Source organism: Cryptomeria japonica, chromosome 5 (assembly GCF_030272615.1).
Source record: "Cryptomeria japonica chromosome 5, Sugi_1.0, whole genome shotgun sequence".
NCBI lineage: Eukaryota > Viridiplantae > Streptophyta > Pinopsida > Cupressales > Cupressaceae > Cryptomeria > Cryptomeria japonica.
The window spans coordinates 229,570,719-229,714,897 of record NC_081409.1 but is presented as its reverse complement, the minus strand read 5'-3'; the positions used below and the strand labels follow the sequence as shown (position 1 = coordinate 229,714,897).

General features: G+C 36.3%; 1 protein-coding gene across 2 annotated transcripts; it reads left to right on the top strand.

Moving 5' to 3' along the window:
• The first annotated feature begins 56,714 nt into the window (after positions 1-56,714).
• LOC131033890 (uncharacterized) lies at positions 56,715-131,087 on the top strand. Of its 2 annotated transcripts, none has more exons than XM_057965198.2 (2): positions 56,715-57,059; positions 130,859-131,087. In XM_057965198.2, exons 1-2 carry the CDS (start codon positions 56,856-56,858, stop codon positions 130,970-130,972), a joined length of 318 nt encoding a protein of 105 aa, XP_057821181.1. In that variant the 5' UTR covers positions 56,715-56,855; the 3' UTR covers positions 130,973-131,087. The 2 variants fall into 2 exon arrangements, with proteins under 2 accessions (XP_057821181.1, XP_057821180.2); XM_057965197.2 differs by lacking the exon at positions 130,859-131,087 and adding an exon at positions 101,365-101,847 and having other exon boundaries at positions 56,729-57,059.
• The last annotated feature ends 13,092 nt before the right edge of the window (positions 131,088-144,179 follow it).

The window sequence follows — 144,179 nt, the reverse complement described above, 5'->3', positions numbered from 1 at the left end:
CAAAAATACCAAAAACATTCAAAACAATTAAAAATCCAAAAACATCGACAAAACCATTGAAAAATCATACAAAAACATGGCAACACCTTGTACATACCCATCCATATAGATACCAAAATAAACATTGACAAACTACTCACACAATGACCACTTACTAATCAACCACACAATCAACATCAATAATCAAACTGTCTTCAACAAGGATGCATCCTTCCTTACCAAAACAAAGACAAGATAACGTTTTCTTTGACAAGAAAATTCTGTTAGGCTATCAAATGCTTGGTTGATTCGTGAGTAATTCATTTGTTTATCTGTATCGGGATCTTTCAGCATTGTTTTGTATCGTTTGCGCATTATTTCCGATGAAGTTCTGGGGCATGTACTAATGGTGTCTATGTGGGAAGTTCACTAGGCTATGTGATCTTATGCCAAATGCAATCATAGATCACTACGGCTTGCTGACTACAGCGTATACCTCGACCATATGAGCATGAACCATTACCAAGGATCCATATTCTTTATTCTTTATGTATATATTGTTTGTTTGCAGGTACAATGCTCTTCCTTTGGTTCTTCCTACCTCATCCAAACTGGATAAAGGTTTTATCTCTTATTACGGTATGCACTTGTCTCAGGATATGATCAGCCTAAGATCAAGGAGGACGATCCAAGTCATGCATGAACGGAGATAATCCTTGTCTGTTCCGCAAGCAATACTCAGGTCAACTTGATCCATTATATCAAGTTGCTTGTATTAACTTGCTATATCAAAATCCATGTAAGAAATACTCTGGTCATCTTGAATCTTTATGTCAAGTTGCTTGTATTTTCTTACAACATTTTAAAGCTCAATGATGAAAAATAAAGCACCATGGATCGTCATTCCATCTCATCTGTATATATTGCATTTCGTTGCATTCCACCCATCCATACATTCATAATAGCTGCATATCATGCATACGTAGTCATAATAATGCATACTCTATTTTACTCATCTTCTTCCATAGGACTCGGTCCTAGTCCTCCATATCTTCTATCTAACATCGAATCCCCCCTCACCCTCCCTATCTTGATCATCAACATCATCCTAATCCCTTCATCACTTCCCATCCTCACTCATCCACAAAATTAAACAAGTTACTCTCTCTGCACAGGTACCTCGACTCACACACACCTAGACTATCAACAGATACTCTGATCAAGTATCTTCGGGTCTCAACAGGTAATCGATTATGGTAATCCTCGACTACATCAGGCATTTATCATAATGACCTAGTCTCAACGGGGCTGCCATGATTCCCCACAACCATCCATCACATGCACACACTATCAATTGATCAACCAATCAAACACAATCCAACAGACAATTACATCAATTGTCTACGTCTCAACGAGTATTTTGCTTCATATACCTTGACTTCATCGGGCAATTACATCAATTGTCTAAGTCACATCAGGTCACTTTGATTCACTTACTCAGACTTTATCATGTCCAAGCGACCAACTGACATCAACTGTCACGCTTTGACTTGACCGGGGCAATTCAACCGATTGCACCAGATTGTCCAACCAATTTTGATCAATTGTATAGCATCAATCAAAACCCCACACTACATCTGCTATGTATCTCTTGCATAACCTCAGGGTACTCGCTGGCTTGTTGTTTCTTCATATTCACTCCATTTTCTCCCATTCTTTCATCATTAGTTCTAATTTCTTCTATTCTACCTCCCCTCCGCTTTTCATTCTTTTTTCGAGAGATCGCCCGATTTTTCAAAAAAATTCGGCCCATCTCTCGAGGGGGCATACCACCCATTAAATTTACATTTTATGGGGCATTTCTTCACACCTATTTTTCTTTCTTTGAAACGATGCGATAAACTGCACCGTCTCAAAGAGGGGCAAATGTAGTCACATAAATCTGTCCACTTAATTAAATGAATACTTAGTATTTATTTGATTATTTAACCATCAATTAATAATTAATTAAATTAATATTTAATTAATTCATCTTAACCCTATTCTCCTATTAATTAAATAAATTATTCAATTTATTTGATTTAATTCACTTAACCAAATTCAGACCATTAATTAAATAAATAAATCATATTTATTTAATTAAATCTTCTCTCACATTTAAATAAATTAATATTTATTTAAAACCCCCAAAATCCCACCTCTCACATTTAAATAAATAAATCATTTATTTAAATCACCTTTATCCTCCACCCACTTGCATTTTCCTACAAATGCAAATTGCACAATTATTTTAAATAAATAATTTATTTAAATCACCTTTATCCTCCACCCACTTGCATTTTCCTACAAATACAAGTTGCACAATTATTTTAAATAAATAATTTATTTAAATCACCTTTATCCTCCACCCACTTGTATTTTCCTACAAAAGCAAGTTGCACAACTATTTTAAATAAATTATTTATTTAAAATCCTATTTATCCTCACCCACTTGAAACCTTTAATGGTTTCCCTTAAAGTATTCAAACTTGATGGCTTTAAAGTCTTCAAACTTGATGGCTTTAAAGTCTTCAAACTTGATGGCTTCCTTCTATAGTCTTCTTAAAGACTTTAATGGTTTTCCTTAAAGTCTTCAAGCCTTTAATGGTTTCCCTCAAAGTCTTCAAGCATTTAAATGCTTTATCTTCTTTTTCTCATTTAAATAAATTAATATTTATTTAAATATTTATCCAAATTCAACTTACACCATTTAATTGAAATAAATGATTTTATTTTAATTGAAAATACCAAAATTTCTCCCACTTGCATTTTCCTACAAAATCCACTTGTATGCCTAAACCCCTTCTAGATTCTTCTAAACCCTTCCTAATTAGCCTAATCCATCCCCTAAATATTGTCACATTCCTAAGCAAATTGGAGTCACTTCTCAAAGACTCCAAAGTCTTTGAAAAACAATTAATGCTTTGTGTGTTCAACAAATTAACCCTCAAAGTCTTTGATAACCATTGAAGGCTTTCAACCTTCAACCACTTAATCCCCAAAGTCTCCAATAACCATTAATGGTTAATTCAACCCTCCCACATGGTTAAAACATTTGTTTTGACTCAACCTCTACCCAACCCAAAGGTCTCATCAGGCCATTAATGCTTTGACCATGATTATCTCTTAAACATTTGCACAAAGGTTTATCCTTGGATTAACTCTTAATCCAGTGGGTAATCTTAATTTAGACTTGACCCTTACCTTCTAGATAACCATGAAGTCTTCTCAGGCCTTTAATGCCTCCAACCTCCTCTCTCAACCCAATCCTATGTTGACACTTGTCACCATTTTATTGGTACCAATTGTGCACATGGATCCCCAACTTTCAAACTTGGCCCTTGATTAAACCATTCAATCTTAACCCTTCATTTCCCCATTTCTTCTATAAATAGAACCCTTCTCCTCAAGCAAAAAAGGAAGCATTTTAGAGTATTGTTGTTATACTGGCATTAGCATAGAGCTTTTTCATAGCATCACTATCTACTCTTGCATAGTATTTGCTTATCATATTCAACCATCTTGAATCTCCATATGGCATCCATGGCTAGTGCTAAAAGCTGAGAGCTACACTCATTTGGGACTTGGAGAGGAGAGGAACAAGGGAGGAGCAACTATGAGCATCTTGATTAGCTATTTCATTCTATGTTTATATGCTTTCTATTTCATGCTTAATATCTCTCTTGATATGCCTGTTTAGGATAATCTTTTGTTGCTAACACTAACGTTTGTTTCTTGTGCTCTTGTGTGTGTTGCCATCAAACAGATTTTCTAATCCTTTTTGCAGAGCATCAGGAGGTATCACTAAGAAAAGTGAAAAAGTGAGAAGCGTGAAGTGTGGAAGTGTGTGATATAGAGAACTCTGAGAGAGTGTTGTTGTGAGTTGTTGCTGGACCAAAGACAAAGAGCAGCAAAGTCTTGTGATCAGAGTGCAGAAAGTAGAGATAGCTAAAAGTAGCAAGGAGTTGAGCAGAGGTAAAGAGAACAACAAAAGGAAAGTAGAGTAGAACAAGGTGTAGAGAGAAGAGAAAGGAAAGACATAAAAGGAAACCAGTAAGATGCTACAAAACTTAATTTTTAGCAAGGTATCTAATTTGTTTTAGAATAATTTTTTTCTTTGTAATCTCTGAGTGGGTGCTTAGAGCAGGGGTTGGTGCTCCTTGAGTTGGTGCTTGGAATATCAGGGGTTGGTGCTCCTTGGATTGGTGCCCTAAAACATATTGTAACATTTTATTAACTGTGAGGCTGGATTGGAGCAGTAGATTCCAACAGCTATTATCACCAAGGTTTTTCCTACATTGGGTTTTCCTCGTATATCTGGTGTTATGTGATGCTTTCTTGTGTGTGTGTGTGTGTATGTTTGCATTACATTTCTAAAATCTGAACACTGAACTTAAAGTTTTAAAATTTCCTGATTCACCCCCTCTCAGTGTCCATTTGTGTCCATTTGTGTTCAACACTCTTCTCCACTGGTTGACTTGGTTTTTGGCTTGGGTGGAGGAACAAACTTCTGAGCATCAGAGGTAGGTTTTGACTTGGTTTTCCTTGGCTTGGTTTTCTTGGGAGGAGTGGAGACCGGTTTTGTCTTCTTAGACTTTACCATGTCCTCCTTCTTAAGAATTTTATGTTCCCTAGCCCTTTGAATGACTTCCTTTGTTATTCCCATTTGCTCTGCAATCTCTTCAACTTCTTTTGTGGCCTTCCTCTTCCTTTTGGGCTTAGTGAATTTCTTATGCTGGTCTCGATTTTTCTCTTTATAAGTGCCAAACCTTTCTTCTTTCTCATCAACTGGCTTACTTAGAAGATGTTGAGAATATGCATCAAGAGTGTTTCCATCCACTTCATACCCCATGGGCATGATCCAAAGTGTTCTTGGTTCTACTGCCTCCATATGGCATTGATCTTTGTCTACCATAAAGCAGATGGTATCCTCATACTTTTTCACAATGTCCTTTGGAATCCTTTATTTGCTTTGCATCATAGCCTTAAATGATTTGGAATAACCCCACAAAGAATAATTATGTACTACTCCATCACCCAATCCTTACAAACCTTCTTTAATTTGAACTGCCACTGGTTTATCACAAGCCCACTATACCTTTCCTACACTAGGAATCTCATTCAAGAAGTAAAGTGCCAAACAGATAATCAAATAACCGAACTTGAAAACATGTTTCTTATCTTTCTTAATCTTATTTATGTTGCTCATCAATTCACTAAGAAGCACTCCACACAAATCATCTCTTTTCCTCGAGTATCTGATAGGCTGCATATATTATAATACTGGATATTGAATTTTGTCTGCTAGAATGGTACACCTTATATCCTATCATTGTTGAAGAAAATCTCACATCATGTTCAACTATATCACTTATTTTCATCGACTGGTTATCATGTTGGGATATGATTACCTCTGTTATTGTTGTGTTCTTGACATGTCTTAGACCGAGGATCTCACCGGTTGCATTTAAATAGATTACCGCTTGAATGGCTTACTTTGTGATCTTATGAGGTCTATCTAGCCATATAAACTCATCATGGATTCGGCTCAAGATAAACCTAACCCATTTGGGTTCATCAAAAACCAGAAAATGAACAAACTTGATAAAACCCTCATCTTGCAATAATTTGAATTCGGGCTTCAAGTTCCCCATCTCATCCATCGTATGCTTGGTGTATAATGATAGCATTTTTAAATTCCCAAGCTCTTCAATATTACAGTGAATATATGCCCTAATATCCTCATTATGCAACACCCCATATGACACAGAGGAAAATGCTCCAATTGGATCATCTTCGACCAATTTGAACATATGTCTCTTGAATATTGCCCTTGCCCTTATACCAATCACTTCCTTAGGCTCTTTCGTATTCCAATGTATGAATGAAAGTGGGATTAGGCCCTAATCTACCCAATTCCATTTTCATCCAACACATTTTGGTGAACCTGACCTTCTTACAATTGCATTTTTTGATTAGATCTTGTTATTGTATGTTAAAACATAAAAATCTCAAAAATATTGCTATATGCATTGTGTGTTTTTTAAGTTCTATATGTAATTTTCATTTCAATCATGTTTGATCTTTATTTGCAAGATTTTCATTCATATGATGATGCATTTTCTTATGATGATGATACATTTAGTAAGGAAGAACTTGATGAGGCTCTTGATGAGTTTCTTTATCTGAAACCTTCTAAACCAATATTTTGCCAAAGACTAATCAAAATAGTTACTATGACATTTCATAGTGATGATGAAGATAAGTTGGATGATTCTTCTCATGAAGTCATTCCTATAAAATCATCTTCCAATTCTAGTAACATGGCGATTTATGACAATCCTCTTTATGGTGATTTATCTCCTTTTGAATCCAACCATAAACCATTTAGTAGGACTCATGACTATGCTATGTTAGATGATGATCTTGATGATTTCATGTCTACTAAAAATTATTTAAACAATTTTCAAACATCTAAGAGATTGATTAATGTGATAAATATTAATGAATATAATTTTAAAACACATCCTATTAAACCCCTCTTCGTGGTTCAAGGTGCTAGTCCTTCTTCAAATTATCAACCTCTTAACAAGCCTCTCTTTATGGTTCAAGGTGGTTATACTATTGATGCCTTTTGCACTCCTAGCAAACCAGTTATTATTGCCCAAGGAGGATATCCCACCATGATTCCTTATGGATATGCTAAACAAATCACCTAAGAGAGTTATAATTTGGTTGCTCACACATATAATACTAGAAACAATAAGCAACCTAATCCCCCTCTGGTTATCCCTTCTTCACTTCCAACTTCCCAACCTGTTCTTCCACCAATACCTCTTATATCACAACATCTTAGTAAAAAGTCTAATCTTTTTGAACAACTTAAATCTACTCTTGCCAAGATATCTCTTTGGGATTTAATTCAAACTTCATCCATGCACCATGGAATGTTACAAGATTCTTTAAATACTTTAGATGTCCCACCTACAATGACACCTAAAAATGTGGCTTCTTTGATTGACTCCATGACAACACCTAAAGCTCAAATTGTGTACACACAAGAAGAGTTTCCCTCTAAAGAGACTCAACATCAATATGATTCTCTTAATATTGTTGTGCTTATTAATGGTAATGCTATAAGACAAACCCTTGTTGAAAATGGCTCTAGCCTTAATGTCTGTAGCATTGACCTATTGCGTAAGAAAAATTTGGATACTTCTACTAAACTAGATTCTCTTTCTATTTGTGGCTATGATAATGTTGCTAGAACTTCTTTAGATACTATAACCTTGCCTATTAATGTAGAACTTGTTATTTTGCCGACACCTATTCATGCCATGCCTAATACTCTTACCTACAATTTTTTGTTAGGACAACCTTGGATTCATTGTATGCAAGTTGTTCCTTCTACTTTGCATAAACAAGTTAAATTCATTTAGAACAATAAGATGCATACTTTTCATTCCGATACCAACTTACAAGCTTGTTTGTAAACCTCATCTTTCAAATCTTCTTCAACTACTTCTAATTCTTCTCCAAGTACTCCTAATTCTTTGATTACTCTCGATTCTTCTTCCATACAAACTGGATCACCATCTTCTCCTAAAGATACTTCTTCACCCGAGGAAGTACTCTTAGGTGATGATTGGGGGTCTTTAGAATTTACACCTTTTATAGGAGAGTGTAAAGTCTCCCCAGGATCACCTAAGACTAAAAAGGAGGATGATATGGTTGTATCTAATAGGCAACCCACTTTGTCTAAACAACCCAGTAACAACTTTGTGGTTGCTTCAAGATCTAAAAGTTCTTCTACTTCAACTGATTATGACATTTAGACATATAATGCCCCACCATCCCTTATGGAAATGGTTTCTCTTTATGGTCCTAGTTTTCACATCTTGGATAAGAGTGGGTATAATGGCAATGGTTGTGGTCCACATAAACAAGGGAAAAATGTTCCTCTAGATAATCATGCTCATGAATCATCTTTTGGACTTCGATACAATCCCTTTAATCTCACCAAATCCTCTAAGAGACCATCCCTTAATGTGAATGTCACTTTCTCTTCTAATCCACTTTCATTAATACACCCTAAATACATTGATTCTGACTCTCATCCACCTTCTTTGGATATCTTTTCTACTGATGATTCCTTGGCTGAGTTTTTAGGAGCCTATGACAGTCTTCCTCAATATCATCATAATCATGGATTTCCTTATTGTATAAATGTTGAAGCATAATTTGGGAAAGACACTGAATTAGGCAATGATAATGATGCGATGATACATGAATTTACTCAACCAATGGATGTTCCCCAACAAAGTAATCTTCTTGTGAGTGATACCATTGATGTTAAAATGGATCCTTATAATGAAGAGAAAATCATAAAGATCGGGAAGTGCTTAAGCGATGAGGAACAAAACGAATATTTTGTTTTATTACATGAATTCCTAGAAATATTTTCTTGGATTTATTTCGGTATGTCTAGCATTGATCCTAAAATTGTAACTCATAACATTGTGTTAATTCCTGATACTAACCCATGAAGCAGAAGATTAGGAAAATGAATCCCAAAATAACTTTTCTTGTTAAAGTTGAAATTGAAAAAATTCTAGAAGCTGACTTTATTCACTATATTGATTATTTCCCTTGGATTTTGAATATTGTTGTTGTTGCTAAATTTGATAATAAGATTAGAATGTGCTCTAATTTTCGAGATCTCAATAAGGCTTCTTTGAAGGATGTCTTTCCACTTTCGAACATTGATATGATAGTAGATTCTACTACTGGTCATGCTTTGTTATCCTTTATGGGTGGTTTCTTTGGATACAAACAAATATTTATTAATTCTCAAAGTTCAATTCAGAATTGCTTTCACCACTCCTTGGGGTACGTTTTGTTGGGTTATGATGCCTTTTGGGTTGAAAAATGCTAGTGCTACCTATCAACGTGCTATGACTCTCATCTTTCATGATTGCATACATAAAATCTTAGAACATTACATTGATGATATCTTAGCTAAGTCTATTTCTCATCAAGACCATGTTAGGATCCTTCATCAAATATTTGAAATAATTCACAAATACAACATGCACTTGAACCCTCGAAAATGTGTTTTTGGTGTGGATAGTGGAAAAGTATTAGGATTTATAGTATTGCATCATGTTATTGAGGTGGATACAAAGAAAATAGATGTCATAATTAGCATGCCATCTCCTCAAAATATCTCTCAACCGCAAAGTTTACAAGGAAATATTCAAGCTATTCATAGGTTTGTTTCACAACTTGTGGATCAAACTTTCCCTTTCACTCAAGTGCTTAAGAAAGATACCGCCTTTCAATTGTTAACAAGCTTTTGAGGATCTAAAACATTTGTTAGCTAATCCTCCTATCTTCCAACTTGCTATTCCTACCCAACCCTTCCTTCTTTGTACTATTGATTCTTCTCATTCTCTTGCATCTTTATTAGTATAGCATAATAGTGATGGTAAAGAATATCTGATTTATTATATAACCCGCACTTTTCTTGATTATGAGGTCAAATATACTGCAATAGAAAGGCAATGTCTTGCTCTTATTTTTGTCACTTAGAAGTTGAAACGTTATCTTTTGAATGTTGAGACTCACGTTATCATCAAATTTGATCCTTTAAAACATCTCTTTTCTAAAACTGACCTTTCAGGTTGCTTATAAAAATGGGTTATGATGTTAACTGAATTTGACCTCAAATTTGTTTCTCAAAAAGCAATTAAAGGACAAGATTTAACTAACCATTTGGCTGATGCTCCTTCTCCTCTTACCTTACCTAATAAGGAGTCCTTTCCTAATGATTTCGTCCTTCCTATGGATATTGATAGGACTTGGGAATTGTACTTTGATGGGTCTAAATGTTAAACTAGTTCAAGAGCCAGTGTCATTTTAACACCACCTTCCAGAAAACCAATCCCTTTATCCTATCATCTCAATTTCCTTTGTACTAAAAATATCACTAAGTATGGAACCCTTGTCATTTGTCTAAAAGTGGCTTTATCTCTTGATGTTCAACACTTGTTTATTTTCGGTGACTCTCAGTTGATTATAAGACAAGTTACAGGAACTTATCAAGCTAAATAAGACAAATGATCACAATATTGTGACTTGGCCTTATCATTGTTAGAGAAGTTTAATTCTTACTCCATAAAAATTATCCCTCGAAAGGACAATCAACATGTGAATGCGATGGCAAGTGCAACTTCCCTTGTATCCCTTGAAGATCCTACATTGAATTGTCATTTCATTATTCACAATATTTCTTCCCCTACTATTTTTGATATTTTTGGTGACTTGGCTTGTTTTTACGCTTTAGATTTTGATGAATGGTACTCTCATATCTTGCAATATTTGACCTATGGTACGTTTCTAGATTCTATGAGTAAAAATGCTAGAGCTATAATTCATAAGCTCACTACATGATACATTATCCTTTCTAATGTCCTTTATAGAAAAGGTTATAAGGGCCTTCTTCTTCATTGTCTCAACAAAACCGAGCTCCATATTTCTCTTGAGGAGGCACATTCAGGTGCTTGCAGGGGGCATTTCGGTGGTAAATATTTGGTTCAAAGGTTTCTTTGAATGGGATACTATTGATAAACTATAGAAAAAGGTTCCTTTGTCTTTGTCAAAAAGTGTCATCAATGTTAGCAACATAACAATTTGTTTCATGCTCCTGCACACGAACTTAGGTCGCAAGTGGCCCCTTGACCCTTCTCCTTGTGGGGTTTGGATCTCATTGTTAAAATTTTCTCTCCTTCATCCCAAGGACATAATTTCATTCTTACTACCACAGATTATTTTACGAAGTGGGTATAAGTTGTTCCTCTTCAATCTACTACCACTGATGTAGTATGTTAGTTTCTTCTAGATAACATTATTTCTCGATTCGATATACCTTCCACTTTGATTTATAATAATGGTACCTCATTTAATGAAAAATATGTGAACAAGTTCTTGAGAAATATCACATTCAGCATTGCTTTTCTACACCATACTATCCTCAATCAAATGGTCAAGTTGAAGCTTCTAATAGTATCATTGAACAATTTTTTTGTAAGACTGTAAATAAAAATGGTAAGGTTGATTGGCACACTCAGTTGATCTATTATCTTTGGGCCTATAAGGCAAGTGTTAGCATAGCTACTACTAATACCCCTTACAATCTTGTTTTTGGTTTTGATGCAATCATGCCTTTGGAGTTAGAGATTCCTTCACTAAGAATCTCTCTTAAGGGGACAATTGATGATGATTCCTATCGAGAAACTCTTTAGCAAATTGAAATCCTTGATGAACAACACATACACATTCTTGAGCATATTCAAGCCTATCATAAGACTTTATAATGAAGCTATAATGAAAAGGTTATTCAACGTTCCTTCTCTGTGGATGATTTGGTACTTTATGAGAATCAGCACAATGTGAATACTTTGTCAGAAGAAAAAGGAAAGTTTAGCCCAAATGTGATTGGACCATACGTTATCATTCAAGTCTATGGATCAAGTGCTTATAAAACAGAAGATATGGAAGGTATGCCTCTTAAGGAACCCATGAATTCTATGCATCTTCATAGATATTATGCTTAGAAATTTCCTCTTTTTTCTTTCTTTACTTTTCATCTCAATTGTGTGATATGTTAGCATGTCTTCATTAAAGAATATGGTATTAGATAATCATTTTATAATATGTATTGCTTAGTTTCTTAGGAATTTACATTTTGTTATGCCAACTTATCACACAATTTTCTTTATGTATTGTGTTAGGTTACATCATGTTGTATTTAAATAAGACTTTAATTAGATTACATTAGTCATGTACTTTGACATTATACATTACATCATCATCTTTAGCATTTAATTAAGCACTTAGTTGTTTAGTTAAATCAAACTTGTATCAATTTAATCATGAAAGTATTGCGAAATCAATCACATGAATATTAAATTAGACATACATGTAAAATTTCCAACTTTTGTTACTTTTAATCAAAGCAATATAACACATTTTTTTTGCAATTAAAGGAACACATTTGAGAATATATATGTATATAGATATATACATACACATATATACATATATATACATATACACACACACACGCATATATATATGTGTGTGTACACACACACACACACACATATATACATATACATATATGTGTGTGTATGTATATATATTATATATATAATATATGTATGTGTATATGTATATGTATATGTATATGTATATGTATATGTATATGTATGTATGCATATATGTGTGTGTATATGTGTGTGTATATATATATTGTAGTGTCGTAAATTGTACACCCTTGCTAGGGTGGTATAATTTCACACTTAGGTTAGCACCCGCCTTAATGTGTCTTGCATCTTGCATTTCTAATTTCCCTTTAAGCATTTAATTAATAAATTTAATTAAATCTAAAGTCATATTTCATCACTCCATACATTATAAAATTGGGCCCTTTACTCCAAGTGTGCCCCTTTTTATTTTATTCCTCCAATAAATCATTTAATCATAAACCCTAATTATGTCTTATTTCGACCTTTAAGGCCCGATTTCGCATATCAAAACACCTTGAAATAAGTTGTAACTTTGGGATTTTCTCTAATATCGTCATATCTAACGGCCCTGAAAATTTGGTGAAAAGTTGGTCAGACCGTGGCGGGAGTGCACATGGTCCTCGACTTTTTTCCCAAAATTTCGGGAGCACAATTCTATGAAATTATAATGCTTAACCCCAAAATATTGGCGGTAAATTCAATTCCTAGGTCAGCCTAAAGGTGGAATTAAATCGAAAATAAGATCTAGGGTTTCATACATAAGAGCTCTCTTTCTTCATTTCAAGGGGATGAAGATCTATCTAATCTAAGGGAGTTTTTAGCAAAGCAAGCATAAGGAGCCTTCTGTGTAGTGAAGAGAAGCCTATGTGGAGTCTTCAACAATATTCAACAACATTCAAAAAAAATTCATCAAGAATTCATCATCAATTGGGAGCCTTGAAGACATTGAAGAATAATAGGAGATCTAGTGGCGATATCTCTCCCTTGGGGATTGGTATGATTTCATGTTATTTTCATGTCTTTGTATGAGCTTCTTTACATTACCTTGCATATTTACATTCATGCTTTAGATCACTTTGCATCATTGATTTAGAGCATTTACTTTGTCAATTACAAGCATTTAGGGTTTACTCTTTAGGGTTGCTCTAGATTGTTTGCATTCACTTTAGGATCTTGCATACACACAAGGTACTAGCACACACATTTTCACTACATTATCGACTATTTGTGGAGGTGGAAATCACCAACATAGGGGTTTTACTAAGGCAAAACCCTATATAGCCACCCAAACCTTCCCTTTTTAGTTGCAGGTGCAAGAGCAAGTACACAATTTTGGACCAAGAAAAGACATAACACCACCCAGAAGTCTCAAAAGTGCAGAAAACTGTCAAGGACATGGGCGTGGTGCCCTAGTCCTACCCAAGATAGGGGAATGGTGCCTTGGTCCCTCCACTTTGTAGTGAAACTTGACAGGTTGTAGCTCCAGAATCTCAGATCTGCAGTTTCTTAGTTACAACTCTCTGTTAGTCCATCAGGGATAGTGGCATGGCACCCTAGTCCTAGTCAGTTTTGTTCAATTTGCAGCATCAGGTACACATCTAGAATCTTCCCCCTTTCATTCTTTTAGTATCTCAGTTTCAAATCTGCAAGTTTGTTCAATTTCGAGTTCATTTGTGCTTCATTCTTTATCTCCTAGTCTAGTTGATCATTCAAACCCTAGTTTTTCTCATCATTTGCAACAAGAGGAATAGAAACCCTAAGAGGCAATATTTGGCTCTTTGTTTCTCACAAGAAGTAGCCAAATTGATCTATCTCCCTAGGCTCTTTTGTATTCCCAATGTCTTGGCAAAAGTGGGATTAGGTCCTAGTCACATGGTCTCACTTTTCCCACCTCCACATATATGTGTGTGTGTATGAGTTTTAGATGCAACAAACCATCCACTAGGTACAAAATGTGGCCCTTATCGTGGTTGTTTGAGCCTTTTGGCCCCTATCGTGGTGTTCCCATGGGTGAATGGCGATAGCTGGAAGTGGATCGTGAGTGACTCCTTGATGAGCTCCTTCGATCTCGATCCATCACTATACCCCTATACGCGGTTGAATCTATAAGGGCCTCTATAAGCTCACACTATTGTCACTCCCTCAACTCTTGACCAAGCTCTAGCTATATCCTCATTGCATCAAACACATCCTCATGTTGCCTTGCACTATGTTGTGGTCTACATGTGATTTGCAAAGACTGTGAAACACACCTTGTAGTGATGATATTCCCAAGCACATGATGGATAAAATCACGCCATCCTTGCATGTTGAGTGTAGAGAGAGAATATTATACATATATCATCATATAATAAACTTTAAACCTAATTTAGAGATCGCCCTCTTGCCAAGTAGGGTCGGCTACGATAGGAGCTTGTGATATGATAGTTTGTGGTACTTCCCTACTACTCTCACCATGCTCATACCTACTTTGTATCTTAGGATGTGGCTCTAATGAAGATGACCTACATAACCTCGAGCTTGGCCTTTGTAAGGCTACCTCCTCATCTCTCACTGCATCCTCTCCTCTATCCTCTCGTGTCAAAGGATCCATGGCTCTAGTCTCATCTCTAGGATGATCGGGCATATCATCCTCCTCTTGATCATCCTCTTGATCCTGCCCATCCTCACCACTTAGCCCATCCAAAACCTCATGTTCTTTTTCCTCACTATGTGAATCACCCGATCTCGTCCACGAATCAAGATTCCCTCTTAGGTAGTCGAAAGGAAATATGTCTCCAGTGAAGTTCCTCTCACACCATGTAACATAGCTCCACTGAACACCAATGTCATCTCAAAGTGGGGGTGCATATCTATCTCCAACATCGTCATCATCATCTGTAAGAGTTATCTCATTCAGTGTAGGTCTAGGCACTTCTCCTGGTCTCACTTCACAATGAGAGTGTTGTATGTAGATCAATACTGCTATAGGCACACCCTATTCTACACCAAACTCTTTCATCACCCTATCATAGTAGAATGGCATGACAATATAGTTGTGGAAAACCTCTAGGAGATGGTCTCATTGCATGTGTTGAAGTTGTCTCTCCTAACCTGGCTAGGTGGCCATCTACCTGTATAGTCTCCATACAATATCATACAATCTCAATCGATCAATCACAACTCTTGAATACAGTAAGTCGCCCCTCTGCCAAGATCTTGTGCATGGATATACATATGCTCAGGGCTCATCAACATCCACATCAACTGGAAACCCTACTGGCCTCGTACATGTAATATGCTTGAACATCTAAATCTATAGAAGAGTGCATTTCATCAAACTCTTCCCCTCCCCATATGCATAGTCTCCGAAGTCATGGTAGATATGCACTAACGTATTGTGTCCCCATGCAAAAACAATACGACGCTCCTCCATCTCATGAATGGGCATATGTCAAGCCTCTGTGCATATGATTACCTCTCCCATTAGGGAATAGGGTTAGCACTATTGTGGAAATCATCAGTCTCCTCAATAATGGAGTTGTGTTAGATGGATGAAGTAGTCATCGGATGAGAATTCAACCTTTTGTCTCTGAATGGGTAGGTCTAGCTATGCAGTACATCTAATCACTCCTCATATCTGCTCATGAGCAATTTGATTGATATCTTGTTGTCTTCCATCTCACTGGTAATCTCAAGATGCGGTATACATCCTCTAATGTCACTATCATCTCTCTCACTGGCAGGAAGAATGTATAGGTATCTGGATCCCATATCTCCACCAAGGCCATGAGCATAGGCCCATGAAACTTGATGACATGCATGCAACATATGTACCACAAGCCCACTGTGTGGAGAACCTATCAATCCTTTAATGATAGGTGAGAAATATGACTCTATAGATGATGTCATGTGAGTCTAGTGGTATGTTCCCATATGGACAACAACTCCTACAAAATTAAGAATCATGTATTAGTAATATTTCAAAATCAAAGAGATCAAACTCATCATCAAACTATCTTAAACCCATGTGTGCTACCTTGGTACTCCTTTTTTGGGACCATGGTGTCCTAAGGGGACCATGGTGCCCTAGAGGGACCAGGATGCCTAGATGGGACCATGACACCCTAAGGGGACCATGGTGCCCAAACTAGGTAGCCCTTCATAATTTAGGGTTTTGAGTAGTAAATCAGCCAAATAGACCGCAACAAAGAACTGAGGTATAGTTTGGGTAGGCCTACCTCATCCGATGGGACATCTTCAATCACAGACTGCCTCAGGATCTCCATTCGGGTGGAAACTTCAGGTCTTTGGCGTGGAAACTTGTGCTATGTGGGATCCTCCTTTGCAATATGAGACAAAAAGTGAATAACACAAATGAATAGTGCCACTTTCACTATTTAGGGTAATCTCTCTCCTAAAACCTTAAGTTTGCATTTTCATGCTTAATCTTTCACATATTGTGCTAGAGAACTCAAAAATTTGTACCATTGGTTGCATTGGAATCGTGTTTCAGTTCTATTTCTTACCAAATATCCCTCAACTTATTTTGGTATTGTATCAAGCCTCGTTGTGAATAGTTTTCATCAATTTTCTTCACAATTCAATGTGGTAAACATGATACCTTGTTTCAACTCACTAGTTATCAAGACGAAATAGTGGGGAATATAGCTACCCTTGAATTTCATCACTCTTAGTAAGAATTTTAGGTGATTTTGTGATTTTAACTAGCAATGTGATGTTGTAGGATGTAGTTCCTAACCTTTTACTGCAGATACTTTTGGGGGCTTCATTCAACATCTTATGGATATATCCTTTTTCCCATGAATGTTTACTTTTCTGTACTTTATCTTGCATATGCACGTAGTGTCATATGATCGCTAATGTGGGGGCTAAATGTAGCATTGTGAATTTTACACCTCTAATTAGGGTTGTCCAATTCCATGCGTAGGTTAGCACATGCCTTAATGTTAGACACAATGCACCACTGAGAGGGGGAGGGGGTGAATCAGTGGTTCTCAAAACTTTTCCCTTCAGCTCTCCTTTGTGAGCAAACACCGGTTTGTGAATCAAACCTAATGTAGAATTACCAGTTAGTGATGAGACTAACTCAAATACACACACACACACAAGGAGACACCACATAACACCAACATATACGAGGAAAACCCAAGATGGGAAAAACCTCGGTGAGCAATGTTGTTGGAGTCTACTACTCCAATTCAACCTCATAGTAAAACATAGTTAAAAAGTTTAGGGAACCAACCCAAGGAGCACCAACCCCTACCTAATTTATGGGCTACAACCCAAAGGAGCCCCAACCCCTGACTTTAAGGCACCAACCCAAGGAGCTACAACCCCTGCACTGAGCTACAACTCAGTGTTCACAAAGTAAATATCAAATACATAAGTGATTATCTTGTCACAAGTGAATCTTGCAACCATTACATATATCTCGTTCTATCGGTGAGATACCTTCTTTGCTTCACCGACTCACTTCTCTACTGCTCTTCACCTGCTGCTTCTCTGCTGATAAGCACTATCAGTTTACCTCTCTTCAGCCTCCTTCACTTCTGCTCTATTAGTATGAACACTATCGGTTCTTTCCTTCAACTAGTTGAAAGCTTCAACCCGGTTCTCTCTCACTTCCACTCTTCTCACAGATGCTCGTTGAGAACTTGGTTGATTTGTTCTTGCTTGCAGAAGTCTTCAACCTCACAATCACACAATATTCCTCTATACAGCAGCACCATTCTTCCTCTTCTGTCGTATACTTATAGACTGGTTTTCCCTCCAAAAACCAATTCAAAAACTAGGCGGTTAGGGTTTCCTCACCATCCTCAAGGCAAATCAAATCCAATTAGACCTTGCACGATCTAATCTTTCTGACATCTGAACGCACAACTCCGCCATAGTCGCATCTCTTGGATCACGCCTTCCATCTCTGGCAACTTGCTTTTTACCCTCATAGCTAATCCCTCGGTCAATCACGAAAGATTTATCGTGTTGTTTCCTTCATCACCTCGATCTTCTCAATTTCTCTTAGTTGTCTCATAGTTGTCCTCTAGACCTCGAGCCTCAAACCCCTGCAATAGCTCTGCAACATGTCCCGTGATTTGGGTGACTTTTCATTAAAGCTAACCAACCCAGCAACAACCCTGTCGATGTATAGTCTATCTTTATCCAAACATAGGTTTTCCATGTTGACTCCATGTGGCATCCATATCGACTATCTTCCATCTTGGCACTTCAAGTTAGTCCAAGTAGGATCATCGACCAACCACCGTACTGGTTCCTTACTTCTGCTGATTTACTAACCCTTCCGATCTCAACCATTTTACCAGTTACCTTGTCATATCTTCTCTCATCTTGAGTTGTCGATGGGACTCTCAAATTGATCTCCAGACTGATAAATCCAAAATATGCTCATTCCCACAAATGGGAAATCTTTTGCAACTGCACCTTGCTTATGTAACCAGTGGACTCATATACCGGTTATCACTCTTGATGACATCATGTCATCAATCTTCACAAGACTCCTATCTTATTTTAGTGAGGTTAGATTCCTATGTTTACATCTACCCAGCCTTTCTTCCTGATTGATGTTGTTTCTTCCTCTACTGGTTTTTCAAGATGACAAACACTTCATTTGAACTGACATCTTAATCATGCCTTCTCTTTTCAATCTAGTGCATAACCCTGATCTTAAGCACTTAGAGCATTCCTTCAATTTATCGGTAGATCCAGTGTGATCCTACAGGTGCTTGCCTTTACCTCTTCACTCTTATCTCTCCAAACTGTAATGCACTCAATGCATATAGGAGATAAGCCCTAGTTACTTGGTGGAGTAACACCCTGTCCTCTTCTCATGTGAGTTCCCTATTTGTGCAGCATATTTTCAAAGTAGGCACATGAGAACCGGTGTGAGTACACACACTGTCAGTCATTGCTTCTCATGATGATTGCAACTTCATCCGGTGGGAGTCCTATTGTTCTGCAACCTCACAACATATCGGTTCATTCTTCTCTTACAGTGTTGATGTGATTCAGATAACATTCTGCCTCTTCATCACAAACAACTGCTCAAAACACCTCTCTATGTCATCACACAAGTCAGGCACTAACTTGTGTACTGGTCACTTTTGAGGTCATCTTCCTTACCATTACCGGTGTTTTGCAACACAAGGTGATATGCAAGACTTCTTCATAGCAGTGTTGCACATACATCTCTACTACCGGTGTTCATCCCATACCGGTTGACATCAATGACAACACAATGCCAACACTTAGTGTGCCCCATTACATTTTGCATTTACAAGGTTCCTTTAGACATCTAATTATTAATTTAATTAATCTAAAGTCCTCTCTCATCAATTTACATATCATAAATTAGACTCTTAACCCTAAGCACACCCCTTTTTATTTTATTTTAAATTAATCTTAATAAAGTCCTAATTCCCATCTTCAAGGCACATTTTCGCATATCTAAACACCTTGGATTGACCCATCATGTCGGATTTGACTTTATAATCATGATATCTTGCATCCATAGAAAATAAAAAAATGTCGATCAGTCTAGAATGCTACCTTTCTGGTCCTGATATTTTCTCTCCAAATTTTGGGAGCTTAATTTGGCGGTATTATAATGTTCGAATCCATCTTTATTTCGGTTTTTTGAATTCTAAGTCAGTCTATTATTAAAATTAAAGTTAGGGTTTCATATATATAGCCTTGTCTTTCCCTCATTTGAGGATCTAAATCTAGCAATTGAAGGAGATCCTTGTGAAGTGAAAGTGCAAGTTCATCATTCATCAATTCTACAATCAATGAGTTCATCATTCATCAATTCTTCATCAGCCTTTTCATCTTAATGGAAGCTTTAGGAGATACTGAAGAATAATAAGGAGATCATTGACTATTGATTGACTTGTACCTTTCCTTAGGGTTTGGTATGGTTTCATATTATTTTCATATCTCTATGCGAGGTTCAGATCTACACATCATTGATTTTCAACTTTATCTCATTGCTTTAGATCTACATTGCATTTGTGGTTTGAAGAATTTACATTACATTCATTTTAGAGTTTTTACTCAAAACATAGGGTAGAACTCTAGTTTGCATTTTAGCTCATAAGAATCTTACAAACACATGGTATTCTAGGGAGCACACATTTTTCAATAGAATATTGGCTATTTGTGGAGGTGGAAATCACCAAAACAAGGGATTTGACTAAGGAAAAACCCTATAAAGCCGCAAACACACCATTTCCCAACTTGCAGGTGCAGTTCCATTTTTTCGTCAGAGTGGGCAATTTTCATAAGATCTCAGCCAACTATCACAATCCCATTTGCAAAATCAGGACCTAGATCTTAGGGACCAAGGTGTCCATGCCCTAGTCCTCCCCCAATCAACTTTAGATTTGACATACAAAACCTAGGCAATCTTAGTTTATTTTAGCTCATAAGAAATTTGACATACAAAACCAAGGTGCCCACGCCCTAGTCCTCCCCCAATCAACTTTAGATTTGACTAAAACTGATTGTCAAATTTCCAGTTTGCAAATTAGTTCAGCTACTAAGACCAGAGTGCCCAACACTCTGTTCTTATTAGATCAGGCTCAATTTTCTTATCAAGCGCACATTAGATTCCCACTTCTAGGTCTATACCTTTTGTTTTAGTTTTGCTTTTATATCAGACTATTAGTGTTGTTTTAGTTGTTTTCATTCATCCTACTAGCTTAGTTTGGCATTCTCTTACATTTGGCACATTCCCTTTCACATCAGCAAAGCAATAGAAACCTTAAAAGTATTTCTTGACTCTCTTTCACAAGAGTTAGTAAAAGCGAATCACTTCCTTAGGCTCTTTCATATTCCAATGTATGAATGAAAGTGGGTTTAATGGCTAATCTACCTGATTCCATTTTCATCCATCACAATCATAATAAAATAATGCCCGTCCACCCATTCATAATAAACCTACCATGGATTTATTACTAATTAATTAATGACACATTTCATTTCATCTACCATAAGCCACACTTAATCCCCTGCTAAAAATGAAAGTTGTACCTAAATTGTTAAGGATAAAGCCTTGTAAATACTTAGTATCCAGCACATTGGTCTTCAAACCTAAAAAAGTCTCATGCATTTACTTGCTTCACACTTAATAAATACCATAACAAAACATCTTCAGCTTATAATAAAAAATGCGTAAAAACACTACATCATTCCACCCCATCCCATCTCATCCCAAATACCATCCATAATAAATTTTGGACCCCTCATACTTAAACTTGAATAAAAACAAACCCTGCATACAAACATCACACTATATAATGAACTCATACTTGAGACCAACTAAAGAACATTAAATGAACATAAAATCCCTTTGCCCATCCTCTTTATCTATCCAATCTTCCATACCTAAAGGATGCATCCTTCCCATATTTGACATAATATTTATCATCATAGATTTGTTAGGTCCCAAAGATAACTGAGAGTGGGGGGGGGGGGGGGAGGGGGGGTGAATCAGTTGTCCAATAAATTCAATCAAAATTAATTTATCCAAAACTTAATGCTTAATGCCGATAAACCAAACTTTATGTTGGTAGACAGTTTTATCAGTTAATTGCAGTATCGGTAAAGATTAATGCATGAAACAGAAAGACAATAACATCCACAACACATAACACAAATATTTGTACGTGGAAACCCTGTAAGGGGAAAAAACACAATGGAAAGTCTTACCCACAATCAAATGATACTACTGCAGATAGTATGTGTGTACAATATGGATTTTGCACATGCAGAAAGGCCAACTGCCTAGAGCTCACTGCTCAACCACAAAAAGAGAGTCACACTGACTACAATTGGATGGTTAAATCCAATGATAATGTACTACATAAAATAACATCTTCATATGCTGGATTCAGTACCAGTTTAGTTCTGATTGCCTTTATAAAAACCTTCCTTCAACCTTCAAATGATGTATGTGTGTATATCTCTGCTTATTTTCGCATATACCTTATTACAATTCTTTTCCAATCACATATCAATCTCACAAATGAGATCTTACATTTATACCCTAACCTAAGACCAATTGAATAGGTCAGCCCACTAAAAGATATTACAATAAAATCAATTACAAATAAATCATTATGCGATGCATGATGTCGGCTCAATGAAATTACAATAATAATAAATCATCTCCATAACGTGCCATGCTAATCTGAAATAGATATGATTGTTGGTGTATATCCTGGACCTATTTATCGGTAACAACAAATGTGCAAATCCTAATAAACCAATAACCAGATTGCCAAAACCAAGTGATCAAATAATGTCTTTGACATAACCAAGTAGTCTCCAAGTCATTCCAAGTGCCGATGAACAATATAGTATGTCAGTGAACCAAATACCGGTGACTGTGCATAAGTCTCTGACTTGTCGGTGAACATAATCAAAGATCTCCAAGTGCTGATAAGTGTTGACAAGTGATGACAAGTGTTGACATCAATGACAAAACCATATCAACATATCCAAAATACCAACAATCTCCCCCTTTGGCATTGATGGCAACACAAGATGGAAAAACCATCAAAGTATTAAAACAGAAATGCCAAAAGCCAAAAGCCAACAATCTCCTAAAGAGATCATTAACCAGAAATCAAAATATATAATTTCTCCAAAAGGTATCTCTCCCCAAAATGTTTTTCAAATATTTTTCCATAATATCTCTCCCCCTTTGACATCAAATGCCAAAGCATTACAAAAACTAGTTTCAAATACAAAATACCAACTTATTATACCAACTACTCCCCCTGAGAAGTAGCTCTCCTCATCAAAGCCGAAAAAATATTTCTTTGTTCATTATGTCAGTTGATGACAAACATCAACTATCTAAGTTTCTATCGGTGGGGGTAGGACTCCAAGTTTGTCTTTGATATATTCAAAAGTTTCCTTAGGCAAAGGCTTTGTAAAAATATCTGCAATCTGCTCTTTAGTATTCTCATTAACCAATTTCACTTATTTTGCTTCAACATTCTCTTTTAGAAAATTGAATTTGATAAAAACATGTTTAGTCTTAGAGTGAAATACCGGGTTCTTTGATATATCAATTGTTGTCATATTATCACAGTAAATAGTTATAGGTTCCTTGCATTTTACCTTTATGTCCTTCAACGTTTGTTTGATCCATAATACCTTTGTACAGTTGGTTGTTGCTGCAACATATTTTGATTTTGTTGTTGACAGACTTGTACAACTCTGTTTCTTGCTCAACCATGAAATTAGTCTTGTACCAAGAAAAAATGCTCTGTTGGTGGTTCTTTTTCCGTCATCCACATCTCCTACCCAATTAGCATCTATGTATGCACATAAGTCAAAATTTTCATCTCTAGGATACCATAAACCAAGATTTGTAGTGCCTTGTAGGTACTGGAAAATCCTTTTCACTGCTAATTCATGATTTTCTTTAGGATTACTCTGAAATCTTGAAACAATACATACTACATTCATAATATTAGGTCTTGTTTGTGTCAAATATAGTAAACCTCCTATCATAAAATTGTATCTAGTCGGATTAACAGGTGTTGATTCATCCTTCAAAGATAATTTATCAGTTGTAGTCATAGGTGTGCTTATCGGTTTACAATTTTCCATGCCAAATTTCTTTAGTAATTCCTTCAAGTACTTAGATTGACATAGGAATATACCTTTATTAGTCTATGAAATCTGCAATCCTAAAAAGAATTTTATCTCTCCAATCATAGACATTTCAAATTCTTGCTGCATTTTGTTAGAAAAGTCTTTACACAATCCATCTTCTCCTCCAAAGATTATATCATCAACAAAAATTTCAATAACCAAGATGTCATCATTAGTCACTTTGTAGTATAGATTGTTGTCAGCATTACCTTTAGTGTATCCAAGCTTTATAAGATATTTGTCCAATCTAGCATACCAAGCTCTAGGAGCTTGTTTTAGACCATATAAAGCTTTCCTTAACCCGCAAACTATGTCTTTGTTATCTGTCAAATAAAATCCATCAAGTTGTTCAATATAAACTTCTTCTTCAAGATCTTCATTCAGTAATGCACATTTAACATCCATTTGATATACTTTGTAGTTCTTGTGTACTGCAAAAGCCAATAAAAGTTTGACTGCCTCAATTCTAGCTACCGGTGCAAAGGTTTCATTGTAATCAATTCCTTCTTTCTGTGAATATCCCTTACACACTAATCTTGCTTTGTTTTTTATTACCTTACCATCTTCATTAAGTTTATTTCTGAAAAACCATTTAGTTCCAATTACATTTTTGTCTTTAGGCCGAGGAACTAATGACCAAGTGTTATTCCTTTCAATTTGTTCCAATTCATCTTCCATAGCTTTAATCCAATATTTATCTTCACATGCCTCATTAATTGATGTAAGTTCAATTTGAGAGGTAAGACATACCTCTTCATTTGCCAATCTTCCTCTAGTCATAACTCTTTGAAATTTGTCTCCAATTATCTAATCTTCAGAATGATTTAGTCTTACATAATAGGGTGTTTTTACTTGTTGTTGTTCTTCAGTGACTGTTGAATCCTCAGATGATGCCGGTGTAACTTTATCACCATTTTGTACTGATGTATTCACAGTAGGTTCATTTGTGATTATCTCTATTGCCCGTTCAGAGTTTGTGTACCTTGAATTTTCTCTAAACTATTAATCAATCTTCACATTTGGACTCTCAACAATTTTCTGTAATCTCTTGTTAAAACATCTATATGCTTTGCTCTTAGATGAATAACCAATAAATATTCCTTCATCACTTCTAGGATCAAATTTTCCAATATACTCGTATCTTCTAATATAGCATTTACTTCCAAATATTCTGAAATATTTAAGAGTAGGAGTATTACCAAACCATAGTTCATGAGGGGTCTTACCGATTTCACCTCTGATGTGAACTCTATTGAATGTATAAACTGATGTATTGACCACTTCTCTCCAGTATATATGAGGTAGATTTTCTTCTAATATCATACTTCTGGCTGCATCCAAGATAGTTTTATTTTTCCTTTTCACAACTCCATTCTCCTGGGGTGTCTGGGGTGCTGATAACTGTCTTCTAATCTCATTCACTTCACATAATGTATTAAATTCCTCAGATGTGAATTCACCTCCTTGATCTAATCTCAAACATTTGATTTTCTTGTCGGTTTCATTTTCTACCATCACCTTGAATAATTTGAATTTCCCAAATGCTTCAGATTTTTCCCTGAGAAAAGTAACCCAACACATTCTAGAATAGTCATCAATGATTAGTGATGCTCTGCAAAAAGGATTAGAAAATCTATTTGATGGCAACACACACAAGAGCAAAAAAAACAAACGTTAGTGTTAGCAACAAAAGATTATCCTAAACAGGCATATCAAGAGAGATATTAAGCATGAAATAGAAAGCATATAAACATAGAATAAAATAGCTAATCAAGATGCTCATAGTTGCTCCTCCCTTGTTCCTCTCCTCTCCAAGTTCCACATGAGTGTAGCTCTCAGCTTTTAGCACTAGCCATGGATGCCATATGGAGATTCAAGATGGTTGAATATGATAAACAAATGTTATGCAAGTGTAGATAGTGATGCTATGAAAAAACTCTATGCTAATACCAGTATAACAACAATACTCTAATGCTTCCTCTTTGCTTGAGGAGAAGGGTTCTATTTATAGAAGAAATGGGGAAATGAAGGGTTAAGATTGAGTAATCTTAACAAGGGTTAGGATTGAAAGATATTCAATCCATGTGAGACTTTCAACCCAATCCCATGTTGACAAGTGTCACCATGAGGAGGCTTGAGAGGAGAGATAAGGAGCATTAAATGCTTGAGGGGACATGATGGTTACCCTAGTCAAAGAAATAAATGCTTTGAAGAGATGCATGGGTTACATGAGGGTTAAGTTAGGGGTCAAAGTCCTTAACCATGGATGCAAGTGGAATTAACCATTAATGGTCATGTAAGAGCCATAAGTGGTTTGGAAGACTTTAGAGGTTAATTTGTTGAACACACAAAGCATTAATTGATTTTCAAAGACTTTGGAGTCTTTGAGAAGTGACTTCAATTTGCTTAGGAATGTGACAATATTTAGGGGATGGATTAGGTTAATTAGGAAAGGTTTAGAAGAATCTAGAAGGGGTTTAGGCATGCAAGTGGATTTTGTAGGAAAATGCAAGTGGGAGGAATTTTGGTATTTTCAATTAAAATAAAATCATTTATTTCAATTAAATGGTGTAATTTGCATTTGGATAAATATTCAAATAAATATTAATTTATTTAAATGAGAAAAAGGAAGATAAAGCATTAAAATGCTTGAAGACTTTGAAGGAAACCATTAAAGGCTTGAAAACTTTAAGGGAAGCAATTAAAGTCTTAAGAAGACTTTAAGGGAAACCATTAAAGGCTTAAGAAGACTATAGAAGGAAGCCATCAAGTTTGAAGACTTTAAAGCCATTAAGTTTGAAGGCTTTAAGGGAAACCATTAAAGGTTTCAAGTGGGTGAGGATAAATAGGATTTTAAATAATTTATTTAAAATAGTTGTGCAACTTGCATTTGTAGGAAAATGCAAGTGGGTGGAGGATAAAGGTGATTTAAATAAATGATTTATTTAAAATAGTTGTGCAACTTGCATTTGTAGGAAAATACAAGTGGGTGGAGGATAAAGGTGATTTAAATAAATGTTAATTTATTTAAATGTGAGAGGTGGGATTTTGGGGGAATTTAAATAAATATTAATTTATTTAAATGTGAGAGAAGATTTAATTAAATAAATATGATTTATGTATTTAATTAATGGTCTGAATTTGGTTAAGTGAATTAAATCAAATAAACTGAATAATTTATTTAATTAATAGGAGAAGAGGGTTAAGATGAATTAATTAAATATTAATTTAATAATTATTAATTGATGGTTAAATAATCAAATAAATATTAAATATTCATTTAATTAAGTGGACAGATTTATGTGATTACATTTGCCCCTCTTTGAGACGGTGTGGTTTATCGCATCGTTTCAAAGAAAGAAAGATAGGTATGAGAAATATGCCCCAGAAATGTTAATTTAGTGGGTGGTATGCCCCCTCGAGAGATGGGCCGAATTTTTTTGAAAAATCGGGCGATCTCTCGAAAAAGAACGAGAAGTGGAGGGGAGGTAGAATAGAAGAAATTAGCAACAACAATGAAAGAATGGAAGAAAAATAGAGTGAATACGGAGAAACAACAAGCCAACGAGTACCCTGAGGTCATGCAAGAGATACATAGCAGATGTAGTGTGGGGTTTGGATTGATGTTATACAATTGATCAAAATTGGTTGGACAATCTGGTGCAATCGATTTAATTGCCCCGGTCAAGTCAAAGCATGACAGTTGATGTCGGTTGGTCGCTTGGACATGATAAAGTCTGAGTAAGTGAATCAAAGTGACCTGATATGACTTAGACAATTGATGTAATTGCCTGATGAAGTCAAGGTATATGAAGCAAAATACTCGTTGAGACGTAGACAATTGATGTAATTGTCTGTTGGATTGTGTTTGATTGGTTGATCAATTGATAGTATGTGCGTGTGATGGATGGTTGTGGTGAATCATAGCAGCCCCGTTGAGACTAGGTCATTATGATAAATGCCTATTGTAGTCTAGGTTTGCCATAATCGATTACCTGTTGAGACCCGAAGATACTTGATTAGAGTATCTGTTGATAGTCTAGATGTGTGTGAGTCGAGGTACCTGTGCAGAGAGAGTAACTTTCTTGGCTTATTGGATGACTTAGCATAGGAAACACAATCCCTCCTATTTAGAGATGGATGGTGATGAACGTGGCTTGATTGGGTTGACTGAGAAACAATGTAGGGTATGTGATGCTGATTATCGAGATGGGGAGGGTGAGGGGGTGGTTCGATGTTAGATAGAAGAAATGGAGAACCTATGACTCATTCCTATGGAAGAAGAGGAAAATAGAGTATGCATTATTATGACTATGTATGCATGATATGCAGCTATTATGAATGTATGGATGGGTGGAATGCAACAAAATGCAATATATACAGATGAGATGAGATGACGATCCATAGTGCTCTATTTTCATCATTGAGCTTTTAAAATGTTTTAAGAAAATACAAGCAACTTGACATAAAGATTCAAGATGACTAGAGTATTTCTTACATGGATTTGATATAGCAAGTTAATACAAGCAACTTGATATAATGGATCAAGTTGACCTGAGTATTGCTTGCGGAACAGACAAGGATTATCTCCTTTCATGCATGACTTGGATCATCCTCCTTGATCTTAGGCTGATCATATCCTGAGACAAGTGCATACCGTAATAAGAGATAAAACCTTTATCCAGTTTGGATGAGGTAGGAGGAACCAAAGAAAGAGCATTGTACCTGCAAACAAACAATATATACATAAAGAATAAAGAATAAAGAATATGGATCCTTGGTAATGGTTCATGCTCATATGGTCGAGGTATACGCTGTAGTCAGCAAGCCGTAGTGATCTATGACTGTATTTTTGCCTATGATCACATAGCTTAGTGAACTTCCCACGTAGACACCATTAGTACATGCCCCAGAACTTCATCGGAATAATGCACTGAAGATACACAAACAATGTTGTAGGAACCTGATATATAAACGAATGAATTACTTCACAAATCAACCAAGTATTTGATAGCTTAACACAATTTTCTTGTCAAAGAAAATGTCATTTTGTCTTTGTTTTGGTAAGGAAGGATGCATCCTTGTTGAAGACAGTTTGATTGTTGATGTTATTTGTTTTGGTCAATTTGAGAAGTGATCATTGTGCGAGGATTTTTTTCAATGCTTGTTTGGTATCTGCGCGGACGAGTATGTACAATGTGTTGCCATGTTTTTGTGTGATTTTCGATGTTTTTTTGATGTTTTTGGATTTTGAATTGTTTTGAATGTTTGTGGATTTTGTGAGATAGTTTTAAATGAAGAACTTTAATGAATCACAAGACAATGTAGAATCCACTTCCATCAATAGTTTAAGGGAATTGCCCCCAGTTTAGACATGACTATAAAAAAGCGGGATGCAGGATGCATGTAGTACTTTCTTGGATTTGTAGATTTATAACAAGCCATGGTTGATGCATGGATGGATGTATGTATGAAGTAGATGTGATCGCAACAAGTTTGAAAGACAATGGAGCCATAGCCTTTTACGAGTGGTGTCTGTTTGCCAAGTTTTCACCATCGCACTTACCCAAGGTGCCACTAGAGTTTTTGTTCACCGTTCGGATGCATGATTTTATTTTATTTTACTCTTTTGATGTTTTTGTATTTCTTTAGGATATTTTTCTGAATGTTTTTGGTATTTTCTGGTATGCAGGGGAGCCTGATGCTCTGTAAAGCTTAGGTATAAAACCATTTTAGGTGCATGTTGTTGATTGGATCTGCGAGCAGTTCTCCTTCTGATGTAGCCAATTGATATGCCCCGGACCCGAACACAGCAATGACAACATATGGGCCTAGCCAATTTGATTCAAATTTGCCCTGATGTTCTCTATTTAGTTTATTACGAGGATTCTCTCGTAGAACAAGATCACCTACCTCAAATGTACGAGGTCTAACTCGGTGATTGTAGCTTCTGCTCATGCGCTACTGATAGGTTTTGAGGTGATTGTATGCAGCTTGTCGCTTCTCATCGAGTAACTCTAAGTCCTGAAGACGAGATACTCTATATGCTTCATCATCGATGAGATTGTGCAAGGAAACCCATAATGATGGTATCTCGACCTCAATAGGCAAGATAGCTTCTGCACCATAGACCAATGAATAAGGAGTTGCACCTGTAGGGGTTCGAATGCTAGTTTGATATGCCCATAGCACTGGATTTAGTTGAACATGCCAATCACGGCCGACATCATTGACTGTCTTCTTGAGGATTCTTAATATGTTTTTATTGGATGCTTCGGCCTGACCATTGCCTTGTGGGTAATAGGGGGTGGAAAAGCGATGTTGGATGTGAAATTTCTCACAAAGTTCACGGACATCCTAATTTTTGAAAGGAAGACCGTTATCTGTGATGATGGACATGGGCACACCATACCGACAGATGATGTAGTTGAGGATGAATGAGGCGATCTACTTGCCGGTGACTTGGGTAAGTGGAACAGCTTTGATCCACTTTGTGAAATATTCGGTGGCGGTAATAATGAATTTATGGCCATTAGATGAAGATGGATGAATCTTACCCACAAGGTCAAGACCCCATTGACAAAAAGGCCATGGTGTTGTGATTGGTTGCAATTCCTGTGCTGGTGCATGTATCAGGTCGCCATGAACTTGGCATTTCTTGCACTTACTGACAAAGTAGTAGGAGTCTTTTTCCATAGATGGCCAATAGTATCCATTGTGTAGGAGTTTCTTGGCTAATGATGGACCACTTGCATGGGTTCCACAAATTCCTTCATGTAACTCTTCCAAGGCCTTTGTTATCTCACCTTGTTCTAGACATTGAAGGAGAGTACCATCAAGACCGCGTTGGTATAGGGTTTCGGCAATAATGGTATATCGAGCAGTTTGGCGAATGAAGGTTTTACATTGGTTATTCGATTGGTTGGGAGGAAGGGTTTGATCACGGAGATAGGTGTAGAATTCAACGTACCATGGGGATTCAGAACCGATAAGGTGACATATCATCTCGGATTCGGGGATATCATAAGCGGGGATCCAAAGTTGTTCTACCAAGAACTCATAGCATGTTGAATTCTGTGGAAGATCTAGGAGAGATGCGATGGTAGCCATAGCGTCAGCAGCTCGATTATGATCTCTTGGTATCTGCTCAAAAGTGATAGTAGTAAATGATGTCTTTAGAGTGTCCACCATTTTCTTATATGGCATGAGTTTATCATCCTTGGTCTGATATTCATTAGTTGCTTGTCGAATGACCAGTTGTGAGTCGCCATATACTTGCAGTTCTTGTAATTTCCATTGTACGGCTAGCCTGAGTCCTGTGATCAAGGCCTCATACTCTGCTATGTTGTTAGTGCATGGAAATGTGAGCCTGTAAGACTTCGGGATGCTATCACCTTGAGGTGTGATAAATAGGATGCCTGCCCCCGAGCCATGTCTAGTGTATGAACCATCAAAGTATAATTTCCATGGTTGTGTTGTTGTGATCATGAATATCTCTTCATCTGGAAAATTGGAAATGAGAGGATGATCACCTATGAGAGGTGCATCGGCCAACTGATCTGCAATAACTTGACCTTTGATAGCTTTATGGTCCACATACTCAATGTCAAATTCACTTAGAATCATTACCCATTTGGCCAAGCGACCTGTCAATGTTGCTTTGCTGAGTAAATACTTGAGTGGATCAATCTTTACAATGAGTTGTACTTTGTGTGTTAACAGATAGTGCCTCAGTTTAGTGGCTGCTAAGATTACTGCTAGGCAAACTCGCTCAATAGGTGTATAATTGAGTTCATAGCCCACCAGTGTGCGAGAGATGTAGTAAACAACACACTCTTTTCCTTCTACATTATGTTGTTCCAGTAGTACACCCAATGCTGTACTTGTTGCTGATATATAGAGTAACAACGGTCTACTTGGATCTGGTGGCATCAACAATGGTGGATTCATGAGATAGTCTTTAAGCGTCTGAAATGCTTGCTGGCATCTGGCATCCCACTGAAAGCGGATGTTTTTGTGTAGCAGGTGTGTGAATGGGTGACATTTATCTACCAACTGTGCAATGAATCTTCGGATGGATTGAAGCCGCCCTTGTAATGTCCTTAGCTGACTGATATTCTTTGGTGGTGGCATGTCCATGCTTGCTTTTACCTTTGCTGGGTCTACCTCAATGCCTTTGCTTGAGACAATGTATCCTAGAAGTTTCCTGGAGGTTACTCCAAAGACACATTTCTTTGGGTTGAGTCGAACATGATATTGTTCCAATCTATCAAAGATTCTCTCTAATATGTCCAAATGACCTTCTCTAGTGAGTGATTTTGCTAATAAGTCATCAACATAATCTTCCATTATGGTATGCATCATATCATGAAAGATAGTAGTCATTGCTCGTTGATAGGTCGCTCCTGCATTCTTTAGACCAAAAGGCATTACATTCCAGCAGTATGTGCCCCATGGACATGTGAAGGTTGTCTTATGTTGATCTTCTGGTGCGATCTTTATCTGATTGTATCCTGAAAAGCCATCCATGAGTGAAAGCATGGCATGTCCTACTGTCAGGTCTACTATGATGTCGATATTTGGTAGGGGAAGTCATCCTTAGGACATGCCTTATTCAGATCTCTGAAGTCGGTACAAATGCAGATGCCCCCTTTTGGTTTGCCGACAGGCACAATGTTGGAGATCCAATCTGCATAATCAATTGGTCTAATGAAACCAACATCTAGGAGTTTCTTGAGTTCTGTTTTGACTAGTACTGCAATTTGAGGATGCATCTTACAAAGCTTCTGCTTGACAGGTTTGACTCCTTTTTCTACGGTGAGGTGATGCATGACTAAATCAGGATCAAGCCCAGGCATGTCTGCATATGACCATGCAAAGTTGATCTGACACTGTTGAAAGAACTCTATAAATTTAGGTTGTTCCTCTGGAGTGAGAAGAGATGTCAGATGTATGAGGTGAGGATTTTCAGGAGTCCCCACATTGTATTCTTTGGTTTCCTCGATGAGAAATTTTGATCATTCCTGTTGTGCATTAGCAGGGAGAATGTCAAACCCTTCATCCTCAGGTGCCTCAGAGAGGTTTTCACCATTGGATACGCTCTTTCTTGTTACTTTTGTTGGATCAAACAGTGCCACTGTGTGGTTTTCACTGGAAGATCCATGTTTTATTGTTATATTTTTGCAGCTGAAAGGTTTGGCATCTGCCCCGAAGTATGTTGCGCTATTAAGTTCTATGGCGAATCCAGCTTTGTGATCCCCGCTTGGTAGGTTATCCCTTAATTCCAAAAAGTCAATAATGGCCTCATCGTTTTGGAAGAAGTCAAGACATGGGGGATTTGGTTGGTTCCATTCGATGAGTTCAGGGTGGATAATGGGCATTACTTCATCGATTACGTTAAGTGCGTTAGATGTATCAGTGAGGGTTAAGACGTTATGGTGAAGGTCGTTAATGGTACTCTCCCTGTCAGAATCAGGCGTAGGATGAGACGTAGGGTCTGTGGAAGATGTTTCCAGTTTAGGAACCCAAGTGGTCTTTATCTGTGCTTCTCCATAAACAAGGATGTCTTTGCGTGGTGGAGTTAGTGATGCATCTTCCTCATCTGAAGTGTTAAGCTGTACAGAATCAAATTCCCACTCATGTGAGTCGGTCTCTGAGTCACTTTCCAGCATCTGATTACTATACCATACTGGGATGTCTTTTGAGTTAAATACTGCAGGTGTGATTGGTTGATGTACCTTTGTAGTGATTGGTGCTGCAGGAAGGTCGAAGGGGATAAAAGAATATGGTACAGGGAGTATCGGTAGTGTTGACTCAGTGGCTTCTGCTGGAACTGCTAGTGCCATAGATGCTGCTGCGAGTTCTGATACAGTTGCTGCTGCTAATGGTGTTGCTGATGGGATTACTGGTTCGATTGGTGGGATGATTGGCATTGGTGATAGTTGTGTTGGGGTTTTGAGCCGCGATGGGGTAGTTGGGATGGTGCTTGAGGCTGTTTTGATAATGAAATGTGTCCTTTTTTCAGTAGGCTGACATAATGGTTTGCTGGGTTTTCCTTTGAATTTGAGCTTAGGAAATATCTCCTTTTCAAAGCCTAGGCCTATATTATCTTTGGGCTTTAATTCTAGTAGCAGAGGTTCATGTCGTCCTTGTTTGCAATATCCTAAAGCACTCTAACCATCATACCCCATTCTTCGCATAATGAGGAGGCCTTTGCCATACTGCTCTATAGGAAGTTTAACTTTCGGTATATTAGTGGTGATGGGATCTTTATAGATCCATTCTGCTAAGTCCTCATCTTGGGTTTCTTCTTCTTGACTCTTTCCACGGATGAAAGGTGTCAAAGCACATGTTGGCATGATCAATGGTTGTTGGAGTAACTGTTGTGGTTTACCATGTGTTCTAGGAGAAGTGGGCATTTGTCCCACACAAAAGAGTTGACTCAAGTTGTATTCCCCAGGACCTTCCTCTGCTATCTTCATCTTAAGCTTTTCTTGCTTGGGTATAGTGGTGTTTGAACTGGCAAGAGAGGCGGGACTTATATATGATGTGGAGGAAATGGCTTCTCTATTATTAGGAATAGTAATCTCTGGTTGATGGTTGATATTATGACAGTATGCAAAGGGATTTGCATCGCCCAGGATTGTGATCTCTACACCGTTATGTGGGAACTTGATACATTGATGGTAGGTAGATGGAACGGCTTGCATGGCATGTATCCAAGGTCTTCCTAACAATAGATTATATGGCAGAGGAAGGTCCAGAACCTGACAGATGATGTGCTTTACCACGGGGCCCACTCGGATTGGTAGTACCACGGCTCCTTTGGATGAACGCTCTGCATCATCATAGGCTTTGATTGTGATCTTCTTGCTGGGATCCACTGATTCTATGGCATATCCCAATGTTGTGACCAATTGTAGTGTACAAATATTCAGGTCTGCTCCATTATCGATCAAGACTTGCTTGATCCTATGCTAGTTGATAAAGCCTTCAATGTGTAGCGAAGCGTTATGAGGTTGCTGGAAGGAAGAGTTGTCACTTTCGGAAAAAGTGAGACAAGGTGATGACTTTAGACTTCCAACCATGGCTTGAAATTGGTCGGTATTCAGGTTTGCAGGGATTGACGCCTCTTGGAGTGCTTGATCCAAGATAGTTTTATGAGATGGCGATAGGCGCAAAAGCTCTAAAATGGATATAAGCGCAGGTGTTTTTTCTAATTGTTCCACAAGATTGTACTGCTTTGGGATGGAGGTGGTGCCTTGTGGAGCTGCCGTTATGGTAACCTTGCCATGACGTGTAACAACATTGCAATTTGAGTTGGGATTTTTGAAGGTTATAGTTGCAACTTGTTCACTGGCATCATACAAGTGATTTACAGTATAATTATACACAGCCTGTGTATAATCAGTGGTATCAGTGCCTCTCCTGGAAGTGGAAGGACCCCTTTGATCTTGTGATGGAAGTAGATTTTTGAACATCAGATGATCATTATTTGTTGTTTTTGGGTCATGTCCTTCTATTTCAATTTCTCCTCGGTCAATAAGATCCTGAATAAGATCTTTCAATCGATGACAATTACTTGTCTTGTGTCCTCTCCCTTGGTGGAAATCCCAGTGTTCAGTATCTCGCCACCATGCAGGTTTGACCTGAGGTTCATAGTTTGATGTTTTAGGGAGAGTGACCAAATTTTGAGAAATGAGTTGTCGAAATACTGTTCAATGGGTTCCCCTGAGGGAGTGTATGTGCATTTCTGTTTTTGCTGACGAGGTCTTGGTTCATCGTGAGATGTGATGCGACTTTGATTTGAAGGAACATTTGTGTTATTCTGAGGTGGAGGATTCTGTCCTGCAAATGGAACCACAGGTTGTGCATTTTGGATAGTCCGGGCATCCACAACCCCATCATTGACGATATTCTTGTTTTTGTTCCAGAAGCTTAGTTTATCACTATTGAAGCGTGGGCGAGGACCATCCTTTGGTTCATTATAGATTTTGATGAGTCCTTTCTTGATGAGGGTCCGCTCACATTTCAAACCCTTGGTGATCATATCATTAAAAGAGTCTGTGTCTTTGACATCTAGGTGAAATTCCATTTCTTTGTTTAAGTTGGAAATGAATATTTCCACTAGTTCTCATTCAGGTAACTGAAGAGAACGTCTGCTAGACATTTGATGCCATCGTTGCAGGAATACTGAGAATAGTTCACCTGGTTTTTGTTTAGTGTTGCACAGATCAGCCATGGTGATGTCGCGTTCAATGTTATGAGAGTAATGAGCTAGGAACTTTTGGATGAGTTCCTCAAATGTTCTAATGCCACCTGGTAGTCGGGAAAACCATGATGTGGTTGTTCCTCCCAAGCTTTGGGGAAAAAGGCGCATTAGGTATGTGTCTTCATATGCCACTTCGAGACAAGCGGAATGAAATTCTCTGACATGATCACGAGGATCTCCCTTTCCTCTATATTTTTCAAATTTGGGTGTTTCGAATCCTCGTGGAAAGGGTGGCATATAAAGATTCCTATCAAAAGGATAGGGACATATGTCATTGAGTGAGAATTGGTTAGTTTTGACACCACTATGAAGTTGTTGGGCGAGATTCTCGACTTGTTGCCGCAACATCTCCATTTCAGTTGGAGGAGGAGGTGGTGGGTTACCTCGAGGAATGTTATATCTGATGGGATCTCTAACTCTTTCCTCTTCATGGCGACTTTGTCTTTCTGATGCCTGTCTTAATTGGGCAAGATCAAAGTCAGAGGGGAGTTTTGCTCCTTCTTGAGCAAGCTTTAAGAAGTGAGCATCTGCATTGCTCCTGAGTATTTCGTCAAAAAGTCTGTTAAAGAGAGGGTTATGCTGGGCCCTTTCTATTGTTGCAGGAGTAGGAGTACTTGGGTTTTCGTCATTTGCATTTCCTCCAAGTGCTTCTTGAAATTCATTGAGATTTTCCTCTTCTTCTTCTTCCATTTCTATTTCTCGTTGCCTTGACTGTGATCGGGTTTGGGCCATTTTGCTTGCAAGCTTTTGTTGAAGTTGTGTGAAAATGATGATGAGTTTTTGATGAAATGAGAGATTGATGGTTGGTGAATGGTGTTGTATGTAGATCTCTAGCACTTTTAAGGTAGATGTAACCGAAATTCCTTCTTTGAATTTGCTTGCTTGTTTGATAAGGTTGGATGTGATAAGGTGTAGAGAAATCTGAGATGTGTTACAGATTTAACTACCTAGTAATGAGAGGATTCACTCATGAACTAGTTTTAACATGCGTAGATGTGTCTCTTAGGATGAGCTTATCCTAGATGTAGAAACAATCTAAAAAGTGATGTGATGTGTTTGATTTCAAGCAATATCTAAAAGAGAACTTGGGACAAGAACCTCTTAATGTTTTGAGAGTTGGAACGAATTGATGATGAAGTGATGATGTATGAGTAAGATAATGGATGAAAATGTTTTTAACTTCAATAAAAGCTTTGTGTCACAAATAGGACAAACTCTACCTCTTCCCTTTCGGGTGTTGGTGGTATTTCTCGAGCTATGTTGTATGTGATACAGACGTTTGGGAAAAAGTTGGGATTAATCTTACCTCCTTGGTTTTTGTGATAACTCAGAGCTCTATATTGCATAAAAGCTCTGCGGTTCAATGTCTCTGAATCAAATTCGTTTGTTTTGCCTTGAAGGTAGAGACGCATGTGACACAGAAAAATTCTATGTGAGACAAAGATTTGTCTATATATATAGAAGAATTTCCTCCTTTTGATCAAAGCCTTTGAGCTTAATGGTCTTCTTTTCAAGTTGATATTTTGATGACGCTTCTTCTTTCGCAAGATGTGAAGAATGGTCATAAATTTTTGATACTTTTGTTGTTTGCACTTTGTTTTTGATGTGTTTGGTTGTTTTGAGAAATGTTTGGTTGGATGAATACTTTGTTTTTGGAAGTGATCTTCTTTTGATGTTTCTTTGACAAGAAAACAAAGCAAGCACACAAACACAAGAATGTAGCCTCAAAGACACAAATGAGTATGGGTCTAGATCAACCCAATCCTTGGACTTGTATATGACCCTTCCTTTAGATATATTGTAAGGTGTATTTCCAAAGCCTGAAGTCGGCTCAATTTGCACTTGGTCTTGACTAAAACGAACACACTTCAAACACTTTTTATCCCTAAGGTCAAATGGCCAGTTGTGATAAATTTAGCTCACATCTTGATATTTCTTCGACTTTGGTACTACATACGTTATGAATCCCGCCTTGGCAGGTAAGGATGTGATATACTAAGTCTTGCACGAGCATAACAAATAGATGATCCCTATGATGGGGGAGTCACCACTTTTATCAAGCCACAAGTGACTTTTCAAAAAGCTATGTTTCTACTCAAGGGAATATGTATGGTGAGTATCTTGGGAGAAAAACCATCTATGCTCTTGCACTAAATTATATCGCAAATATCTTCAATCAATAGAACGGGTGGGCTACTACTTAAAGGTGTTTAGTCATGTTCGATGTTTTTGGACATAAGTTCATTCTGCAGTGACTCACTTAAGAGCCTTGTAACTAGTGGTGGGGCCCATTTGTCCTTTCGGCCAGTTACACTGTAGGAACAACTATACCCAAGGCTACAGCTTTCGTTCTCACCTGATTTCTATAGTAGCTCGAAGGATTTACCGCGCGAGGTCGTTCCCAAGAGTGATGTGTCTCTTGGCAGGCCTCTCTTAAAAAGATAAAAATTTTGAGTGTTACTAACACTTTTCTCTTGCACCTAGGACCACGAGAGCCAAGAGAGAGGATAGTGTGTGTTAGAAGTAAGACCACTCGACCAACTCTTTTGCACAAGTGTGCCAAACAAAAAATTCACTTGTTCCTTTTAACTTGTCATCGCAATGATTTTCTATCTATTTGGAGATGTTGCTCCAACAATCATGGTGTTCTTTTTAATTTTCAAAGGCAATTGTTTGAGTAAACTAGAATTTGAAAATCTTGGTCAACTTAATGAAAAACACGTTTGCATGAAGTAAAATTTCTTTAAAAATGAGACAAGTTGATTGTGAATTTTATTTGCACAAAAAATGGAAGTGTGGATTGTGAGTTTTATCTTGATGCAAGAAATAAAATTTGTCTTGACCAAAAAAATTTGTTCCTAACTTTGCAAAAAAAAAAAATTTGCGTGTTTGTTTTTGTGATTCTTTTTAACTTTGAACAAGTGTGATTCTTTTTAGAGCTCTAAATGAAAGATGTGGTTCTTTTTAAAACTCCAAATGAAAGTGTAGTTGATTTTAACCCAAAAGGAAAATGAATTTATTTTATCCTAACTTGAAAGACAAAGTTAGCAATATGAACAAATTTATTTCCTAAGCTAAAATTGCTAAAAATAATCCTATTGTAGGGGCTAGTTAAAACCTGCACAAAAGATAATTAGTTAGAAAAATCCACATGTTTTGGTGGGCTTCTACAAGCCTAAAATTTTTGGTTTTCGGTTACAAGGAATTTTCTTACAACTCTCTGTTACAATAGCTCTACTCTATGTGAAAACAGAAGTGCTATTTAACACGAAAGAGCAACAATATAGACAATAGTGCTAAAGTATCAATTTGCGAAGGTGCTAAATTGAGAACAAAAATGCAAGAGAATAACCTGTGTGCCAATTAAAACATTCAAAAGTTAGTAGTCTTCAAAATGATTGCTCTTCGATTCACGTCGGGTTCACCAAATGATGCTTTGCAAAAAGGATTAGAAAATCTGTTTGATGGCAACACACACAAGAGCACAAAAAACAAACGTTAGTGTTAGCAACAAAAGATTATCCTAAACAGGCATATCAAGAGAGATATTAAGCATGAAATAGAAAGCATATAAACATAAAATAAAATAGCTAATCAAGATGCTCATAGTTGCTCCTCCCTTGTTCCTCTCCTCTCCAAGTTCCACATGAGTGTAGCTCTCAGCTTTTAGCACTAGCCATGGATGCCATATGGAGATTCAAGATGGTTGAATATGATAAACAAATATTATGCAAGTGTAGATAGTGATGCTATGAAAAAGCTCTATGCTAATACCAGTATAACAACAATACTCTAATGCTTCCTCTTTGCTTGAGGAGAAGGGTTCTATTTATAGAAGAAATGGGGAAATGAAGGGTTAAGATTGAGTAATCTTAACAAGGGTTAGGATTGAAAGATATTCAATCCATGTGAGACTTTCAACCCAATCCCATGTTGACAAGTGTCACCATGAGGAGGCTTGAGAGGAGAGATAAGGAGCATTAAATGCTTGAGGGGAAATGATGGTTACCCTAGTCAAAGAAATAAATGCTTTGAAGAGACACATGGGTTACATGAGGGTTAAGTTAGGGGTCAAAGTCCTTAACCATGGGTGCAAGTGGAATTAACCATTAATGGTCATGTAAGAGCCATAAGTGGTTTGGAAGACTTTAGAGGTTAATTTGTTGAACACACAAAGCATTAATTGATTTTCAAAGACTTTGGAGTCTTTGAGAAGTGACTTCAATTTGCTTAGGAATGTGACAATATTTAGGGATGGATTAGGTTAATTAGGAAAGGTTTAGAAGAATCTAGAAGGGGTTTAGGCATGCAAGTGGATTTTGTAGGAAAATGCAAGTGGGAGGAATTTTGGTATTTTCAATTAAAATAAAATCATTTATTTCAATTAAATGGTGTAATTTGCATTTGGATAAATATTCAAATAAATATTAATTTATTTAAATGAGAAAAAGGAAGATAAAGCATTAAAATGCTTGAAGACTTTGAGGGAAACCATTAAAGGCTTGAAGACTTTAAGGGAAGCAATTAAAGTCTTAAGAAGACTTTAAGGGAAGCCATTAAGTTTGAAGACTTTAAGGGAAACCATTAAAGGCTTAAGAAGACTATAGAAGGAAGCCATCAAGTTTGAAGACTTTAAAGCCATTAAGTTTGAAGGCTTTAAGGGAAACCATTAAAGGTTTCAAGTGGGTGAGGATAAATAGGATTTTAAATAATTTATTTAAAATAGTTGTGCAACTTGCATTTGTAGGAAAATGCAAGTGGGTGGAGGATAAAGGTGATTTAAATAAATGATTTATTTAAAATAGTTGTGCAACTTGCATTTGTAGGAAAATACAAGTGGGTGGAGGATAAAGGTGATTTAAATAAATGTTAATTTATTTAAATGTGAGAGGTGGGATTTTGGGGGAATTTAAATAAATATTAATTTATTTAAATGTGAGAGAATATTTAATTAAATAAATATGATTTATGTATTTAATTAATTGTATGAATTTGGTTAAGTGAATTAAATCAAATAAATTGAATAATTTATTTAATTAATAGGAGAAGAGGGTTAAGATGAATTAATTAAATATTAATTTAATTAATTATTAATTGATGGTTAAATAATCAAATAAATATTAAATATTCATTTAATTAAGTGGACAGATTTATGTGATTACAATTAGCATAAAATACCTATCTCCTTGTATACTTCTAGTTCTTGTTGGACCACATAAATCATTATGAATTAAATCAAGAACATTGTTAGACTTCTCTGGAATACTCTTGAAAGTTGCTCTAACTTTCTTTCCAAATTGACATTCCTTACATACTGGATTGTGAGGTTTAACAATCTTAGGTAAATCTCTTACTGCCTTAGTTGTACTGATTTTCACAATGCAATCAAAATTTACATGAAATAGTCTCTTATGCCATAACCAACTTTCATCAATATGTGCAATCAAACATGCTTTCTCATTTTTGTTCAAATGAAAGATATTACCTCTAGTATGATTATCGGTGACAATTTCCAAACCAGTTCTATTTAAGATTTTGCATTTACCATTCTTTGTAACATCCCATATGTCCTTTCCATTGCAATTCAAGACATTGGATCTCCTCAAATTGTTAAACTTCTGCAAAAAGAGGACTAGGCTCTGATACCAATTGTTAGGTCTCAGAGACAACTGAGAGGGGGGGGGGGGCGGTGAGGGGGTGGGGTGAATCAGTTGTCCAATAAATTCAACCAAAATTAACTTATCCAAAACTTAATGCTTAATGTCATAAACCAAACTTTATGCCGGTAGACAGTTTTATCAGTTAATTGTAGTACTGGTAAAGATTAATGCATGAAACAGAAAGACAATAACATCCACAACACATAACACAAATATTTGTACATGGAAACTCTGTAAGGGGAAAAAACATGGTGGGAAGCCTTACCCACAATCAAATGATACTACTACAGATAGTATGTGTGTACAATATGGATTCTGGCCATGCAGAAAGGCCAGTTGCCTAGAGCTCACTGCTCAATCAGAAAAAGAGAGTCACGTTGACTACAATTGGATGGTTAAATCCATGATAGTGTACTGCATACAATAGCATCTTCATATGCTAGATTCAGTACCGGTTTAGTTCTGATTGCCTTTATAAAAACCTTCCTTCAACCTGCAAATGATGTCTGCGTGTATAGCTCTGCTTATTTTCGCATAGACCTTGTTACAATTCTTTTGCAATCACACATCAATCTCACAAATGAGATCTTACATTTATACCCTAACCTAAGACCAATTGAATAGGTTGGCCCACTAAAATATATTACAATAAAATCAATTACAAATAAATCATTATGCAATGCATGATGTCGGCTCAATGCATTTACAATAATAATAAATCATCTCCATAACGTGTCGTGCTGATTTGAAATAGATATGTCTGCCAGTGTATATCCTGGACCTATTTTCCGCTAATAGAAAATGTGCAAACCCGAATATACCAATAACCAGATCGCCAAAACCAAGTGATCAAATAATGTCTTCGACGTAACCAAGTAGTCTCCAAGTCATTCCAAGTGCCGGTGAACAATATAGTCTGTCGGTGAACCAAATACCGGTGACTGTGCTTAAGTCTCTGACTTGCCGGTGAACATAATCAAAGATCTCCAAGTGCTGATAAGTGTTGACAAGTGATGACAGGTGTTGACATCAATGACAAAACCATATCAACATATCCAAAATACCAACAAGATTATCCTATTTTTGGAAAAATATATGTTGGCTACATGACATGTTTATAAATGAATATTTTTTATTTAATTATCTTTTGACCGATAACTACACCTACTTAATTCCACCTAGATCTTTCTATATATTTGTGTATTTTAATAGAATTGTAGTGGGGCATCATCTTTAGCTTGTATCTCATCTTTGTGGTTATCATTTACATGAACCATCAAGGTTACAATTCAACTTGGATATACTTGATATACCTTAAATTTGAGAGTCAAGTCCACACAAAAGGTTACCTTACCACCTTGGTCCGTCATACTTTGGTGCATAATTTCCTTTGCTATATCAAAATTTAGGACTTCGTCCACATGCTAGCATAACGAATCCCCCATTTCACATGTCACCCTCTATCCCATTCATCTCCCATTTGATCTCCTTCTATCCTTGTTACCCAACTTTCCCTTCCATTTTGAGAGCACAATCATGTTCTCTTAACTTGTTTGTTCTCGAGGGGCATACTTAACTCTCATCCTTCTAGTTACTAGGGCGTCATGTCACCCTCATCCCTTCCTACCTGCTATGTTTTATTCATATTTGATATAATGTTACTTCTCTTAGTAACAACACCATATCAAAGGGGGAAAATATAGACACTTAATTCTATCGGTATTGGACCACACTTGACTCTAACCTTTTCTAGCTATTAATTAAATAAATATTTATTATGTATTTAATTAATTTATCCTCTCACATCACCATTATCCAATAATTAATCGAATAATTTTATTATTATTTAATTAGTGAATAGAGTCACATGACTAACTAAGACCTTGTTCAAATTTATTGAACCTAGACACTTCCCAAAAGTCAAACTAACTTTTAAACTCATCAATTCATTCTATGCACATCTCTAAACCCCATACCTTCACATAGTGATTTTTCCTAATCAAATCCTAAACCTAACCGTTATCGCTCATGTGAAACTTGTCACATGACCCATAGTTGATCCTAACCCTAATCCTCATTTAATCCTAGCCATCCATCATTAATCTATCCTATCCCTTGATTCTCCTCTTGGGAATTTCATAAATAGAGGCCTTCAATCTTTATTTTAGGAATAAAGTCTTATACTAGTGAGTCTATGCTACTATTTTGCTATCATAATATCCTTTCCATAGCAAGGTTATGTTTGTTTTTATATAGAACAATCCACATTTTATCATAACCTAGTACATATCAAATAGAGATAGGGTGCACTCTATTTCAGCTCCATCAAGGAGAATGGAGATTATTTGAGTTGTGCATTTGGTATTTCTTTTCATTATATTATATTATTGTGCTTTGATCATTTTTCTTCTCATCACTAATTCAATACCCATTTCTTATCATTCAAATAACTATCCTTTAGTACAAGGATACAATTTTTTATTTATAAAACTCGAGCTTCTCTTTAGGATTGAGCAATCAATAGAAAAATACACTAAAGTTTGTGACTCGAAGGTATTTATTACTCTAGGATCGACTAATGTGGAGAAACCTTGATAATTTATGACCCTTAAATATTTAGATTAGGAGTAGCACATAAAAGTCATTAAGGATGTTTTGGGGGGGATTCCATGTTAAGGACTACTGCTTATAATATAATGAGAGTATAATATTGATTGCCTATATTGTTCAAGGATGTAGACCATTTTTCTAAATGATGTGACACTTGCTAAAGGTTTTTATGCAAGATGAAGTTTGTAGGAGGACTTCCTTTTATACCCATTTCAATTGAGGCTCCATTTCAAGAATGGGGTATTGATTTTTATTAAGGAGATTGTTGAAATTCCAACTACAAATATATATAGATTTTGGTAGCTATTGACTACTTCACCAAATGGGTGGATGCGATCACCATTAGAAATGCTACATCCAAGATTCTGATTGGTTTCTTCTTGAATAATGTCATGACAAGGTTAAATATTCCCATATATATATATATATATATATATATATATATATATATATATATATATATATATATATATATATATATATGGGTAATTATAACACATTCATATCCTTTTCACACACAAGGCAATAGCCAAGTTGAATATAGAAATAAGTTTATCATTACTTTCATTAACACTAGATTAAAAAGATGGGTTGATAAGTTAAAATTAGTTGTTTCGACATACAAGATAACTTATAAAAAGTCTATTGATAGGATCCCCTTCAAATATGTCTATGAAACTAAGGTCATGATGCCATCCAGTCTGGAATTTCTAGTATATATACTGCTAAAACAAATTGAAGGAGAGGATAATGATGCCATCTCCTAAATAAGTTCATGAAGTGATCAAATTAGAAGAATGAAGAAGGGCTACCAAAGAAATAAACTTATTGTGATAATAAAATATATAATACTTATTTTGATAAGACGGATATCCAGAGAAATTTTTAGGTTTGGGACATTGTCCTCATGTGGAATTTCAGGTTCTAAGATAAAGGAAAATGTGGAAAATTTGAAGCCTTATGGGTTGGGACCTATCAAATTGTATGAATGAGTGTGGCCAAGGTAATTTCATGGTCAACATTTCTGTTGGGAAATGGTGTTGTACACCTTGCATAATAATGGTTTATTATTGCATTATTTTATTATTGTGTGAGGTGGACAAAGAATTAAATTGTAATATCATTGTTGCACCTAGGAGCACCTAGATGGACGTGCAACATGTAGAGATCATTTTGGATATTCTTGTAACCACTTGATGAGTTGTATTGACACATTGGTATTGTTATTTTATATTGGGGAATGTAATTGTGATAAAGTACCCAATATTAAATGTGGGTCATGGGTAGTTAAGGAAAACATTAAAAGGTTGGTAAGGAAAATATTATTTTATTGTCACATGGTTTTGGGCACATGGTTTTGATGTAATACCACTTAGTGGTTTTGTGGTTGCTTGTTTCTATAAAAGCACCACAAGGGTAGTTGTTTGGATATGAAGCCAGGTTAGCATTTGTGAAGAGGGAAGCATGGCATGGGATGTGTGGATTCATGCTTGATCACATGGAGTGCTTGGTTATGGCTGGGTTTTGAAGGCTTTCCATAGTTGTATTGTAATGGACGCATTGCTGATAATACATGGTGGATGATGCTTTTGGAGGCTGGGTTTTTCCCTCATGAGGGTTTTCCCAGGGTATATCTTGTGTCACATTTTGTGAGTATGTTGTCTATTCTTTGCATGTGGATCTTATGTGTTGATTTGGTTAAAATCTGAATTTGGGTTATGTGGAAATTGTCATAAAGTTGGCTGCGAATTTCCTTTCAAGTGGTATCAGAGCTATATGGTTTTAATGGTGTTTATAACCCTATGAGGAATCCATGAATGCATGAAGGAATGGAAAGACAAGACAAGATGTATGATTTTGCAGGTTGTTATTGCAGATCTATGTTGTTTGGATTTGCTGTTGTGATGGGTTGTTTGCAGATTTAGGGTTGGAAGATTTTTGGTCAATCCAGGGCATCATTGAAAAATGCTTCGAATGAGGGTTTTGGGGGTGAGATTTCATAGAAGACCCCGTGGCACAAAATGGACCTCATGGATGGATTCAGGTTGGCTGAGAGACGAATTTTGATATATAATTCGCCCTATTTTGGTGAAGTTGGCCCAGGTTCGAAATTTTTTTAGACGATACGGCCGTACGGCCGTACCGCCTGCATATTCCATCGAAATATTATTTTCCTGCAAAATATTGTTTTTTCGAATTGCTTTTTTGAAAAATTAAAAATTAAAAATCAAAAAACGGAAAAAGCGATTTGAAGTTTGAAAAAGGAAAAAAAAAAAATGTTTTTTAAAGTGGTGGGGGGTCCGCAGACTCCCCCTCCCACTGTCTGCCGCACTGGCAGTGGTACCAGTGACGGTACCACTGTCGGTACCGCTGTCGGTGCCGGCAGTGGTACCGGCCACTGTACCCACTGCCGTGGCAGTGGTGGGGGCCCCGCAAGGGGTAACCCTCGTGGGATTTAAACCCACGTTAAACTTTTTAAAATTTTAAAACTTTTCAACAAACAATTTTTAAATTCCGCCAAATGTTTTTATTTTCGGGTTTTTGTTAAGTTTAAAACTTTGGAAATATATTTGCCATGTAATTTTTTCTATATGCCATGTAATTATTTAATATGCCATGTATTTTTCGAAGAGGGTCTAGGCCAAGGGCCGACCTGGGGAGAGAAATTTTTAATGGATTTTTGGCATATTGGGAAGAAATTGTAAAAAATTATTTTTATGGCATATTGTTGAAACTTTTGGAGTCCAGACTTGCTTGTATAGCTGAATTGGCTATTTTTCTTCAACTGAGCATAACTTGGGCATATGATGTCAGTTTTTGGACTTCTTACAGTCATTGGAAAGGTGGTTGAATGAACTTCATGTTTTTATCATTAGTTTTTCCAGATTTTGCTGTTTGGACAGTGAAATGTCAGCTGGAAGTGACAGGTACCTTTATGGCTTTGAGAGGTCATAACTTGAGCATACGGAGTCATATTTTGGACTTCGAATAGTCGATGGAAAGCTCTTGGAGAGCACTACAGTTTGACTCAGGTTTGAGGCAGTTTTGGAATGATTTATATGCTGATATTTTGACTTGAGTTGATTATGGGTTCTTTTGACTATGGTGACATGATGAGTTTATGACATGCTACATAATGGAGATTTGGATTTGATGTCATTGTATACTCGATGTTGTATCTTGATTACTCTTGTGGTGACATGGATATCGATTTTGGTTTGAGTATGTATGTTGCATTGATTGGTCTACAAGTTGTGCAGTTTTGTGAGTTGTCTTTACTTACAGGATTTCACCTATGACTTGGATGTGGGTTGTCTATGCCCATAGATCCTTCATTGTTTATGCATATTCAGATTTGGTGGCTTGTTTTAGTCATTGGTTTGTTGATTTGTTATCATGTTGAGGAGGAGAGATGTTGTTACCAGGTACAGTCATGATGGGGGACCTACATGGTTGACTATGTGATGCTGACAGGTTGGACACATTGAGAGTTAGATGCTTGTTTTCATGGAGATGATCATGATGCCATGGTTGTTCCTTGTGTTTAGGGACATTGGCATGACATGGTTGAATTTGCAGGTGCTTTAATTGATGATCTTTTGATTTGGATTCCTGATTGATATGGCAGTTTATCTTCTTGTTTGAGGATCATGGATTGTTTGGCTTTTAGGGAGCTCATTATGTGCACTTTGAGTTCTTTAATTGTTAGTTGTTCTTGGTTGATTCTCATGGTTAGAGGATGGTTTAATCATATTGTCATGGATAGCTTGATTACACTTTTAGTGGGAGCTTTTGACAGTGGTGATGTGGCGGTGTAGGATTTGATCCTGATTGTTTGTTGGTGGTTTTGTATCTTCTTTAGATGGAGTTCATGGTTTACTTAATGTTATTGACTTTTCAGTTGTATGTGTGTAGACCTGGATGATCTTCATTTAGGAGATGGTTATCACGATGCTTTGGAGAGCTTGATACCACAGTTTAGTGGGAGCTTGTGGCAGTGATGTGTATTCACCATTGGATGGTGGATGATCTTCTTAGTGTGCAGATGTTTGGAAGATGCCTTAGATCCTGTTGCTGCAGAAGGGTCTTTCACATTTGCTGGTTCACTAGTAGGAGATGGTGATCTTCATGACATTTGAGGATGTTTGCATCTTGAGGGCTCAAGGAGTCCTTGGTTGAGATGTGGTTTTATGCTTTCATTTGACATGTTGTCCTTTTCTTGATTGGATGGTTGATATTATGTCATGGTGCATTCTTGATTCTAGATTAGAGTTTTTTGGCATGATATGGTTATTTTTATATGTTCATATGGAGCATGTTATCTCTTTGGTTGAGATGGATTAGATCATGTTGTCATGTTATGTTCCTGATTCTGCGGTTGGAGCTTTGACATTGATCTTGATAGTTCTCTTTGTATTGGGTACATGATCATTTGCTTGATTACTTCATGGTAACGCTATGTTGCATTTGGAGTTTGGCATGGATTGATTGGATATAGGTACTCATGGATACTTGGAGGATGTTGGTGATGCTAGTAGTCTTTTGTGATTAGAGACATATGTTGGAATGGTTTATGGTTTCAGCAGGAAGTCCAAGGAGCATTCACCTGGTTTATGGACTTGAGAGGAGAGTGTTCTTAGTATGAGTCATGATGACTTAGTGAGCATTCTCATTCCCCACTCTTGGTCTACTTGGCAATTTTCTACTTGAGAGGTATTGCCCATTGTTCCTGTCAGGTACATTATGTTTATGCTATCTTTCATAGATATGGATCTTGAGCTATGGATTAATGGTTAGTTTTGGAGGATTCATTTGAGAGGTGTATGGCATTGGTTATCTCCTTGTACATTTGAGTTTTTATTATGATGGTGGCAGTCATTGATATTAGTTTGGAGATGGTTTATTGGGCATATTCCTATGGTTTGGGAATAGATATTTAGTATGATCTTCTTGGTTATGGGAGGCTTACATCCATGTTGTTTACATGATATATATGTTTGTTTGATCCAAGGGATTGAATGGTGTTTTGGGTGTTGTTATGCTTCTCATTTGGGGTTCTATGGAGGAGATCATACTTGACTTATTTAGAGGTGTTTGTAGAAGGACATACTACAGAATTTGGTTTGCAGTATTTCTCTCTTTGTTTCGATTATCTTCCTGGATGTTTGTATTCACATTACATTGGTTGGAGGTTGTTTGGAGCTATGTGCTTATTAGTCTTTGTATTTATGATATGTCATGTGGGAGATGACATGGTGGTTCCTTTATCTCTTTCTTTTGTTGGTGTGGAGAACATGGGAGAATGTTGGAGACATGGTGTGAGAGTGGTACTTGCAGTTTTGATGTTCATATGATGTGGATGTTCTTGATACTACATGGTTACACTTCTATGATGTGTTTTTAGTGGATTCATTTCTGATATTGACATTAACTATGCAGTGGGAGTTCTTTGGTGTACATACGTGGCAGGTATTGCACTTGGGATTTGTGGTTGCATGTTACAGGTTGCATATGTTGATGAAATGTTATTCACTTGATTGTATGCCTAGGAGGCATGTATAGTTGATGTGTTAGCACTTGATATGGGTGTTGTTTCAGCTATGTAAAAGAGCTACTCTTGCATTGGATACCTTTGGATTAGTGTTTGTGTTCAGATATCAGTTGGTGCAGGACTTATCATTTGTTGCGACAGGTTGTGTGGTTTTCTCTTTGGATGGCCTCTTTATGTCCAGTGGCAGTGGCATGATGGAGGGTGGGAGCATTCATGTATGAGATGGTGGTCACTTTGTTCTTGTTGCAGGTATCTTGGTTGAGCACATGGAGCACTTGGATTCCATGATGGTATATGTGCGTGGAGAGATCAATCTCTTGTTCATGTGGCAGATTACTTCTTGGCCCTTATGCAATGTATACAACAAGTGGGAGAATGTTGGGAAATGGTGTTGTACACCTTGCATAATAATGGTTTATTATTGCATTATTTTATTATTGTGTGAGGTGGACAAAGAATTAAATTGTAATATCATTGTTGCACCTAGGAGCACCTAGATGGACGTGCAACATGTAGAGATCATTTTGGATATTCTTGTAACCACTTGATGAGTTGTATTGACACATTGGTATTGTTATTTTATATTGGGGAATGTAATTGTGATAAAGTACCCAATATTAAATGTGGGTCATGGGTAGTTAAGGAAAACATTAAAAGGTTGGTAAGGAAAATATTATTTTATTGTCACATGGTTTTGGGCACATGGTTTTGATGTAATACCACTTAGTGGTTTTGTGGTTGCTTGTTTCTATAAAAGCACCACAAGGGTAGTTGTTTGGATATGAAGCCAGGTTAGCATTTGTGAAGAGGGAAGCATGGCATGGGATGTGTGGATTCATGCTTGATCACATGGAGTGCTTGGTTATGGCTGGGTTTTGAAGGCTTTCCATAGTTGTATTGTAATGGACGCATTGCTGATAATACATGGTGGATGATGCTTTTGGAGGCTGGGTTTTTCCCTCATGAGGGTTTTCCCAGGGTATATCTTGTGTCACATTTTGTGAGTATGTTGTCTATTCTTTGCATGTGGATCTTATGTGTTGATTTGGTTAAAATCTGAATTTGGGTTATGTGGAAATTGTCATAAAGTTGGCTGCGAATTTCCTTTCAATTTCAAGTAATATTTATCTTGATGATGAGGCTATCTTTGAGCCTATGGAAATAGTTATCTTTATTTTCCTTTTTTGTTCTTGTCTTGTTTAATTATCTTTTAATGTTATATTTTCCTTCCCCTTTGGGTCCACATTCAAGAGATAGTTATATCCTCAATGTGCCTCCACAAGACACACATCTCCAATAAGATACAATGTTGGCACCCCAATAAAATTTGTCCAAGTTTTACCTAAGTCTAGTTCCCTTTGTTATCCGACCTTACCTTCCTTTCTCATCTTGCCTTGTCTAGCCCATTATTCATAATAAATTTAAGACTTTCAAATGGTCTCTCTTGGTCAAAATCACCTAAGTGTTGTTCTTCTCCATTCCTCAAGTTGTTGCCATGTGTTAGTAGTTGAAAAATCTAATAAAATCCTAAGTTTGGGATTTTTTGGTCATTTCCCACTACTTTCACTATGTCGTGGACTTTAGGTGTGGAACCAAATATTTCTTGCTTAACTAAATATCTAGATCTAGTGTCTTATTTCACATAAAAAATTCACATGGTCTTTCAAGGCACTCTTTCCTTCATTTCCTTACGCTTCTCCATTATGTGAGACTTTTATGTGGATCCAAAATTTTCTCCAATATCTAGTCCCCCCCTCTAGTTTCACATCATCTCTTTGCAATCTTCCAGTCCTCCTTTTGTAAACTTTTAAGGTTTAAAGAGACATTCTTTATCTCCTTTTCTCATTTTGACCTCTATTCCTTCCCCATACACAACTCTTATATATCCTTAAGCTTTGATTCTCTTCATTGTTATGAAACTTTAAAGTAGATCCAAATGTTTATCTTGAAAGTTTTTCCAACAACTTCTACCTACCTTCATTGCAAATTTCCCTTGAACATTCAAGATTATTGAATTCATTATAAATAGTTTTCTCTCCCATCTACTTCCACACTATTTTCACACAAGCATTTCCTTGCATTTTTTCACTAATTCTTCCAACATAAAAGTCAACCCAACTTTTAAAATCCCCCCCCATCCATTCCTCATAGTCATTTTAGACTCAAAATAACACATCTTCTATTTTCACATTCGATTTCACCCCTAATACTTACATCCCTTGTTCATGTCCTTTACTCCCTTGAACCTTCTAGAAGCACCATTAGTAGCCAAATTTGACCTTTCAACTACTTAGTTGGGTTTTCCACTCGAAGAGCATTTCTAAACCTCAAGGAAATGAATTCACATGTAATTTTAGTAATAGATGATGAGGGAAGCCATTTCACTATTAACGACATAGGTGATTTAAGTTGTTGAAGATATCAATATCACATGTTGATTTTTTTTAAATGTATTTAACAAGATTTTTCTCACAATGCACTCAAAGGCAGTCATATCCACTTCCATGTTGAGATCTTGCAAGTCAATTGAAAGGAATAATATCTTCTTGCTTGATTAAGGATGCCAATAATGACCCAGGAAGGATGAGATTCAACAAAATATGACCTTCACATGTTTCCCATTAGAAGGCCATATGGTGGTGATGTCAAAAGGATATAGGTAATCTCTAAGGTTGTAGGTGGTTATGGATATTCTCCTGGAAAGTTTTTTGAATGTGTCAAACAATAAATGTTCATTAATTTTTATTATGAAAAGGATGAACGAATAGGTTTTAGAGGAAAAAAAAGAATAAGAGAGCTTCTAGGCTATTAGAATTTGTCTCCACAAAAGGGCAAATATATTTTTGTATTGTAATGATTTGGGATCGTCCCAAATGTGTAATGATATATTAATTTTCAAAGAATGAATCAAATACACATATTCAAAATTATTTAAATGTCTCTATGTCTATTGCATACATTTATGAAGGACTCGTTATTATTCTAAGTCACATCAAATGATTTAAGTGTTAGATTTAATTTTGGATGGCTATAAAATATGTGTATAAATTTTGCAAGGTATCTTTTGATATAAATACAAAAATGTATGGTTTTATCCATGGATAACTAAGTTAGATTCTTGTAATATCCTACAATTTTATTTATCTATTTATATGTATGTGTAGAGCCTAGCTTATGTATGCAACTAAAAAAGATAGTCTTCATTAATAACTTGATTAAGGTATTGCAAAGGATATTTTAGTTATTTCATCTTTCATGTATGAAACATTTATATTCTATTTTATCAATTAGATATAGGAACCAACCTGCTATGTGTTTGACCTCCCATCACATCAATGCATAAAAAACAATAACTTTTAAACTCAAATTCATATTATGTTAAATTAGTTTCACTCGCTATCATGTATAGATGTGCAAAAGAAATTTGGGGGTTATCTTAACCACATCCTGGACTCTTCACATGGTAGTTCATTTTCTTAATAAAGGTGTAGAGCCTTGCATTGTCAATCTAGATTATAGATACATAGTGATAGATAAATATGGGTATATTATATGTTGGGTATAGTTTCTAAATGTACATCTCATATAGTTATATATAATTTGACACCTTAAGGAATCCCCCTTGCCTAATAAAACTTGAATTCAAAGGTCTTGCCCACCTTAGTACATTGGCCCATAATTGCCTTGCCTAAATATAAGTATGAAGTCTTCTATCTTGAGTTTGACACCCTTGATGTTTAAAAAAATCTCCCCTTATTTTGGCACATATAACTTTGAGCTCTAACACTCCCTTGAATAGATCCATAATATATAAGGAAATTTAGAAGAGGGGGTCTAGGAATCAATTCAATCCTATGTTGCACTGGATGTAGTATGTAGGAAGATCTTTGTGTTTTTTCAAAAATACCCTTGTACCACTCCAATACCTTATTAGCTTGTTGCTATTGATTTTTGTGCAACCTTTCATGCTAATAGTGTGTGGTTGCTCTTATATTTAGGTGTTTGAAGGTAGATCCCAAGAAGCATGCACTTCATGTGAGATGATCTTATGACATTAATTAGTACATATTGTCTACTTTGGTTTGATACACAATATCCATTACATACACATGTTCTCCCAAGTAGCATGGTAGAGAGTTATATCAATGTGATGTCACAAGTTATTATGAATTGCATACTTGGAAGAAAATTGACATTTGACTTGGATATATCTACTTTGTTGTGACAATCCTAGAGAGTATGGTCTTAGGCATTATTTAATGGAAAGACCCAATCACTTGAATGCATCATGTATGGTGATGTTCTTTTAATTGTCATTATCTACAATTACATGAACTTGTTGTTTGTTGAGCCAATATTTCATATGAAATAGACACTCATGTTCCTTTGAAGTGTTAATTAGCATGACGTTCATGCTAATTATTTGTATCTTTTGATTGGTATCCTTAGGTTGCATAGGATTTGGGGTGGCTTGCACAATGAGAGATTGTTGCACACAACATACAACATCACCATGAGAATTCGTATGATGGTGATGAAACCATTTATCACCTTGCTTCTTTCCCTTATCCATGTTATCATGGTTATGTTGTGTCTTTGGAGTTCTATTCAAATGACTTGGAGCTATGTTGTTGCTTCTAGGTAGGGGATTTTTTATTTTGTCTAGAGGGCTTATAAATGGTTCTCGTGTGGGCTCATTTTTGTGTGAAGAAAACTTTTTCTTGAATTTTTCTTTAGTTTTGATCTTGGATGCCTTGAATAATGCTTGACCTTAATTTATAAAATTAGAAACTCCATATTTGTGTAGATATACGGTAATAACCCACTTATATACTTGAGTACCTTGTGTTGTTGGAGAGTGTCTTTATGTAGTTCACTAGAGTTGTCATGAAATTTATTGATCCAGTCGCCAACTAAGTGCTCCTCATGTTGATGCGACTATTGAAATTTCATATGCTCATCTTGACAATATTGCTTGTGCAAAGCTAATAAAGGAGTCCCATGTCCAAATTGGATTACAAACCCTTTCTTGTTGCACATTAAGCATATGCCACAAGTGGGACACTATAGTGAACATTTTCAAGGCCGCAAAATAATTTTTCTTTATATATGAAGTAATCGACATAGAAATATGCTTCCAATTGTTGCAACAAATTGTCCAAAACTATGGGGTCAATTTTGCCTTTAAACATTAGAATGTCTAAGTTGACTTAAACTTTGCAAGGATCTTGGAGTTACATGTGAATATATCATTTGGTGTGGTATGACATCAATCTAAGTTGACACATGAGCTTGTTATTGTTGATCATTTTTTGGATAATTGAAGACACTGCAAATGCTTTCTTTGAATTTACCATTTTGCTCTCGTTGTCACACTTGTTAGTAACTAAGAGGATGAATTGAGTGGACAACCTTCCTTTTGTTGTTGTGAGCATATTTGTATTATCATTCAAGAAATATTTCTTTGATATAAATAATCTAGATCCTAGAAAGAACATATCTTAAGAAAGACACATTTACAAATTATGTGAAGGAAAACAAGAGGTCAATAAACCAACACACAATTGAGATAAATGCAAGCACAATACTTTAGCACAGGTGTAAGTTGCTTCTATTCACAATTAGAAATGAATAAGATACAAATGGATGCTACAAAGGTTGTGGGTACAAATGAAGATTCAGTTCATATTAGTCTAGCTTGCTTATAACTAAACAATATTCACCACCATTCTTAATGATAAGGATCACATGCCTAAATATAACACATTAAACATTTATAAAACAAGAAGTTGTTGCAAGCGCTCATTTAGAACCATTATCCTTCCAATTGCTTGTCAATTGAGATTCATGACAAATTGCATTCTATTTTATAGTCAAGGTCATCCACGTTTACAAATTTGTTGAGATCACTAGGTATATATGGGAAGCTATGCAAAGTCAATGTGTGGTGGCACACGATAAATAATGTGTCGAGTAACATGTAATGGCATATGATGATAGTAAGTGTTGCATGCAAGATACCCATGTTGTTGAGGAGAATATATAAGCATTTGTTGTAAAGGGGCACATAATATTCCTAAAGGTTTGCACAATTGGACCTGGATTTGACATAAACATGGTCTCGTTAGGGGAAATTATTCCTTCAAGATAAACATTAGATTTGTGAAATTATGTGCTAACAAGGATGTATAAACAATTAATATACGACAAAAATGTGGAAATGCGTTAATAAGATTAAATAAAGTTGATTGTGCAGAAATACAAGCAAATGATGATGAAGCTAATAGAAAAAGATATCAAGTTGTGAACCAAACTTAACACAATAGTGTGTGGAAATACATGCAAATGAGGATGAAGCTAATAGAAAAAGATATCAAGTTGTGAATCAAATTTAACACAATAGTGTGTGGAAATACATGCAAATGAGGATGAAGCTAATAAAAAAAGATATCAAAGTCTAAACCAATCTTAACACAATAGTATGTGGAAATACATGTAAATGAGGATGACATTGATAGAAAAAGATATCAATTCGTGAACCAAACTTAACACACTAGTATATAGAAATACATGCAAATAAGGATGGATCTAATGAAAAAAAGATATCAAGCTATGAACCAAACTTTACACAATACATACAAACGAAGATGAAACTAATAAAAAAATATCAAATTATGAACCAAACCTAATACGATTGTATGTAAAAAAATATACAAACTAAGATGAAGCTAACGAAAATAAGATACCAAGTTGTAAACTGAACTTAAAACAATAATATATCACTCATTCATAGATAATTATATCAAGACATTCCATAAAAGATGAACCCATAACCAAATAAAACTGGCATCACCACTACAAATTTATCTACAGCAATATTTTTCTGTTTTTTGCGTTTATCTAAGTTCGTTGAAGAGCAAAACCATAAGCTATCCTACTTATACTCTATAGAAATCTGTCCACTTATAAGCATGGCTTCAATTTTGGTCCAGGCTATCCCACAAATTACCTGTTGCTCTTGTGGGAGTAGCGGATCGTCTTTTTCATCAATTGGGCCGAGGCAGTCGAATAAACTATTTACGCTGTCATTAAGAAGAGGCTTGCAGAGACAAAGAAAGCGCTTTTTCAATCATCCAGAAGCTGGAAATGGCAACGGAAACAATTTTATTTCGCCTGTGAGTCACTTCATTACAATTTAAAATTTTTGGACTATACCCGTCTTGCTTTAGAACCTATAACTTCATAATCCATACCCAATAACCTCTATACGCACGCACTTCATTTGAATATATAAAAAAGATCAATAAGGGGACAACATTGTGCATTCAAATCATGAAGATGCTAAACTCTATCAGCATCACACTGATACATCCCATCAATCCGACTGAGTTTGTTAGCTCTAAAAGAGAAAATAATTATTTCTAAACAACAGCCCTTTCTGAAATACACATCGAGAACCAAAGATTAAAATGATATCTTGATTATTCTGCTTTTATACAGGACTCCGAAAAACTTGTAGTACAATGTGACTTAATTGTGTTTTAGCATTCTGACCTGGAACTATTTTTTCATTCTAATTTTCCACTGAATTCCTCGTTGGATTATCTGTATGCTAGCTGATGTATGACTAAGGGACATGCTTTAGCATAAATATAAGGCTGTATTGGATTCTGATTGTGGATGACAATTATCACTTAGACTTGGAGTGTTTGAGTAACTTAGTCAATTCAACCAGTTAGCTCTTTGTCGATTAGGCCAGCTGCCGTTGTTTGATATTTCATATCTATCTGGGATTGAATAGATATTGAATCTTCAACATATGGAGTTCCAAATGAACTTTGGCATTGCAATGATTGCTTCTGGGTTACCACTATACCTATTTAAATTTTGTGTCAAGGTTATGCTTCAAATGAGAGGGTCTTTAGATTTGATAGAATCTTAGTATAATGTCTATAATTTTGTTTTTCATGCTAAGTTCCTATTTGTACGATGAATATTTTTGTAAATTTCAGCACAAACCTTTAATTTAATGAATGGTGTCTTGCTGATTATACTTTCCATTAAGGGCAAGTCCCCATGCAGCTGCTTAGCTTCTTTTGGCTAGCAGCAGCTGCTCAACTTTTTGAGGAGAAATTTGTGGAGCAGGTGGCCCCATGGATAGTAAAATGGTTGCTTATTTTTATTCAATCCTCTTGAATCATTTTGTAAATGAAATTACTAGTAATATTTGTTGGAAATAAAATTTGTAGGCAAGATTTCATTTTATCCTTTTCTCCTAATTACAATTTTACATGGGAACACTCCAGCTGCTTAAATTTAAGCAGAGAATGTTCATAAGCAGCCGCATGGGGACATTGGGTAAGAGAAGAGATAAAAAGACGCAAAATTGTTGTAAAGGACACCATAAACATAGTTAAACAGTTCCGAATTGAATCCTCTCAAATTGGGATTCCTTTCAATATGACTGATAGGGTTTCTTCCTTAGCCATCCTTAAGTGTTTAGCTACTGGATAATATACAGTTCCGAATTGCTCACTGCAAGTCTATTGGTGGTTGCCTGTTGGGAACTGTGGTAACTGGAAGTTACCTCGAGGATGTAAGTTATTTGGCAAGGATACTTGTACATTTGGTCATGAGTTCCAAACACAACATGTACAAAGTTCCCTGGTTTCGACTAGGAGGTTTCATATATCAAGTAGGCGTGCTGGCTAGGTTGGGATCTATAAAGTTTACCATTACCTTGACCTATATTTACTTGTGTAGATGCAACAAAGGAGAAGTTACGATTCATCATGATTCCCAAGTTCCTACCATTTCCTATTACCTGTCTCAGGTTAGGATTTTGCAAGTAACATGCATGCATTTAGGCTCTTTCTGGACTGATTTTTAATTTTGCGCTGGTGAGGTTTAGGCATCAAACATAACACTTGCTTATTAAGATACCCTAGTTCAAAGCTCAGATACAAAATTCTCTAGCAGGGGTATGTGCCAGCAGCTAGATACCAGGCCGGCCTTGATGGGCCAAAAATTGTACCTAATAACAGGAGGAATCACTACCTCGTATTTTCAGGTGGCTTCATCCTATCTAATTGGGTATCTATTGGAATCTATTTTGTTACCAAAAATAGTGTGGTCTAGTAGCATTTGCTAGATTTATTTTCTATAAATTGCCCTTGAACCTTTTTTTGTAAGTAGATAATATTCAGAGTACGTATTGAAGAAATGAGATTCAGTATGTATGGAATTCCTCAAGGAAGTTGCAAGTGTTATCAAAGAGATACTTGGTGCATATATTTGCAAAGATGTGCTTTCAACAACGTGAAGGCAACAAAATGCCTTTGAGTGGTGATGTGTAACCCTGAGAAAAGCTTATTGCTGAATAGATGCCATTGATCCAGGTTACAACTGATGTGGCAAACAAAGTTTTTGGCACATTGAGATTAAATTTTAGATTCAAGAAGTCAACATTATTGAGATTTAATATATAATAATGTACTCATTTGATGTGATTAACTGTAACCAAGATTACATAGAGAAAATCCATGAATAGTTTGTTTTATTAGCGTACCACTTCATTCAACATACATATATATTGTAGAGAGAGGGAGATAAGAAAGGAACTCAAGGTACATGGAGAGCATATCTACAGTGGGTGTAATAATTTGTCTTCTAGGAATGCTCACAACTGGTGATTGAGAAGCCCAAGAAATCAGAATCATAGTAGTGTAAATTATGTGTGAACATCCTTCTTGAATCTGGATTCCAAGGGTAGAAAGAACAACTTATTATGATTAAGATGGTGTCATCTGCAATAGAAATTAAAGTACACAGCTATATTCAAATGAAGGATAACATTAACAAATTAGCAACATTCATATTCTTTCACAAATATGGATGACCACTCAAGCACATGGTGTAACCTTCACTAACCATCATCATGCTATATTTCTAATGATTACTACCTTACCTTAGCGATATTTTAAATGTCAAATCAAGCATCATATGAGAGGCACTTCAAACAAATGTAACACTCTTTCTTATCAAATACTGCATATATCAGAATAGGCACATGACCCCATTAAGTAAGCGTGAGGGGTCTGTGAGAAAGAAATGATTGAAAACATAACAATATGAGAGTGAAGAAATGTTTCAGGAAGACAAACAATCTCTTCCCTAGGACATTAGATCCTTCAATATAGCTTTACATATATCAGCTCCAAAAGCTCATTTAACTCTCCTCAGCGGATATGTAAAGCCACTGCAATCTCATGTCCTTCCATATAAAGGTTTACTTTGGTGTCACAACATCAACTTCAACTATCCAAAAAGTTTAGTCTGGAATTGGCACAAAATAACCAAGACCTGGTCTAGATGATTGTGAATTTGTATCTGTTGGTTTGATACTACATCAAACACTTTTTCCAAGATCCAATGCTTGTTTTCAATTTATCATCTTCCTCAGCGCTTCATTTCAAGACATATCACCTGAATTTCAACTATAACTGTGATCTGAGTAATCATAGCATGGGCAATTATCAGATGAAGAGATATCTGAGAAATCTGCTAAATTCTTATGGGTAATTGCTGCTTTGGGCAGTAGTATCTTAATAGTTTGATCTTGAATCACTTCTTGTATGTGCTTGCCTGTAAACAGCTGTCTTGAGCAGAGTTACAGGACTCGCAGAGTCTGGCCCAGACTCGCCAGACTCGGCGAGTCCCAAGGCGAGTCACCTCTGTCAAGGCCAGAGGACCTTGGACTTGGACTTGGCCGAGTCTGGTTGGGTCTGCGCAGACTCGCGAGTCTATTAGACTCGGCAGACTCGCCAAGTCCTAAGCCCCGGACTCTGCCACCCAACAAGTAAAAAAAAGGCAAAACAATTAAAAAGTCAGTGTAGTCTCCATTAGAGACAAATTTCAAGGACGTGAGGAGTGATCAAGCCAACGCAAACCTTGGACTTTGATTGATATTCTACAAATATTATTTTCTGAGCATTAGATATCAGCCAATAGAAAAAATAACTCCCGACGCCTTTATAAAATAATAAAAGTCGTTTGAGCTTTCAGGGGCGCTGCCCCTCAACCCTGCCCTGTACCACGATAGGGAGTGCGCAAGGGGCACTGCCCCTGGACCCCGTCTTGGGGGCGCTGCCCCCAAACCCCCGTTGAATAATTTGGGGGGAAATTGCGCTGATAAAAGTGGGGAAAATTTAACCTTCGAGTCTGATTAAGCTCCATATAACAACATTGATCAATATTTATATCAAACTCAAATTTATGAAATTCTCTATTAAAGTTATTTCTACAAATATGTTATGTAATAGTTGTTCATTTATTATGATTTAGTTGCTATTTAGTGTGCAAATATCTTTGTTTAGTTCAATAAGATTGAATGCAATATGTTGGAAGACGCAACTGATAAGGTGCACCATGTTGTAATACTTTGAGTTCTTATAAAATGTCAAGCTGGTTACAAACCAAGTTTGCTCTGCAAATATTATTTTTTGAGCATTAGACATTTTGCAAATGTTGGTTATAATTGTTTGGAATATATTACAAGGACTTGGGGTGAAATCAGTAAGGGTATCTCACAGTGGTATCAGAGATTTGACCCTACCAGCCCGTTGGGTTAAGAGTTGCAGTTGTCAGACAAAGATGAAGTCCAATCAGAATCATATTGAGGAATTCAATACAGAGTTTATAAAGTATTTGCAGGTGTTCCACAAATATTGGGAAGATTTTATGAATTAGATTCATCAATTTTCACAGTCCATGTTGTTGATTTGCATTTATACTTATGTGATCAATGTAAACTTGTGTATGTGCTTATATTTGATGAGATTATTGTGTCTTTAGTGTTTATTTATTAAAGGATGCATGAAACATGTTTTAAATCCACAAAAAAAATTTAATTTCTTAGGTTTTTCAATTTTCCGAGTTTGGGCGCTGAGTCTGAGTTTGAGTCAAAAATCAGTTTGCCGAGTCCGAGTCTTGTAACTATGGTCTTGAGTGCTTGGAAAAAATTTTTCTTCTGATTTTTCAATTCTTCTACTACAGACTCGTAGCTAGTTCATCTTCGTTCACATAATGAAAAGATTTTTGTGACGCGTTAATAAATTTTGTGAACTTCTAGAGTTTCTTATTGATATCAAAGGGCCAAAAACTATGTTGCCAGTTCTGCTTCAGGTTTGGAGGATTGCCAATTTTTTTACCTGTATTTGATGCGGCTGGGCCCAGCTGTACAATAATAAAAAATATATAAAAATAACCATAATCTGCTCAAAATGAACAAAACTGAATACAATATTGAGAACACAGCTGATAATTAATACTACAATGTCATTTTTACAATCATAGAGGTTAAGATAAATCAAAATGTTTTATATTATAGTAGCGTCACTTGGAATTGGGATTGACTTAGCAAACTAGAAGTATAAACAGAACTCAATTACTTGGGATTTAAATGGAAAAAAAAAGGAAAAAAATGCTGCTTTTCCATTGGGTGCAACCCAAACCATTTTTATTTTTTTGCTTTTTAAAACCATAACAGCTGAGGCAAGAAATGCTGGTGTTTTCCATGTTGCAAAATAAGGTAGGGTTGAAGGATGGCCCTTGCCACCAAGCACAAATTAAGGCCTTTGAGGCCATAAGGACCTTCGTGGCACATTCCATTTTTCATAATTTTATCCCTTTTAATCAAGCTCCAAGTTCTTCAAGAAATGCCCTTTTGGGATGGGTTTGATTTTGTTTTTAAAGTTTTTTGTCTTTTTTCAAAAAGTTGGTTTTAGTTTTTATATTCTTGTTTTTCACCTGAGTTCTCCCCAAGTTTGCCTAGGGAGTGGCTTGAGCCTTTCCATTTGGCATGGGTGCATGTTAGGCATACTCAAACTAAAGGGTTAGACTTGGGGTGGGACCTTGTTGAGATTGAGATCAAAACTCTGTTCGGACTGGTCTAGGCACATGAGGGGTTCTTGGTGGCCAAAAGTAAAATTTTTGAAGTTGTACTTGATATTCTTGACAACAAACTTATTTGACCAAACTTATATCTTTTTGGCTTAGTAATTTGATACATGGATGAAAAATTCACACTCAAAGTAAGTCATGATAGACATTGTTAATTACTCTATCATCAATGTTTGCTTTGCCAACACTAAGAATAGGAATGAAAGTATTGTTGGCAACAAATATTTAATAATCAAGAATGATGAGCAAGAAAACAAATTTTGAATAAGGGACTTGTGGGAAATCCTAGGAAGTTTTCATGGGGAGGACGAAGTAGAAGATGCAAATGGCAATGAGCAAGAAGATAATGAGAATGAGTGGAGCTGCAATTGGTTCGAGGAAGATGAACCGTGCTGGATGTCTAGTTGGAAGCCTGCCAATTTGCTAGTGCATGGAAGGCTTATCTTCCCTCTTGTAACGTTGAGCTTGGTGATCCATCAAGGCTTATTGTGATGTTGGTTATAGAGGCTCATGTTTCCATTGTCTTGGGGAGGGGTTTACACAATGGATTTCTCCTTTGCCCTATTCCTAAGTGTGTGATGAATTGCTCCATTTTGGCTTTTGTTTAGGGTCTCCCCAATGCATCAGTCCTAGAGTTCTCAATGAGGTCCTACTTGTGTTCTGCAGATGCCATTGTGGTCAATATGGATGATTATAGTAGGCCACGACCAGATGAGTGGCAAACCATTAAGGGTGGGATGCCCTTGAAGCGGTTTGTTGCCAGGATTTGTTAGGAGGATTTCTCGAAGTTTGTGGTGCTTTCTCAATGTGGGAATAATCTAAAGGGGGTGGATTTGAATGATGGGTTCCCCTTGGCACCTCCTATTCTTGATGGTGTTATACATTCTTTTCTTGATGCGCCTTTGCCTACCCATTCCATTTCTTTGGACCTAGTGGGGTTTGGTATGGGTATTGTGATATGTCCTTGATGCTTTTGTTGATAAGTTTCCCTCCAAGTTTGAGAACACTCATATTGGAAAGTTCTCTAGGGTTAGACCAAATATTGATGTCTTCAGGTGTTGGGCTAAGAGAAAATGGTGCCTGCATGGCCAGATTGTTATCTTTGCTTTGTGGAAGGGATTTTTTTCAATCTCCTTTCCTAATGAAAAAGATTGTGTGGGATCCTCTCTTGTAGGCCTTGGTTTCTTGGAAAACTTGGCTTTTTCCTCAAAAATAGCATCTAGGTTTGACTCAAAGAAGGAATACTTAAAGGTGGTCTTGGTTTGGGTTAGGTTACTATTGTGTTGTAAACTGTACTTCTTAATTGTGAGCTTAATTTCTCACACTTCTTAGCACTTGCTTAAGTTTCCACTTCCCTAGGCATTTTTAGAACCATTTCTAGCCTTGAGTTTAACCCCTAACTCAAGAAGATGGGCCCTATCCTATTTTAAAATCCAAAAATTGTATTTCGCATTAAACTGTCATCAAATTCAAAATTTAGGTTCAGATCCAATATCAGGGCCCTAATATCTCGCATCCCTTTTCAAGAGCCTATTTTGGTGGGACCATGCTGATTTGCACACTGGTCTGACAAAATCTCCCAAAATTTTGGGTATTTCATGTGTTCATCTTAACATTTCAGAATCTGGTCACAATTTTTGAATATGACCATTTTATGTCGGCTTTCTATCAACATTAATCTTTAACTCATATATAAGCAAGTAGCTTTCCTCATTTAGAATAACAATCTTGATGATAAGGAAGTTTTGCCAATTTTGAGTCTACAGGTTTGCAAATATGAGGAATAATCAACAACATCAAATCTTCATTCAAGTCTTCATCAATTATCATTCATCATAATTGAAGCTTCAAGGAATATTGGAGGATGATAGGGAATCACTAATTGATGATTGGCTTGCACCTCCCCTTAAGGGTTTGGTATGGTTTCATGTCATTCTTGCATTTCTAAGTTTTATCTTTAGATCTGATATCTATCCTTCATCCATGTTCATTATGTGATTCATGTATTCTTGAGTTGATAAATACATCACCTTTGATTGTCTCATATAGGGTTCACTCTAATACACTTGAGTAGGGCTCTTATTTATGTTAATACACTTATTTGCTCCCCACAATCTTAGACACACTTAAGGTCACACAATTTTATCTCAAATCCAACTTGGCTATCCATGGAGGTGGAAACACCAAAACAGGAGTTTGACTAAGGCAAGCCCTTATATAGCCACAACACCATTTTTCTCCTCTTTTGTGCATTTGCAAGTTTAGATACAGGTTCAAGATCTAGTTTATAGGGACTAGAGAATTGAGCAGTCTGAGACAAAGATTACTAGAGAAAAATCAAGAGAAAATGCTTGGACTAGGGTGCCTAGCACCGTAGTCATGTTAGTTTGACTTGAAAGTTGGAGGAACAATAGTTTGGATGCTTCTAAGACCAGATTTGAGCACTTTCTAGAAGTTGGACACGTGTTGGACTATGGCACTTAGCACATTTGTTGGATAGTTCTGAGTTCTGTTTGTTGTCACAAGTGCACCTCTGTATCCCAGTTTCATTTTTGTACTTGTATGTAGCTTTTTGTTTGTATATTGGTCCGTTTTACCAGTTGTATGATCATTTATGTATGCTTTAGGACCTAATTAGCTCACATCTAAGTCAATCGATCAATCAATCTTTCACACAACAAAGGAATAGAGCCTAGGTTTGCTTGACTCTCTTTGATTAAGAGTTAGTCAAGCATAATACCTTTGTAGCTCGTATTCCAATGTTTTATGGAAGAGGGTTTGGTTCTAGTTCACTTACTAGCTAGATTTGTCCAACTCTCTTCCATATTAAATAGTTAACTAGGTTGCTATTAGAATTTTGGGAGGAGGTTATGGAGGGCATAGCTAACTTGTTTGGGCAGTTTATTTCTCTAGATTCTATGATCAAGTCTAAGACGAGCTTGGGTATTTGCTACATTTTGTGTTAGTGTAGATGTTGATAGGGTGCTTCCTTTTTGATCATTCTATCTTCTAAGATTGGTGTGTAGATTCAACAAATTGCTTTCAAAGATTCTTTGATGATGTGCAATAAATGCCACATAGTGGGACATTTTGTGGCTAGATGCATGGTTATTTAAAGGAACCAATATGTTGGTGAATGGTTGGTGCTTTCACACAATCTTTTATGGAGGTGCTTTTGGCTCCTAGAGGTGAAGAGGTTGACCCTTCTTCAGCTAAGAAACCTTCTAAAGATTTGGTCTCAATTGATGTGGGCTTGAATGGTGATTCCCAAGACCTTGGTCTTGAGCCTTGGATGGCTCCCTTTACATTGTCTTTAATGAAAAATGATGATGAATATAGGGGAGGTGCATTAATAGCACCTTGCTTCTGATTCTAGTCTAGCTTCAAGAAATGGGAGTATAGCCAAGAAGAAATTATACATTTGCAAGTTGGTGGACAAGGCTAGTGTTAGGATTCAAAGCTCCCTCATGGACTTTGGCTTTAAGCCACACCTTGAGCTGGTTGATATTTGTCTCTTCTTTGGGTTTAGTCCTTGATTTAATGTTTTTCTCTCGTTCTTGTGGTCGTTGCTAGTTTGATGTTGGATTATTGCCTAACTGTTGTTTGTTCCTTTCTGTGATGTGGCTTTTGTTGGTTCAAAGTGTTTGTTTTTATGGTTGTAATAGGTTTGGGGCCCTTCCAAAAAATTTATAATCATTTACTTTTCTAGAGACTCAAACATACTTATAATCCGTGGCCACCAACATCACCCACTCATGTACAAAAGATTGAGCATTTAAGTATTGCCATGTTATAGAGAAAGGATTATCTAGATCTTTGGAAAAGTGCATGTGCTTCATTGGTCCTTCAAGTTTCTTCGATCTTTCTTTGATATCATCCATCTGCTTGAGGCATATTCTATCACTATATGTTGATTTCCTTATATCATGCTTGGATTCATCATGCCTTTCTTCTTTCTTATCAAACTTCTCTGTCCTTTAAATCTTTTCTTATTCTTCCCTTTGATGAAGAAAGCTTGTTCTTTGAGTCCTAATTTCTTGTTTGAATCAACTCACATTGCTCGTTGATGAGAGTAGAGCATAATTCATTGAAGTTCATATTTTGTTATTTATTTGTGGGGATATGAGCTTTCGAGGTGAGAAAGGTAGAACAAAGATGTCATATGGAGCTCTGGTGTTTGATAATATAGTCTAAAGATCAATTGCAATCTCTAGTAATATTTTCCACATTCCATCATATGAGCTTGAATATATTTGACCTTAGTCAAATAGTCTTCTATTATGCCAAAGCCTTATGTAATTTTTAGTGATACTTTATTATTTTGGGGTAGAGTTACAAAAGTAAATGAAAATAGATTTTTGGGAGGGAAAAAATGAATATTTTTATTTTAATTTCCTTAGGAGTCTATCAAAGGGGAGTGTGAGATTTATTTTAATTTCCTTAGGAGTCTATCAAAAGGGGGTGAGGGCTCATTTGCCTCTTTTCACCTTTTTATCTAAAAACTCGTCATTTTCAAAATAGAGCCTTTGTTATTTTCTTTGCCCTAGCACAAAAACCCTATTGGCAAGTGGAGTTGAGGACAAAAACCCTCTATTCCAAAGGAGTAATTCCATTCAGGGATTACATTGAGCTTATATTGCATTGTGCTTTTAGATTTCAGTTGGTGTGAATACTTCAATTTGTTTGTGGTGTGGAATATTCAAAAAATACAAAATATAATTTGTGTGTTTCCAATTCAGATTATTATACGAATAATTGATTTTTATTTATATTTTTTAAGTTCTCTACAGTAATTCATGCCGTTGCTATAGTGTGTCGCATCGCTGCTTCAGTGTTGTACCATGCTACAATATGACTGATCGGACCTATAGGCAATCACTAATTATTAGAATTCTGCTGAATCTAGAGTTTGTTTATTATTTGATATTTCCAATCCTTGACTGGTCAGACAAGTTGGTATTGACGGTATAACATTTCTACTTTTTTGTTGCCTAATCCCTGCTGTTGTAGTTGATGATATTTATGATTGGAAGGAGTTTGCTGCTAATATATTCTGAGATTCATCTTATAAAAATCAAGTCTTGCATGAATACTTAATTGTAAATATTAAATGGTTTACCACTAGTAGTAATGAAATCATTGTAATTATCTGGATGGTATTTCACTAGATTCATTTTATTTCATGCACTTGCGTTGTAATAACATCATATGGCCTTCCCACCAAGAGTTGCATTTTATTATCCACCAATTTGGCATCTATCTCACTTGTTATCCCCTAATTCGGAATTGATTGGATTTGTAGTTTGTAATTAGCCAGTTTGGTTTTGAACATTTGCATGCTATTTGCCAATTTGGTGTTGATTGTAATTGGACAGCTTGCCACTAGTGAGTTTGAAATTAATTGCTCATGTCTACACCCCATTTTTTGTATGCTCTCACCTTGTCCATATTGGGATCTTGGTGATCAGAAAGAACTTAGGTTTGTGTTGATTTTAATTTCTTTTTGGTGAAATCTGGATAACATTTCTGTTAGGGACATCATGCAACCCCAATTTTTTCTTTGTAGATGACCTTAGAGATGTTGATGGAGAGGCCATGGAGGACCTCTCTACATGCATTGAGAGGATGTTGCCTAAGGTTGAGTTCAGGGACATGATATCGAAGAGTTGTAGAAATATAAGTATGTTGAGGGGATACTCTTCTCTTTGTCACAAACTATTTGAGGGAGAACCACTTGAGCACATGATAACAAAAATCCCAGTCTTCACTACAGTTCACTCTAAATTTTTTATGTTTGCAATTCTTGCTTACAAACTTGTGAATTTCTTCTTTGCAGTTGCTTGGTAGGAAAATTGGAGCCAAAAGACCCCAAATCTTTAAAAGCTAGCCCTTTGAAATTGTCCCAACCTTTTAGTGCTTTTGGATGTGAGGACAATTGGACATTATTTGATACCATTCACACAAAGAAACACAATGGATTGACACAAAAGCACTTCAATGACCTTGTTTTCGTGAGAACAATGGATTGACACAAAGGCACTTCACAAAAGGGTAGATGATTCATATAGTCATGAAGCAATTGACTTGGATGACATTGATTCATATAACAACTAGTTTGCCCAAGATGAAGACCCCATGTGATGTAGTCAAGGATGTGGAGTCAAATGAATAGCATCCTTCACCTTGAAGCGCCACCAAATGAACCTAAGATGTAAGCAAATTTAACATGATATGAAATGAACATGAAGTCAAGTTTCAAATCTCATATGTTCTATGAACCACATACACATGGTATTTCAATGAAACAAAACAACATAGGAACAAAGGTACTGCTGATTTTATTCTTTAATTACATGAGCAAGATTATATAGATATGGAGGAATTTTGGTGGTGTTTCCCCTTACAAAAGCCACTGTTCAACCTACAAGAGCTATCACAAATTTATCATTTTTAGCGATTTAATTTGTCTCTTGCAAGACAAAGCAAAATAGAATAGTGTGTACAAAAGAACCATTCTTTGAATTATGAGGGGAAGCTCTTTGAGATCTAATTGAACCTTAAAGTAACTCTAGACCAAAACTACGAAGAGAATTTGCATGTATGCACACTATACAGGATTCCATTGAGAGGATTTGCATGAATGGAATGACTAATGACCTGTGTTTTTGCCCTAGATACATGTGCTAGATTGTTAATAGTCAAGCCTTGTAGGAAAATTAACTATATAAGCACAAATAAAAATAACTTTCTATTGGCAAAAAAACGAGATTGGCAATCTATTGCAAACAAGATTTTAAAGAGATAATAGATTGTACAAATAAACAACACAAGATTCCAAAAAATAAATTGCTAAGCCATATACAATAAAGCTTGACAAAGTTATTTAATTTCAATCTAACCAAAGAAATTAATAACACAGGTAAAATAGCTGAACAATAGCTTTTGCAACATAGGCTTTAGCATCACCATCAACTATCATTCATAAAGAATAACTTGTGCCCATGTGAATCTTTGTGTTGTTTGTACATTTTGCATTGTTTCTTCGCTACTTCTCAAGATTAATTAGAGCTCATTGATCATGGTGGAACCTTATGAAAATATTGTGATGAATTCCCTGGTTCATACTTTTTGTGGTTTGCTGATTGTAAGCCATAGTGAAAGTTAGCCTGAACTTTATTATTGCTAAGTTCGATTATGAATGTTTCATTTGGATTGTACCAGCATTGGGTATTTGAGTGATGTATTAACAATATGAAAATCTTCCATTTCCTTAGAAGATTGCATTAAGTTTGTGTAGTTGTTGTCATCATAGCGAAGCAAACTTTGATTTGAGGGAATTTGTCTATCTAAGTATCATCCATTGTCATCATTGTTCTTAGGATTAGAATAGATTTCTTAACCCTTCTCCTTTTGCCTTTTATTTTACAAAGTTAAGTTAGAGTCTATGTTCCTGCAGAGTTCTGTTGTGACTTAATCACACATCACCCCATCCTAGATAGGGACTTGTTGACGTGTTTTTTATGACTATGTCGAACACAGAATAAAGTTGCCTAACGGTCACTTCACTCTCTCTTGATCAAAGTGCGATTGCATGCTAAGATTGCAAGAAGTTCAAACAATCGACTCCAAGGTTCTTTTATGCTACAGACGTGACTCAGTTGGCTGATGTGATTGTTGGTAATCCAAGGGGCCTTACGTTTGCATCGTTCTTACACTTCTTTGCTGTGGCTGTAACTCCATCATCGGATATGGCAATTCTGCGATGCTGCTGCTTCGAACGGACTAAAATGAACTGAAAGTAAAAGGGAAAGAGTTTAGAAGGATCTAAATCTACTCTTAAGGGCAACGATATCCATGTATAGTGCTTTGGTGGACAAATTCCAAATAAACCAAGCTCTGCTTCGCCAAGATCAACTACAACTCCACAAGGACCGGTGCAATCTTTTGGGGATGCTAGAGGATTTTCAAATCAAGAAAGTACATTTGAATACCCAAAAACGACACAATCCAAACGACCATCTACAATCGAACTTAGCACAAATTTAGGGGTTTTAGGCTAACTTTACACTGCAACTTATAATCAGCAAGATGCAAAAAGTATGAACCATGGAAATTCATCAAACACCATTACATTCTCCATTGAAATCAAAGCACTATACTACTACTACTCTAAGTGAGGAAGGTGAAACAATGCAAGCTTTGAAAAAATAATTTAAGTGGACACCATCAGAGAACAATGTTTCACTGTTATTATCTCAAAACTTATCGCAACAATTTCATACAAGGCTCCCTCCTTTACAAATGAGGGGGGTCACCCCTTTATATAGGCTTCAAGCCCTGGCTACATGCAAAACCCTAATTAGGGTTTTCCCTAAAGTTTCTCCACTCAAGATGCAACAAGGTGGGAATCTCCAATTAATAACCCATCATGCCCATATATAATTAATTCCATCCCATTGCAATTAATTACATTCCAGAAGTACACACTATGCAATGAATGTACCCTCATGCAAAAATCGCCCGTGATGTTATAAATGCACCATCATCTTCTGAATGTGACGACTGCATCCAGAAGGAATATGTCATAATGCCATAAATGTGATGACTGAATGAGATGCTTCATTAATCAACGTCCGTTGACTCGGCTGTCACTTGGCGAGAAAACCTTGGAGAGAGAATACTTCAAGAGAGAAGAATTTGATCCATGAAGAATTTTTCTTGAAGTTTCTCGAACTCTCCTTGCTCTGGAGGAGATTTTCAACAATTCTCCACCATCTCCTATTTTTTAGTAATTTCCACAATTTTAGGGTTTTGGTCTAGGAGAGAGAATTCTCTCACGTATCCATATCTTCAAAAATTTCTAAATTTGGAGGTCATTTGAGCCCTGAAAATGGATTTTTCAAATTTTCCCTTGGGGGGAAATTTCTTGTTTAGTTCATCCCTGATTCCTTCCTTGCCTTAGAAATTTTATCTTCAATTCATCCTTGGGTGTGATTTCTTGTTGTGGAGGAATTCTCCTTTGGAAAGGAATTCCTTACCCTTTCCTGGAATTCTGTCCTAAAGGAAGGAATTTCCGACACAGCCAATTTTTTCACTTTCTTGGAATTTCTTCTTCTTGGGCGCAATTTTGACTTGGTGGAGGATTCAGTGAATTTTGTGAATCCTCCATGCCTCCTTGGTTTTGGCGCCTGTCCTTTATCTTGGGCAGATTTTCACCCCTGTGGAGGATTCATGAAATTTTTTCATTTATCCTTGCCTCCTCCATTCTGGCGCCCAATCACTTCCTGGGGCAGAATTTTCACTATGTGAAGGATTCATGGAATTTTTTCATTTATCCTTGCCTCCTCCATTTTGGCGCCCAATCACTTCCTGGGGTGGAATTCTTCATGCATGGAGGATTTTGATGCTTTTCACAAGTTCCAGGCTCTTCATCAGGATATATATATGAAATATAACATTTAAGTATACGTGGTATACTTTAAGTTATATTTCATATATATTATCAGGATGTTTGAGAGTGGTTTCAGGTCCATAGGAATCATAATGCAAATTCTGGATTTTGGAAGATCTTTAAAGTTTTCAGACTTAGTCAAATTTCAGGCCATTTTCGTATTAGGAGGACATTGGTGGATTGATGTGAATGTCTGGACTTGGATGATTTTGCATGCTTTCCTCTTCTGGAATAGGAGTTCCAAACTTAACCATTTTTTGATCCAACTTGTCTGCCTTCTGACTCTTCCGGATTAAGAAATGGTCTTTAGGAACATTTAGTCTTCAAAGATATTCAGCTTTCAGTGTTTTCCTATGAAGATCCTGCCAAAAATAGATTTTCCCAAATAGTAAGTGTTTCAAAATGTCAAGGTTTGGGCAAAATAGGTCAGAAAAGCACTTACTAAAAATAGTAAGTTTGATTTTTGGCAAAATTAGACCAATCCAGGACTTAGTAAAATCCCTAAAAATAGGAACTTTCTAAAAATAGAAAGTTGCTCTGTTTTGGCTCAAATTTTACTGGGAGGTTCCTTGAAGGGTCCTAATTCTAGTTGTATGTTCAATTTTTCAAAACTCTAACAGAAACCCTTAAAATCTAGGACCAAAGGTAGAAACCCTAAAATTGACAAAACGAGCCCTATACTTCACCAAACTCGCTCAAACGAAAAGCAGATTTAATCACTATGACCCCCAAACACTTGCAAAGTGGAGAAATTGACGAGACTGCTGCGAAAAGACCCCAAAAACAAAGCCAAAAGACCGGAAGGGCCTAAAAAGTAGGGGTCTCCATTTGTAATGGGGCGATGTGTGAAAACATCACAACATGACCCCCCTAAATTGTAGGCCCTTTCGGTCTTTTGGCTTTGTTTTTTGGGTCTTTTGCAGCAATCTCGCCAGTCTCTCCGCTTTGCAGGTGTTCGAGGGTCATTTAGATTTAGTGTACTTTTCGTTTGAGTGAGTTTGGTGAAGTCTAGGGCCTATTTTGTCTTTTTTTAGGGTTTCTGCCTTTCGTCCTAGATTTTAGGTGTTTCTATTAGGGTTTTGAAGAAACTAAACATACGACTGGAATCGAGACCCTTCAAGGAACCTCCTAGTAAAATTTGAGCCAAAACGGAGCAACTTTCTATTTTTTGGAAAGTTCCTATTTTTTAGGGATTTTATTGAGTCCCAGAATGTCGTCATTTTGCCAAAAATCAAACTTACTATTTTTAGTGTCTATTTATAGTAAGTCATTCCTGTCTCCTGTCTATGGATCTAACGTTGACACTTTAAAAGGTTTCTATTTTTGGAAAGTTTGTTCTGATAGGACCATTCGAGCAAGGTGGCAAAGATCAGGCATTTGCAACGACTTCTAATTCCGGAAAGTCAGAAAGCAGACAGAGAGAGCCAGAAAATGGTTGGGTGCAGGAAGCCCATTCTTGAAATAGAAAGCTCGGGAAATTTGTCTCAAGTCTGGAAAGTCACCCCAAATTCTTATATGGTGGCTTGGTCCAGGAGAAGCTCAAGATCCATCCAAGTCCGAAAGAAGCACGAAATGGTGGATTCCTTGCCTTCAGTAAATTTCCGCCCTCCTAAGCTGGGCGCCAAAATGGAGGTCTCATGGAGGATTCACAATTAAATGGAATTCCTCCTCCACAGTAAACTTTCGCCCAAATCCTAAGTTGGGCGCCAAAATGGAGGTCTCATGGAGGATTCACAATTCAAGGGAATTCCTTCTCCACAGTAAAATTCTGCCCAAATCCTAAGCTGGGCACCAAAATGGAGGTCTCATGGAGGATTCACAATTCAATGGAATTCCTCCTCCACAATAAAATTCTGCCCAAATCTTAAGATGGGCGCCAAAATGGAGGTCTCATGGAGGATTCTCAATTCAATGGAATTCCTCCTCCACAGTAAAATTCCGCCCAAATCCTATGCTGGGCACCAAAATGGAGGTCTCATGGAGGATTCACAATTTGATAAAATTCCACCTACAGTGCAAAATAGCACCTTAGACTAATGGAAAGCGCCAAATTGAGGGATGCTTGAGGCATGGAAAATGATCAAATTCCAAGGCATGGTGAATTCCATACTTAAGCTTGAAGATTGAAAATTTGTCTAAGGCATGAAAGTCAAAGGGTCAAGGAGAAATCAAAAGTAAAAATCTCATCGGGCAAATTTTTGAGTTTTCAATTTTTAGACATTGAATCTTATCAAAATGTGGAAAATTTTATAGATTCGGAATCGTGGTGAATTTCTCTATCAAATGAACCTGGCTCCTAAATTTTAGGGGGATCCCTAAAAAATAGGGGATGTTGAAAAGGGCGTGAAAATTCCTTCAGAAGCAGAAGGCAACAAGTTAGAATGAAATCAAGCAAATCTTAAAAAATCCTTCAATTTCCCTCCCAAAATTTGAAAGAGTGGAAGTTAATGAGTTGGCGAAGAGAATCTTCCAAGTATGACGCATGGCTTAGTGCATTTAATGATAACTTCGAACTCATTCACAAGGGAAGTTTCTTTTGCATGGTGCAATGATTCGGAAAGTATGACGCATCATAAATTCAATTGCTAATTTGATGCCTCCTAACTTAGCAGGATGATTTGGAGGTTTCTATATAAGCATGGAGAGGCATTTCATTTCTCACGTGCAGGATTCAGGAAAGAAGAATTGGAGAAGTGAAGGGTGGTCGTACTTAGTCTTTGTTTTCATCATTTCCAAGGTGCTTTTCAGGATGGCAGAATCAAGCAAGGCAGCTACCCTCTCCAGGCAGGCATTGATCAAGGCAGAGATGAAAGGTTTCCTTCCTCATTCCCGGATGAATTCCAGATGGGAAGAAATCAGCGATACAAATTTGGGCACATTCAATCTAGCTGCATTCAAGATCAGAATGCTCGGGACAGCAGGGCATAGTCCATCACCAACAGCTGTCAAAATTGTCAAGAGCGGGATTGTTGCGGCAGCTGGTTTTCCTCTTGCTTTTCAGTGTCCAGACTTGATCCTGGAGTGTGCAGAACATTATAATTTGGAGCGGAAGACAATTTCAACGTCAGATGGCAAGTTGCTGGCAACATTGACTCCAGAGTCAATTGGTGAGGCTTTCGGAATTCTTTCGCACTATTCCATGACATACAGGACCAACAGCGTGTTGTGACCTTTTCACACATTGCCCCATTGCTAACGAGAACCCCATCTTTTCCGGCTTTCTGCGTTGTTAGGTTAGGGTTTTGGGTGCTTAGTGGGCAATTTTGTGTTTCCCGTGCTCGAGTCTCGGAGTTTTGATCATGCCTAGTGTCGTTTAGGGTTTTTGAGGTTATAGGATCAAGTTGCAAACGTTGATATTTTAATGATCCTAAATTTTGTCTAAGTGTTGACCTTTCAAGCGTTAACGTGTTTTTAAACACACGCATTAGTGATTTTAAAGTGCCAAGGTATTCCCAAACCTTTTGGAGTTGTTTTCTCACTCCTAAGGTATTATTTAAATTGATTTCGCACTTTATCCCGATAATTTCCTAGCGTTTCGCTCTTTTTTTTGGAAAATTTGCCTCAGTCCAGTCTAATTTTGAAGTTTCTAAGTGATTTTGAGTGGTTAAAATGTCAAATTCCTAAGGGAAATCCATATTCCAAGGGTTAGAAGGTCAAATTCCATGCTAGAGGTACTTTTCCCCTCATATTCCAGACTACCCACCCTTTTCCCCCACTAAAAATCCACACTACACATGGGTTTCCCCTGAAATCCATACTAGCTATGATTTTCCACCATTGTTTATCCATGTCTGGGTCGATTTTCCCCTGGAAGTGCTAAAATTTGGCTAAGTGTCAGGACTTTTCTAGACTGCCATCAATTTTCCACCAAGAGTGGACTGAAGTACGGAGTATAGTGCGGACAACGTTGAGGATGATTCCATGCCTGGGTCGATTTTCCACCAGGATGTTTTGTGACAAGTTAATGCGGATTTTTGTGCAGACTCTCGGTCCATACCCAAGTCAATTTTCCACTGAGAGCATTTTGATGAGTTTTGAGTCCGGATTTTCATCCAGACTGAGGTCGATTTTCCACCAGGGAGTGTTTTTGCGAATGAAGTGAATTTGGAGTGTGGATTCCTTGTCCAGACTGCCATCGATTTTCCCCTGGAGTGTTTTATGTGCATTTTGATGAAATTTTTTATGGAATTTTGTCCATGCTAAGGTTGATTTTCCCTTGTGGGGATTATTTTGACATTTTAAATGATTTTTAAAGGGATTTTTTAATCCCAACTTATATCAATTTTCCCCTGGAGGCTCAATTTTGACTTAAAATCAAAATATTTAATAAGTGAGCCCCATTTTAATTGTTTTTAAATGATGATTAATGATTATTTAAATTTTTAAAAACAAAATTAAATAACTTGCAATAAGCATTTAATGTTTTTACCCTTCTAGAAGCAAGTTGGTTTTTACCAAACAAGTATATAGGCAAGTGTTTTATCCCACATTGCTTGTGTGGTGAAAGTGAGGCAAAAGCAAGTATAAGAGAGGAGTCTCCAGCAATATTTTATTATTAAATCTACCAGGTGTCTCCATGAAAGGCGATTTTTCTCTCTTATTGGCGAATTTTGGCAAAGTGCTGAAGTGAAGTGTTGGATTGAGGATTTCTTTCCTCCTCCATTTTTTCCAACTTGGCTATCCATCTCATTGCTGCCATTGAAGACCATTTCCAGATTTTCGATTTTTTCAAGTTAAGCGATTTTTCCAAGTTTGGCGATTTTTGGTGGAGATGGCGATTTTTGGTGTTTGGTGACTTTCGCAATTTTCTCCTCCATTGCTGCTTGCTGTTCCAGACCTCCATTGTTGCAGATTTGAGCTACATTGAAGACATTTTTCAGAATTTTCAAGATGGCGCCATAGCTGGAAATTTCGATTTTATTTTGGCAAGTGTTTTGTGCCATTGTTTGGAGTGATTTCCTTCACACTTGGTGGCTGCCATCATTCCCAGCTTGCTGATATGTTGCATATCTGAGTATGTCCTCCATTATTGCGGTTTGTTTGACCTTCATAGCTGGCTGGAAAATCAATTTTTAGACTTATACTTTGTTCCCAGCTATTTTGTGCCTTCAGCGATTTTATCCAAGGAGTTGATTGGAAACATTTTCAGTCAATTTTCAGAGTTATCTTCCATTGTTGCAGACCTGAAACTCCATTGTAGGGGTGCTGTCCTCAGAAAACAAATTTTTCCAGCCACCTACCTACCTTGCAATTTCACTTAGGGCTGGTAAGTCTGAAAACTACATTTCCAGATTTGTCTTCAGACTAAGTTTTCATTTCCAACCCTATATTTATGCTCAAATTTTCTTGTGTTTGCCTTGGAAAGATAATTCTCATCAAATTTATGCATATCTAGATGATTACAACATGTTTTAAAAGTCTGATTTTCAAGTTGTCTTCAGATTTGTGACCTCCATTGTTGATTGTGGAAGGTGTCCTCAGACATACCTTGTGTGAAAACACAACCTTTCACACCTTTCCTTAGTCACCGTTGATGCAGTATACTCCTTTGCATTTCAGTTTGCATATTTTCTAAGCATAAGGAGGTATTAATGAATTTTATAGAGGGTTTCCATGCCCTAACGTTGTCACATTTTGAATCTAATTCTTAAAATCTACCAAGAGTGTGGACTATTTTCCTGACTTTATGCTCTAATTAGCTAAAATCTTTAGAAAGTCAGGAATTTTATCAAGAACATTATTTATTTTCTTAAGTCTAACTTCAAGCTTCGTACAGGTATGATGTCGAAGTCCGGATTTAAGGAAAGGAAAGAACTACTGAAGATGTTGGAGACTGGATTCTATCCAGAGCTCAAGATTTCATCCAGATGGAAGGAGGTCACAGATACAAAGATGTATTTCCTAGACTTGGACCAGATGCGACAACGGATGTTCGGAGTCGGAAATCAGGTTCCTTCCCCAGCATATGCGAACATTATGAAGAGTGGTATTTTTCATGCTGCTGGATTTCCACAATCCATAAAGTGCAGTGAGCTTATCCTGGAGTGTGCACGGTGTTATGATCTGCTCACGCGAATGATCAAGACTCCTAAGGGCGTTGTCATTGCCTACCTTGTTGAGGATGTTATTGCTGAGGTGTTCGGAATTCCACGCGGAACAAACATGAAGGATGTGACCAAGGATGAATATACAGAAAGATACACGAAGAAGATGGGTATATGCTAGAATATGATAAACAAGGAGTGGATGATTGAGCCTAGGTCTCATCATTCCAAGGCTCCCAAGACACTCATGTGCATAGACTTCAAAGAAGAGTATAGCGACTTAATATTCCTACTCAACAGAGTGATGGGGATGCCGTAGGGAGCAATATTCGATGGATGGATGTTCTATTTCATCCAGGATTGTCTTAGAGGAACATTGGTAAATTGGTCTAAGATTACAAGTGACAATTTGGACTTTCAGCTGAGGAATGTAGAGCGGTCCAAGTCATTCGCCATGACTTCTTACCTGATATACCTGCTTGCACAATTCGTTTCATACAGAGGATTGATATGCAAAGGTGAAGTCGGGAATGGGCAAGGATAATTCACGAGTCATGAATGCTACCCCCAGCTGAGCATGTACAAAATTGATGACTATAAGATAGTGAATGATGCATTCACTATGTACATCACACAGATGCTGCAAGGCGGAATCCACAGAAGATTGCCCAAGGAGGCAACAGAGTTAATAGAAAAATATGGATCGGGGTATATTCAATTTCCCACTTTCACGTACCTTAGGATTCATGGGTTTCAATCTGAACCCTACAGACTTCCTAGGTATCCAACCGATAGAATGATCTTGTTGGAAGTGGTGAGACAACTTCTAGAGTTTGATGTCATTCAAAGAGAGAAGCATAGGACATGCATGACATTCCCTATTTTTGTTGGGAAGACATCAGAGGTTTGTCAGTCTGCCATAGCCGCTAGCACTGCGAGTGAGGAGCTTGCATTCTATCGATTTGCTACATATAAGAAAAGAGAAAGATTTGATCCAGACAAGAAAGTTGGAAGGATCAGAGGAGAGAAGTTCATTCACAAAGTTGACGTAGAAGATTATTGGGCCAACCTGATGGACGAGCAAGCAGTGAAAAGAAGAATGTGGTCCAGAATGTCAGTGGATTTCATGAGGAAGTGTGGACTTTTCCTCATTCCTGATCAAGTGTTAGATAACAGAGATCATACGCATCCACAATATGAGAGTGAAATGAAGAAGGCAATCTTGTTGCCTAATTGGTCAGAGTCAGAAGAGATTGACTTGAATGTATTGATGAGAGAGGTCTTGAGTTTCTCTCGTGCATGGGTAGATATACAGATGAATAAGTTAGTTGATATGGGTGTTCCCTTCACTTATGAAAGGACGAAACCGGAAGAGTCTACTTTCGAGGATGATCAGAGGACTATTAGTGATGTCAGGATTCATGCAGACGAAGAGAGTCAAGCTCCCAAGAGAAGGAAGAACACGCCAGGAGAAGTCAAGGCCAGAGGGAAGAAGATTGAGGAGGCGAAGAAGAAACAGAAGACTATCATTCCTCCACCTATCATTCCTTCACCACCTCTCACTGTCTCATCAATCGAAGTGATTGAAGTAACAGAACAGAACAAGGAGACCCAACAGTGTTCCAACACAATGATACTACCAGGGAATACTCAGGAGTTACATGCCACAGCGACATCTGCACCTCCAAATGAGAAGGATGATTAGCCGGGATCCCCAACTGTCCTTTTGGAAGTTAGTTTGGGAAATGAGATATACGATTTGACCAAGAATAATCCTGATGATGATGATGATGTTATCTCGGCTTTGAGAGGACTTGATCGAGAAATGTGTCTCGATGATGGTATGGAGATGGCCGCTATTCCTGAATGGCTGATGAGAAGTATGAAGAAAAGTAAGAAAATGATAGAGGTACAACCTATTGATGACATCGATGTCTACCTAGCTAGGAGTGCTAAGGAGAAAGAACCCAAGAGAGCGGAGATTTTGTCGCACATAGCTAGAGATGAGACAGGAATGCGGATTGCGTAGATTGTTGTTCCTATTGCAGGCGTGACAGTGGACATTGCTACTCCTATGGATTTTCAGATCACCTCAATTGCCCTTGGTCTTACATCCAGAAAGCAAGAATTTCAGGAGGTTGGTGAAAACCTCAAGGCAATTGATGCAAGGTTAGACAGAGAGATTGCGGAGAAAGAAAGGTACAGAGAAGAGAATATCAGACTTAGAGAGTATATTGCAGGGATAAGGCGTGAAAATCCCACCCTTATTTCCCCTATTGCAGTTGACCATGGAACACATTCACACTATGAGGCAGTGAGAGATACACTGTCGGAGGTGGAAAAGTGGATTGAGAATACAAGAAAGCAGGCAGATGATTTCCTTACTCAGTTTGTCCATGCATATGATAGGACAACAGAGCTCGCATTTAGAATCCAGTATTTGGAGGGAGTTTGGGAAGAATTCCGGCCTATTCAAGAGAAGACTATTCCATGCCTCCAGGCTTTGAAGAAGATTCCTAATTCCACCTTGGTCAACGAGAACATTGTGCACAGTGGAGACAAATACGATTTCCATGGCTGGTATTGTTCATTGGCCGTGAAGAAATCAACTTATGAGAACGCCCAATCGAGTTGTATGGAGATGGAGGGATTGATTCAGGACATTCAGATGAAGATCCTTGCCTCGATTGAGGAATTGTTGGGTGTTGATGTTAGTGATGCTAGTGGTTTACACTTAACTGAATTAAGAGACAAGATGAAATTTATGTATTTTTGCCAGTTGGACTCTTTGAAGAAGAGTTAGATAGACGACTTGGTCTCTTTGTTGATTCATGTTCATAGTTCGCAGAAGCTCATGCCAGAATGGGAGAACACTTTGGATGCTTGCTCGGATTCACTAGACGTGATTGATTTACAACAGGATATCTTGCGTAGCATTTCCATGGAGGAGTTAGATTCAGTATTGGCTAGATTCTTGGATTATGCTAGGAGAGAGAGAGATGCAGGGAAGAATCTTCTAGAAGATTCTCTATTTGATGACTAGGTATCTTTTCATTGGGCCATATGTAGGTGGCACCATTTTTTATGTAAACCCTAATTAGGGCAATTCTAGGGTTTTGTTGGCATGATCTCGGTCGTTGATCTTGGATCAAATTTGGCCATCCATTTTGTAAGAGACTCTATATATGCCTCCTTGTCTCTCATTTGTAAGAGAGTTTTTGTAGAATTGTTGGTATATGCTGCAGCTATTTGAATCATAATCATTGTTCAATTGTTGGTGATTTTGCTCTTCAAGTGTTGTCTTTGCATTCATGGTTCTCAATTCCTCCAAGTTAGATTAGAATTTATTTTCATGTATGTTAGATTGAGTGAAAGACTTGTTGAATATATTTGTGTGGAATCCTTAATCCATACCACTAGCCTCTTGCCGTTGGTAAGTGCGCCATGTGTGGTCAACTGGAAATTTGAGTAAGCTTAACTTCAACTATTACGTGTCCCTTGACAAGCATCAACTTAGATGGTGTCAACGTTTGATGGTGATAGCCTAAAAGTCTGTAAGTATACCTTAGACGATTGCACTAAGCTTGTGTCAATACCTGTTTGTGAGACCTTGCCTAGTTTGATTCCACTAGATCCATTCATCATTTCCTACATTCCTAGGCTTAGAATAGATTTCCTGAACCTTATTCCTTTTGCCCATTTTTTAGTAAGTAAAATCCAGAGCCATATTGATAAATCCTAATTTGTTAGCACACCTACTCTGCATCTTCATGATAATCCAAACATTTGCGTAAGTCCCCAAGTGAACACAACAATTCACATCGACCATTGAGTTACCCACTCGTCAAGACCTGACATGTAGAAACCTTGGAATCATTTTAGTTGAGCTCATTCTTAGCATCTGTGGTGATTTTGTTCAAGAGAGGGTAAATTATCTTTGTAATTTATTCTGTAATGTTATGTGCCTAAAACACACATCAACACAGCGAAGCTAAGGCAGTATATGAAACAAGTCCTGCCAGATGTGCTGATTTGATTAATAAACAATGGTTGCTGAAGCCCAGGATGCATGCCTCCAAAATGCCAAAGACTCTCACTATCTTTGAGTTCAAGCAGGAGTATGTGGACCTGATAAAGATGTTGAGTAGAGTAATGGGGTGTTCACATTCTGTGAACTTTGAAACCTGGATGTTCTTCTACATAGGTGAGATCATGAATGCAAATGGGCTAGTTGACTGGGCCAGATTGATTAGTCATTACTTACATGAACAACTAAAAAACTTAAAAGAAAAAAGGTCCCAGTCCTTCTTCATGAGCTCCTACCTAATCTATATGCTTGCGCGAAGGGGAGGATTTGATGGTTTGCCAGCAAGTGGAATCATGGGTTGCGGACCAGCACAACTGAAAGTACATGAGTGTTATCCCTAGCTGCATCTTCACAATGTTAGTTCTTACAGGTTGGCAAATGACACCTTCACTATGTACTTGACACGGCTTATGCAGAAGAAGTTGCACGTAAGGGTGTCGCCGCAAGCAAGTGCCCTAGTCCAGAAGTATGGAGCTACATTCTTGCAACTTCCTAGATTCACCTACATCAGGATGCAAGGATTCTCATTCCAGTCATACAAGTTGCCAAGATATCCATCAGACAAGCTCATATTGCTGGAGCTCATGAGACAGTTAATAGCCTATGATCAATTATAGAAGAAGAAGAAGAAGCAATCAATTGAATTCTCAGTTGTCCTAGGTGACTTCATGGAAATATGCCCAGGCTTGGAGGCCACTGAGAGTGCAGCGGGGGAATTGGCATTCTATCGCCTACCATTTTATACATCCAGGGCCCAGTATGATCCTTACCGCCAAATCAGGAAGGTTGTTGGCATCAAATTCATACACAAGTTTCACTTTGAAGATTATTGGGCAAGTGCCAAGGATGACCTTGAGGTCCGGAAGAAAATGCATTCTAGATTGCCCCTTGACACCATCAGGTTAAGTGAAATTTATCAAGTGCCGGATCAGGGGAAGGAGGATTCAAATTTGGTGCAACCTGAATTTGAAAAATTATATGATCAGCCCATTCAGTTGCCAGATTGGTCAGAGCCCGAAATTGATGATTTGAATGACTTGGCTAGACCAGTGCTGAAATTCACTAGGCACTGGATTGATCGGCAGATAAGGAAGTTGTTGATGATGCGGAAGTTATTAGGGCAATGGTACCAAATTCCAGGGAATGGATAGAAGATGTTTACACTAAAGCGGGAAAATTCATCGAGGACCTTGCTCAACTTCATTCAAAGTTCGTGGCCCTCCTGAGCAGATTGGAGACAACGGAAGGATTGTGGGAGGATGTGCACATATACCAGGACTTAACCATTCCGCGACTCAGGGCTCAAACAAAGATTCAGAGGCAAATTTTGATTGATGGGAAAGTAATTCAGGAGAATGAAGCTAATGACTTTCCCCGATGGTTCTATGTCGTTTGCTCAGGAAAGAACACCTTCGATAAGTTCAGTGTAGAATCCTTAACTTTGAAAGATTCCATCAGAGGGGTGCAGGAGGAAATCATTAGTGCAATTGAGACATTGTTCGTAAGAAAACTCAATGATGGTGGAATAACAGTGAACTCCCTGAAATCTCATTTGCACGAGTTCTTCTTCGTAGGTTCATTCCCTAAGGAACATTTTACAAATGTTTCTTCATTTTCTAGTATAATGAAAAAGACACAGGAAATCATGATGGAGTGGGAAAGCTTCTTTTCCAAGAGCGAGGAAGAAATTGCCTTGATGGAATTTGACATTGAAAATGTGCCAAGTGTCTCCATCGGAGAGCTGGAAGCGGTCGTCAACAAATTCATTGCATACGCCATAAATGAACGGGATAATTGTCGTCCATTCTTGGACGAGAATCTTTTAGTTGAATAGTGGTGGCGTATTTACTGTTGGGGATATTTTGACTAAGTGGTGGTCCGATCAATGCATGTTGCCGTCGCATGAGGAATCTTCTTGCATGAAACCGCCTTATTTATGATTCTATGTCAGATTCTCCGTGCATGTCGTTGTCGCATGAAGAATGATGGGCATTTATTCCTTGCATGGAGATGTTTATTATATTTTGGGCATGATCGGTATAGTGGGGTGCATTTAATGCACTAGTGGGCACTATTATAGGCTCGTGGAATAATTGTATATGGGTTTTATGGGGTATTTATTGCTGATTCCCACCTTGTGAGTGGAGAATCTTCTAGGGTGAAACCTTAATTAGGGTTTGCATGGCCTAAGGCCTATATAAAGGGGTGACCCCCCTCATTTTTAAGGGGGAGAGATTATTATCTGAGATTGTTGCATCAGGATTGTTGAAGTAGCCAACTTAATACATTGTTCAATTTTGATGGTGTATTCTTGTTTTATTTTAGCAATCTGCATGGTCTTGCTCTCTTCAGTTAGACTAGATTTGCTTACATGCTATTAGGAGAACCGGATTTGATAGGAGTACTTGTTGCAGAATCCGAGCTCATACTTTTGGTGTGTAGCTGATTGTTGTATACCGTGCAAAGTTAGCCTGAGCCTTTTGTTATGTGTGTAGGCTTAACTTCGATCATTAGTGAAGATTGTTCGATCCGATGGTCCATATTGGTGATCTGAAAAACCTCTACACACCCTTTGAAGATTGCACCGCCTTCGCGTAGTTGTGCTCTACTGGCGAAGCGAAGCGTGGTTTGATTTTGCATGAGTGATCTCGTCTCCTATTCTTAGGATTAGATTAGTTTTAGCATAGTTCTCTCTACCCTACTCTCATTTACTTTCTGCATAATTCGAAAATCAAGAAATCTAAAACTAGGGCTTTCATTGCAAATCATCCATATAGACTTGAGCTTGCATGAGTTTATCATCTTCTTCAATTGAACACACGTAAGGCCCCTTGGGTTAACAGCAAACGCATCAAACAACTGAGTCACGTCCATGCACTGGAGGAACCTTGGAATTAGTCGTTTGAACTTTTGTGCAATCTTAGCATACGAACTAATCTTGATCAAGAGAGGGTAAGGTGACCGTTGGTAACTTTATTCTGTGTTCGACGCTGTCAAAAAAACATGTCAACAATTTTAAGCAAAATGTAAGTTCCCCTTGTGATTCCTACAAGATCACATCAATTTCACCGAGTCTATCCATAGCATCTAAGTCATGTTGCATGAGTGATCTCGTCTCCTATTCGTAGGATTAGATTAGCTTTAGCATAGTTCTCTCTACCCTACTCTCATTTACTTTCTGCATAATTTGAAAATCAAGAAATCTAAAACTAGGGCTTTCATTGCAAATCATCCATATAGAAATCCTTGAGCTTGCATGAGTTTATCATCTTCTTCAATTGAACACACGTAAGGCCCCTTGGGTTAACAGAAAACCCATCAAACAACTGAGTCACGTCCACGCACTGGAGGAACCTTGGAATTAGTTGTTTGAACTTTCGTGCAATCTTAGCATACAGACTAATCTTGATCAAGAGAGGGTAAGGTGACCGTTGGTAACTTTATTCTGTGTTCGACGCTGTCAAAAAAAACACGTCAACAAGTTCAAGCAAAATGGAAGTTCCCCTTGTGATTCCGACAAGATCACATCAATTTCACTGAGTCTATCCACAACATCTAAGTCACGTAGTTCCCATTGTAAACCTTGGAGTTTTCTCACTTGATCATATTATTTAGCATGTGAGGTTTCTTTGTTCAAGAGAGGATAGAATACCTTGGTATTTTATTTTGTGTTGGAGGTGCATAAAAAATACATCAATAGTTAGATGCATGCCTTTGTTATGTCTGTCACTTAATATTTAGCAAGGCACACATTTCAATTGTCTTCATCATTTAACTTATCACATGTACTATAAACATCCGCTATTGGGAGAAACACTTGGTGTCCAATTCATTTCCTCTTGTCACTTAGCACTGGCTGAACTTTCTCAGGTGTGCGATTAATCTTCTTTCATCATTTCAGAGTTCATAGACACTTCTATTAATTAGTTGTACTTGAAAGTTTAAAACATTGTCTATGAACACTTTTGATTCCTTTTTGTCACTTGAAACTTTCTATCCTCCTCCCAGGTGTGTGATGCAGAGCCCCAAGGAACAAAGACTTCTCACACAAACTCAATCTACTAGACCTTGAACTAAGGTCTCAACATTCACATGGATTCTTGGACAATTCTAACAGCAACATGGAAGGACTCCTTTACACTCCCCTTTGCTCAATGGGACCCCACTATATCCATGGACAAATCATGGAGATGCAACTTCTCACATCAAGTCTATTCTTGACACCAACTCTCCTATAGCCACCTATGGCTAACTTGGATTACAACACATCCACCATTGCAGAGCAAGTATGGACCCTATAGAACCTCTTGTCCAACCCTAGGGACATTGATTATAACCAAGACAACACCCTTTTGTTTGTACAAGTGCAATCAAGGTGACTACCCTCTACAAGATGCCTACTCCTAGTAGCCTTGTTTTGAACTCTTAAGGCAGAACTCGGAAATCCTCCTAGTGATACCACATACTCTTGACACTTTTGATGCCTCCATTGATGACACAAAACTCTTCCAAAACTTAGAACCCAACTCTTGCATTAACTGGGTCAAATGTTGCTGCTACAAGACACCAATCGGTGAGAAAGGTCTGCACACATCTCAAAACACCAAATCCACAGCCATATAGGGTCCAACACACTTAGTTTTACCCCTGCACAATTTTTAGCAGTCAAAACAGGCTTATCACATGAGGATGCCTAGCCTAGGGCTTGATCCCAAACTCCACTAGTTCAACGGCCCACTTAGAAACTTTGAAAATCCTAAAATACATTGTCTCCCCTACCATTCCTCAGTTTTTGAGCCAATTTGGCTAGAGGAATGAGGGGTTAAGAGTACATTTCCTTAGAAACCCTGGTTTTGGAGGGTTTTCAGACCACCTATCACCAAAATGCAGATATCTTGCTTGTTATTCAGTCTTTTTCTGCCAAATCAAAACCAAAAGAACATCAATTCAAAGGTCTATTCAGCTCAATGATTTAGCTTGCACATGGAGTTCGTACAATGACCGTACAAGACACTGTTATAGCAAATTTATGGAAATTTCTGAGTGTTTATAGAAATCTGATCACCATCTTACATCCAAACTTCATCATCATCATTCTTCTCAACCTCCAAGGCTTTAAACAAGGTTTCTCCAACCTCCTCAACCGACTCCAACTGAAATTTGAATTAGGTAGCCGTTGGAGGTAGATTAGTTACAAATTGACAACAAAAGTTGTCATCAAATTTGACAACTTTGCACAAACTTCACAATCTATGACTTTTGCCTATGTAACCTATTAGGACACATCATAAACCTGACAAATAGGACACATAGAAGCCAAAATACATTGCTTGCCTCATTTAGGCATGTTGGATGTCATTTGGCCATGGTTGACCAAATGGGTCCTAGGAAGCTCACAACTACAAAATGGCATCAAAGCCTTACATGGCTAAATGAATGGTCTTGAAAGACCTTATTACAACTCAAAAACATTCAAGGAACCTATAAACACTTCTAAGAGCCTTCATTGCTCAAGTGGTCTTCAAAATCTACAAGGTGCTCCTGCACTAGTGTGCCTCCTTGATTTTCTTGTCACTTAACTGACTGACAAGACTCTCTAAGTGTGCATTTCTGTTGTGCTTGTCACTAAATGTTTTAACTATTTTTTTGGGCACATATTTTCTAGCTGTGCGTGTCACTCCAAGAACTGTCAAGTGCTTAATCAAATTAGGTGTCTGCTGTTGGATGCATATTAACACCCATGAAGTGCAACTTTTCTGCTCTAGGATGTTGATAGCAGACAAATGAAGAAAGAATACCTAAGTTGCATCCATATAAATATATGAAAATTCTCTATTCTAAGACAGGTTGGCCTTCATTGGTTTTTAGCAATTAACCTTCTTTGAGGTCAACCAAGATGAACCTCAAAGTTAATCATGAAATGGCAACCATGTTCCAATTTGCAACAAATCTGACTATCCAATATGAAGAAACACAAGAAAATGATCTGAAAAAGGTGAGTTTCCTAGAAATGTAACATCCCCCACAATTACACCTAGCAAGCAAGGTTAGCACACATCCAAACCAAAAGTTAACACAAAATATGTTTTGGTGATGTTAATTGCTCTAACTCTGATGTTCCTGTGTCACTATGACCACAAAAGATGTGATTGCTGATTTTGAGGAGCAAGCTGAGGAGGAAACTGAAGTAGGAAGCATTGATTTGGAAGACAACATGGCTGATGATAATGTTAAGCCTGATGGGGGAGTCATTACCTTCTAGATTAAGGAGTAGGGTCATTGACATCCATCAATTGGATGTATATGGGAAGAGAAAATTATTAATTATTGAACTTCATTAAACTGTAATTTTGATGATGATTTTCAATCATGACATTCATATCATACTTTCTACAGACTCATTTCATATGTTTTGTAAACATATTTTGCATGAATATATGTATTTCTAAGGTATTTAAGCATTCTTTTAATTTGCCAAGTTGCCAATTCTGAGTCAACATTGGGTCCACTGAATTTTGCTGAGTTGCGAGTTTTCAAATTATGATCTATGCCCCTATATAGAGGCTCTTCACAAGCTTTCCAATGCTTAAAACATTTCAAAGATAGACTCTATCAAAAGAAGTTATGACCTTTAAAATACTTTCTTTCAAATCTGTAACTCTGTAATGTCCCCATTTTGAAATATAATTTAATAATAAATAATAATAATAAAATAAAAATACAAAAGAATAAAAATAAAAATTAAATTGAAGTATTAAAAAAATATAGTTCAAATTTGATTGAAGTTAATGAATGGTCAAAAAGATATAAATGAAAAGTTGTGATTCCCCCAAATATGAGGTATAAAAGGAGAAGAGAACTCATTTGAAGGGTGGATAATTTGGGGAATCAGAAGTGCAGATCTGATTGTGAAAGGTTGTGTCCCTTTCAAAGGGCAGAAATAATGAAGAGTTGCACTCTTTCAAAGGGTGCTAATGGTGAAAGGGTGTGTCTCTTGCCAAAGGGCATACATGATGAAGAGGCGTGACCTCTCCTTCACATTGAGAGATATAAAGGAAAGGAATCAAAAGCATCTAGTGGGATCACCATGGATCAGATCAGATCAGAACTGTTATTAAGTTACAAGCAATAACATCCTTGTTCTTGGTGGTATGCATGGGGATGTGCTTAATATATTAAGCCTGATAATGTTCTTATGCAGAATTTAATAGCAATATTAATATAGACTGCAATATGTATGACAGTCATACTTGATTTCATATACATTCATTATACATTAGAAGTTAGTGTATTCATAGCCCAATTACCTAATCTTTCCTATTGCCCCACATGGAGGATTGGATGTGGAATTGTTAGGTGATGCAGAGCATCATGAAAAACCAACCAAGAACCCCGAATGAACATGGAGTTCCAATCTCAACACAACATCTTCACTTGTATTAGAGACATAATCTGATCATAATAATCATTCTACAGTCCAAAACAATATTAATATCAACCAACCAATCCAATATCAAATCCATCATATCATTTTATAACCCTTTAAACATTAATCAAGACCAAAACAATGCATTATGCTGTCCCAGTTAATGACAACCTGATATACCCATACTCAGTTATTAATAACTTTTGAACCCGAGAACATTTTGACGATTGCTTCGATGAAGCTGTAGAAAACTAGGTTTCTAAAACCATATCAAAAATTGAGAACGATCCAACGGTTCATTTGAAAGTTATTCCCTCTGCACTGAGACCTTTTTGACTGTTACAGAAAAAACAAAAAATGTGCATACCCAGTTCGCCCAGGGCATCAAATATCTCATGAAATACTTAACCAATAACATTGAAACTGAATTCATTTGAAAGATAGTTCAAACCTCTATCAAACACCAAAGTTACAACAATTTCCAATGGTGAAATCAAAAGATTTTAGTGAAACTCTCCTCAAACTCCAATTTGGAGGGTTTTTTGATAGTTTTCACTAAAACCTTCATAACTTTCACAAATCTCCATAAAAATGACTCAAACCAAAATAAAATGAAAGGCTATTAACATATCTTTCCAATGAATCCACTTATAGGTCTTAACTCTTCCATATGCATTTGTACAAAACGCTGCAACATGACTGTTCTCAGGAAACCTGAAAGTTGCAAACAACCACTTTCACCAAAACGTGCATATCTTCTTCATTTCTTTATGAAATTGACCCAAACAAAAAGCATGAGAAAGAGGATTCACCCTTCTATCTAACCATTTCTATATTACAGAGTTTCCAAGCCGTACATGACTGTACAAGGCCTGGAAATAGATATTTAACACAAGAAACTTAACAAAATGCAAGATTCAAACACATCCAAATGTTCCAAAACTTTCTCCTCTTTCTCTATTCTTCCCATAATGATTTGGTTCGACCAATACAACATATTTATAGACTCTTTGGTAGTTATAAACCCTCCAACTACCTTTATGACCCTTCATCTTCCCTTTTACAACTTTATGTGCAATTTTTGCAAATGTTGCACTTTTGCAATTTTCTTGCAACTTTGACACTTTTTCCTAATGACTCTCCAAATTGTTAAAACCCCCTAAACATGTCCAAATAATCTATTTAATACCTTTTACATACTTGATAGCCTTCTCATGGCCTTTTATACAATTTTGACCATCTTGACCTATAAGGGCCTATATGGACAACTACGACATAATCAGGACTTGCTTACATTTTTAGGCTTCCAAGCCTTACAAATCATTCCAAATGGGTTCAAATACATTATAAATGACCTTCAAATATCAATTATATTTCAAATGATGACTTTGACCATATATTTGCCTTACACCATGGGTGCTCCTGCACCATTAGGGAAAGGCGGTATTAATACCTCACAAGGTAGATAAGACCTGCGGTGGAATGGACATGTGCTACATCATACAGAGGCAATGGATAAGGCCTGTGGTGGAATGGGCATGTGCTACATCATTCAAAGGAAATGGATAAGGCCTGTGGTGGAATGTGCATGTGTTACATCATACAAAGGCACTACTTGTGGAGGGTGAAATTTTGGCACCCTAACAAAGATACTTCCCTATCTCCACTAAGATTGATCGTTAGGATTGATTAGGGATTAGACTGGCTATGTTGATTATCCCTTGTATGATGTATGCTAATTGTTCGCGAGAGCTAACAAATGCATAATAAAATATAATAAGTATGATGAGACGTGTTTAACTATTGGAAAATAGCTATATCCTAATAGGGGACATTACAAACTCCTAGAATCAAGGTGGAATAAACCCAATCTTCAATTACTTACAAACTGTGAAGAGTTAGGACCTGAATTTGGAATAAAACCCTCCTTAAGACCCTACCTACAGCTGGCTGGAACATACATGGAAGTTTTCCCTCAAATGTTCGATTTTAAAATTTTCTTCCAATATTGAAGAAAAGACCATGTTGTTAGGCTTTTAACCATTGAGCTATTATAGTAGGCTAGAAAAGATACTAATATCCTCAGATGATCTACTTAACTCTAACCAATATTATTGAGAGAAGATTCTTAGCCACATCACTCCATTAGCACTCCATAGCATTCAATGAGTGAGCATTCACAATTACATGCGATAGAACAAATAGAGAGAGACAGGATATGGATGGTAAATGATGTGCCAGTTATCATTTTAGTACTGACATCTTGAATGATGGATGAGACACAATTCCCATTTACTAATACAAAATGAATGTCTTACCTTTTGTTGATTTTATCTCAAGCCGACCATCCCCTTATTTACATAAGGTGAACCGGGTTTAACATATGGCACCATAAGGTAGGACAAATATATGATGGAACCTAGGCTACATCAAGGGTGTATGTAAGGTAGGTTCAATAGGAGCTTGGCAAAGAGGGATTAAACTTGAATGCCAACAAAAAGAAGCTATAATGTCTCAAAATGTGGCCTTTTGGAGTAATATTGTGAAAAAGTATTGTTGATAGTTGGAAGAGGAACAAAAGTTATGCAAACAATATATACATTTATGCACTTAAATCACAGATTGCGATATTATGTGCGTGTTAGTGAACAGATTTTGTCTTTCTTTTGATTGAATTGATTTGAAGCTCTGTTACCCTCTTTGAAAGAAAAAAGTTCAACTAAACAGTTGGGTAAGTGTGGCATACATCACTTTCCTCTGAATTTTTTATAGGTACAACTCCCTCCATTAGTTATTCAGGGAATAATCTAATTAAATAAATTGGTACGTTTTTAACCCAAAAGTATGTAAGGCTGCCTACTTCATTCTTAGATGAGAGGCAAATAATTTACAAACATTTCAGAAAAACTATTCTTCAAGACGCTTCACCATGAAAATCAGAGGTAATCGAAACAAAGTTCAATAACACCGATTCAGCACTTCATAAAAACAAGCAAGAGAAATAAAGTCTCTTTTCAAATATATATCCTTTTAAAATCACATAGAAAGGAGCTCCAGATTAATGACAACATCTACCATCAGAAAGGTAATCACAGTCATTTGATTTAGATTAATATTTGCAAAGAAATACTACTCCACGGATTCAAAACTCAAAGATTTTCCTCCTCAAAACGCATATGATTTTTATATATGTATTCCATGTAACAAAGACATAACAATACACGTATAAGTTCTTTCCAATTTCAGATTTTGAAAAACTGATCACTTCCTTCAAATACCAAACAAAACTTCTAAAAATCTAAGTATATCCTTCTAACCCTATTCTATCCCCATAATCTAATTTATAGTAGTTTTTAAAGAACAGAGGAGGTCTCCCTCAAAACCCGACCTCCTCTGAAACAGTTATAAAAACCAACAGAGTATTTAAGGGACAGATGTCCTAAAGTCATTGCCAGATTATGAAAAGCATATGAAATAAAAACAAAGCATTATCATCATGCTATGCCTCTTCTCCATCATCATCCTCTCCAATTTTCTGGGCATCGTGGGTGGTTGCAAGCTCCTGAATTATAGACTGACTCGGATTTTTCATGGCATTGATCTTTGCTTTTGCGACTTCCTTGTCCCACCTGTGCTTCACCATTTTCTCGGCATGCTTAGGTAACTGATCGTTACCGATAAATGTCATGGATTCAATTCGGGCGACTTGTGTTATATCTTCGGGAGTAAAATTGCCTTTGGCCTTAACTTTCTCCATGTGTAGCCTAAATGCCTTTACTGCGTCCTGTGTGTTCAGCCCACAAAGTCCCAGATGCCAATCATGGTCTGGGTTAACCACTTTGTTATCATTGACCAAGCTACACTAAAGTTCCTGAAGCTCGTAAACAGAGGCCCTGACATCAGAAATCACAGACTTGAATGTGATTACCTGCCATGCTATAGTTTTCTTCAATACGAAGAGCTGGCACTCATCAGCTACCAATTTAATTGAATTTTCGGCTAAAAACTTTGTGGCTCCATATTCTTCTATCTTGGTGAGCATGGGTAATACATTCTCCCATTTATGCTCTTCTTTTTCCCATGGCACAATCTGATTCTGAATTTCCGCAGTGAGGTTTTGCATTTCATCACATAGCTTCCTGGAGTTTGTAATATATATTTCGCCATCTCTAATCACTCCTTCAATCCATTTCTCTACGGCCCCTGCGATGCTCTTGGCTCGCTGAACTTGATTCATCAGTTTTTGGTTCTCTAGTGAAGTAGGGTCAAAGCTCTCTGAAGCATGTGATATGGGAAGTGCTCCAAAATAGCCTCTGCTATCAATGAATTGAGCTAGAATCTTGATATGCTGTTTCGGTTCTCTTTTCTCTTGGCCATCTTTTTCTGACCTGGTGAGCATCTTCTTAGCTGACACTTGGAAGAGGTGATTATCAGAGTCCCTGCTCATGTTCCCGAGATCCACTTTGGTAACCTTAAAATCCTTAGCATTCATTTCCTTATTCTCATCTTTGGGCTTATAGGAAGCAATTTCAGCAACCCACCTCTCGGTCTTTTCATCAGCATCCAATTTGGCAGTTGTTTTGAACTTCTTCTGTTTGGGCCCCTTCTCTATGTATTTAACCACCATGTCTTGAATCGGGATGGACATTGGGATGAAGCTCCGTTTCTTGCTCACCGAGGTAGTTAACCATTTGGGAGTTGTACTTGAACTAGCTGTTCCTCCGGTTGCTTTAGGTGGGGGTGTCATGGCTACAGTGATTGCATGAGAATCCATAGTGTTGATAATGTCACTGTCAAGGTCCTCGACTTCAAAAATCTGAGTATCGAGGATCTTGTCTTTTACCTCTGTGTCTTTGACCTAGTCCATTTTCCTCTGTGCAACACTTCGTGACCTTGTATTTCGAGGGGCATGAAAGTTCAAAGCAGGATTAGGCTCGTGCTTGGTGTGAGATGACTTCTTATTTTTACCTGCATGAACAGGCATAGAAGTGGGGTTAGAAAAACGTTTTGGGGAACATAGAGAAATCACATTATCTCTTGCAGGATCAATCTTGATGCCTAATTTCATTGCTCTTTTCTTATTAACCCAGTCTGCGGTTCTTTCCAAGACTCTCTTTGTTCGAAGCTGTATATCATCCTCTTCTTCCACATCCCAATTAATGCAGGACGTTTCAGGTTCAGCTTGGTCTAGATATCCAGGTTCAAAAAGCTCCAGATAATCCTCTTCAAGCCCACTTATATCAAGTTTCACCTGCAATGAAACTACCTGTTCCAGAACTATTCTCATATTTGCTTTTTTGAACACTTCAAGTTCATCACTGCAATCTTCCCAAAAGTCCTCCAAGTGTGGGATTGGAAGGTGTGGCATCAAACCAAGACTCCGTGAGAAACCTTTATTATCAAAGCCCTTCCTTTTATGATACAGTGGAAAATTGAAATTCTTCAAGTCAGCTCCTATGCTCAATGCATCTGACATTGAACTACAAGATAAAATACCCAATTGAACAGGAAAATTATCCTCCCATTTATCTCTGGCTTGAGCTTTCTTAATTACGGTAGACAATTGCCTACAGATCTCAGCAAGGACAAAACAATCAGAACAAAAGCGAGGAAGTTTGAAAGGCTCTTCCTCAAAACCACCTACCCTTATGTAACAGAAACAAGGAAATTGAACAAAGAAACTACCATATTTTTTCACTAATGCATGGGCATCTTCAGATATCCTTTTAGATTTCATGTTCTTTAACTCATAACACAAGTCTCCCAGGAAAGCATTATGTACTCTCCTAAAATCTTGCAATGCATTATCTTTTTGCAACATGGGGTAATAGTCATACACAAAAACATCTCCTTCAACAAGTTGCCTAGGTATGCCCATTATTTCTTTAACACATTCCAGGCAATATATCAAATACGAGGACATAAAGAAATTTTGCTTAAACTTCTTCGCCATGCTCAGCTGTTCCCTCATGGAGTCAGCAATAAGCTATGCCCAGTCAAGGTACTGCTTTCCTTCCAACACTAGTTGCACATAATAGTAAATCCAGTCGTCAAAGCTGTAAGCCTCCGCTGAACCTCCAACTCGGTGTAACAATAACATAACATCATGGATGTGGGGAAGCATATGATTTTTGTTGGGATATTTAGGTAACCTGGAGCCACCCCTTTGAGGAACCTTCAACCAATACTTCGCTATATTGTTTCGATGTCCAGTTTTATCTGTGTTGAACTCAGTGACTGATTGGGCGGGAGAAAAATTTGAGAACTTATAATCAGGCAATTTGAAAACAAAAGAAATGACTTCCTTGTTTATCGCGAGGAGGGTTTCACCATTATCTCTCTGGATAGTTTCAGAAATAGGATCATACCTCGTGATGCACTCCCTAACTAATTCTGGGCAAGGGATAGCAGGAGGAAAGGCTGCTGCCTCTACAAGGCCACTACTTAGAATTTCTAAACCAAAAGAACCGTCAATCCCTTTAAAAACCCTTTCCTTCAAGGCCTCTAAATTCTCTCTTTTCAGGTCTATATCACTGACAATTGGTTCTGTGCAAGCAAGACTGAAAATATTTCCGAAAAGGTGCAGAGTGGACTTCATAATTCATGAATAACAACCCTTATCTCTCCCAACAAATTTTATTATGAGAGAGAAAAACAGCTAAAAATCACTGGAGAAGATAGGAATCAAAACTCACCTTCACAGTTGAAACCAATCGAATGATTACCAGCAGACAAACCTTCTATCAAACACTCCGCAGCAAAGAAGAACAAGTTTCAAAAATGAATCACTTCATACCTTATAGCATTAGAGCAAATGAAGTGATAAAACTCATTTAGTGCATTAATTTCGGCCGTCAACTCAAATGTGCCGAGCATGGGATTTGACATCACGCGTGTGTATTGAATGCATGGCGGCGTTTTTGGGGTAACCGCCAATTCCCAAAAATGATTACTTGCCTTCAAAAATCGGCCAGTTGACGTCATCCGAGATATGGTTCAATCTTCATCATACTTAACAATAAATGCACCATCATGTCATATAGTCCATGGGACCCACCTAATCTGGACATGCATGAACAATTTGAATTGACTTCATGAGGGTTCAGGTAGTTCAAAGCATACACTGTGCCAAGGAAAATTTACTTTGAAAAGATTAACTTTGGTTAACTGCCGCTGGCCTTTTGAACTTTATTGTACATGTTGAACACCATTGAACTGTTTGAACTAGGTTCAAACGGTTCACGATCTGGAGAACGAGGATATGAAACATAATCCGCAACCGTGAAATAGAACTACTGCAAAATGCTTGAGTGAACATTAGTCTGAAAACATTTTAGACACAACTTAGAACCCGCGGAACCTAAATGAACATTATGAACTTTCAAAATGGTTCAAGGAGTTCATGAGGTTCGAACAGACCATTAAAACTTGGCGCTACGGATTAAGAGACGATTTACAAGCGGATTAAGGATTGAACCAAGGAATTTTCAACAAGATAAAGACTCAAATAAAATTTTGTAGGGTGACTTACTCTTGTTATGAGGGACGAATGACAAGATAACAGTGGGTAATGGAAAGTGTCAATGTTCGCAAACCTGCAAGAGTAAAGATTTTTGCCAGGTCAAGCTTTGCAGCATTTTGGCAGCACGGTAAGTCAGGATGGCTGTAAACATGATGAGCCTCGATATATTTAAATTCTAGATTTCATTATTGTAATTGCGGCAGTAATGAGAAGAAGAATCATATGTTTATGGTGTTGTAATTAGATCAATAACAGTCACAAGGAAATAATTAGATATATTCATTGTATTAGTAACACTTTCACGAGAATTGTCAGTGAAATTATTACAGATAGTTCCCTTCTCGATGCTGTCACTCAATGGAAAATAAAGTGATCTGCAAAGCATCTTTAAAATTTAAGAGAAGACACGCATCCATAGAATAGGGAGATTGATGATCACCGATTAAGATCCCTAGAGGGCACTCCTTGATGTTCTTTGCAGTTGAAGTTCAATGATCTGGAACTCCTGCCAACTCAATTCTCCAACATTCCTTGTAAAGAAACAAAGGTAGCTTAATGTTGCCCAATCATAGGACTTTGGTTCAATATTGTCCAGTAACAGGGCTAGGCTCGATAATAGGGCTTTTAGAAGGAATTTCTAGGGAAGTATAGTGTAGCTGCCATTTCTGAAAGATTGTTTTATGTCAGCAGCTTGCCCCAGTCAGCATTGCAAATAAATTAAAGCTCAAAATATTGCATTTTCATTTATATTTTTTGATTAAAATTTAAAATGTTGATGTCATATCTAATCAAACTGATTTCATGGATAATGTTGTAAATAGGTGAAGATGATGTCATAATAATGAGTGCCAGGTCATAGGGCTTTCTTAGGTGTTCAGTTATCTAATTTAATGACTCATCTAGCACTCACTTGTAGAATTACCCTTGAAAATGCAGCTGATTGCTTCAAAGCACATGCCTTTTCCAGGTTGCAGTAGTAGTACCAAAAAATAAACCCTTGGCTGCTTTCGTTATAACTGAGCTGTGCTAAGAATATAGGTAGTTATGGTTCTCCATATGTTTGCTAGGAACATGAAAATTTGAATAAAATTTTCAGAGAAAAAAGGAAGTGATATGTATTCAGGACTGACAAGGGCATTGGATGAAAGATACCAATCTTTTGTTATTCTCTAAATTGTAAACCTGGAAGGTTCTATAACCACTTTGAGGACTTTCTAATAAGAAAGAATAAAAGATATTGTAGGTAGTCAGACAGTATAAGTGCGATTAACACAACTTAGATACCATCTTCATAAAATTTAAAATTACCAATAAAAAAACCGAAAAATAATAGGAGAAGATGGTCCCACCTTTAAGTGAAGTCAAGGGGAATTGGGATGCAACCACAACACAAAAATAAAAAAAGAAAATTTTAAGTTGCAGCATATATTCTAAGCCTTGATCTCATTCTACGAATTAAATAGCTCTGTGCAGGGTGGTGTTCTCTTATTATCGATCCCACAGCATGCAGGTGGCAAACCCTAAATTGAGGACTGGATAACTTGAGAGAAAAGAGTTCTAGATTGACTAGAATTGTATAAAAATTTAGATTCCACCATCTTCTTTGCAAAGGAAACAATGATCAATTTATGTTGATAAGGAATTGCAATGTATAAGAGCGATATCTAGTTTTCTATAGAATAATTGGATGATGAACAAGTACCTAGTTTAGATAGCTAGCAACAAACAATGCTCATCACGATGATTTGACTATGACTGGTATTAAATATATAATAGACAAACAACTTTAAACTCAATGGTTCAAGTGATGACTGTTATCCCATATATAATTGATGGATGGATGGCTTGACCATAAGAGAGCACTTTATTGGTAGGTCTAGGAGCTTGATCGACATGCTATCTCTCACAACTCTCCTGATAAAGAAGGGAAGAGGAAGAGCAGTAAATTGAAGATAGAGTCCTCCTCTCCCATTGAAAGGTTTGACGAATGGGAGATAACACTGGTTGGTAAGCCAGGAAGGGAGAGGCCTCCCCCTGTGATATTGCATATAGGAACACCTTTCCCACCAAAGAATGGGAGAGGAGCCACTCTATCTGGTCTGAAGCTGCTGGCCACTTCTTTAACCATCAATTCTTTGGAGTAATTAACTTGCTGGAACTAGTTGTGATGGAAAAATGGATAACACCCCTTGCCCTACATATGAATGCTTTGCAGGGGAAAGAGAGCTGGATTTAACATCAGGGAAATTCATTGACCTTCTTTTACAGGTTATCTCAGAAGAGACTGAACTTCATTCTGTTGAGTGGCAACATTGGACTTCCATTCACTCTTTTGGTTGATCTAAAAGAAACATGAAAGTTTGTTAAACCTTGAAAGCAATTTCAGTCAAAAGTCCAATAAAACCACATTTCTGTAGCCTTAAATCTGGAGAGAGAAACCATGAAGAACAGTCCTGGTACAATCTTACAAATCTATTATTAGTCCAATCTATATTGAGCTAAGGAGGGTAGCTTGGATGGTTTTGAATCTTTGATAAAATAATGGAGCTTGTTATAAATGGTAGAAGTCGAGTGAGCTGAGCATGCAATATAATTTAAATGCTAGTGCTGCTGCAGTGGACAGAACTTCTGGTTCTGGTACTTATCAGGTCGGTCACAGATTATAGGATGTACGACTGCATAATGTACAGAGTGGTCTTGATTAGTAGGATGAGAGAAAGGACTAATGAGTTTTAATCCTAAACATTGATGTTTACTTTGAAGCTTTTCAAATGTCCTATTTGGGAATTTTGACATATTGTTGGCTTATGTATGCTTGTTGGCTCCTAATATCTAGGTTTTATATGAATCATTTTATTGTTTGAGTCTCATCTCTTCATCTTTGCAGTTCTGTTTATTTGTATTTCAATTTTCAATTAATTAGATTCTCATTTCAATGAACTTCCGTATTTGTGGCATTTCTCTATTTATATTTTTGAAAACTCTACAAAGTTGCCAAATTATCACTTTTAAATCTGGGGGTCCTGCCCCATCCCTATCCAAAATGCACTTGCACCAAGCTTCTAATAGTATTGGATTTTACTACTATTATATGGTATGATACGGGGATCATCTCTACCTGCATATTCTCTTTCTAATATTACCGCATTTTTATGAAGGCATTGGTGAATTATTTCTCAAGTCTGGCCAGTATATAATTAAAAGCTTTATGTATCTTGTCAAAATCTAAAAATTACTATCAAGTAACAGGAAACTATTAGAAAATCTCTGGGACTATCATAAATATATAGAAAGCAAGCCTGTAACTGAGGAGATTCGAGTTTTAAAATAAAAAATCATATCTCAAATGCATTATAACAAAAGAATATAAGGATGTACCTTGCTTAGCATTCATTTTTAATCGAAAGCATGATCTTTATAAATAGATATAATATTTTATTTAACAAGACGCAAGGTTTTCTCAAAACTCTAGTTACCTTCTTTGTGCAATCATTTTAAACTCTAATTATGGCACTATCCTTTTACCAAATGAGTTGTATCCATAGCATGAAATATACTGATATGGAATATTGAGGTGGCATGTCATCGACCTATTTAACATAGAAATGTTAGCACAAACAATTTTGTCTGCCTCATTCAATCTGTGGCCGTTCTTCAAGATTGCTAATAGATAAGTAATTAGATGTTCATTGGAAATTAGATCTTGTCTGAAGTTTCAGACACAAAGAAAAGCTTCAATTTCAACAGATCATAGTATTGACAAAGAATGTCTTATTTTTACTTGCTGACAACATTTTATTACTACTTTGCAAATTTTAGCACACCAGGAAATACAGTTGTTGTTTTTCATCAATGCTGGTGGTATGAGACATAAGAGATTGATTACTCATTTTGACATTTGTCATCTTGCTATTAGGTCTCTTTCTTTCCTCAGTGAACATTATTTGCAATTATTATTGCTGATTATCCATTTTTTGTAATATGTTTCAGGAGGATGTATCATATCTTTGGAAACTAACATTAGGATGTATCACTGGTGCCATTGTCATCAAGTATGGCAGCATCTTACTTCCAGACATTACAAGGCCAAACATTATCCAAGCTCTTTTTATGATTGGAATACCTGTATCAGCAAGCATCTTGTTGTTACTAGTGGCAAGTAGTATGGAGAGACAATAATAATATATTTAGTCTCTAATTACACATTCTTATCAAAAAAAACTTTCAACCTCAGAAGCTAAGTTGGCTTGGGATTTCTTGGTTGATTTACGCTCTTATGAGTTGAAACTTAAGGTTGACTGGTCATAAATTTTGGTACTGCATTGATGCAATACATAGACTAGCAAAAAGTTCACTATGCATACCTGTTGATTTTTCAGTTTAAAAACCTTAGTGCTAAGGGCTTATACATGCCAGTGCAACTGTGTAAAATTTTGAAGACAGAGGACTTGCACCACTGGTTCACAACTGTTTTTGTGCATATTACATTGTCAAATTGGGCCATTTATGCTACACTCCTACTTATTCTAAAGTCTATAGACATTAATCACTATTCATCTATTTTAAACTTGTGCAATATCTCAACTTGATTATTGGCAAAGCTTACTTTAAGCAACATATCAACTTGATCGTTGGAAATTCTTCATTTATGTGATATCTCAACTTGATCACTGGCAATGCTTCTGTCATGCTGTCAATTTTCAATTGCCATCTTCTCTCAAAATTTCATTTGCACTCTGTTCTCTTTAGCCTTGTAACAGATAAAGTGGTATTCAACTCTTATTGCCTTCCCACTTGTGGTGGCAGCCTACCGATCAACCAGGTGTGTTGTCTTATGTTAGAGCAAATTTCAAACTCTGCAGGGTGGGTAGTCATTTGCAAGCAATGCATGACCTAAGCTTTTGAATAAATGGTTTGACTTTGTCATGACTTGGTGTGCAACAACATATTTTTATCTTTTGCAATTGAAACATAAGCGAAATGTTGGTTCATGAAATAACACATTTGCAACATGAAGCAATATCTAGATGTTCATACAGTGTCATCATCCCACGATTGCATGTTGTGACATATTCTACTTTACAATTGATAGAGAAACACTTTGTTGGCCTATGAAATCACACCCAATTTAACATAAAACATTATCTAGATTGTATTCTACACTCGTCAATGACAACTGCCCAATTTTAATCAGAATACCCAATAAGTTGCCCTGCATCTTCTGAACTTTTACAGCATGTGATTACACAGGCACTCATTTATAGAAAATAGCTAAATATTTCAAAATTACATGAAAATTGATTTAGCCCTCACAATGTGCATGAATTTTACTGTGTACAACATTGCATAAACCAGATTAACAACCATATTCTGACAAGAAAACGTCTGTTTGAAGTTACACTAAATTTTTCAAACAGGTCTACACGATTACATTCCACATTTGTGAAGACCAGTTTCAATGTCTTTCTTGATTGTTGAAATATTTTGTCCTCCATTCCTTATCCTTAATATTTGCATTCCCATTCACTAGTGTATCTAATCATAATTGATCATAGAGATGCACGTGTTGAAAGTTTAAAGATGTACATGTTTAATTGTTGCTACCTAGGACCTAAACGCTAACATATTTAGATTAATCTCTAAGCTAGAGGTTACATTGAAGTTGGAGGTTTTGTATAAGCTATATGAACTAACGAGTATGGGGCAAATGAGGCACACCAATTGTGCACAAGAACACATAGACCTTTACAAGGACACGAGAAATCTTACTAATAGGGTTTAATAGTAATGGACATAGATTAAGGGTATGAATATGCTATTGAATCTCTTTAAACTCTCTGATATAATGGAGAATATTTTGAGGGAATTCTTAGCAACCATTATGTGGATAACTTGGATTCTTTATGCATGCACTTGTAATTAATGGATGATGTCTTATGTGACAATTGACCTCCTCATTTGTTGTCCCGAACTTGGATCTGCCTAAAGTACTGTGTCAGGGTGGGTGGAGATGTGTTCCCATGCTTTAGCTCCTCAAGGGCTTGCTCCACAGTGTTGGTTACTATTAACACTATCAACCCTATGTGTTTTAAATAACATTATCAATCACATGATTCCCTTTCCCTCATGTTTCATGGTGTGAAATTAATTGTTACCCTAAATAGGTTCGTTCTCCTTCATGTTTGAGCAATGACCAACACGGTATCATAAAACCTTTATGGCTCCTTTAGCTTTTGTGTTTAATCACAACCTCAATCTCCTAGCCAATGTCCCAAACGACAATTAGCTACAAGACCTTGATAAATCCCTAGAGCATGCCCAGTCCAAGGTTGTGGTGCTTGGTTTTGACCAACCTTGTTAATTAGTTGGCCCATATTGCCAACATGTTGGCACTAATCATCCAACCATTCCTTTCTCTTAGTTCAAGTTTGCACAGGGAAACCTCTTAGAGACCATGGTTATCTAGATAGTTGTTAACTATTTTCCTAAACCCTCCTTGTAACTATTGTTCGTTTCTTTATAGAGATCACATAATTTAAAGGGAGCTCATGCATAATCATAACCTACCTTTGTATCCATTACTATCATGTGGTAGTATGCAAGCCTGAACCATGTAGCTTGCATAGTGTGGACTTGCCCTACTTGTGTGGCTTATGATTAGCAGCCTAAGTCATGGAATACCCTTTTTTGTTGTGGGTCATGCAATGACCATTGCTAGAATCAAGGTGAGCTAGTGTTGAGATCACCAGTTAATAAATGAAAGATGATGTAAGCCCCATAGAGGAGCACAACAGCACAACAGTGGTAAAGGTGATATTTGTGTAGAGAGACCCACATGAGCTCATTTATAGTATGATGTGAGCTGATCACTAGAGAAGGTCATGCATCAAAGAGTAAGTTGTTGGAAATATTGTAGTTGTCATTGATGTCAAGAAAGAATATCATTAATATCAAAAGAGTATGGGAGATTGTTGGAAATTTGTCATTGAAGTCAAAGATATATGGGCAAGATTGTTATCATTGATATGAAAGGAAGACTTTTGTGCTGACAAATTTGTTGATTGAAGACAAGGAAGAATAAGAGTTTGATTTAATTTATTAAATAGCTGAACTCCATCTGCTTATGGCAGTGCTCGATTTAAAAGTTAGAAATTCCAATAGAATATTAATTAAAGGGGCCAACCCCTTAAGGAAGTGCCATTTCCCATGGATGGCCAAACTCACTTTAAATTAATATTTATCAAAGATGGCCGATCACGCTTTGTTGTCTAGTCAAAAGGTATTCATACTTAAAGGAGTTATATGCCCAAGCTATACAATATACACATGCAGCGATTATTATTTATGCAAAAAGCAGCAATTATAAGAAGACAAAAAGGCAGTCTAGATAGCGCTCCAATATTGAAGAGATGCCTATATAAATATGGACATATCCCTTGGGGAAGAGTAACTACTGTGAAATGACATGTCTTTTTATGAAATTGCCTCCTCTCAAGTTGATACAAAAGGAAGTTTGTGAGTGTGGGAAAGAAAAGCAATATCATTTAGCAGACTTGAAGCGGCAGGATTTGAAGAAGACATTAGTGTGGAAATATTTTATCATTTGTAAGCAGATTTTAAGGATATAGAACCATGTAACAATGAAGCAAATATGAGTAAATTAGGTTGAGGAAGAGTATAACAGTAGGACAAGGAGCATATTTGTCAAGGGGTGTATATGCAAATTGGAGAAGAAAAGTATATGAAAATAATTGCATCAAATTTATGAAGAAAACACAATGTAACATTATTCAGATTGAGAGCAGAGCAGGCTCATTACAACAGATATATGAATATATTATGAGCAGATTTGAAAGGAAGAATATGCAGATTCAAAGGAGAAGAACATGCATATTTTAAGGGGAGTGTATGTGGATAATGAAGAATCATTTATAAGGCAGATTTGATGAAGAAGATATAAGTGTGAGAGATATATGAACAAAAGATCGAATCACCCAACAATGAAGTTTGCTTATACTTGTGATTTGTGAAGGTATTATATGGTTCTCAGTCATAGAGCATGCTAGAACTTGAGCCACACCTTACGTTTTCCTAACAATAGAGCATACTTATAAGAATATGCCTCTTTTTATCTCTCTCTCTTCTAGTGTGTTCTTATATCATTTATATTTTATACATTTCTAGTGTATATTAGATTACTCTATTTGTTAACATTCTTATTTTGTGGAGTATATCGGTCTAATCATTCTCACTTGTATAATTTATATATTATTTCAACATTGCTTTTTGTGCAAGTTTTTGTTGCTTAACATATTTGTTTTATAGGTTCTCTTCCTAGGGGTGTGATTTCTTTTCTTAAATATTTTTTATATCCTTTCTAGTATCCTTTTATGATGTTATTTTGTTTATATATACTTTAGTATTGCATATTACGTAGCATCATGAACTCACTAAATTGGGGGTAAGATGTAACATAGAAAATTGTATATCCTTAAAATTGCATTTATGCTTTTAACCTTCTTTTGCGTCCTTATTTTTTGTTGGGAAATAAAGTGTTGCACACCTTGCATAATAATGTTATAATTGTAATATTTTATTTATTATGTGATGTTGCACAAGGACATGTAACATGTAGAGATTCCTTTGAAATATTCTTGGGGCCATTGTGATATTGTGTTGTAATATTATATTGTAATTATTTAATATTGGGGAAATAGATTTAAAAAAGAGAACACTAAGTACCCAATATTAAATGTGGGGTCAAGGCGTTAGTTAGCACATGGTTTTACTTTACCCCTAGTTGTATTTTTGTGAGCTTTTGTCTATTAAAGCAAACACATGTTTAGTGGTTAAGGTTGGTCGGTGGTTTGTGTAACAAACTTTTGCTATGCAACTTAAAATAATCAACATTACAACAATTGGAAAACTTGCAACAACTAACACCTTTTAAGAATGCAACAATGAAACAAAAACTATAATAAAAAAAAAAATTGTTATTGAAATCAAAGATTAAACTAAGAAAGATGTAATCTAATGCATAAGCATAATTTCATCTATTTAACAATATAACATAAGAAAGAAAGGGAGGTTTAGAGATTATATTTTTTCCTTGATACACATTCCGATCTTTAAATAGTCTTTTCATTGTTTGGGAGAGGGAAAGTATCATCCGAGTGTTTTTCCCCCAACCATGGTCTTACTAGTCCCCCATGCGCGATTTCCAACTTGAAAGGGCCCGACCCTTCGCATGGAGGTTAAGCAAGTAGGACTCATGACATATGCGACTAGTGTTTAACCCTACACAATCCCTAGTCAGTCACACACCATAGGCTTCTCCTAACTAGTATGACCTCTGACCGGGTTGTATATCTGGGTTAACGAATTAACTGACATTTACAGTAAGTAGCATCACCTTGGCCATAGGTTTTAAAATATTTGCAATCATGTCAATGCATGAAGTCGTTGTTCATCACCTTACTCAGCTTGACTAAATCCTTGAAAGATTCCAAGACATCATGTCCATCCCTATGCTAACTGCACACTGACTCTACAAGGCTCATTGGCTAACAATCATAATTAAACTCAAGTACTTCATACTGGATATCAAAGGAACTCGAGGTGACAATTACGTATTGGTGTAATTCTTTCATTGACAATTTCTTAGATTGAAGAAATATAGAGTTCATTCCTGAACCCTTGAGTTGGCAAACTGCCCTCTCAAGAGAACAAGAACGAATTCTTTGTTTTAAAGGTACAAAGAATTCACTAATTCTCAATTTTATAAGTTAATTTCTTTTCAGATTATAAGTCCAAAACAGCAGTTGAAGATTCATAATTTCCATAGTTCTCATTACTGTTTACATATGATAAGTTACCAATTTTTGACCATTGCAAACTAGTTTCTGATGTACAGTTGCATGAGATTAAAACCCTCTTTGACAGCATTGTATACAAGCTTAAACTAAGTTCCTCAAGAATCTACTGGTTTAAAGGTCTAAAATTTCAGTATAATTTCTATGGTCTCAGTTTCAAGGCTTCAACTAAGCCGTAATTCTCTTGATGAACAAGGCTAAATATTACTTCAAAATACTACGATGTGGTTCATAGGAGGGCAGTCATATCCAAGCACAAGAGCTAATCTATTCTTTTCGATAAATATTACTATGTTCCCTCAACAAAACAAAACTAATATTTACCGAAAAGAATATAAACTCATAATATTCTGTTCTAAAAACTTCTGAAATCATTTTTTCTCTATCAGTTGAGTACTGGAGGAATTGAAACGTATTTCACTCTTCTCCTATTAAATTCACTTTTTAAAATTATCAAATTCTGAAGGAAAGATACGTACTACATCCTTCTTTTACTAGTTAAGCTTACTTTTACAAATTACATTCCCAAGCTCAAGTAATGAGTACATGACCTATATACGATGCAGGTTGAACAAATTACAAAGGCTCCTTTTGCTGTTAAGCTATGGCCAGCTTCCCTTTAAGCAGCTGCTTTGAAGATAAACTAGGATAAGCTATGGAAACCCAGTTGCTTACGGTTTCTACGCAGAACCCAAAGCATTAATTTGTATTGCTTCTTGAATAAATTCCTTCGTGAGTTTTTTTTTAAATGATTCTCAAAACCCGTTTATAGACTACCGGATTTGAAAACTCTATGCTTCTTGCTTGTACGAAACAATTATATGGATCGCGATTGATTTCAGGGTTAATTTGGAGCTCATTTCGTTGCATCCGAATCATGCCGTAATAATTCCCCGCTCATTCCTTGAGAGAAGGCGGTGATGAAACATGTTACAAAGCTTGGGAGATTAAAACAATACTTTACATCGGCCTAAAGCGGATGGCTATTTATTAAGGACGCAGTTAAACTGGTTTCAAAACAACTGTATTATAAACTTCGTGTTATTGATTATTTTGAAAAATCAGAGTCGTACGATCAACAGTTTGTAATGCATGACTAACTTTGTGTCATTGACTTTTCATGGTACGGCAATACGATTTTGGAGCCAGTTTAGCTGCAGTCATTTATTAATGCCCTCTGAACTTAATTCAAAGTTTTGGTATTAAAATATTGTCATCTTACTTAACCACGACTTAGTCCATTCAAGTTGTGGCAAGATAGGCTTGGCACAAATATTAGATTGAAAGTCAAATTAAAATTTATATATATGTGTACATACATACATATAGGTAAATATATGTGTTTACCATATCATTTATTATACACACATGTATGTATGTATCTATATATATGGATATCAAAACTATATTAACATGCGTTCTCATGAGGTTGTTTATATATATTAAAATATGTCATAAAAATTATTAAGATTAGAAAATCAAGGATCATAAACATTTGATCGGTTATTAAGATTATTCATACTAAGAGAATAACACAACCTTGACAAAGACCAGACAACCTTAATCACCTAGATTGGCCTAGGGTTTTCCTAACAAGGCACTGTACTGATGGAGACAAGGCTTTCACAACTGATCAAGTTTCAACTTACAAATTAGAGTTCTAGATGGCATTAGATCCTCCTTTTGTTACTTTCCGACCTGATGATACTTCCCCTCCCTTCTCGAAGGATGACGATCTCCTGCACACACTAGGCCAAATCCATGTAGTTAGTGTGAAATTGTGACATATCTCTGTCATTGCATTTATTGATAAAAGAAGCAATCATCTCATATTCCATAATGATTAAAACTAAATCATTAACATATGATTTGCGAATCACCATTCCACATTACTAAGCAACATTTATTAATGCATAAAATAACATCAAAATATCTAGGGCACAAGTGAGATGTAACAGTATTGAGTTCTTTGGAGGATTGCATTTGTGGAGCATGGCATGGGATTTGTGGATTTTATGCTTGGACACATGGGAATGCATTGGAGGGCTTGATGGTTCAAGGTATTCATTGTAACTCTATAAGTGCTTTGTATTGTTTTATGACTGATTAATATGATAGAGTATGGATGATTTTGGAAGCTGGGTTTTTCCCTCATGAGGGTTTTCTTGGGGTATATCTTGTGTTATCTTGTAGCTTGTCTATTTGATCTTGCATTATGGTAATTTTGTAAGCTTGCATGCATGATTTTCTCTCATGGGTTATGTAGGAAATGGATTATTTGAAGGTGGGTTTAAAGTATTATTTTCTAACATTTTTTAACATATATTTAGGCTCACTTAGCCCTTATGTTTTTTCCACCCATAGCACCAAGGTTGTACATGTGTCTATGCATTCCCATGGTCTTGCTTATAGAAAACTATTCTTCTAATGTATTAACCTTGTCTTTTCCTAGTTTCTAGAACTTTAAAAAATTGTAGCTACATGAGTTCCATCACCACACATGAATTTTTGCATTGCATGATATCATCCAATGACATGCTATTGTACAACAACCATTTTTTTATAATTTCTCCTCCTTGTTACATGTCTAAGTCTTTGATAATGATTTTGAATCAAATTTGAATGGCTCCTTGATACCTTGGACCCTTTTATCTTCCATGACAACTTTAATTTTGAATGAATGAATCAGGAAATCAATCAATCTTAAGCATTCTTGAACTCTTTGACTCACATACAATAATCTCTCTTAATTTTTGGTATTGAAACTTTCACGTGAATCAATACAACATGCATTTACCAATACCCTTTGAAGGCTCTTGAAGCATTCTATATACCATTGAGTTTTCCTTGGCCTATCTACATTCATGATGTGATCTTTCTCTTAGGTTTTTGTCGATTCATCTCTACATTCTTATATTTAAGGCGATAGTGCTCCAAGCTTCTCTTTTTTATTGTTATAAAATCTATTGTAGTATTATTGGCATTATTGGGTTTTCACATCCTCTTGTCTGCTCACACCCACATTAGTTTATTTCTCAATGATGAATTGAGAGTAATATCCATATATTCTTGTCATTACTTTAGCTTCTATGTACACTTATTTGTCAGTCGTCCATTTTGGCTAGTTGTGAAAGTCAAAATATTTAAATTGGGGCTTGATCATTTGTGGAGATCTTAATAGACCCAACCTTTTCTTTTGTCTTAGCTATAGATTTATTCAATAGATCAATTGTATGGAGGTTTAGCTTTTCTCTCTTCCTCTTCTTATCAATTTTGTTCCTTAAAATACATATATTAAATTTCTTTCTTTCATTTCTAGTTTCCTTGGTTTTCTACTTTGGTGCCCTTATTTTTTGTGTGTGATTGGATATGAATTTTATGGAGAATGACACATTTTACTAGCAACCTATACTACAATATTCTATATGAATGATAATGTGCCACACAAACATCCACACATTGTGTAAGTGTTCTTGATATTACTTTCTATTTGTCATATACATATTTATTAAATTAATTTAAAAATCACATATAAACTTTAATTAATCAACTATTAAATATAAATTATTCATACTTTAAATTTAATAATATTCATTCTACATAATATATAATGACATCAATGAAATAAATTCAATTTCAAGTCAAAAATATATTTAGAAAATTCATGAACTATATAGATTAGTATAAGTAACTTATTATTTTTTAATAAAACTACAATCTCACTTAGGAAACCTTGTATCTTATTACTTTTTAAGTAACCCGAGATGATGCATTATATCTAATCCTCCTTTCATAATAGCCAACACGTAGGTGTAAAATTTTATATCTTCATTAATAATTTTCTTCTAAATATGTAATATCCATATTACACATAACAAACAATGTTTATTTAAAGCCTAGTTTGTCCATTTATTAAACTTCACTCATCCCTAGGACTCTGTAAGTTCACTACTATCAACCTTAACAACTTCACTTGTTCATGCTTAAATTGATTTCCTTCCACGATCCCAAGGACCAATAAAAAAGCATGTGATAAGGAATCAATAAAAGCCTTTATTTTTGGAGTCAATAATTGACCATAGTCAACCAAGCCCATCTATAATTTGACTCTTTGGATTCATCTCAATTTTGGGGTGTGACTCCCATTTTAAAATTTATTAATTGCTTTTTCAAAAATTAGGTTTCGTAGATATTGGAATCCTAATTAGTTTAACATCTATTTTGGGTGCAAATCATTTAGTATATCCATAGATATTAGAATCTTAATTAGTATAATATTCTAATTAATATTCATTTTGGGTGTAAATGATTTAGTATATCTATTAGCTTTAATTAACAATTTATTTAGGATGAAGGCGGTAGGGCCTTATAGTTTGTAGGGGCTCGTCCTTCAATCTTTCGGTTGGGTCGAGTTTTCTCTCGGGTTCTCAATCTGATAGGAGTATAAAGAGTCGTTGGTTTCATTGGTGAACTACATGGGTGATTAAATTAGTTTCAAAGGTAATGACATGATTTCTATTGTGGCCTCTCCAACATGTTCTAATTGATTAGAATTGAGGGCTTTCATAGTCAATTTGTGTTCTTGTATTTCTAATCACATTCTTGGTTTATTTTTCAACACTTGATTACCTATTGTTGCAATTAATTATTGCTTGTTGATTCATATTGTAGTAGTCACACTCATTTGTGTTTGTGGTTATCTTCTTTGAGGTCTCAATATATCGGCCGCACCACAATATCGTGTGCTTGGTAGTGTTACTAGGGCATGCAAATACGCATTTGAGTTCTATTGTCATGAGGAGGTCTCCTTTTATTAACACAAACTTGTCTAATTTTTTTTGATATTGGTTATCCCTTGTTTAATAATCGCATTTGATATTTAAATCTTTTGATTAACCATAAAATTATTAACTTTGACGACTTAAATAATGACTATTTTTAAAATCTTATATAGAAATTGTGTTATTTGTATGTATCACCCTTTCATTAAGTTTATACTTCTCATTGGACACACACAAATTTAAATTTGCTATGATTGTTTAGAGTCTAGCTATTCTTATTTTGTTTTGAGTTTGAATTTTTTTTGATACATCTACTTTATTTTTTGTTTTAATTGTGAAATAACCTAGTACAGGCGGTCAAAACACTTGAGTAAGCCCCCCTGGCATCATGTGTAGACCAGTCCATCAATCGCTCTCAGTTCCCAAACCCAATGGTGGCCAACTTTGCTGGTCCGCCACGTGCCCAACATTCAATCCTTTTTAGATTCCACCCTGAGTTGTAAGCTAGTTATATCCTTTTGTATGCTCACCACCCACTAGCAACCTTTATCTACGTGTCAGAGGGCTATTGGTCAACAACCCAACAAGTCTGTGCAGCAAATTTAAAAGTATTGCATGTCTGTCGAGCACCGAGTCTTGTCACCATTGATCATGGAGCACATCTACGGCCATTGTTGGATTAAGTATACTTCTCCCTACACCGTCCGATGAAATTTGACGTTCAGGTAATATATGATGAGATTGGCGTGGGTTTGTCATTGTCTATTTGATAGTATGAGATTGGTGTGTGGGTTTGTCATGGGTGTGTCATTGTCATGTAAGAATACCGTAATCTAATATGGTTCACATAAGAGCGACAGCATCACCGAGAAAGAGTCTCAAAAGATACTAAAGGTTTCAATTAGTTCTTCTTTGTCACATTTTTTATTTAAACATTTGCAACGGTTTAATCACATGGCTAAAGTCACATAGTTTCACTTACAATGGGACAAGTGTGGTTAATTATGCAATTTGTTTATAACTTATGTGAGAAAATTGAGAAAGTTGTGATTGGTGAGCATCTATGAGATCTAAAATCAGATCATGCATCGATTTATTTAAGTTTTTTGTGGGTAGAAAAGAAGTAGCATGGGGCAAAAACTCAATGCTCTCAGCAACCACATTCAAAGGATAGAATTCTTTTTGACTCAAGAAAATGTTAGCAACTTTAAGGTAACGCTTGAGAGGCTTTTTAAGGAGGAGAAAATTCCATTTCATCATCTCAATAGTCATGAGTTAACAAATCTGATCCATGAGGCTCTTACAAAGTGCAAAAAATGAAAAAATCTGAGACATTGTTTTCCAGTTAATGCATGGTTCGATGAGGAATGCAAAATGGCTAGGAGAATTTTAAGAGAGTCAACTAAAGATGAGATAAACATTAAAACTTACAAGTAGATTTTAAGGAAGAAAAAAGTTGATTTTATATTCACAAAGTGGGAAGAGCTAGAGCTAATTTTTCTTGGGAAAAATTACCCCAAATTATTTTGGAAAGAACTTCAGATAATATCACAACTACTCAATGGTTTGATTATGGAAGACAACTTTATGAGTAAGTTTTTGAGGTGGATTCCCCATCCTAGGTCAACATTATTACAATTTTTTTCATCGCACACAAAAGATTGAGATGGGTACTAAGAAGTTGGGTGTTGGCAAAACAAAAGACATGGGTTGAGCTTCAAGCAGACTATCTCAATTGGGGCATGAAAACCCTTGCACCACATACTATGGAATTTTCAACATCATCCAACAAGGTCCTAAAGAGTGGACAACTAATCTAGCTATACCTCTTTTCAAGAGCGATGATGTCAATAACCCCTCTAATTATAGGACGATAATAATTAATCCTTTGTTTGCAAAATGATTTGGCAACATGATAGAAAATAGAATTAGCAAATGGGCGGAAGAGAATAAAAAAACGTGTAAAAGGACAAGCTAGTTTCAAACCGAAACATTCCACAATTGATCATAGTACTACTTTGAGATGCACATCATGGAAAAAGTTTGGGAGAAAAGGGAAGAAGTCTTTTGTTGCTTTGTTGATTTTAAAAAGGCTTTTGACATGGTTCCTAGGGATAAGCTTTGGCATAAAATGGAAGAACTTTGGTTTCTTATGCATCTTAGAGTTGCTATAGGCTTTGAGGTTAAAGTCAAAATCAGAACATTAGCTGACATTTCAAAGAGTTTTAGAAGTGATATTAGGGTCAAGGGTACCCTTTTTCTCCTACCTTGTTTGGCTTATATATTGACAAGCTTGAAGAGTGGTTAAATATGCAAAAGGGTAAGGGTATTCAGTTGGGTAAGTTTGTGATAAGGTTGCTTCTATATGCGAATGATCTTATTTTTATTGTTAAATATGCCCTTCATTTGCAAGAGCATTTATTTGCCCTTGAGCATTTCTGTAGCATGGTGAGAATGCAAGTTAATATCAACAAGACTAAAGTCATGGTTTTCTCTAATAGAAGAAAAAAATCAACATAAGTTTTACTTTGAAGGCAACATTCTTGAAGAAGCTACAAATTATAAATATCTCAGAATTGACATCAACAAAAATCTAAGTTGGGAAGGTTGCATGAAGAAAATAACTTTAGGATGTTGGAAAGCATTTTATGTTATTCAAAATAGATGTAGAGAGGCGGAGCTATGGGATTGGAAAACCATACAAACTCTTTTTGGATTTTAGTGCAGTCGGTTGTTCTCTATGGGTGTGAAATATGGGCCAATGGTACCTTATCTCACAATGGAAGTAAATTGAGAGAATTAAAAAACGTTTGATCACAAGCAAGTTCAAAATTAAAAGTACAACTCCCTATGATTCCATGTTAAGTGAAACGAGAGGTGCCTCTCTTGAAGCAATTGTTATGGGGTGAACTCACAATACTGGTTCCCACTTTTTGACCAACTTTGACACTTAGATGAACATTTTGCAAAAACCCTTCACTTTCCGACAGCTATAACTTTTAAATCGTTAAGAATTTGAAGATGATGTAAACTAGTGATTTGTAACATCCTTTTTGTAGATTCTAAATATATTTTTTTCAAATTTTTTTGAATAAATTTTTATTGATTTTTCCATCTCCCTCAAAAGTAGTTTTTTACAGGAAACAACATTTTTTAAGAGTGATGTGCATCCCGAAACGTATTAATTTTTTTCTATAAATGATAAAAACTTATCTCTTTTAAATTTTGGTTTGTAACATCAATACCTAGGGCATGCAGTTGGTTTGATAGTGATATGTTGAATATTTTTATTTTATTAAGTTTTGAAGTTCGACTAATTATAATTTAGATATAGGTGTACGTTTGAACACATAACTTGCTCTATATATATCAAAATTGAGTTTTATTTTTTTTGTTAGAAAGAAGACATCAATACCTAGGGCATAGATATTTTTCAGATTTTTTTTGAATTAGTTTGCTATTTTTTCCAATGCATTGAACATAGAAGTTCATGTTCGGTGAAAAACCTACATTCATAAAAAATAAAATAAAAATATATTAATAAACTTAAATATATTAAAAATTATACTATTTGGAAAGCTTATAATAAGGACTAAATCCTCAAGAAAATAAAACTTTTAAATGAATTCGTTTGACCCCTCAAAAGCTAATGTAAAGTTGGTTTTTTATCAGCATTTGATAGATGCAAAGGAGACTCCATTGCAAGTATGATTTAGAAGTAGAGAGGTTCTATCCAAGAAATTTTGATCTAAGAGCCTTTGATCTAACTCTCTTCAATTAATTACTTCAAATGGGACCTCTTAAAGCTTAAATAATTATATTTTCCAAAAAATGTATGATTTCAGCAAAAATCAGGATGTACCAAAAAGTGGGAACCAGCTTTGTGAGTTCACCCTATGGTGCATCTCATTAGCTATTTAAAAAGAAATGAGCAAATGTAAGACGGTAGATGGCGTAAGGTTGCCTTAAATGACATATTGTCCAAAAGAAAGAAGACTCAGATGCAACAAAACATCAAATAGATGAGTAAATGGACCATTTATTTGAATATGTGCCCCACAAATAACAAAGAGATAAAGGATTTCATTATGGATAAGTTCTACAAGAAAATTCGGGGTATTAGGCTAGGAAGAAAGAAATAATATTATATCAATGAGTTCAATCCCATGTGCGATCATCTTCACAAAGTTTGCATAGGGGCCAATATCCCATGAAGAGCTAAAATTCTTATTTCTCATCTTAGAACTAATTCTCATCAACTTGTTGTGAGATTGGGGAAAAGGATAAAAGAGGCTTGGGAAGAAAGAGTATGCACTTTTTGCACCTCTGGGAAATTGGAAACTGAAAAGCAGTTTATCTTAGAGTGTTATGCCTTCAAGGACAACAAGGATAAGTTTATTAATATCTTAACTGCTAGCTCATGGTATACTTTATTCAATGAGGATTATATTGAGACACTCATCATTAACTTGCATTGGAAAAGAATCGATTTGTAGAAGTCAATTTGATTAGATAGATTGTCCCATAGCCTCATGGACGTAAAAATTATCTTCTTCTTCTTCTTCTTCTAGGTTATTATTTTCTTTTAAAGGAGGATTTTCATCTACAAAATTGTTTTAGCTGGAAACGTCTATCTAGCCAACTAAAACACAACCCATAGGAAGGTGAACACTTAATTTTTTTTGAAAACTTTGTATGTGTTGTGTTGTAGGTGTTTGGATAGTCATGGGTGTTTTAGCTATCTGCACTTGAACCTTAGGCTAAAACCTCTTTGGCTAAGAGTCAAGGACTAAGGGGTATCAATTCCACCAAATTCGTTTAGGGCACGATATCGACCTCAAATGTTATAATGTTGGATCCTTGCACTTAACAATACTTCCCTCATGGGCTCATTGAGAACCATTCAACTTCACAAATAGAACAAAGGTCCATTGGTTGATAGATTATTTTTTATTTCATGAACATTAAGAATATTTTATATGTTATTTTTTTTTTGGCTTTCCCTACTGTTGAGACATGGACCAACTAGGACTCGAACCTAGGACCTTCCATACACTTTTGGAGTGCTCTACCACTAAGCTACTAGCCCCTCTTAGACCAGTCCATCATCGGTCCGGGTGTGGCTTATTTCCATCACCAACACCCCCCTTAAGCTACACCTCTCGTGTGCTTGGGGCTCTTAGCCTGGACCTGGCTCTGATACCATGTTGAGACATGGACCAGCTAGGACTCGAACCTAGGACCTTCCATACACTGCTGGAGTGCTCTACCATTGAGCTACTGGCCCCTCTTGGACCGGTCCATCGTCGGTTCGGGTGTGGCTTATTTCCAACACCAACCCCTACATCTATTATAGTACTTTAACCTATAGGAGCAATAATTTTGTTCTTTGATCCTTGGTTCACTAAGGCCCCTATAGATAAGTATCTTTATTCTTGTTTGCACACAAATTTAAGGCTTATCAATTAATTAATGAGGGCATGCTTGTATAAATAGGGCTTACCAATGAATGAATATAGGGGAAGAGCACTAGTTATCATCCATGTTCCAATTACCATTCATTAGATTTCAATAATTAAAAGCCCACTAAAAATCCACCTAGTTTTTTGGAAAAAAACGTTAGCAATTAGATCAATTGTGCAACTTTATTGGTACCAATAGTGCACAATTATTGGGGCATTTGAGCATTTGAGCATAGTGCAATTTTTTTTATTGTCAAAGCGAACGACTAGTGGGGCAATAGGGAATATGTTTCAGATGAGACTTTGAAATTACCACTTTTTGACAATTGCACCCATAACGGATCCCACAATGTTCATCTTTAAAACCCATAATCCAAAACAATAGCTAGAGCCAATTAAGTCTCATACGAAAACAACAGCAAAAAAAACATTGAAATCTGATGTACCATTTAGGAGCTTAAGGCGTACAAATTTAGCTATAATGATTACTGGTGCTCTTCCCCTAGAGGCCTTTCAAAAAGTCAAAATGTAGAGAAGTTGATTTTATGGATTAAGATGAATACTTAGAAGTTCACTATCACCTGGTTGTGCATTTAAATAAACTACATTTGGAAGATCGCAATTTTTTTGAGTACATAAATAGTTATTGAATTTTTTTCAACCCATTTTTTTTGCAAATTGGATTTTAGATATAAAATTTTGAGTGTGTACTTGGAATTAAAGTATATAAATTTTATTTATTTTTTCTTAAATTTGTATTGAAAAAAATAATTTTCTTAAATCTCATTGTGATTTTTGTTGTTTATAAATTAATTGATATTTATTCTTTTGGTTGTAGTTCATGTTGTTGTTAAGAAAGGTTATGTTGGTAACTTTTGAACAAGGGATTATGAGAAATAATTACATTTTGCTAGGGTAATGGGATTTATTTAGAAATTATAGTAAAGGAGGTCTTAGGATGTGAAGGGACAAATGATTTAGTAGGGTTTTTATACATGCTACAAGGGTTTATTTGTATGAAGAAGACTTTATGTGAGATTATTAGAGAATGTTTTAAAGGGTAAACAAACACTAAAGATGAATCATCAACATAAGAAGCTCACGACTTGAAGTTGAAGTTGGATGGAGATATGAAAAAAACTATTAGAGGTGGTCTTTTTCTATTTAGAAACACAATATTAGCGGTGTTTCTTAGGATAAAATTCACAAAGGATTATTTTAAGTGTAGAAAGGACTTATTTTCCTAAACAGAGGAGGTACAAATAATGGATAAAGGACTTGAATATACCAATTACAATGATGCAAACATAAGAGGCTTAATAAAACCCTAAGTTGTTAAACAATGATGTAAAAATAATTGTGTTGGTTGAAAATTGAAGAAGTTGAGAAATACAACTTCAGACATCCCAAGAACACCTGCAAGCAAAATACCTATCACAAGAGAAGAACGAAGGCAAAAAACAATAATGGCTCTAAAGAAAAAGATTATCATTCAAAGAGGGATTTTTTTAAAGAAAAAGTACAATACAATCCTTATAAAAGGATAATAGCGACCCTAAAGGTGTGCACCCCTAAATATGTGCAACCCTAAAGAAACCCTAAAGCGATAATGTGTATTTAATAATTAGAATAATTATTAAATACCTACAATATTATTAAATGCCTAAGTTTAGCTTAAGCGTATAGTATAATAGACTAATAATTAAATAAATAATTATTAGCTAATACAAGATAACTCTAACACCCCCCCTTAAGATGAACTTAGGGAGTAGCTAAAAAAATTAAATGCATGAAGGAAAAAAAAAACTACATGAAAAGACAAAAAAATAGGGTCCCGGCAACAAGGCCTAATGAGGTACCCAATCACAACCAAACCTCTATGAACGGGAGAAATAGAGAAAACCACATGGGAAAAAAACTCTACTCCAAAAAGAGGTGGAAAAAGCAAGTGAAGGACTGAAGAAACCTCCAAACAAGAATGTTCCAAAAAGATAGGAACAAGAGAAGAGCAGAAGAATCACTGAAGCATGAAGAACCTGCAAATACTGTCGAAGAATAACTATCGATTTGAAGAACCTCCACTGGAATAGAAGATGATCAGCTAGAGAAGACTATAATTTGCATGAGTGTCCTCAAATAACACTACTCAAATCAGATGGCAAACAAAGGCAAACAATTGAACTCGAAGATACAGATGGCATAAAACACCAAAGCCTGAAGAGATTATCCAATGAACCAAGGAAGCATTAGAACAAAAGGAGAAACCCCCCCATAATGTGGACAAGGGTGAGGGACAAGTTCACTGAAAAAGACAGCCAATAAGAACTGCATGACGAAGAACCAAGAACATCGAAGGTGCAGAGAAAGTACATAGTGTTGTGGAAGGAACACTCAATTGACACACATCATGAGGCTAATGTCGTGGAAGGAACACTCGCGTGACAAAGGTAGATGGTAAACAAAGACAAACATCAACCCCCCCATGGCACTTTATAATGTAGTGCATGTACAATAAGGCACAAGATGTGCAAGATCCCAAGTATACAATGCATAGTGGCACTTTATCTCAGTGCGTTTGCAAAAAAAGAAATGCTTACAAAATGATGTATACAAAGATTAGAAGAGATATAAGGTTGGAAATACAAAAAGAACAACCAAAGACGGTACATGCTACTCAAAGAAAGAGATCCCGGGACCTGAAACATCCAAGATATTCACCAGAGTGCGGAAAAGCAAAAAACTAAATAAAATGTACCTGGAGCAGAATCTGGAAAAAAACTCATATGAATGGAAAGAGAACAGAACAAACTTTCCAACGATATAAAGTTTTCAAAAAATGGAGTTTGGATGCTCAAGTTATGTCTCCCGAAGTACAAAAATGAACCTCTAGCTTTGACAACAAAAAACACCATAAAAAATTCAAACGTTCGGATCTGGATGGAGCTTGGAAAGAGCTTTTCGACGATATAAGGTTTGTCGAAAAACGCATTCGTGAGCCCAAGATCTGGCCAAAAGATCGAAGGTGCTCCAAATGGGCCCAGAAGAGGCCTGAAGATTGCCTACACAGTGCTAATGTCAGCGGAATATTCCCTGCCTGTTGGAAAAAATCCCTTCGCCGAAAGAAAAAAAAATTTGTCGCTTAAAAAAATGTGCCAAAAAAAAATCTGGTGCCTGGAAAGAAAAACCTTGCTACATGAAAAAAACTTTCACTGGAAAAAAGGACCATCGATTGGAAAAGTGGGTGGCGTCAGAAAAGTAGGGTAGCCGTAAAAAAAGGTCGGGAGGCGGCCAGTGGGGCGGGGGCCTAGGCGGTGGCAAAAACATCGGTGGGCATGCAGTGGCCAGCAGGCGAGAGGTTGCCTGAGTAGCATGGCAGCGATAGGGCGGGAGCCGGAGCGACAGGGCATCTGGGAGCTGGAGCGGCGAGCGGGCCTTAGCGGTGGCAGCAACAGGTAGGCGATCGACCCGGGGGGGTTTTGGGAGGCGGAGCGAGGTGGCAACCTAAGTGGTGGCCTGTGTGCACGGGGAAGTGGGAGTCGGGTCCAAGCCCTTCTACAGGTCGTATGACCCTGTATAGGCCGCCGCCCCCCCTCCCCCTTTTTGAATGTATTTTCTTATAAAAAAACAAAACCCCCTTTTTGAATGGTTTTTTTTAACAAAATTTTGAGAATTTCGGCCTAGGTAAGCCGTTAAACTACCCAAATATATATATATATATATATATATATATATATATATATATATATATATATATATATATATATATATTCGTCTCGAAAAACGTGCCCTTGAAGGGCCAAAATAAAATTAAAAAATTATCAAAGCCAAAGTTGTCCAAATTGGACAATTTTTATATGAAAATGGGGGGTTTTTGGGTGTTCTGAGCTCAACAGTGAGGTCTGTTTGAGCCCAAAAATCCCAAAAAACAAAAAATCTCCCCAAATGCAAATAGAAAAACGTTGATATAGCTTGAAACCCTCCTCCAAAAAATATTTTGAAAAAATCAGGAACAAGCAGCAACAGATGTAGGCTCTGCTAATTTTATAAAATTGTGATTTCAAGCACAATGTGTGAGATTGAATCTCTCCTAATTTTAAGGGAAGGCTCCCCCTTTAACTTACTACTCTACCTTTCTAGAAATAAGATACAACTTTCAATGTCTAATCTAAACTTGGGTGGTGCATCATCCTATCCTCTTTTTTTCAGAATGGATATTATTCTTTCCTCTTACTTCAGGAAATAATTTACAATATAGAGCAACAATACTTTTTACAATTTCAAAATAACAAATTAACTCAAATTGTAAGAATGATCTAAATATAGATAAGTAAAGAAGCAAAGTTTCTATAAAGGCCTAAAGTCCTTTGTTGCTTCTTCAGGACGAAAAAGAGTGCTTAAGCTCAAAGTCTTAAAAATTACTTCTCTCCTATCAACCTTTCTTCAAATTACTTATGTAACCCATGGTATCATAATTTGATATTCAAAGTAAAGCACAAAGTTTGTATCTTGATATCCTATTACAAATTCAAATAATATTTTTCAAATGATTAAATGAAGCTCAAAATCTTGAAATCGAGATTTATTTTCTAGGATGGCACAACAAAGCACAAAGCCTTCGAGATGCTATTTGATAATACTTTAGCTAACTTTAAACTTGAAAATACCAATATGAAGCTCAATGTCTTCAAAATGATATCACATTCACCAATTCCTAACTCTATTAACAAGAGCTGAAATATGACACAAAGTCCACAAACCAACAATTGCCTCTACTCTTTAACAATATCTCCTCAACCACACCTTTACTTGGGCAAAATAAGAATTTACAACAAGAATGACATAAGAACAATCTCACCATAAACCACAAATTAATCCAACACAAAGTCTGGATGCCAAAGCTTTCTTCTTATTTGATCAAGTTTGTAAAATAACAATAGGAACACAAAGTTTCACTTTTTCTCTTCACTTGGGCAGAGTTTTGATGCATATAGATTAAAGATTCTAGATAGATATTACACTTTACAACCTTATATATATATATATATATAGGTGAGATGTGTTGGGAAAATCTACGAAAAACTATGACTAAATCGAAGAAGAGTCCTATTTGACTTCAGACTCATTCATTGCCTAAGTGCAAAAACATAAATACAAAATGACACTTGAAGTGTCAAAGTCTTATTAAAAAATGCATCTACAACTTCTAAACTATGAAAAATTCTAAGTGTCACCAGACACACCATTTTGATCATGTTTCATAAACTCTTCAAACTTTCGTAGAACTGCTTTCATCTATTCTTGATCGGGTCCTTTAGTGTGACTTGTGATGACCTTGACCCATGTTACAGAGTCTCTGAGGCTTATGAAATATTTATTGTGCTTTTTCAAAAGAGAGGCTAGCTTATCCAAATTTACTTGTATGTCTATCAACTTATCAATTGAGGACAATGAGAAAACTTGTTTTTAAACCTCTTCACCAATTAGCAAACTCAATTCTTTGATGACGATGTCTTCGTGAAGGGGCTTCTAACTCCCATCAAGGAAAGTGCAAGGGAGCGCTGATATCTTATCAATGATGTATTTTCCCTTATCATTGCATTCTCTCTGTTCTAGTCTCATATCTTTGACAAGTGCCTCCAAGGTGTTCATTTGATGTTCAAGTAGTTCTCTCTATTCAATATACATATCCCTTTAAGGAAGCACTCCATTATCAACTAGAACATCCAATTGGAAATCTTCTAACTTCAACCGAGAGTTGAAGTCCTTCTCACACGTGTCCAATTTTTGTGAGAAAAGATCTAAAGTTTTTTCAACTTCAGACCTGATACCTTCTAAACTATTTACCAAAGAAATAACAGATCTTATCAAATGAGTCCCCTGACTCAAAAGCCTATCCATCCACTCACCAATTGATCTCCCATGAGAATTGACCTGTTCATCTTGTTTGATGAGTTGTTCATATACAGATAAAGTGATAGGCTCAACTATTTCTGATGACTTGGTTATCCTAATTAAGACCTCGGTGAGTTGATTAACTTTTTTCTTCAATTTAACTTTCTTAAACTTTTCTTCATTGTACATTTCCACAAGATGTTGAAAAGAAGTTTGAGCATCCTTTAATGTACGTTCATGTGTTTTCTTGCCTAGATCAATCCTTTTGATGACATAATTTGTAGGTTGCACTCTATCAAAATTTGTGTCCAGAGGAGGAATTTCCATTTCTACATATTTGTTCTTTGATCTATCCACCTTCAACCTGGATAAAGTTTTGGCTTTCTTTGTACCCTTGGACTTAACAGGCACCAACTGACTGAAATCAAAGTCATCTGGGGATATGGATTTCTTCTTTCTTTTAGGAGTTTTAGACACTAGCCAAGGTGGTAAAGGTGTATCATCATCCACTCCAACAGTCAACACGTGTGATGCTAATTCCTAAGGCTATTCACACTTGTAGTAACAATAGGTGGAGTAGAGGTAACAATGGCAGGTGGATTTTAAGTAATATAAATTCTAGTGGGAACCTGATCTTTTGACATAAAATTATCAAAATCTTCCAACATGGAAGAAATTACCTCAAACAAATTAGGAAGAAATACAATATCAAGATTGTCATGAGGTGTATCAAGGGCAGATTCACTAGTGAACGTGGAAGGAATGACATTAATTTTAGGAGCTTGTGATGAAAATAAAATAGTGGAACCCAAAGGGATAATGTCAGAAACTAGAACTGAAGTAATACATGTAACATCATATGATGTAGGAGGAATACCTTCTTGTGTTTCTTGAGACTGGGAAGTACTTGGGATTTTAGGTAGTCTCTCATCATCAAAGTCCTCTACCTCTTCATGAGTTTGAGTCTCTTGAGAAGAAGACTCACCTTGACTCTTACCTTTTCCAACTGTGAACTTGAAATGTGGACCTTTAGGAGCCATAGGATCCTATTTGTTCTTGGTCCTTAATTCAGAAGTCTTTCCCATAGGCCCGCGGTATCATCTTCAAATGATTCGGTCTAGAAAGGCTTCAGCTGAACACCATGCAGATTCAACCAAAAAGTGGTATTAGCAAGGATATTTTGGAACCTGGCCCTTATTGAAGTATTCTCCTTTTGGGATCATTAGATAAGAGGCAAAGGTGGTCTAGCAACTTTTTTCTTCTCATAGAAAGGATCTAGGATGTCTCCATCCTCCTCAAGATCCTCAGGAACCTCAACAAGATTGAAATTCTCAATTTTCTCTATTATCAGACAACAATAGTCAAGTTTTCAGATGTCCTCTTTAGTTATGCAATCAATCCACACATCTTTAATCTGGTGAACATGGATGTATCTCTTCTTGATTTTATTCTTCATGCCCCTATAGTCAAAATGCTTTCTGGCTTTGAAGAATTTCATGGTCACTCTCCTCATCTCCTCCTCTATGGCACGAACCTTGTAGATAGAATTGATGGAGTATATCCCAACAGTAATGGAGAACTTGAGACCAGTTTTATGAGCCCCAGATTGACACTCATGAATTGATATCATCTGACAAGCCATTTCTATGAGAATGATCTTGTCTAACAGATACCTTGGTAACTTGAAGGGATCTCCATCAAAGCATCCAATGGACTGAGATATGTGAATGTAAGAAATTGTAAGAAAATACAACCATATTCACTTACTACTTTCTAGGATTCATTTGACACCATCTTGTTCTGAAGATCCTTATCAAACAAGCACATATAATGAGAAAAGAACCCACCATTGACTCTCTTGAAATGATGTAAACTCTCCTTGAGAGTTAAATGATAAACAAGAACTTGTCTCCTATCACCTATGGTAGATAGACCTAGAAAATGCCTCATTGAAGCAGTTACATAGACAAGATATGAAGGAATGTAGAATTTCAAGGTGGTGGGAACCTTGGTCAATTGCTCACACAAAGCATCTGCAATCTGCTTACCCAGAAGATTTGCTTCTTGTTCTTCTTGATGATGTGAATGTACTGATACTTCCATTTGTGATATGTATTGGAAGTTTGGAGACCTTTTACTCTACTAAGAAGAGTAATGAGATCATTGACCTCCTCAATAAAATCACTGCAAGGAAGAGTTTCAAGCCACCTTGCAATTGTAGGCCTAGGAGTCTTCAACCAATTTTCATTGATGTTTTTCCTGCACTTATCTAAATTGTTGTCATAATAATTCACAACTGATTGCATATCAATATTGGCATATCGATCTATGGGCAAAGACTTGAAAATTGTGTCAAAGAAGTTCTCATCAAGCTTGATAAGAGTCTTTTTTCCATCTGCATCTTTCACTGATCTAGTTGTAGGATCATACTGGTTACCTAGGGCTAACACGAATTTTGGGTTCTGTGTGGACATGGGAAAGGCCACCACCAGATGAATTCCATTGTTGATGGTGCGCTCCATTTTGTAGGACACTGGCGTCTCTCTAACTCTTTTCAAAAATTCTTCAAGCTCTACATGCCCAATCTTCGTATATCTGATATTGTCAATATTTGATGATATGGGAGGAGGAAAAAATGGATGAAGTTCTTGCTTTTTAAAATTCATTGTTCTTTTGCTAGGTGATGGCTTCGTCATTTGAAAACAATTGCACTGCAACATTGAGAATTTCATCACCATATTGAGTCAATTACCTCCTTTTATGGATACAAAAATCCCATTTTGGTAGAACAAAAATCTCTAATTGATCACAAATTGGTTAAAAATCACCAATTTGTAAGTGTGTGAATCAGGTGCCAATCGGACTTATAAGTCCAATCAACACCTAATATTAGTGAAAGCAACAAGAAGTGCATATCAGACTTATAAGTCCAATTTGCACCTGGGAAAAAAACCAAAAATCATAAAGGAAGTGCATATCAGACTTATAAGTCTGGTATACACTTAGAAAACCTCAAAACAAAGAGGTGCATATCGGTTTTTAATGTTCCTTGATACGCACTTGGGAAGACCAAAATATGAAGGTGCATATTGAAGTTATAAACCGATATGCACTTCATATCACAAAAATGCAAGGAAAAATAGAATGGTGCTAGTCGGGTTTATAACCCCAACTCGCACCTGGGAAGATCGCTATGGGTGTAGGTCCAAACTATAACCTGGGCATGCACCTGAGGACAACACTTACAAAAATGATAGTGCGGGGTGTAAGTTGGGGTGGTAGCCCCGACATGCACCAAGGAGAAATGCTCTGGTGCATGGCGTGGTTACCATCTTGCCTTGCACCTAGGAAGGCAAGGGCAATATGTATGACAAGGACATGGCCCCGACATGCACTACAAAGAAAAGACTCTGATGCATGGCAGGGTCACGACACCGCCATCTACCGAACAAAGGGAATCTCAAAATAATGATGCAGGTCGGGTTGAAACCTGACACACATCAAAGCAAAGACTTTGGTGTATGTTGGGTTTCGAATTCGGGCTCACACCATTATCTACGGTTCGATAAAAATGATTTAAAACAAAAACAAGTTTTAACAATAACAACATGCATTGAAGTTAAAACTTTGATGTATATTGCTCATGTTAAAAACCAATAGTAATAAATCAAAGAAAACCATGAAGGTAGGGCAAAAACACATACCATAGGAAAAATAAAGCCAACTTCAAGCAAGAGCTTCAACACCTTATGAATCTCCACACAAATAATGAAGAGAAATAAGGACCCAAAACGATAATAAAGAGATAAGAAACCCGAATGAAATTGGACTCCTTAAAACATTAATTACCAATACGTGTTTCATAATGGTGTGAATCGGACTTATAAGTCCGATATGAAACAACATGACCTAAGAGGTGTAAACTAGACTTACATGTTTGGGGTGCACCTAAAAAGGACTAACAAGTGCAATTTTGAGTTTAAAATCCGATTTTGCACCTAAGGACTCAAAGTGATGTAAAGTCAAATTTTAAACGCGATTTTGCACCAAAACAAGAAAAACTCACTTATGAGTTAAAATTTGAATTTTAACCAATAAGACGAGATTTTCGGTATTGAACACTAAGTATTCAAGGACAAGTGAGGTGACCAAAATGCCTCAAAAACCTACCTTAGAGAAAAGAGGACGAATTTAGGAAAAAAATGTAGGGGAAGTTATCTTGTTTTCCTCAAAAAACGAAAACAAGGATAACAAATTACTTGTTGTGGATGAAGACCAAGGGAGTTTTATTGAACCTAGGATATGTTGTCGTCCCCTTTAATTTTTTGAATGTGCTATTAAATCTCATTATTTTTGAACCTATGATATGTCTCTTCCAAGAATGCATAGCATGAATTCTCTCAAAAATTATGGATCCTTGATGGGTTGGAAGCTAGTAGATTTATAACTTTCACGAGTCATCAATCAATAGCGGAGAATGATCAAAGGATTCAATGGATAAGACTAAATGTGAGGACATGAGGAATGTCCATGCAACATGTGCCCCTATGAAGAGCTTAATTGTTGAGATAACTAATTGTGTGGATGAGTGAAGTGAATTTGATTGATCAGTGGGACTAGTAGTGACTTCAAGTGGATTTACTTAACAAATCTCCATTGATTTGGTAAGAATTATTAATAGAATTAAATAAATAATTCATGTGTGCATGACTAGAAGAATATAAAATAAATAAAATAATAACTTTTATTTATTTTAGAAAAAACAAAAATAGAAAAGCAATTAAATAAGTTATATAAATTCATTTAATTGGAGAGGAAATGTTAGCTAATTAAATAATTAAAATCCCTTAAATACAGTGGATCTTAGAAGAATTGAGGGATGAATTAATTAAATAATTTAAAAAAAAATAGTTAATGTAGATTAAAAGGATAAATAATTAAACAATATAATTAATGTGGGGTAGGTGATTTGATGAATTAATTAAATAATTAAAAATGATCTAATTATTGTAAATGAGAGAATTTAATATTAGCTTCATTAATTGATTAAAATTATTTAATTAATATTGATAGAAGAATTGATGAGAAATGATGAGGCGATGAGATAGTGACGTGTTAGTCATTTTTAGGTGTCTACATTTTGCCTCTCTTTGAGACAATATGTTTATTGTGTTATTTCAAACAAATAAAGTTGGTACAAAAAAAATTGGTTGGTGACACGCCCCAATGTATTGAGGTATGGAGGTATGGTGCTCCCCCAAGAGATCAACCAAGAATATTTTTTTAAAAATCAAACTCTATAGGAAGGATAGGCTAGAAGTAGTGGATCGAGAATGAATTAGTATAGAAAAAAGAAATCAGGTGAAATGTAGTATTGTGAATAATAAATCATTTTGTTGATCAATTATTAAATAGTGGAAGAACTTGTTAAGACAGAGGAAGATGTTGAAGGGCTCTCTAACCTTGGTTCGAAAGGGCTTATTCATAGTTTGGACCGTAATATGGAAAATGAGGCTTCTAGTATCTCTGAGTCAAAGGCTTTGGTTCCATATTGTAAAAACCAAGGCATCGGATCTTGAACAATAGGGGATATCAATTTGTGGAATTTGTAGAGGTTAAGAAGGAAGGATTGGTTATGAAATCAATAAGAGTGAGAAGAAACCAAGCTAGTGATAAGACCCCTGTAATGCCCAAACTTTAGGGCAAAAACACAACAACAATTTTAAAAAAAAAAGCATAATTACTTGTGATTTATGTAATGTTAAAATGTGGTTGAACACTTAGTTTCACTAATTCAATTACTTAAGTGTCAAATTATAACAATCTACAAGAGGACAAGTTAGATTGTTGTATTTAAATTTTAATTGAAATGACAACTCGCAACGAACTTTGACTGTGTGGGTTAAATTTATCCCCTTAAGCTATTGCATTACATTACACTCAATAGGGAATAGTCCCTTGAAATAAATTAAAGATACCATCCATAGAGTTGACAATGTGTATAGTGAAAAGTAAATAATGGAAACAACAATATTGAAAGACTAAATGAATTCAACCACAAAACCCTAGCCTAACAACAATAAAGATCGACCATAACATATGAAGATTACCTAAGACAATGCAAATAAACAAAATCACAAAGATTATACCATCACATGTCCACTAGGGTTTGAATCTCCATTCTTCCTATCTCCATTGATCTTGCTTGATGATTTTGCTCTCAGATTGAGTATGTGCACAAGAGCTCAACAAAGAACGAAAATGTGGTTGATAGCTGGATCGCAAAAAGATTTGATTGCATAAGATTGATTAGACAATTAGAATGCTGAGGAGGGTTGATAATGAAAGAAGCATCCTCTTATATAGAAGACACTATAAGAAATGGAGGGATAAGATTAAGAGGTGTAAAAGATAGATGGTCGGCTAAGATTAAAGGGTAGGTAAAAGAAATAAGAAAATAATGAGAGGGTAGGTAGTGTAAGAATTAAGAGATGAATGACATGTGTCATGGGTAGAAAAGGCTAACAAATTAACTAAATAAATAAAGATTTATTTAAATAATAGAAGAAGTGGGATCAATTAAATAAATGAAATATTTATTTAATTTAGGAGAAGGACAATTTAAATAAATAAAAGTATTTATTTAAATAAGAAAAAGGTTTAGAAGAGGCTAAAGTGAATTAATTAAATAAATAAAGATTTATTTAATTAATAGAAGAATTATGCTTAAATAATTAAATAAATAAAAATATTTATTTAATTAGACAAGACAATTTTAGGTGTCTAAAGACAATGATACCTTTATTTGGTTAATTAAATTATTTATTAATTCACAATTAAGTGTTCGATTATCTCCATTCATTTAATATAACCTTTCTAGGGATTAAAATCTGATTTTTCTAAAATTAACTAGCTAAGTCCATTTTGTTTAGAGTTAATTAAATTAACTCAAATAATATCATTTAATCTATAATACAAAATGTATCATTTAATTTCAAGTTTTCCTACTTTAATACATTAATATAAATATAGCTTTTTATATTAATATTAATTTAATAGTCATGGTTATCTAAAAATCTGATAGGATCATTACACTATATTTAAAATTAGAATGACCCCTGGATATATTAATTAATTAACCCAGGATGTCTATTTACATTTGTCTTATATATATATATATACACCTAAACATAAATATTAGTCCCATGGGATGAAAAATACATCCCTTTATTCAATTAAAAAAAAGTTCCCATTCAAATAACTCTTTATATATATTTAATCACATACCCCATGGGTATGTAATTAAATACACATACAAATATCTCACATAATTGCCACTTAAAAACTTTTATTCCTGAAACCCATTTTTTTTTATAATACCTTTAGGGTTTCTTTATCTTTTATTATGGACCCCCTTTTTTTATTATTGCCTAACATATGTTAGAGCATTCTTAATTTTTTTTGAATTGTTTTGCAGGGAGCAAAATTTTCTTTCCGGCTGCCATGGCTTTTGACAAGGTCGAACCCTGGTTTGGCGGCGAGCTTAATGGCTACCGGCGGCGCCGAGACTCACTGTTTCGCAGGGCGGTAGAAAGGGGGTGGGGGTGCCACCATGTGGGTTGCGACCCCCGCCTGTATGGGTCACGACCCACACGTCGTCCCTCCCATAGTTACAAAAAAAAACTATTTAAATTTGTGTGTGTAGAAAGACGTTTAAACATATGCTCAGTTTCCCTTTGGAACAGGTCATGTGTGTGTGTTTATACTCAAATATATATATGCTGATACATAGATTCTATTTTTTTTTTTCTATTTTTTTTGTTTCTCAGATTTAAATTAGTTTTTCAGTTATATATATATAATTTTTAGGTCCTTATAGTGAAATATTTCTCCCATTCTGGTTTTGTTTCCAGATTTGCTAGATGTAGTTTTTTAAAATGTAGAATGTATCAAATACATGTAATTTCAAGTTTAAATGTAATTACTTTCATAAGAGTATATGAAATGCCAAAATGGCTTTTAAATCTGTACTTTTAGAATATCTAATACATTGATTTAAAACCTTAACAAAAGTATAAATTGATCTAAAGCCATTTCTTTTTCTTTCTATTTTTGCAATTTCTTTCTTACTTAACCATGGATTTATTCTAGCTAGTATATTTTCTTTCCAAAATAATTTATTTTTCTACAATGGATACAAATGTAAAAGCTAGAAATAAAATAAAACTCTTTATTTTTTTTATGTAAGAATGAACTTTTGAGAAATAAAACTAACTATGAGGTTAAACAGAAAGCAATAATGTAATACTAGTTTAGTGATTTGCTAGTTTTCTTTCTTTTGACATTGACTTAAATCTGAAACACAACATCCTTTTGCCATTAGATAAAAAATGTAAATCTTTCCAACTTTCATTTATTCAAATAAGAGTTATAACGGAATACTACACATTTCTTGTATCTTTTTTTTTTTTCCTTTGCTTCTAAATACATGAACTTAATGAAACAATATCTTTTTTTTTTACATGCATTTCCTTTTTGAAACACAATAGTAGGTAAGAGAAATGCAAAGGCATCTTTCCTTTTACATTCTTTTTCACTAATAAGCATAAACTAAATGGTCTTGAAGGTGCAACTAGAAGCATTCCTCAATCAGCCACATACTAGACTTTCCTTCTTTCATCTCCTACATCCAATATGCAGACCTGCAAGTAACATACTCTTTTGGTTGTGACCATGGAGGCTCTCCTCCCAACCTAGGCCTACAAGAGGCCACCCTTGAGCTTGAGAGAACTAGGTGACAAACAGGGTACAAACAAGCAACTCACACATACAATTTTCAGAATACAAGAGAATGCATTCAACACAAAACTCCCATCCCAGGCTTAACACATAGCCATAACAATGACATTTTTAAAGTGGGGTGAAGGTGGACTAGACATGGGGAGATCTGCAAGTATAATACAATAACCCAAGGCCATCACAAGGCCAAAATATCCTTTCAAACTTGGTCTCTCACGACCACAAAAATAAAACCCTTATTTCCCCTTAAAGATTTCAAGCCAAGTCTTCCCTTATGACCCCCAATTTAAACAACTAAAATGCAACAAGGATTCCATATCCTTGTTTCCCTCTCTTCCCGTAAGGGAGATTCTACACCTTATGAATGTCAAGCTCCCTTCACCGCAAGACTACTCTACCCTCCCAAGGGTGAGTTTGGTCTTGACTCCCATAAACAACATACATATGTAAGGATTCTACAAAATGCAAAACTCAACCAACACTCAAAATAACACAACACTCAAGTTGAAAACACAAGATTTTCACAACATGCAGATTTTCACAAAAACAACCAAAATATGCATTTAAAATTTAGTGGTGACAATGCACCAACCTCAACTCCTGCAATGGAATGTGATGAGAGACTTGATGAAGAGCCTCCAACCCAAGCCAACAAAATTTCCACCAACTACAAGCTTCCTTTAGCTAGATTTTCTTCTTCAAAATTCAATTCATTCAACTACTCTTGATCTCCAAGAGTGGAGAGTGGGTGATGAAAATTCTAAGTTTGAATTTTTCCTCTAAGTAGACTCCTCTCACACTTTCCAACTTCCTTGGAAAAGGATGATGAGAGCTCATAGGTTGGTCTTCCCAACCCACTTACAAGGTTTCTAAAAGAGGAAACTGAAAAGGTAAGTGTAAGGTGGGCTGAAAGTGCATCCAACACAAGAATGGAAGGTTGTCTAACCAAGACTCAATCTTCTAAAAGTTGATTTTCGTCCATCAAGAAAAGGCCACTTTTGAAGTGACTTGGAAATCACATGTGAGTGGTTATATGCCCAAAAAGGTCCCTTACCCATAGGTATATCAAGTGGGCCTTTAAAAATGGCTTAACCTCAACCATTCCAAGGGCTCTCTAACCAAGTTGTCTTTTGGAAAAAATAAACGAGGTTTGAAGAATGCATAGGTTTTCACATTTCCCTCTCAGAGACATGTCACATGCCAACTCACAACACATCACAAGTGTCAAGTGACACCATAAAATACAACGTATCAACATACACTTGGACATGCCTTTTCAAGTTGAAAATAAATTAAAATTAAATAAATTGAACACACACACATGCATTCACTTTTACAAAAATAAACACATTACAAATGAGGTATTGTCTCTCCAAATAAACAAACCTTGGCTTCACAATCGCACATAGGTTTGGCTCTAGTTCTCCCATTTATTTCCATGGTCACATGGATTAATATCCTGCACATCTCAATCCACACATAAGTAGGTCCAAAACAATATGCATACATATATGAAGGAATACGCTTTTAAACATGTAGCATCCAATTTCACATCATATCATGGATTGATCTCCTAATCAAAGAACAATAAAGATAGAATCCAATTACTTTTCCTAACAATCCATATGTAACCATTTACTAAATTGAAACATCATTGAAATCATATAAAGAAATCATTAATTAGGCATGCATGCATGAATCATAACATCATCAACATAAGTACTGAAATTAGACATAATATGTGATATATCATATCCAATGATATCAAATCATTTGTCAAATAGTCTCTAAATCCATAGTGCATCAAAATAATGTATCAAATGATAAGTCCATAGTGAAAAATAAAGAAGTGTTATGATGGGCTCGGGGTAGGGCCTCACAACCCCCTATCTCTAAGAAGGATAACTATGATAAAATGATTCCAATTGGATATGACCAATTCGTTATGGTGAAACAAAAAAGGGGAACAAGAACCAAAAGTGTTGCATCTCCCAATCACAAAAGGAAAGACGTTGAAGGAAGATTACCTAAATGCTTTGAAGGATTTAGGAAACTAATGGGTACCTCTAAATAAGTTTTTTCTATGGACTTAAAATGTATATCATGGGATGTTATGGGACTAGAGTCTCTAGACAAGAAATATGTGGCTAGGAAATTTATTAACCTTTCTAAAAATAAAGATGTAGTATTTTTGCAAGAAGTTAAATCCACCAACTTTACCCTTGATGTGAATCTTAAATGCATCTGGAAAGATGCAACTCAATTTACTACGAACCGTGCTAATGGTAATGGGGGGGAGGGGTGTTGTGATTCTTTTTTCTAACAAATGGGCTAATTATGCCATTGAAAATGGATCATTATTAGGAAAAAAAATGGATCATTATTTGGAAAGATGCAACTCAATTTACTACGAACCATGCTAATGGTAAGGTGGGGGGGGGGGGGTGGGTTGTGATTCTTTTTTCTAACAAATGGGCTAATTATGCCATTGAAAATGGGTCATTATTAGGAAAGATAATCTTACATTAGGGTTTTGTTCCTTATATGCACCAAATGATTATAGGGAGAAGATTGAATTGTGGAAACTGCTCTATAGTCTTGTTGATGTTCCATGGATCATTGTAGGTGACTTTAAAATGATAAAGCACCAGGATGACAAAATTGGGGGTTTGAAATTTGAATGGAAAGGAAGTGAAAATTATTATTGGGATGAAATGAAAGATAAATTTAAGTTGTTTTACCCCCCTGAAGGCAAGAGATAGGAACATTGTACCGTTTGGTACACCTGGTAGGTAATTTTCTATCTCCCCATCCCTCCTTACCCCCCCCTTCTCTCTCTCTCCTACTTTACCATGAGTTAACCTTGTACAATTTACACCACTTTTTGTACCCCTACCTTAGTTTGACCCATTTTAGCTCTTATCCAAGCCCATTCCTAGCCTTTTAACATCGAAACTGATATCATTTGTTTGCATGGTGATTTGAACCCCTTTCTTGAGTTGAGTGCACCCCATGCTTGGCTTGTTCACCTGATTTTGGGTGGACAATGGAATTTGGGGTGCCCTTGTTCTCCTAATCAGGTCCCAAATTTGAACATGTCAATGCCCACTTCTCGTTAGTTGGTTTTGGATCGCAATGTCTCAATTTGACCATTTAAGGTAAGCCTTATTAGGAAAATACCTTGAGAACCCCATATAAGAGCATTCTTCTAATTCATTTTCACATCCATTATATTCAATTCATATCCACCTTCAAGCATCCATTCATTGAGCATTAAGGCCACATTTTATCCCACCATATCCTTCAAGCATTCTTCAAGATCTACACATCATGGAGAAGAAAATAACATCAATCTTCATGCAAGAATGTGTTTATAATTAGGTCATTCATGTCTTATCGTGTCGTGCCATGTTATTGCATCAACTCTTGTGATCACATTCAAAGAGCACTGGATCATCAAACTTCAATCATCTATAGCGGATCTGAGGTATAATTTTCAACATTTTACTTTAGTATTTCAATTCAATTTCAATGGTTATTCCAAACCTAGGTTTTGACCTAGGCAAACCACTATTCCCAACATCTTTCTCTCTTTTGCAAGTGGAGTTTATAGGTTCAAAATTTGTAATTATAGAATTATGCAAAGTAGATAGAGACAATTAGTTCTATCTTTTACAGTGGTGAAAAGAGAAGGACAAGGTCACCCCACACATCTATGCCCATGACGCATTCACAAGCTAGGAGGGACCTCAAAGAGATCAGTCCAGACCAGTCCGTAAGAGTAAACACAACGGAAACAGAGGGACATGATGGAGGAAATACATAAAAAATTGAATTATATCATGAAAATTGATTACAACCAATCGATAACAACCGGGATGCAGAAACTGGCTCACAGGCCTGCTAAAACATGCTCAAAATACAGAACAGGTCACAATGGGGACCTCAAATCTTAAGCTCTATCTTCTATGCTCAATCTAACTTCTTGATTACATTCTAATGCTCTATTACAATGATTTATATGATCCAAGGGGATCCTATTGTCCCAAAAAAGGATCAAAACCCATAGAACAAGACCTAACATGCAAAACCAACAAGGTCGGCCTCTGCCAAAGAAATTCCTTTGGAAAATCCAAAGGAAGAAGTGTAGATCACGGGAAAAGGTCAGCCACATGCTAAGGAACATCAAAATCAACACTCAGGTCTCCGTAAGCTATGAAAGGGAACCGATAGATCACCAATGCAAATACGTCTAGGCAATCGGTAATAGAAAACTATCTCGGAAACCAGTAGCGATAACTTGCCAGAAAATGATCCAATTGCTCCACGTTTTGGGAATAAAGAAGATGATCAGGTCTTCAAGAAAAATCCAACTCCATAGGTTTCGATGAGCCAAATTCGGGATACAAAGAAAGAAATGTTGAAACTGCAAACAGAAAGGAAATATTTTTGGTTGATGCAAGATTGCTATGAACCGAGGATGCTCCTGCATCAAAAATCTGGGGTTGTTGAAAAAGTGAGTCTCTCACTTTGTTGGGGTTAGAGAAAAACCAAGGCGGTCTACCTCTACCTAATAAATCCAAGATGAATCTTCAACTAGTTTGTCCTTCCACTTCACGAGATACTCCTTATACTAATTGCTACGGGTACTACGCCCAATCCTACTGTCCAAAATGTCTTCAATCTAATCTCAAAATCCTGCAAGCTCCAAGCTTTCTCATTTGCAACTTGTTATAAGTTCCAACCGGGAATCTTTCTTTTCTCAGATACACCATCACTTCATTACCAACTTCAAATTCCTTATGTCTCCTCTTCTAATCTTCTTTCTCCTTATACTTGCTATTCATGTCCTCCAAATATCGCTTAACTTGAATATGTACGTCCTTCATGTGATCTGCAAATTCTTCTGCTTTCGAACTTATCTGATCTTCATTGAGCTAATATCTCTTAACTCTAATATACCTCTATGATGGTACTTTGGTAACAATCTCAAAAGGTGTTCTTCCGATACTCCTGTTTACTGAATTATTGTAGGCAAACTCTGCTTGTGCAATAATCAAATCCCAGCTTTTGGCTTTATCTCCAACTAAACATCTCAACAAATTTCCCAAGCTCCGATTAACTACTTATGTCTGTCCGTCAGTCTATGAATGAAAAGTAGAACTAAACTTCCAATTTGTCTTCATCTTCTTCCAAAGTGTTCTCAAAAAATAGCCAACAAACTTAGTGTCTCTGTCTGAAACTATGCTCTTAGGCAATCCATTCAATCTCACTACTTCCTTAAAAAATAGGTCTACTACATGTAATGGATTTGATGTCATCTTACAAGGTATGAAATGAGCCATCTTCGAGAATCTATCCACTACCACAAATATAAAATCATTCCCTCTCGGTGTTTTAAGCAATCCAAGTATGAAATCCATGCTTATATCCTCCCAAGGTCTTACCGGTACTGTCAAAGGTTTATACAATCCCATATTCTGATTACTACCCTTTGCAACTTGAGGAACTCTATAACTTTGCACATATTTCCTGACATCCTTATGAATCTAGGGCCAAAGGTAATGCTCACTCACCAATGCTACTGTTTTGTCAATACCAAAATGTCCGGCTAATCCTCCACTGTGTTTCTCCTTTATCAGATTCTCCCTCATAGAGCTCTTAGGTATGCACAACTAAACTCCTCTGAATAACATCCCATCCTGAATGAAGTAATCAAACCACTTTCTTCTATCTACTGTAATCGGTTCTCTACATGCTCTCCAAGGTTCTACAAAATCCGGGTCATCATCATACAAGGTCTTCAATTCCTCAAATCCTAGTACTGTCACTCTCATCTCTATCAGCAAATTCCTTCTCCTACTCAATGCATCAACTTTGTTAGATTTCCCACTTCTATGCTTCAGCACAAAGGTGTAACTTTGCAAAAATTCTACCCATCTCATATGTCTCTGATTCAACTTACTCTGACTATTCAAATACTACAAGGTTTGATGATCCGTATACAACACAAACTCCTTAGGCAATAGGTAATGTCTCCACTTCTAGTTTAAGGCTTTAACTATGGCATAAAATTCTTGATCATACACTGAATATCTCCTTTGAGCATCATTCAATTTTTCATTGAATTAAGCTACTACTCTCCCTTCTTGACTCAAGACTGCTCTTATTGTTGTTCCACTTGCATCACAATCCACTTGAAATACTTTATTGAAATCTGGTAAAGCCAACACAGGATGCTCAGTCACTTTTCATTTCAACAGTTCAAAACTTTTGTTTGCTCCGGTGGTCCTCTTGAATTCCTTCCGATCTCCCCTCATGATATCAGTCATAGGGTTACAAACTGAACTGAAATTTCTGATGAACTTCTAGTAGAAACTAGCCAATCCATGAAATAATCTTACCTCTCCAATGCTTTCTGGTGTAGGCCACTCAACAATTGCTTTTACTTTCTCAGGGTCCATCTTCAAACCATCCTTAGATATCACAAATCCCAAATAGACTAAATCTTTCTTCATGAAAGTACACTTCTTAAGATTTATCAACAACTTTTCTTCCCTCGACCTCTGCAAAACTTGTCTCAAATGCAAAAAATTCTCCTCTTTTGTCTTACTAAAAATCAGAATGTCATCCAAATATACAATAACAAACTTACCCAATAATTTCTTCAATACCTCATTTATCAGCCTTATGAAAGTACTCAGTGTATTAGTTAACCCAAAAGGCATCACCAACCATTAATACAGTCCTTCATTTGTCTTGAATGTTGTCTTCCACTCATCTCCTTCTCTGATCCCAATCTGATGATATCCACTCTTCAAGTCTATATTTTTAAAGTATTTGGCTCCTCTCAAACAATCCATTATGTCATCCATCCTAGGCAAAGGAAACTGGTATTTCATTGTGATCTTGTTTATTATTCTGTAATTGGTACACATTCTCCACTCTTCATTCTTCTTAGGTGCTAATACTGTTGGTACTGAACAAGGGCTCAAACTTTCTCTGATCAAACCTCTCTTCAACAACTACTGCACTTGTCTATTCAGCTCTTCATTCTCTATTGGTGTCATCCGGTGTGCAGCTTTGTTAGGCAAACTAACTTCAAGAACTAGGTCCATGCAATGATTGATACTTCTCACACGTGAAAATCTATCAGACACATTATTTGAAATGATGTCTTCATATTCTGTCAACAAATCTTTTATCTCTTCTGGTTGCTCTTCTTCATGCTCAGAATTCTCAATCTTCTTAGGAACTAAGACAAAACACACATTCTCATGTCTCAATCCATTTGGGAATTTCCTTCCATCCACCAAAAAGATTCTAGCATTCGTATAGACTTCACTATCCAAAGGTTCCTCCAAGGGCAACAAGGTTTGCTTCATCCCATTGGCCACAATAGTGTGTGTATTCTTCCTCCCATCATGTATCGCCTGTCTATCAAACTGCCAAGGTCTACCCAACAAAAGATGACAAATATCCAGAGGCATAATATCACACAAGACTTCATCATGATAATTCCCAATTTTCAATTTCACCAAACATTGCTCACTTACTAACAACTTATGTTCATTCTAAATCCATGCTATCTGATAAGGCTTAGGGTGCTTCAATCTTTCCAAATTCAACTTATTCACCATCTCTTCTGAAACAAGATTATCTGAACTACCACTATCGATAACAACTTTACAACACTTACCGGATACCTTACATCTACTCTTGAACAAATTATTTCTCTGCAAGGGCTCTTCCTCTCTCCCGGTATGACACAAAGCTCTCCTCATCATCAACAGTTCTCCATCTTCTAGTTTTTTTATCTAATCTGGCGGGGTTTTCTTCCACCACTGCTTCTTTTCTAGTATTCTCTGTCTTCTTACACTCAAAATCACGATGTCCTTCTCCTCCACACTTATAGAAAGTTCCTCTAAACACTCTCCTATCTTGTCTTTTGTCATCTCTTCCAAAATTCTCATTCTGATAGCCATCCGGTTCTCTCCTCTAGTAGAAATTTCTATCATCTTTCCGGTATGAATTACCTTCTTTTCTCACTTCTTTGTCCTTGTTCTAATCTGTATAGGTTCCTCTACCTCTGGTATATCCTCTTCCTCCTTGAAATCTTCCTCCAGAAAACCTTCCACCTCTGCTTCTCTACCTCTATGCATGTCTTTTGTTTAGCTTCTCTTCTGCCTTCAGGGCATACTAGTAAGCCTCTTCAACAATCTGTAATTTGATAAAACTAAGTTCATCTTGTATAGACACCCGCAATCCATTCAAATATCTTGCAACTTGTTCAACTTCATCATCAACATGTCCAGATTTGATATTCAACTTGTAAAATGCTTTGGTGTATTCCTTCACACTAGATTTCTTCTGACTCAAATTTTGCAACTTCTGGAACAGATTCACTTGATAATCAGCTGGCATAAATTTTGATTTCAACTTAGCAATCATCTGATCCCATGTCTTGATCTTCTCTTTACCTATTTTCTGTCTATCAACCTGCAAATGCTCCCACCAAAGAGATGCATAGCCTTTCAATCGGGTACAGACATATTTCACCTTCCTTTCTTCTTTAGTGTTTTAGAAATAAAAATATTTCTCCATCTTCGAGATCCAATCCATTAATTCATCTGAATCCTACTTTCCATCATATTCTAGTGGGGTAAAATGAGGTTTAGTATTCGCCCTACTCAAAATCCTCAAAAACCTTTCCTCATCCGGATCAACCGCTAGTTGCTTTACTTGTTTTGTCAGGGCTTCTTCTCCTTCATCTTCACTTACATCTTCAATGTGTCGACCCCTTCTCTAGGCTGTCTCCACGACTTCCAGTCGATCTGCTATTCCTCGCAACATTTCCATCACAGCAGGGTCTGCATTCCCATACGCTCCAGCAATCCTAGTTCCTCTTCGCGCCATCTTTATGTCAGTCCTCTACAGCTGCAGGTTGGATCCATAGTCTACCACCCTACAACAAAATTTTTAGGACAACGCAATCTCCGGAATGAAAGCTCGCTTTGATACCACTTGAAGCAATCACCGACTAGGAGGGACGTCAAAGAGATCAGTCTAGACTGGTCAGCAAGAGTAAACACAATGGAAAGACAGGGACATGATGGAGACAATGTAGGACAAATTGAATTATATCATGAAAATGGATTACAACCAACTGGTAACAACCGGGATACAGAAACTGGCTCACAGGCCTACTAAAACATGCTCAAAATACAAAATAGGTCACAACTAGGACCTCAAATCTTAAGCTCTATCTTCTATGCTCAGCATAAATTCTTGATTACATTCTAATGATCTATTACAATTATTTATATGATCCAAGGGGATCCAGTCGGCCCAAAAAAGGATCAAAACCCGAAGAACAAGACCTAACATGCAAAACCAACAAGGTCGGCCTCTGCTAAAGAAATTCCTCCAGAAAATCTAAAGGATGAAGTGTAGATCACGGGAAAAGGTCGGCCACATGCTAAGGAACATTGGAATCAATTCTCAGGGCTCCGCAAGCTACGAAAGGGATCCGGTAGATCACCAATGCAAATAGGTCTAGACAACTGGTAACAGAAAACTGTCGTAGAAACCGATAGGGATAACTTGCCGGAAAATGATCCAAATGCTCCACGTTTTGGGAATAAGAAAGATGATCAGGTCTTCAAGCAAAATCCAACTCCATAGGTTCCGGTGAGCCAAATCCGGGACATGCAGAAAGAAATATTGAAACTGCAAACAGAAAGCAAAACATAAAGGAAATATTTTTGGTTGATGCAAGATTGCTATGAACCGGGGATGCTCCTGCATCAGCCCAACACATTTTTGACAAAACTTTTGGGGTAGCTTCTAAGCATCACTTGCTTTCTAGAACAATCACTTTCATTTGTATCCAACATTTTGAGGATAGGGTCACCTAGAGCACCATTGGCTCTCTTTTTCAGGCTCAAATTCCAGTCATAGGTTCTACTCATCTTCCTCCTTACAAATTCATGTTTATGTTTGCATATCAAATTTGAAATTGCTAGCTCATGTCAATTTATATCAATTTTCTATCTGTAGCTATATATCTAGCATCCACTTTACATCTTTGCAATATCCATTTCAACTCAAACAAAGGGACAAACAATAGCCCTCAAAACCTGTTTGACCCTTAATGAAAAACACTAGATCAATTAGCATTCATCCTTGGAGGTGAACCTCTTGATATCCTTTCCCTTTAATATAGTCATTGCATGCAATAGGTTCATCCATTGCTTACATAGCTATACTAGTGAATAACTCATTTCACCACCCATTACAACTAGTAAGACTAGAATTGACTTACTTAGAGGACATAGACATCAAATTGAAACCCCTTTGGTGTTGGAAGATTGATTTTAATGCAATTGTTTTATTTTTTTGTTAATTCCTTTCTTGAAGAAGAAAAAATTGATTGTCTTATGTAATGCATAGATGGACAAGATACTCAAGTTTGAAATAGGGGTAGAAAATATAAAATATGTAAATGTTGTATAAGATGTTATGTATGTGTCTAGTTATAAATTGGCCAAGAGAGGATGAATATGAAGAATGGGCTGGGATATATGACCAAGTTTTCTAAATTTTCTATTATTTATTCTTCTATATTTGCATAACTCATTTTTTAGTTAAACATTTATGTTCATATATCTCTATGAAGGCAGTGATATCATAAATGATGGTAATTCAATGATAAGACTAAAAGTTGGCCAAAGAGCACCAAGAGGGGAAATGTAAGATATAAAGCCGCCAAAGTAGCCATTACAATGATACAAAATCTCTTATATAGTATTTTCTTAGAGATATGGTTTGATGTGTGTCAGTTTGGTGAAGGACTTTTAACATAGAGGATAATAATTTAATAGGGAAAGGTGATAAGTCCAAATGGTACCATGTGAAAAGATGAAAAGACAACTTAGGCTACCATTTTGGCATTATGATATGCATTGTGAACAAGCCACAAGTACAGTGCACTTTTTAATCTCAAAAATCCATCAGATGTTAATGCACTATATGAACATTTGTGCATGACATTGTAGTCCGAAAGAATTTTTTTTTATTTTCAAATTCCAAGATGATTATACTTCATCTTTGTCAATCATGAGATTAAATATTTGAAATTGAGATATAATTTTTTATCATTAATTCTTAGATATATATAGGTGTGAACTGTAAGTGTAAAATTGTACAAGTATGCAATTTTTGATACTACATGTATGACGGGTTATGACAACATAAGAGAATTATTTAGTATTAGAATGTTGACTCATAAGAGGAATTGGGTGTTAAAATTATTAATGGGCATTCAAGAATCATTGTTGTAAGTTGTAATGTCTCATAGTTTATAGTTTATAGTTTACCATTTACAATGTCTAGATTTATATCTTCTATATATTGATGTCTAGGATGAAGATGTAGTATATGTGGTTTTATAGGGGGGCAAAATATCTCTAGACTTGTGTTGGTTGTTCTCATGTGAATGATTGGGGCTCTTGATATATTGTAACTATAATTGTACTATGCATGCATTAGTTTGAGATTTGGAGGCTAGGTTTTTTCCTAAAAGAGTTTTTTGAGGATATATACTATGTTATTATGGTATAATTTTGTGTGTGCATTTGAAATCATTAGATTGTATTTTGCGTACATTTCTCTCCACATTGATTAGTGTAGGAATTGGTTTGATATCAACTTCCTACCAATGAAGACAATTGCACTATTGTTACACTTCCAAATTATCTCCTTACTATAAAACTTTGATATGAGGTTCAATTCTTGAAGCAAATATGTCTTTGACCATTTCATGAAAGTTGGATGTGATCAGTAGTGCAAATTAGACCTTCTTTGCCATAATTTTATATTATTGCACATTCTCAAATTATTTACCTCTCATCCAAGGTAGTCTTAAAGAAAATATTTAGGGTCTTGCCATGCAAGGATTAAAGTGTTACACTTTCTTATGTCTAATTCAAGCCCCTTGT

What these genes read in the sequence shown, in the direction of transcription:
- LOC131033890 (XM_057965197.2), top strand. Translation starts at nt 56,856, where the DNA reads ATGGCTTCAATTTTGGTCCAGGCTATCCCACAAATTACCTGTTGCTCT. An exon ending in GAAACAATTTTATTTCGCCT is followed by an intron (nt 57,060 to 101,364) that starts GTGAGTCACTTC and finishes AATATGTTTCAG; the next exon opens with GAGGATGTATCATATCTTTG.